The following is a 144,179-nucleotide window of genomic DNA, read 5'->3' on the forward strand; positions in this document are numbered from 1 at the left end:
GGTCCTGTGTGTTGTTTAGAGGGTAGGAGGTGTGTTGTTTATAGAGTAGGAGATCAGTTGGTCCTGTGTGTTGTTTATAGAGGGTAGGAGGTGTGTTGTTTATAGAGTAGGAGTTCAGTTGGTCCTGTGTGTTGTTTAGAGGGTAGGAGGTGTGTTGTTTATAGAGTAGGAGATCAGTTGGTCCTGTGTGTTGTTTAGAGGGTAGGAGGTGTGTTGTTTATAGAGTAGGAGATCAGTTGGTCCTGTGTGTTGTTTAGAGGGTAGGAGGTGTGTTGTTTATAGAGTAGGAGATCAGTTGGTCCTGTGTGTTGTTTAGAGGGTAGGAGGTGTGTTGTTTATAGAGTAGGAGTTCAGTTGGTCCTGTGTGTTGTTTAGAGGGTAGGAGGTGTGTTGTTTATAGAGTAGGAGATCAGTTGGTCCTGTGTGTTGTTTAGAGGGTAGGAGGTGTGTTGTTTATAGAGTAGGAGATCAGTTGGTCCTGTGTGTTGTTTATAGAGTAGGAGGTGTGTTGTTTATAGAGTAGGAGATCAGTTGGTCCTGTGTGTTGTTTAGAGGGTAGGAGGTGTGTTGTTTATAGAGTAGGAGATCAGTTGGTCCTGTGTGTTGTTTAGAGGGTAGGAGGTGTGTTGTTTATAGAGTAGGAGATCAGTTGGTCCTGTGTGTTGTTTAGAGGGTAGGAGGTGTGTTGTTTATAGAGTAGGAGATCAGTTGGTCCTGTGTGTTGTTTAGAGGGTAGGAGGTGTGTTGTTTATAGAGTAGGAGATCAGTTGGTCCTGTGTGTTGTTTAGAGGGTAGGAGGTGTGTTGTTTATAGAGTAGGAGATCAGTTGGTCCTGTGTGTTGTTTAGAGGGTAGGAGGTGTGTTGTTTATAGAGTAGGAGATCAGTTGGTCCTGTGTGTTGTTTATAGAGGGTAGGAGGTGTGTTGTTTATAGAGTAGGAGTTCAGTTGGTCCTGTGTGTTGTTTAGAGGGTAGGAGGTGTGTTGTTTATAGAGTAGGAGATCAGTTGGTCCTGTGTGTTGTTTAGAGGGTAGGAGGTGTGTTGTTTATAGAGTAGGAGATCAGTTGGTCCTGTGTGTTGTTTAGAGGGTAGGAGGTGTGTTGTTTATAGAGTAGGAGATCAGTTGGTCCTGTGTGTTGTTTAGAGGGTAGGAGGTGTGTTGTTTATAGAGTAGGAGTTCAGTTGGTCCTGTGTGTTGTTTAGAGGGTAGGAGGTGTGTTGTTTATAGAGTAGGAGATCAGTTGGTCCTGTGTGTTGTTTAGAGGGTAGGAGGTGTGTTGTTTATAGAGTAGGAGATCAGTTGGTCCTGTGTGTTGTTTATAGAGTAGGAGGTGTGTTGTTTATAGAGTAGGAGATCAGTTGGTCCTGTGTGTTGTTTAGAGGGTAGGAGGTGTGTTGTTTATAGAGTAGGAGATCAGTTGGTCCTGTGTGTTGTTTAGAGGGTAGGAGGTGTGTTGTTTATAGAGTAGGAGATCAGTTGGTCCTGTGTGTTGTTTAGAGGGTAGGAGGTGTGTTGTTTATAGAGTAGGAGATCAGTTGGTCCTGTGTGTTGTTTAGAGGGTAGGAGGTGTGTTGTTTATAGAGTAGGAGATCAGTTGGTCCTGTGTGTTGTTTAGAGGGTAGGAGGTGTGTTGTTTATAGAGTAGGAGATCAGTTGGTCCTGTGTGTTGTTTAGAGGGTAGGAGGTGTGTTGTTTATAGAGTAGGAGATCAGTTGGTCCTGTGTGTTGTTTAGAGGGTAGGAGGTGTGTTGTTTATAGAGTAGGAGATCAGTTGGCCTGTGTGTTGTTTAGAGGGTAGGAGGTGTGTTGTTTATAGAGTAGGAGATCAGTTGGTCCTGTGTGTTGTTTAGAGGGTAGGAGGTGTGTTGTTTATAGAGTAGGAGATCAGTTGGTCCTGTGTGTTGTTTATAGAGTAGGAGGTGTGTTTTTTATAGAGTAGGAGATCAGTTGGTCCTGTGTGTTTTTTATAGAGTAGGAGGTGTGTTGTTTATAGAGTAGGAGATCAGTTGGTCCTGTGTGTTGTTTAGAGGGTAGGAGGTGTGTTGTTTATAGAGTAGGAGATCAGTTGGTCCTGTGTGTTGTTTATAGAGTAGGAGGTGTGTTGTTTATAGAGTAGGAGATCAGTTGGTCCTGTGTGTTGTTTAGAGGGTAGGAGGTGTGTTGTTTATAGAGTAGGAGATCAGTTGGTCCTGTGTGTTGTTTAGAGGGTAGGAGGTGTGTTGTTTATAGAGTAGGAGATCAGTTGGTCCTGTGTGTTGTTTAGAGGGTAGGAGGTGTGTTGTTTATAGAGTAGGAGATCAGTTGGTCCTGTGTGTTGTTTAGAGGGTAGGAGGTGTGTTGTTTATAGAGTAGGAGATCAGTTGGTCCTGTGTGCTGTTTATAGAGTAGGAGGTGTGTTGTTTAGAGGGTAGGAGGTGTGCTGTTTATAGAGTAGGAGGTGTGCTGTTTAGAGGGTAGGAGGTGTGTTGTTTATAGAGTAGGAGGTGTGTTGTTTATAGAGTAGGAGGTGTGTTGTTTATACAGTAGGAGGTGTGTTGTTTATAGAGTAGGATGTGTGTTGTTTATAGAGTAGGAGGTGTGCTGTTTAGAGGGTAGGAGGTGTGTTGTTTAGAGGGCAGGAGGTGTGCTGTTTAGAGGGTAGGAGGTGTGTTGTTTAGAGGGTAGGAGGTGTGCTGTTTAGAGGGTAGGAGGTGTGTTGTTTAGAGGGTAGGAGGTGTGCTGTTTAGAGGGCAGGAGGTGTGTTGTTTAGAGGGTAGGATGTGTGTTGTTTATAGAGTAGGAGGTGTGTTGTTTATAGAGTAGGAGGTGTGTTGTTTATAGAGTAGGAGGTGTGTTGTTTATAGAGTAGGAGGTGTGCTGTTTAGAGGGTAGGAGGTGTGTTGTTTAGAGGGTAGGAGGTGTGTTGTTTATAGAGTAGGAGGTGTGTTGTTTAGAGGGTAGGAGGTGTGTTGTTTAGAGGGCAGGAGGTGTGCTGTTTAGAGGGTAGGAGGTGTGCTGTTTAGAGGGCAGGAGGTGTGTTGTTTATAGAGTAGGAGGTGTGTTGTTTATAGAGTAGGAGGTGTGTTGTTTAGAGGGTAGGAGGTGTGTTGTTTAGAGGGTAGGAGGTGTGTTGTTTAGAGTGTAGGAGGTGTGTTGTTTATAGAGTAGGAGGTGTGTTGTTTAGAGGGTAGGAGGTGTGTTGTTTAGAGGGTAGGAGGTGTGTTGTTTAGAGGGTAGGAGGTGTGTTGTTTAGAGGGTAGGAGGTGTGTTGTTTAGAGGGTAGGAGGTGTGTTGTTTAGAGGGCAGGAGGTGTGCTGTTTAGAAGGTAGGAGGTGTGCTGTTTAGAGGGTAGGAGGTGTGTTGTTTAGAGGGTAGGAGGTGTGCTGTTTAGAGGGTAGGAGGTGTGTTGTTTAGAGGGTAGGAGGTGTGCTGTTTAGAGGGTAGGAGGTGTGCTGTTTAGATCAGTTGGTCCTGTGTGTTGTTTAGAGGGTAGGAGGTGTGCTGTTTAGAGGGTAGGAGGTGTGCTGTTTAGAGGGTAGGAGGTGTGCTGTTTAGATCAGTTGGTCCTGTGTGTTGTTTAGAGGGTAGGAGGTGTGTTGTTTAGAGGGCAGGAGGTGTGCTGTTTAGAGGGTAGGAGGTGTGCTGTTTTAGAGGGTAGGAGGTGTGTTGTTTAGAGGGTAGGAGGTGTGTTGTTTAGAGGGTAGGAGATGTGCTGTTTAGAGGGTAGGAGGTGTGCTGTTTAGAGGGTAGGAGGTGTGCTGTTTAGAGGGTAGGAGGTGTGCTGTTTAGAGGGTAGGAGGTGTGCTGTTTAGAGGGTAGGAGGTGTGCTGTTTAGAGGGTAGGAGATGTGCTGTTTAGATCAGTTGGTCCTGTGTGTTGTTTAGAGGGTAGGAGGTGTGCTGTTTAGATCAGTTGGTCCTGTGTGTTGTTTAGAGGGTAGGAGGTGTGCTGTTTAGAGGGTAGGAGATGTGCTGTTTAGATCAGTTGGTCCTGTGTGCTTTATAGATGTGTTTATATATAACATATACAATCACTACTGTAAGTTGTTTCCTGGACAAGTGTCTGCTAAATGGCATTAATAAATGCCTTAACCTAGTTGTCTGCAGGTTGATAAGTAATCATGGATCGACTGTCGTTGTTGTAAAACTACAGGTTGAACACATTCCACCATATAGAGGCAGTGTTGTACTGCTGTGGTCATGAACAAGTTCCAAGCCAACAATGTGACATGTCCCCCACCTTTCTCTTCTCATCGCTCTTCTCTCCCTCTCTCTCTCTCTCTCTCCCTCCATCCCTCTCTCTCTCTCTCTCTCTCTCTCTTTCTTCATCCATCTCCTTCTTGCCTTACCACTCTTTCTCTCTCCCTCCATCCATCTCTCTCTCTCTCTCCCTCAAACAACACATTTTCAATTTCAACTTAAGGGCTTTATTGGCATGGGAAACGTGTTAACATTGCCAAAGCAAGTGAGGTAGATAATAAACAAAAGTGAAATAAAAAATAAATAAATGAACAGTAAACATTACACATACAGAAGAATAAAGACATTTCAAATGTCATATTATGTCTGTATACAGTGTTGTAACGATGTGCAAAATAGTTAAAGTACAAAAGGGAAAATAAATCAACATAAATATGGATTGTATTTATAATGGTGTTTGTTCTTCACTGGTTGACCTTTTCTTGTGGCAACAGGTCACAAATCTTGCTGCTGTGATGGCACACTGTGGTCAGGTATTCTGCCACTGTGTACTCTCTGTTTAGGGCCAAATAGCATTCTAGTTTGCGCAGTTTTTTTTGTTAATTCTTTCCAATGTGTCAAGTAATTATCTTTTTGTTTTCTCATGATTTGATTGGGTCTAATTGTGTTGCTGTCGTGGGGCTCTGTGGGGTCTGTTTGTGTTTGTGAACAGAGCCCCAGGACCAGCTAGTTTAGGGGACTCTTCTCCAGGTTCATCTCTCTGTAGGTGATGGCTTTGTTATGGAAGGTTTGGGAATCGCTTCCTTTTAGGTGGTTGTGGAATTTCACGGCTCTTTTCTGGATTTTGATAATTAGTGGGTATCGGCCTAATTCTGCTCTGCATTATTTGGTGTTCTACGTTGTACACGGAGGATATTTTTGCAGAATTCTGCGTGCAGAGTCTCAATTTGGTGTTTGTCCCATTTTGTGAAGTCTTGGTTGGTGAGCGGACCCCAGACCTCACAACCATAAAGGGCAATGGGCTCTATGACTGATTCATGTATTTTTAGTCAGATCCTAATTGGTATGTCGATTTTTATGTTCCTTTTGATGGTGTAGAAGGCCTTTCTTTCTCTCTGTCCATTTCTCTACCTTCTCTCCTTACCACTCTTTCTCTCTCCCTCCAATTACATTTTTCAATTTCATTTTAAGGGGCTTTATTGGCATGGGAAACATATGTTTACATTGCCAAAGCAAGTGAAATAAACGATAAAAATGAACAGTAAACATTACTCTCACCAAAATAACAAAGACATTTCAAATGTTATATTATATGCAAATAGTTACTGCTTCTTAGCCAATGATCAGCGGGGGTTCTTCTGTTCCACAACTCGCCACGCTCCAATCAGCCGCACGCAGCGACAGACAGCTGGAAGAAACTAACAATCTCCTCGCCCACAATAACACCTCCCTCCCCTCCTCATCCCACTCTCTTCTTCTCCCCGCCGTGAGCGCCCCGGGAGGAGCCCGGCCCCGTTATACCTTTGCGTGCTCCCTTCCCTCCCCCCTCCCCTCCCGTCACTCACTGCGCGTCTTTGAGGATGCACGCAGGCACAGCGCGTCTTATCAGTCTGCCCTCCCTCCCTCCGCCATCATTCATTATTATCCCTCTTTTCCTTCCCACTAGCCTCACAGGTCGCCATAACCTGCTCGAGACTTTTACCCGTTTCCGCCGTTTGGTTTTTAACCCCACGGGTAACGTTTACCGAAGGGAGGCAGATCAGTGTGTCGGTGCCCCCTCCCTCCTCTCCTCTCTACCAGACAGACATGCTCCACGGTGGGTGCTCGCGCTTCCCGCCTCCTTTCCCCTCCGGGAGTCGGTGAGTAGGTAACAGCGTCCATCTTCTTTCTCCGTTAGCTGCTGCATGCTGTCTTCCTGTAAGGTACTGTAGACCAACAGGAGAGAGAGAGACGTGGGCTCGCGGGGAGGTTCAATTTCCACAGCTGGTGACCTTCCGCCGCTCGCGCCGCCGGCTGTCTGACCAGATAATTAGTTATAGCCCTGGGGGCAACGGGCCACACACACACACACACACACACACACACACACACACACACACACACACACACACACACACACACACACACACACACACACACACACACACACACACACACACACACACACACACACACACACACACACAGTGTCATATGGATTGATTATAGAATTGATTATAAGGTTGCTGCTAGTACTATTTTATTTTAATACAATTTAGGGAGATATATGGATACACCTGCAGGGTTTGTCACTGATGATAACATAAAATATTGATCCTAAACACACACACACACACACACTGAGTTTGGTGCAAGGGGTGTTATTTGAGTGTTGTGAGGAGAACATCAGATTTGTCCATTAGAGAGAGGGGGAGGGGGGGAGAGGAGAGAGAGGGGGGATAGGGAGGGGGAGGGAGGGAGAGGAGAGAGAGGGGGGATAGCGAGGGGGAGGGAGGGAGAGGAGAGAGAGGGGGGATAGCGAGGGGAGGGAGAGGAGAGGGGGGGAGCGGTAGAGAGGGGAAGGTAGAGGGAGAGGAGAGAGAGGGGGGATAGCGAGGGGAGGGAGGGAGAGGAGAGGGGGGAGCGGTAGAGAGGGGAAGGTAGAGGGAGAGAGAGACTCAGAGAGGGGGAGAGAGGGAGGGAGAGGAGAGAGGGTAGAGGACAATGAAATTGTACTGAAACAAGAGACTCTGAGAGATGGATTGGGGAGAAACTGTATTTTTGGGGGTCAGGGAGGAATAGAAAGAAGGATGACGAGAGAGAGAGAGAGGGAGAGAGACAGAGAGAGAGAGAGAGAGAGACAGACAGAGACCGAGAGAGAGAGAGAGACAGCTAGCTTGGAGTCTTAACAACATAAATGAGTTGTTCTGTTCGGGAAAATTGTGTTTTGGATATACGCAGAAAATAAGGTCTGAGGTTAACACTGGAGATCCGTTTGGTTCTATGATATATACAACAGGTGTATATCAGTCACTTTATGAATTATCTTTATTTTCTCAGACTTCAGAAAGTATTCAGACCCTTTGACTTTTTCCACTTCTTTTTTAAACGTTGCAGCCTCATTCTAACATGGATTCAATAAAACATCCTCATCAATCTCCACACTTCGCCCCTTAATGACAAAGCCAAAGCCCCTTAATGACAAAGCCAAAGCCCCTTAATGACAAAGTGAAAACACGTTTGTTCGAAATGTTTGCAAATGTATTAAAAATACAAAACAATTTTTTATTTATTTACGTAAATATTCAGAACCTATGAGACTCGAGGCGGATTCAACTCCTCAGTAAAAAGGCACATGACAGTCTGCTTGGAGTTTGCCACAAGGCACCTAGAGGACTATCAGATTCTCTGGTCTGATGAAACTAAGATTGAACTCTTTGGCCTGAGTGCCAAGCGTCACGTCTGGGGGAAACCTGGCACCATCCCTACGGTGAAGCATGGTGGTGGCAGCATCATGCTGTGGGGATGTTTTTCAGCGGCAGGGACTGGGAGACTAGTCAGGATCGAGGGAAAGATGAACAGAGCAAAGTACAGAGAGATGATGAAAACCTGCTCCAGAGCGCTCAGGACCCCAGACTGGGGTGATGGTTCACCTTCCAACAGGACAACGACCCTAAGCACACAGCCAAGACAACTCAGGAGTGGCTTTGGGACAAGTCTCTGAATGTCCTTGAGGGGCCCGGCCAGAGCCTGGACTTGAACCCGATCGAACATCTCTGGAGAGACCTGAAGATAGCTGTGCAGCGACGCTCCCCATCCAACCTGACAGACCTTGAGAGGATCTACAGAGAAGAATGGGAGAAACTCCCCAAATACAGGTGTGTCAAGCTTGTAGCGTCATAGCCAAGAAGACTGGAGGCTGTAATCGCTGCCAAAGGTACGTCAACAAAGTACTGAGTAAAGGGTCTGAATACTTAAGTAAATGTGATATTTTTCTTCTTTTTAAAAAATATACGTTTGCAAAAATGTTTTAAAAAAACTGTTTTTGGTTATTGTGATGTCATTATGGTTTATTGTGATGTCATTATGGTTTATTGTGATGTCATTATGGTTTATTGTGATGTCATTATGGTTTATTGTGATGTCATTATGGGGCATTGTGGTGTCATTATGGTTTATTGTGATGTCATTATGGGGCATTGTGGTGTCGTTATGGTTTATTGTGATGTCATTATGGGGCATTGTGGTGTCATTATGATTTATTGTGATGTCATTATGGTTTATTGTGATGTCATTATGGTTTATTGTGATGTCATTATGGGGCATTGTGATGTCATTATGGTTTATTGTGATGTCATTATGGGGCATTGTGGTGTCATTATGGTTTATTGTGGTGTCATTATGGTTTATTGTGATGTCATTATGAGGTAGTGTGATGTCATTATGGGGTATTGTGATGTCATTATGTGGTATTGTGATGTCATTGTGGGGTATTGTGATGTCATTATGGGGCATTGTGGGGTCATTGTGGGGTATTGTGATGTCATTATGGGGCATTGTAAATGTCATTGTGGGGTATTGTGATGTCATTATGGGGCATTGTGGGGTCATTGTGGGGTATTGTGATGTCATTGTGGGGTATTGTGATGTCATTGTGGGGCATTGTGATGTCATTGTGGGGTATTGTGATGTCATTATGGGGTATTGTGTGTAGATTGAGGGGAAAAAAACAATTTAATCCATTTTAGAATAAGGCTGTACACTTAACAAAATGTGGAAACGTCAAGGGGTCTGAATACTTTCAGAATGCGCTGTAATGCTTCATCACACACAAGAACGTACATTTTGTGTGCACTACCTCATCACACACGGCTTTTTATTCTCAACAAGTCAGTTTGGTGGAAACGCCACATATTTTCTTGATGCAGATTTTAGAATATTTGCATGAAAATCTGTCGCCATTGGATGGAAACCAGTGGTTTATAGTACTTAGTAAAAATACTTTAAAGTACTACTTAAGTCGTGGTTTATAGTACTTAGTAAAAATACTTTAAAGTACTACTTAAGTCGTGGTTTATAGTACTTAGTAAAAATACTTTAAAGTACTACTTAAGTCGTGGTTTATAGTACTTAGTAAAAATACTTTAAAGTACTACTTAAGTCGTGGTTTATAGTACTTAGTAAAAATACTTTAAAGTACTACTTAAGTCGTGGTTTATAGTACTTAGTAAAAATACTTTAAAGTACTACTTAAGTCGTGGTTTATAGTACTTAGTAAAAATACTTTAAAGTACTACTTAAGTCGTGGTTTATAGTACTTAGTAAAAATACTTTAAAGTACTACTTAAGTCGTGGTTTATAGTACTTAGTAAAAATACTTTAAAGTACTACTTAAGTCGTGGTTTATAGTACTTAGTAAAAATACTTTAAAGTACTACTTAAGTCGTGGTTTATAGTACTTAGTAAAAATACTTTAAAGTACTACTTAAGTCGTGGTTTATAGTACTTAGTAAAAATACTTTAAAGTACTACTTAAGTCGTGGTTTATAGTACTTAGTAAAAATACTTTAAAGTACTACTTAAGTCGTGGTTTATAGTACTTAGTAAAAATACTTTAAAGTACTACTTAAGTCGTGGTTTATAGTACTTAGTAAAAATACTTTAAAGTACTACTTAAGTCGTGGTTTATAGTACTTAGTAAAAATACTTTAAAGTACTACTTAAGTCGTGGTTTATAGTACTTAGTAAAAATACTTTAAAGTACTACTTAAGTCGTGGTTTATAGTACTCAAGTAAAAGTACTTTAAAGTACTACTTAAGTCGTGGTTTATAGTACTCAAGTAAAAATACTTTAAAGTACTACTTAAGTCGTGGTTTATAGTACTCAAGTAAAAATACTTTAAAGTACTACTTAAGTCGTGGTTTATAGTACTCAAGTAAAAGTACTTTAAAGTACTACTTAAGTCGTGGTTTATAGTACTTAGTAAAAAATACTTTAAAGTACTACTTAAGTAGTTTTTTGGGGTATCTGTACATTACTATTTATATTTTAGACAACTTTTACTCCACTACAGTCCTAAAGAAAATATACTTTTTACTCCATACATTTTCCCTGACACCCAAAAGTACTCGTTACATTTTTAATGCTCAGCAGGACAGGAAACTGGTCAAATTCACACACTTATCAAGGGAATGTCCCTGGTCATCCCTACTGCCTCTGATCTGGCAGGCTCACTAAACACAAATGCTTCATGTGCAAATTATGTCTGAGTGTTGGAGTGTGTCCCTGGCTATCAGTAAATTATGTCTGAGTGTTGGAGTGTGTCCCTGGCTATCAGTAAATTATGTCTGAGTGTTGGAGTGTGTCCCTGGCTATCAGTAAATGATGTCTGAGTGTTGGAGTGTGTCCCTGGCTATCAGTAAATTATGTCTGAGTGTTGGAGTGTGTCCCTGGCTATCAGTAAATTATGTCTGAGTGTTGGAGTGTGTCCCTGGCTATCAGTAAATGATGTCTGAGTGTTGGAGTGTGTCCCTGGCTATCAGTAAATTATGTCTGAGTGTTGGAGTGTGTCCCTGGCTATCAGTAAATTATGTCTGAGTGTTGGAGTGTGTCCCTGGCTATCAGTAAATTATGTCTGAGTGTTGGAGTGTGTCCCTGGCTATCAGTAAATTATGTCTGAGTGTTGGAGTGTGTCCCTGGCTATCAGTAAATTATGTCTGAGTGTTGGAGTGTGTCCCTGGCTATCAGTAAATTATGTCTGAGTGTTGGAGTGTGTCCCTGGCTATCAGTAAATTATGAAACAAGAACATGGTGCCGTCTGGTTTGCTTAATATAAGGAATGTGAAATGATTTATACTTTTACTTTTGATACTTAAGTATATTTCAAACCAAATACTTTTAGACTTTTACTCAAGTAGTATTTTACTGGGTGTCTGTCACTTTTACCTGAGTCATTTTCGATTAAGGTGTCTTTACTTTTACTCAAGTATGACAATTGAGTACTTTTTCCACCACTGCTAAACTTGTGAGAGAGAGATGGAGAGGATTTAGTTAGACCAAACTAAGCCAGTGGTTAGAGGATTTTGTTAGACCAAACTAAGCCAGTGGTTAGAGGATTTAGTTAGACCAAACTAAGCCAGTGGTTAGAGGATTTAGTTAGACCAAACTAAGCCAGTGGTTAGAGGATTTAGTTAGACCAAACTAAGCCAGTGGTTAGAGGATTTAGTTAGACCAAACTAAGCCAGTGGTTAGAGGATTTAGTTAGACCAAACTAAGTCAGTGGTTAGAGGATTTAGTTAGACCAAACTAAGCCAGTGGTTAGAGGATTTAGTTAGACCAAACTAAGCCAGTGGTTAGAGGATTTAGTTAGACCAAACTAAGCCAGTGGTTAGAGGATTTAGTTAGACCAAACTAAGTCAGTGGTTAGAGGATTTAGTTAGACCAAACTAAGCCAGTGGTTAGAGGATTTAGTTAGACCAAACTAAGCCAGTGGTTAGAGGATTTAGTTAGACCAAACTAAGTCAGTGGTTAGAGGATTTAGTTAGACCAAACTAAGCCAGTGGTTAGAGGATTTAGTTAGACCAAACTAAGCCAGTGGTTAGAGGATTTAGTTAGACCAAACTAAGTCAGTGGTTAGAGGATTTAGTTAGACCAAACTAAGCCAGTGGTTAGAGGATTTAGTTAGAGCAAACTAAGCCAGTGGTTAGAGGATTTAGTTAGACCAAACTAAGTCAGTGGTTAGAGGATTTAGTTAGACCAAACTAAGCCAGTGGTTAGAGGATTTAGTTAGACCAAACTAAGTCAGTGGTTAGAGGATTTAGTTAGACCAAACTAAGCCAGTGGTTAGAGGATTTAGTTAGACCAAACTAAGCCAGTGGTTAGAGGATTTAGTTAGACCAAACTAAGCCGGTGGTTAGAGGATTTAGTTAGACCAAACTAAGCCAGTGGTTAGAGGATTTAGTTAGACCAAACTAAGTCAGTGGTTAGAGGATTTAGTTAGACCAAACTAAGCCAGTGGTTAGAGGATTTAGTTAGACCAAACTAAGCCAGTGGTTAGAGGATTTAGTTAGACCAAACTAAGCCAGTGGTTAGAGGATTTAGTTAGACCAAACTAAGTCAGTGGTTAGAGGATTTAGTTAGACCAAACTAAGCCAGTGGTTAGAGGATTTAGTTAGACCAAACTAAGCCAGTGGTTAGAGGATTTAGTTAGACCAAACTAAGTCAGTGGTTAGAGGATTTAGTTAGACCAAACTAAGCCAGTGGTTAGAGGATTTAGTTAGACCAAACTAAGCCAGTGGTTAGAGGATTTAGTTAGACCAAACTAAGTCAGTGGTTAGAGGATTTAGTTAGACCAAACTAAGCCAGTGGTTAGAGGATTTAGTTAGAGCAAACTAAGCCAGTGGTTAGAGGATTTAGTTAGACCAAACTAAGTCAGTGGTTAGAGGATTTAGTTAGACCAAACTAAGCCAGTGGTTAGAGGATTTAGTTAGACCAAACTAAGTCAGTGGTTAGAGGATTTAGTTAGACCAAACTAAGCCAGTGGTTAGAGGATTTAGTTAGACCAAACTAAGCCAGTGGTTAGAGGATTTAGTTAGACCAAACTAAGCCAGTGGTTAGAGGATTTAGTTAGACCAAACTAAGCCAGTGGTTAGAGGATTTAGTTAGACCAAACTAAGCCAGTGGTTAGAGGATTTAGTTAGACCAAACTAAGTCAGTGGTTAGAGGATTTAGTTAGACCAAACTAAGCCAGTGGTTAGAGGATTAGTTAGACCAAACTAAGCCCAGTGGTTAGAGGATTTAGTTAGACCAAACTAAGTCAGTGGTTAGAGGATTTAGTTAGACCAAACTAAGCCAGTGGTTAGAGGATTTAGTTAGACCAAACTAAGTCAGTGGTTAGAGGACTTAGTTAGACCAAACTAAGCCAGTGGTTAGAGGATTTAGTTAGACCAAACTAAGTCAGTGGTTAGAGATTTAGTTAGACCAAACTAAGCCAGTGGTTAGAGGATTTAGTTAGACCAAACTAAGCCAGTGGTTAGAGGATTTAGTTAGACCAAACTAAGCCAGTGGTTAGAGGATTTAGTTAGACCAAACTAAGCCAGTGGTTAGAGGATTTAGTTAGACCAAACTAAGCCAGTGGTTAGAGGATTTAGTTAGACCAAACTAAGCCAGTGGTTAGAGGATTTAGTTAGACCAAACTAAGCCAGTGGTTAGAGGATTTAGTTAGACCAAACTAAGTCAGTGGTTAGAGGATTTAGTTAGACCAAACTAAGCCAGTGGTTAGAGGATTTAGTTAGACCAAACTAAGCCAGTGGTTAGAGGATTTAGTTAGACCAAACTAAGTCAGTGGTTAGAGGATTTAGTTAGACCAAACTAAGCCAGTGGTTAGAGGATTTAGTTAGACCAAACTAAGCCAGTGGTTAGAGGATTTCGTTAGACCAAACTAAGTCAGTGGTTAGAGGATTTAGTTAGACCAAACTAAGCCAGTGGTTAGAGGATTTAGTTAGACCAAACTAAGTCAGTGGTTAGAGGATTTAGTTAGACCAAACTAAGCCAGTGGTTAGAGGATTTAGTTAGACCAAACTAAGCCAGTGGTTAGAGGATTTAGTTAGACCAAACTAAGTCAGTGGTTAGAGGATTTAGTTAGACCAAACTAAGCCAGTGGTTAGAGGATTTAGTTAGACCAAACTAAGTCAGTGGTTAGAGGATTTAGTTAGACCAAACTAAGCCAGTGGTTAGAGGATTTAGTTAGACCAAACTAAGCCAGTGGTTAGAGGATTTAGTTAGACCAAACTAAGCCAGTGGTTAGAGGATTTAGTTAGACCAAACTAAGCCAGTGGTTAGAGGATTTAGTTAGACCAAACTAAGCCAGTGGTTAGAGGATTTAGTTAGACCAAACTAAGTCAGTGGTTAGAGGATTTAGTTAGACCAAACTAAGCCAGTGGTTAGAGGATTTAGTTAGACCAACTAAGCCAGTGGTTAGAGGATTTAGTTAGACCAAACTAAGTCAGTGGTTAGAGGATTTAGTTAGACCAAACTAAGCCAGTGGTTAGAGGATTTAGTTAGACCAAACTAAGTCAGTGGTTAGAGGACTTAGTTAGACCAAACTAAGCCAGTGGTTAGAGGATTTAGTTAGACCAAACTAAGTCAGTGGTTAGAGGATTTAGTTAGACCAAACTAAGCCAGTGGTTAGAGGATTTAGTTAGACCAAACTAAGCCAGTGGTTAGAGGATTTAGTTAGACCAAACTAAGCCAGTGGTTAGAGGATTTAGTTAGACCAAACTAAGCCAGTGGTTAGAGGATTTAGTTAGACCAAACTAAGCCAGTGGTTAGAGGATTTAGTTAGACCAAACTAAGCCAGTGGTTAGAGGATTTAGTTAGACCAAACTAAGCCAGTGGTTAGAGGATTTAGTTAGACCAAACTAAGTCAGTGGTTAGAGGATTTAGTTAGACCAAACTAAGCCAGTGGTTAGAGGATTTAGTTAGACCAAACTAAGCCAGTGGTTAGAGGATTTAGTTAGACCAAACTAAGTCAGTGGTTAGAGGATTTAGTTAGACCAAACTAAGCCAGTGGTTAGAGGATTTAGTTAGACCAAACTAAGCCAGTGGTTAGAGGATTTCGTTAGACCAAACTAAGTCAGTGGTTAGAGGATTTAGTTAGACCAAACTAAGCCAGTGGTTAGAGGATTTAGTTAGACCAAACTAAGTCAGTGGTTAGAGGATTTAGTTAGACCAAACTAAGCCAGTGGTTAGAGGATTTAGTTAGACCAAACTAAGCCAGTGGTTAGAGGATTTAGTTAGACCAAACTAAGTCAGTGGTTAGAGGATTTAGTTAGACCAAACTAAGCCAGTGGTTAGAGGATTTAGTTAGACCAAACTAAGTCAGTGGTTAGAGGATTTAGTTAGACCAAACTAAGCCAGTGGTTAGAGGATTTAGTTAGACCAAACTAAGCCAGTGGTTAGAGGATTTAGTTAGACCAACTAAGTCAGTGGTTAGAGGAGTTAGTTAGACCAAACTAAGCCAGTGGTTAGAGGATTTAGCTAGACCAAACTAAGTCAGTGGTTAGAGGAGTTAGTTAGACCAAACTAAGCCAGTGGTTAGAGGATTTAGTTAGACCAAACTAAGTCAGTGGTTAGAGGATTTAGTTAGACCAAACTAAGCCAGTGGCTAGAGGATTTAGTTAGACCAAACTAAGCCAGTGGTTAGAGGATTTAGTTAGACCAAACTAAGCTAGTGGTTAGAGGATTTAGTTAGACCAAACTAAGCCAGTGGTTAGAGGATTTAGTTAGACCAAATTAAGTCAGTGGTTAGAGGATTTAGTTAGACCAAACTAAGCCAGTGGTTAGATGATTTAGTTAGACCAAACTAAGTCAGTGGTTAGAGGATTTAGTTAGACCAAACTAAGCCAGTGGTTAGAGGATTTAGTTAGACCAAACTAAGTCAGTGGTTAGAGGATTTAGTTAGACCAAACTAAGTCAGTGGTTAGAGGATTTAGTTAGACCAAACTAAGTCAGTGGTTAGAGGATTTAGTTAGACCAAACTAAGCCAGTGGTTAGAGGATTTAGTTAGACCAAACTAAGCCAGTGGTTAGAGGATTTAGTTAGACCAAACTAAGCCAGTGGTTAGAGGATTTAGTTAGACCAAACTAAGTCAGTGGTTAGAGGATTTAGTTAGACCAAACTAAGCCAGTGGTTAGAGGATTTAGTTAGACCAAACTAAGCCAGTGGTTAGAGGATTTAGTTAGACCAAACTAAGCCAGTGGTTAGAGGATTTAGTTAGACCAAACTAAGCCAGTGGTTAGAGGATTTAGTTAGACCAAACTAAGCCAGTGGTTAGAGGATTTAGTTAGACCAAACTAAGCCAGTGGTTAGAGGATTTAGTTAGACCAAACTAAGTCAGTGGTTAGAGGATTTAGTTAGACCAAACTAAGCCAGTGGTTAGAGGATTTAGTTAGACCAAACTAAGCCAGTGGTTAGAGGATTTAGTTAGACCAAACTAAGTCAGTGGTTAGAGGATTTAGTTAGACCAAACTAAGTCAGTGGTTAGAGGATTTAGTTAGACCAAACTGATTCTGGCATGTTGTTTCTGTTTGTGTATGTTAAGTTATTCACTATTTAATTTTTGTATATATTTCTCTCTCTCCTTAGAGAGGTCTTCAAATGAGACCATAAAGGGTTATATCTTCTGACAGCAACCCGAGACTGACCAACACAACCACAGACCTCCAACCGTGTTCCCACAGTATGGTCATGTCTGGTCTGACCAGGTCCAGCAGTGTACACAACGATCACAGCGGTCACAACCTGTCCTCAACCACAACCACGCACGGTCACCACCCCGATCAGAGCGGTGCGGTCGCCGTGGGCGGTTGTGGTCTCACTCCGGTCCTGGACTATACGGCTGAGATGGAGCGATACCAATCCTTCGCTAACTTCTACACTAAAACCAACGTGAATATGAACGCAGTTAACAGCATGAACTTCCCTCAGTCGGCCAAGCTCGCCCACATCACCGCTCCTATGTTCCCCGGCGGCAGGCTCGGAGTGGGCGTGGCGGGCGTGTCGCCGTGGGGTTGTCATGACAACATCAACATGAATATGAACGTCAACGCGGCGATGCTTTGGGGGCGCAAACCTCCCGTGCATCAGACCACGCCCCTAGCGCCGCCCACAACACACCCGTCGCCCTCGACAACGCACATGCAGCCCCACCGGACCGGCGGCGTGGCAGGCGGTCAGGGTGGAGAGGGCAAGCAGCACGCAAGACATGGAGGACACGCCTCCTCACAGGGACAGGAAATGCATCATCATCACGGGAATAACAACTTCCAGTCCGGCTATGCTGCCGCCAATCACATGACCAAACAGGGCCATGCCCACCAGGACATGCTCAGCCTATCGAATCGCAGCAGCAGTGGCAACGGAGGAGGAGGCGGAGTCAACGGGGTCAACATGTCCAACTTCCCCGCCGGAATGTTGGGGTTACCACCCGGAGTCATCGTCATGGCGATGGGGTCGCACAATAACATTTCGGACTCCTCCCACTTCCAGATGACAACCAATCATAACCAACTTCTGTCGGACTGCCACCATGTCAACCAGACAAACCCCTCACCCTGCTCTTCAACCTCGCCGGGGATGACCTCTGGGGGTCAGGGGTCAGGAGCCTCCAAGAGGAAGAGGAAGCGGTGTGGAGTGTGTGCCCCCTGCAGAAGACTGATTAACTGTGGGGTCTGTTCAGCCTGTAGAAACAGGAAGACAGGTCATCAGATCTGTAAGTTCAGGAAGTGTGACGAACTGAAGAAGAAGGCTGGGAGTATACAGCTAGAGGTAGGAGACACACACACAGATTCTACATTCAGATTCCCTATCCTTCTCCTGAAGTCTGCATTCACACACTCCCCCTCATGGTTGTAAAAGGAATGGACCGGTGAGAGGAATATGTTGGAGACTCCTTCCAGCTATCCCTGCACCAATCCAATGCTTTTTTAAATGCATGAGGGGTTAGTGAACAAGTGCACACTTCAGGACAGGGGTAGAGAATCAGAATGCAGCCGATTCCATCCCTAGCCCCTACCACGTAGGCCAGGGGTAGAGAATCAGAATGCAGCCGATTCCATCCCTAGCCCCTACCACGTAGGCCAGGGGTAGAGAATCAGAATGCAGCCGATTCCATCCCTAGCCCCTACCACGTAGGCCAGGGGTAGAGAATCAGAATGCATCCGATTCCATCCCTAGCCCCTACCACGTAGGCCAGGGGTAGAGAGTCAGAATGCAGCCGATTCCATCCCTAGCCCCTACCACGTAGGCCAGGGGTAGAGAATCAGAATGCAGCCGATTCCATCCCTAGCCCCTACCACGTAGGCCAGGGGTAGAGAATCAGAATGCAGCCGATTCCATCCCTAGCCCCTACCACGTAGGCCAGGGGTAGAGAGTCAGAATGCAGCCGATTCCATCCCTAGCCCCTACCACGTAGGCCAGGGGTAGAGAATCAGAATGCAGCCGATTCCATCCCTAGCCCCTACCACGTAGGCCAGGGGTAGAGAATCAGAATGCAGCCGATTCCATCCCAAGCCCCTACCACGTAGGCCAGGGGTAGAGAATCAGAATGCAGCCGATTCCATCCCTAGACCCTACCACGTAGGCCAGGGGTAGAGAATCAGAATGCAGCCGATTCCATCCCTAGCCCCTACCACGTAGGCCAGGGGTAGAGAATCAGAATGCAGCCGATTCCATCCCTAGCCCCTACCACGTAGGCCAGGGGTAGAGAATCAGAATGCAGCCGATTCCATCCCTAGCCCCTACCACGTAGGCCAGGGGTCTCAAACCCACTCGGTCCTCAACGGAAAATGTATTATATTTCCTCTTCGTCAAATTTTGCAAAAGATAATTTTAGGAATTTCCGACCCTGTTGGTCACGTCATAACCGTTAGACTAAAATCATTATCTCCTCGGTAACTGACTTCAGGGAGGGGGGTGTTGCCAAGGCAACCGAAGACTCATTTGCTATTTGTTTTCTGCAAGAAACCATCAAGTTTAATCCCGTTGTAGATTCCATGTTACTGTAGGGTCCATTTTACAGCAGAATGCCCATGTTACTGTAGAGTCCATTTTACAGCAGAATGCCCATGTTACTGTAGAGTCCATTTTACAGCAGAATGCCCATGTTACTGTAGGGTCCATTTTACAGCAGAATGCCCATGTTACTGTAGGGTCCATTTTACAGCAGAATGCCCATGTTACTGCAGGGTCCATTTTACAGCAGAATGCCCATGTTACTGTAGAGTCCATTTTACAGCAGAATGCCCATGTTACTGTAGGGTCCATTTTACAGCAGAATGCCCATGTTACTGTAGAGTCCATTTTACAGCAGAATGCCCATGTTACTGCAGGGTCCATTTTACAGCAGAATGCCCATGTTACTGTAGGGTCCATTTTACAGCAGAATGCCCATGTTACTGTAGAGTCCATTTTACAGCAGAATGCCCATGTTACTGTAGAGTCCATTTTACAGCAGAATGCCCATGTTACTGTAGGGTCCATTTTACAGCAGAATGCCCATGTTACTGTAGGGTTCATTTTACAGCAGAATGCCCATGTTACTGTAGGGTCCATTTTACAGCAGAATGCCCATGTTACTGTAGAGTCCATTTTACAGCAGAATGCCCATGTTACTGTAGAGTCCATTTTACAGCAGAATGCCCATGTTACTGTAGAGTCCATTTTACAGCAGAATGCCCATGTTACTGTAGGGTCCATTTTACAGCAGAATGCCCATGTTACTGTAGAGTCCATTTTACAGCAGAATGCCCATGTTACTGTAGAGTCCATTTTACAGCAGAATGCCCATGTTACTGTAGGGTCCATTTTACAGCAGATAGCCCATGTTACTGTAGAGTCCACTTTACAGCAGAATGCCCATGTTACTGTAGGGTCAATTTTACAGCAGAATGCCCATGTTACTGTAGGGTCCATTTTACAGCAGATAGCCATGTTACTGTAGAGTCCATTTTACAGCAGAGTGCCCATGTTACTGTAGGGTCCATTTTACAGCAGAGTGCCCATGTTACTGTAGGGTCCAATTTACAGCAGAATGCCCATGGTACTGTAGGGTCCATTTTACAGCAGAATGCCCATGTTACTGTAGAGTCCAATTTACAGCAGAATGCCCATGTTACTGTAGAGTCCAATTTACAGCAGAATGCCCATGTTACTGTAGAGTCCAATTTACAGCAGAATGCCCATGGTACTGTAGGGTCCATTTTACAGCAGAATGCCCATGTTACTGTAGAGTCCAATTTACAGCAGAATGCCCATGTTACTGTAGAGTCCATTTTACAGCAGAATGCCCATGTTACTGTAGGGTCCATTTTACAGCAGAATGCCCATGTTACTGTAGAGTCCATTTTACAGCAGAATGCCCATGTTACTGCAGGGTCCATTTTACAGCAGAATGCCCATGTTACTGTAGGGTCCATTTTACAGCAGAATGCCCATGTTACTGTAGAGTCCATTTTACAGCAGAATGCCCATGTTACTGTAGAGTCCATTTTACAGCAGAATGCCCATGTTACTGTAGGGTCCATTTTACAGCAGAATGCCCATGTTACTGTAGGGTTCATTTTACAGCAGAATGCCCATGTTACTGTAGGGTCCATTTTACAGCAGAATGCCCATGTTACTGTAGAGTCCATTTTACAGCAGAATGCCCATGTTACTGTAGAGTCCATTTTACAGCAGAATGCCCATGTTACTGTAGAGTCCATTTTACAGCAGAATGCCCATGTTACTGTAGAATCCATTTTACAGCAGAATGCCCATGTTACTGTAGGGTCCATTTTACAGCAGAATGCCCATGTTACTGTAGAGTCCATTTTACAGCAGAATGCCCATGTTACTGTAGAGTCCATTTTACAGCAGAATGCCCATGTTACTGTAGGGTCCATTTTACAGCAGATAGCCCATGTTACTGTAGAGTCCACTTTACAGCAGAATGCCCATGTTACTGTAGGGTCCATTTTACAGCAGAATGCCCATGTTACTGTAGGGTCCATTTTACAGCAGAATGCCCATGTTACTGTAGGGTCCATTTTACAGCAGATAGCCATGTTACTGTAGAGTCCATTTTACAGCAGAGTGCCCATGTTACTGTAGGGTCCATTTTACAGCAGAGTGCCCATGTTACTGTAGGGTCCAATTTACAGCAGAATGCCCATGGTACTGTAGGGTCCATTTTACAGCAGAATGCCCATGTTACTGTAGAGTCCAATTTACAGCAGAATGCCCATGTTACTGTAGAGTCCAATTTACAGCAGAATGCCCATGTTACTGTAGAGTCCAATTTACAGCAGAATGCCCATGGTACTGTAGGGTCCATTTTACAGCAGAATGCCCATGTTACTGTAGAGTCCAATTTACAGCAGAATGCCCATGTTACTGTAGAGTCCAATTTACAGCAGAATGCCCATGTTACTGTAGGGTCCATTTTACAGCAGAATGCCCATGGTACTGTAGGGTCCAATTTACAGCAGAATGCCCATGGTACTGTAGGGTCCATTTTACAGCAGAAGACATCTCTCTGTAACATAAATTATATGTGTAACGTAGTATAAACTCTCTCTCTCCCCTCCATCTCTCTCCTTCTCTCTATTGCTATCTCTCTCCCCTCCCCTCCATCTCTCTCCTTCTCTCTATTGCTATCTCTCTCCCCTCCCCTCCATCTCTCTCCTTCTCTCTATTGCTATCTCTCTCCCCTCCCCTCCATCTCTCTCCTTCTCTCTATTGCTATCTCTCTCCCCTCCCCTCCATCTCTCTCCTTCTCTCTATTGCTATCTCTCTCCCCTCCCCTCCATCTCTCTCCTTCTCTCTATTGCTATCTCTCTCCCCTCCCCTCCATCTCTCTCCTTCTCTCTATTGCTATCTCTCTCCCCTCCCCTCCATCTCTCTCCTCCTCTCTATTGCGATCTCTCTCCTCCTCCATCTCTCTCCTTCTCTCTATTGCTATCTCTCTCCCCTCACCTCCCCTCCATCTCTCTCCTTCTCTCTATTGCTCGCTCTCTCCCCCCTCCCCTCCATCTCTCTCTCCTCTCTCTCTCCCCCTCCATCTCTCTCCTTCTCTCTATTGCTATCTCTCTCCCCCTCCATCTCTCTCTCTCTCTCTCTCTCTCTCTCTCTCGATTTCTGTGTTATTCAACTCTCCCCACACTGCTCTGCCAGCTCCAATTAACTGTAATTACCAGTACGTGTGTGTGTGTCATCAATGCATGCCTGTGCGTATGTTTGTGTGTGAGCGTGTGTGTGTCATCAATGCATGCCTGTGTGTTAGCGTGTGTGTGTCATCAATGCATGCCTGTGTGTTAGCGTGTGTGTGTTAGTGTGTGTGTTAGCGTGTGTTAGCGTGTGTGTGTTAGCGTGTGTGTGTTAGCGTGTGTTAGCGTGTGTGTTAGCGTGTGTGTGTTAGCGTGTGTGTGAGCGTGTGTGTGTTAGCATGTGTGTGTTAGCGTGTGTGTGCCACTTCAGGTTTTCAGGTCCCTTTAGGGAACCAGTGCTCGTCACCAGCTGCTCTCAGTTCTGTTAGCGAGGTAAGCACCACGGCACACTACACATCACACAGTGTCTCTCTCTCACACACACACACACACACACCCTGCAGAGAGGTGCAGAGTGTGTCAGACTGATAGTTGGTGCAAACTAATGATAATCAGTGTAGAGGAAAGGTGTGTTCACGTCAACATTAGACCTCTGAGTCCTCTCCACACTCCCGCCACGCTGGGGGAGAGGGGGATTTACAGGGGGATTTAGCCGTGCTAACCTTCTAATGTAGCATCTAATGGGAGGAGAGCTGTGGGTGAATACCCCAACGTGTGTTCAGGAGCTCATTAGAATGTTCCTTTGCTGCAAGCAGAGGGAACATCTCTGTTCCTCTGGGAGAGGAGGGGAGAGAGAGAAGAGAATGAGAGAGGAGGAGGGAGGGAGAGAGAGAGAGAGGAGGGAGGATGGAGGGAGGGAGAGAGGGGGGAAGAGGGAGGGATGAGTGAGGAGTGAGGGATGAGAAGGAGGGAGAGAAGGGGGGGTGAGAGGGAGAGAGGAGGGAGGGATGAGAGGGAGAGAGGAATGAGAGGGAGAGAAGAAGGGGGGATTAGAGAGAGAGGGATAAGAGGGGAGGGAGAGAGGAGGGAGTGAGAGTTGAGTGAGAGAGAGGAGGAGGGAGGGAGGATGATTGAGAGGAAGGAGGGAGGGATGAGAGGGAGGGAGAGAGGGATGAGAGAGAGCGGGAGAGAGGAGGCAGCAGCTACTCTTCCTGGGGTTTATTATGGATCCCCATTAGTTCCTGCCAAGGCAGCAGCTACTCTTCCTGGGGTTTATTATGGATCCCCATTAGTTCCTGCCAAGGCAGCAGCTACCCTTCCTGGGGTTTATTATGGATCCCCATTAGTTCCTGCCAAGGCAGCAGCTACTCTTCCTGGGGTTTATTATGGATCCACATTAGTTCCTGCCAAGGCAGCAGCTACTCTACCTGGGGTTTATTATGGATCCCCGTTAGTTCCTGCCAAGGCAGCAGCTACCCTTCCTGAGGTTTATTATGGATCCCCATTAGTTCCTGCCAAGTCAGCAGCTACTCTTCCTGGGGTTTATTATGGATCCCCATTAGTTCCTGCCAAGGCAGCAGCTACTCTTCCTGGTGTTTTTTATGGATCCATATTAGTTCATGCCAAGGCATCAGCTACTCTTCCTGGGGGTTTATTATGGACCCCCATTAGTTCCTGCCAAGGCAGCAGCTACTCTTCCTGGGGTTTACTATGGATTCCCATTAGTTCCTTTTGCCAAGGCAGCAGCTACTCTTCCTGGGGTTTATTATGGATCCCCGTTAGTTCCTGCCAAGGCAGCAACTACTCTTCCTGGGGTTTATTATGGATCATCATTAGTTCCTGCCAGGGCAGCAGCTACTCTACCTGGGGTTTATTATGGATCCCCATTAGTTCCTGCCAAGGCAGCAGCTACTCTTCCTGGGGTTTATTATGGATCCCCATTAGTTCCTGCCAAGGAAGCAGCTACCCTTCCTGGGGTTTATTATGGATCCCCATTAGTTCCTGCCAAGGCAGCAGCTACTCTTCCTGGGGTTTATTATGGATCCACATTAGTTCCTGCCAAGGCAGCAGCTACCCTTCCTGGGGTATATTATGGATCCCCATTAGTTCCTGCCAAGGCAGCAGCTACTCTTCCTGGGGTTTATTATGGATCCCCATTAGTTCCTGCCAAGGCAGCAGCTACTCTTCCTGGGGTTTATTATGGATCCCCATTAGTTCCTGCCAAGGCAGCAGCTACTCTTCCTGGGGTTTATTATGGATCCCCATTAGTTCCTGCCAAGGCAGCAGCTACTCTTCCTGGGGGTTTATTATGGATCCCCATTAGTTCCTGCCAAGGCAGCAGTTACTCTTCCTGGGGTTTATTATGGATCCCTATTAGTTCCTGCCAAGGCAGCAGCTACCCTGCCTGGGGTTTATTATGGATCCCCATTAGTTCCTGCCAAGGCAGCAGCTACTCTTCCTGGGGTTTATTATGGATCCACATTAGTTCCTGCCAAGGCAGCAGCTACTCTACCTGGGGTTTATTATGGATCTCCGTTAGTTCCTGCCAAGGCAGCAGCTACCCTTCCTGGGGTTTATTATGGATCCCCGTTAGTTCCTGCCAAGGCAGCAGCTACCCTTCCTGGGGTTTATTATGGATCCCCATTAGTTCCTGCCAAGGCAGCAGCTACTCTTCCTGGGGTTTATTATGGATCCCCATTAGTTCCTGCCAAGGCAGCAGCTACTCTTCCTGGGATTTTTTATGGATCCATATTAGTTCCTGCCAAGGCATCAGCTACTCTTCCTGGGGGTTTATTATGGACCCCCATTAGTTCCTGCCAAGGCAGCAGCTACTCTTCCTGGGTTTTTTTATGGATCCATATTAGTTCCTGCCAAGGCATCAGCTACTCTTCCTGGGGGTTTATTATGGACCCCCATTAGTTCCTGCCAAGGCAGCAGCTACTCTTCCTGGGGTTTACTATGGATTCCCATTAGTTCCTTTTGCCAAGGCAGCAGCTACTCTTCCTGGGGTTTATTATGGATCCCCGTTAGTTCCTGCCAAGGCAGCAACTACTCTTCCTGGGGTTTATGATGGATCCTCATTAGTTCCTGCCAGGGCAGCAGCTACTCTTCCTGGGGTTTATTATGGATCCCCATTAGTTCCTGCCAAGGCGGCAGCTACTCTTCCTGGGGTTTATTATGGATTCCCATTAGTTCCTTTTGCCAAGGCAGCAGCTACTCTTCCTGGGGTTTATTATGGATCCCCGTTAGTTCCTGCCAGGGCAGCAGCTACTCTTCCTGGGGTTTATTATGGATCCCCATTAGTTCCTGCCAAGGCAGCAGCTACCCTTCCTGGGGTTTATTATGGATCCCCATTAGTTCCTGCCAAGGCAGCAGCTACTCTTCCTGGGGTTTATTATGGATCCACATTAGTTCCTGCCAAGGCAGCAGCTACTCTACCTGGGGTTTATTATGGATCCCCGTTAGTTCCTGCCAAGGCAGCAGCTACCCTTCCTGGGGTTTATTATGGATCCCCATTAGTTCCTGTTGCCAAGCCAGCAGCTACTCTTCCTGGGGTTTATTATGGATCCCCATTAGTTCCTGCCAAGGCAGCAGCTACTCTTCCTGGGGTTTATTATGGATCCCCGTTCGTTCCTGTCAAGGCAGCAGCTACCCTTCCTGGGGTTTATTATGGATCCCTATTAGTTCCTGCCAAGGCAGCAGCTACCCTGCTGGGGGTTTATTATGGATCCCCATTAGTTCCTGCCAAGGCAGCAGCTACTCTTCCTGGGGTTTATTATGGATCCCCATTAGTTCCTGCCAAGGCAGCAGCTACTCTTCCTGGGGTTTATTATGGATCCCCATTAGTTCCTGCCAAGGCAGCAGCTACTCTTCCTGGGGTTTATTATGGATCCACATTAGTTCCTGCCAAGGCAGCAGCTACCCTTCCTGGGATTTATTATGGATCCCCATTAGTTCCTGCCAAGGCAGCAGCTACTCTTCCTGGGGTTTATTATGGATCCCCATTAGTTCCTGCCAAGGCAGCAGCTACTCTTCCTGGGGTTTATTATGGATCCCCATTAGTTCCTGCCAAGGCAGCAGCTACTCTTCCTGGGTTTTTTTATGGATCCATATTAGTTCCTGCCAAGGCATCAGCTACTCTTCCTGGGGGTTTATTATGGACCCCCATTAGTTCCTGCCAAGGCAGCAGCTACTCTTCCTGGGTTTTTTTATGGATCCATATTAGTTCCTGCCAAGGCATCAGCTACTCTTCCTGGGGGTTTATTATGGACCCCCATTAGTTCCTGCCAAGGCAGCAGCTACTCTTCCTGGGGTTTACTATGGATTTCCATTAGTTCCTTTTGCCAAGGCAGCAGCTACTCTTCCTGGGGTTTATTATGGATCCCCATTAGTTCCTGCCAAGGCAGCAGCTACTCTTCCTGGGGTTTATTATGGATCCCCATTAGTTCCTGCCAAGGCAGCAGCTACTCTTCCTGGGGTTTATTATGGATCCCCATTAGTTCCTGCCAAGGCAGCAGCTACTCTTCCTGGGGTTTTTTATGGATCCATATTAGTTCCTGCCAAGGCATCAGCTACTCTTCCTGGGGGTTTATTATGGACCCCCATTAGTTCCTGCCAAGGCAGCAGCTACTCTTCCTGGGGTTTTTTATGGATCCATATTAGTTCCTGCCAAGGCATCAGCTACTCTTCCTGGGGTTTATTATGAACCCCCATTAGTTCCTGCCAAGGCAGCAGCTACTCTTCCTGGGGTTTACTATGGATTTCCATTAGTTCCTTTTGCCAAGGCAGCAGCTACTCTTCCTGGGGTTTATTATGGATCCCCGTTAGTTCCTGCCAAGGCAGCAACTACTCTTCCTGGGGTTTATTATGGATCCTCATTAGTTCCTGCCAGGGCAGCAGCTACTCTTCCTGGGGTTTATTATGGATCCCCATTAGTTCCTGCCAAGGCTGCAGCTACTCTTCCTGGGGTTTATTATGGATCCCCATTAGTTCCTGCCAAGGAAGCAGCTACCCTTCCTGGGGTTTATTATGGATCCCCATTAGTTCCTGCCAAGGCAGCAGCTACTCTTCCTGTGGTTTATTATGGATCCACATGAGTTCCTGCCAAGGCAGCAGCTACTCTTCCTGGGGTTTATTATGGATCCCCATTAGTTCCTGCCAAGGCAGCAGCTACACTTCCTGGGGTTTATTATGGATCCCCATTAGTTCCTGCCAAGGCAGCAGCTACCCTTCCTGGGGTTTATTATGGATCCCCATTAGTTCCTGCCAAGGCAGCAGCTACTCTTCCTGGGGTTTATTATGGATCCACATTAGTTCCTGCCAAGGCAGCAGCTACTCTACCTGGGGTTTATTATGGATCCCCGTTAGTTCCTGCCAAGGCAGCAGCTACCCTTCCTGAGGTTTATTATGGATCCCCATTAGTTCCTGCCAAGTCAGCAGCTACTCTTCCTGGGGTTTATTATGGATCCCCATTAGTTCCTGCCAAGGCAGCAGCTACTCTTCCTGGTGTTTTTTATGGATCCATATTAGTTCCTGCCAAGGCATCAGCTACTCTTCCTGGGGGTTTATTATGGACCCCCATTAGTTCCTGCCAAGGCAGCAGCTACTCTTCCTGGGGTTTACTATGGATTCCCATTAGTTCCTTTTGCCAAGGCAGCAGCTACTCTTCCTGGGGTTTATTATGGATCCCCGTTAGTTCCTGCCAAGGCAGCAACTACTCTTCCTGGGGTTTATTATGGATCATCATTAGTTCCTGCCAGGGCAGCAGCTACTCTACCTGGGGTTTATTATGGATCCCCATTAGTTCCTGCCAAGGCAGCAGCTACTCTTCCTGGGGTTTATTATGTATCCCCATTAGTTCCTGCCAAGGAAGCAGCTACCCTTCCTGGGGTTTATTATGGATCCCCATTAGTTCCTGCCAAGGCAGCAGCTACTCTTCCTGGGGTTTATTATGGATCCACATGAGTTCCTGCCAAGGCAGCAGCTACTCTTCCTGGGGTTTATTATGGATCCCCATTAGTTCCTGCCAAGGCAGCAGCTACACTTCCTGGGGTTTATTATGGATCCCCATTAGTTCCTGCCAAGGCAGCAGCTACCCTTCCTGGGGTTTATTATGGATCCCCATTAGTTCCTGCCAAGGCAGCAGCTACTCTTCCTGGGGTTTATTATGGATCCACATTAGTTCCTGCCAAGGCAGCAGCTACTCTACCTGGGGTTTATTATGGATCCCCGTTAGTTCCTGCCAAGGCAGCAGCTACCCTTCCTGAGGTTTATTATGGATCCCCATTAGTTCCTGCCAAGTCAGCAGCTACTCTTCCTGGGGTTTATTATGGATCCCCATTAGTTCCTGCCAAGGCAGCAGCTACTCTTCCTGGTGTTTTTTATGGATCCATATTAGTTCCTGCCAAGGCATCAGCTACTCTTCCTGGGGGTTTATTATGGACCCCCATTAGTTCCTGCCAAGGCAGCAGCTACTCTTCCTGGGGTTTACTATGGATTCCCATTAGTTCCTTTTGCCAAGGCAGCAGCTACTCTTCCTGGGGTTTATTATGGATCCCCATTAGTTCCTGCCAAGGCAGCAGCTACACTTCCTGGGGTTTATTATGGATCCCCATTAGTTCCTGCCAAGGCAGCAGCTACCCTTCCTGGGGTTTATTATGGATCCCCATTAGTTCCTGCCAAGGCAGCAGCTACTCTTCCTGGGGTTTATTATGGATCCACATTAGTTCCTGCCAAGGCAGCAGCTACTCTACCTGGGGTTTATTATGGATCCCCGTTAGTTCCTGCCAAGGCAGCAGCTACCCTTCCTGAGGTTTATTATGGATCCCCATTAGTTCCTGCCAAGTCAGCAGCTACTCTTCCTGGGGTTTATTATGGATCCCCATTAGTTCCTGCCAAGGCAGCAGCTACTCTTCCTGGTGTTTTTTATGGATCCATATTAGTTCCTGCCAAGGCATCAGCTACTCTTCCTGGGGGTTTATTATGGACCCCCATTAGTTCCTGCCAAGGCAGCAGCTACTCTTCCTGGGGTTTACTATGGATTCCCATTAGTTCCTTTTGCCAAGGCAGCAGCTACTCTTCCTGGGGTTTATTATGGATCCCCGTTAGTTCCTGCCAAGGCAGCAACTACTCTTCCTGGGGTTTATTATGGATCATCATTAGTTCCTGCCAGGGCAGCAGCTACTCTACCTGGGGTTTATTATGGATCCCCATTAGTTCCTGCCAAGGCAGCAGCTACTCTTCCTGGGGTTTATTATGGATCCCCATTAGTTCCTGCCAAGGAAGCAGCTACCCTTCCTGGGGTTTATTATGGATCCCCATTAGTTCCTGCCAAGGCAGCAGCTACTCTTCCTGGGGTTTATTATGGATCCACATTAGTTCCTGCCAAGGCAGCAGCTACCCTTCCTGGGGTATATTATGGATCCCCATTAGTTCCTGCCAAGGCAGCAGCTACTCTTCCTGGGGTTTATTATGGATCCCCATTAGTTCCTGCCAAGGCAGCAGCTACTCTTCCTGGGGTTTATTATGGATCCCCATTAGTTCCTGCCAAGGCAGCAGCTACTCTTCCTGGGGTTTATTATGGATCCCCATTAGTTCCTGCCAAGGCAGCAGCTACTCTTCCTGGGGGTTTATTATGGATCCCCATTAGTTCCTGCCAAGGCAGCAGTTACTCTTCCTGGGGTTTATTATGGATCCCTATTAGTTCCTGCCAAGGCAGCAGCTACCCTGCCTGGGGTTTATTATGGATCCCCATTAGTTCCTGCCAAGGCAGCAGCTACTCTTCCTGGGGTTTATTATGGATCCACATTAGTTCCTGCCAAGGCAGCAGCTACTCTACCTGGGGTTTATTATGGATCTCCGTTAGTTCCTGCCAAGGCAGCAGCTACCCTTCCTGGGGTTTATTATGGATCCCCGTTAGTTCCTGCCAAGGCAGCAGCTACCCTTCCTGGGGTTTATTATGGATCCCCATTAGTTCCTGCCAAGGCAGCAGCTACTCTTCCTGGGGTTTATTATGGATCCCCATTAGTTCCTGCCAAGGCAGCAGCTACTCTTCCTGGGATTTTTTATGGATCCATATTAGTTCCTGCCAAGGCATCAGCTACTCTTCCTGGGGGTTTATTATGGACCCCCATTAGTTCCTGCCAAGGCAGCAGCTACTCTTCCTGGGTTTTTTTATGGATCCATATTAGTTCCTGCCAAGGCATCAGCTACTCTTCCTGGGGGTTTATTATGGACCCCCATTAGTTCCTGCCAAGGCAGCAGCTACTCTTCCTGGGGTTTACTATGGATTCCCATTAGTTCCTTTTGCCAAGGCAGCAGCTACTCTTCCTGGGGTTTATTATGGATCCCCGTTAGTTCCTGCCAAGGCAGCAACTACTCTTCCTGGGGTTTATGATGGATCCTCATTAGTTCCTGCCAGGGCAGCAGCTACTCTTCCTGGGGTTTATTATGGATCCCCATTAGTTCCTGCCAAGGCGGCAGCTACTCTTCCTGGGGTTTATTATGGATTCCCATTAGTTCCTTTTGCCAAGGCAGCAGCTACTCTTCCTGGGGTTTATTATGGATCCCCGTTAGTTCCTGCCAGGGCAGCAGCTACTCTTCCTGGGGTTTATTATGGATCCCCATTAGTTCCTGCCAAGGCAGCAGCTACCCTTCCTGGGGTTTATTATGGATCCCCATTAGTTCCTGCCAAGGCAGCAGCTACTCTTCCTGGGGTTTATTATGGATCCACATTAGTTCCTGCCAAGGCAGCAGCTACTCTACCTGGGGTTTATTATGGATCCCCGTTAGTTCCTGCCAAGGCAGCAGCTACCCTTCCTGGGGTTTATTATGGATCCCCATTAGTTCCTGTTGCCAAGCCAGCAGCTACTCTTCCTGGGGTTTATTATGGATCCCCATTAGTTCCTGCCAAGGCAGCAGCTACTCTTCCTGGGGTTTATTATGGATCCCCGTTCGTTCCTGTCAAGGCAGCAGCTACCCTTCCTGGGGTTTATTATGGATCCCTATTAGTTCCTGCCAAGGCAGCAGCTACCCTGCTGGGGGTTTATTATGGATCCCCATTAGTTCCTGCCAAGGCAGCAGCTACTCTTCCTGGGGTTTATTATGGATCCCCATTAGTTCCTGCCAAGGCAGCAGCTACTCTTCCTGGGGTTTATTATGGATCCCCATTAGTTCCTGCCAAGGCAGCAGCTACTCTTCCTGGGGTTTATTATGGATCCACATTAGTTCCTGCCAAGGCAGCAGCTACCCTTCCTGGGATTTATTATGGATCCCCATTAGTTCCTGCCAAGGCAGCAGCTACTCTTCCTGGGGTTTATTATGGATCCCCATTAGTTCCTGCCAAGGCAGCAGCTACTCTTCCTGGGGTTTATTATGGATCCCCATTAGTTCCTGCCAAGGCAGCAGCTACTCTTCCTGGGTTTTTTTATGGATCCATATTAGTTCCTGCCAAGGCATCAGCTACTCTTCCTGGGGGTTTATTATGGACCCCCATTAGTTCCTGCCAAGGCAGCAGCTACTCTTCCTGGGTTTTTTTATGGATCCATATTAGTTCCTGCCAAGGCATCAGCTACTCTTCCTGGGGGTTTATTATGGACCCCCATTAGTTCCTGCCAAGGCAGCAGCTACTCTTCCTGGGGTTTACTATGGATTTCCATTAGTTCCTTTTGCCAAGGCAGCAGCTACTCTTCCTGGGGTTTATTATGGATCCCCATTAGTTCCTGCCAAGGCAGCAGCTACTCTTCCTGGGGTTTATTATGGATCCCCATTAGTTCCTGCCAAGGCAGCAGCTACTCTTCCTGGGGTTTATTATGGATCCCCATTAGTTCCTGCCAAGGCAGCAGCTACTCTTCCTGGGGTTTTTTATGGATCCATATTAGTTCCTGCCAAGGCATCAGCTACTCTTCCTGGGGGTTTATTATGGACCCCCATTAGTTCCTGCCAAGGCAGCAGCTACTCTTCCTGGGGTTTTTTATGGATCCATATTAGTTCCTGCCAAGGCATCAGCTACTCTTCCTGGGGGTTTATTATGAACCCCCATTAGTTCCTGCCAAGGCAGCAGCTACTCTTCCTGGGGTTTACTATGGATTTCCATTAGTTCCTTTTGCCAAGGCAGCAGCTACTCTTCCTGGGGTTTATTATGGATCCCCGTTAGTTCCTGCCAAGGCAGCAACTACTCTTCCTGGGGTTTATTATGGATCCTCATTAGTTCCTGCCAGGGCAGCAGCTACTCTTCCTGGGGTTTATTATGGATCCCCATTAGTTCCTGCCAAGGCTGCAGCTACTCTTCCTGGGGTTTATTATGGATCCCCATTAGTTCCTGCCAAGGAAGCAGCTACCCTTCCTGGGGTTTATTATGGATCCCCATTAGTTCCTGCCAAGGCAGCAGCTACTCTTCCTGTGGTTTATTATGGATCCACATTAGTTCCTGCCAAGGCAGCAGCTACTCTTCCTGTGGTTTATTATGGATCCACATTAGTTCCTGCCAAGGCAGCAGCTACTCTTCCTGTGGTTTATTATGGATCCACATGAGTTCCTGCCAAGGCAGCAGCTACTCTTCCTGGGGTTTATTATGGATCCCCATTAGTTTCCTGCCAAGGCAGCAGCTACACTTCCTGGGGTTTATTATGGATCCCCATTAGTTCCTGCCAAGGCAGCAGCTACCCTTCCTGGGGTTTATTATGGATCCCCATTAGTTCCTGCCAAGGCAGCAGCTACACTTCCTGGGGTTAAAAAACATTACAATACATTCATTACATATTTCTCAACACAGTAAGTGTGTTTCTTCAGGTCCCTACTCCACTACCACATATCTAAAACACAAAATCCATGTGTACCTGTGTGTATAGTGGGTATGTTATTGTGTGTATATGTGTGTCTCTTCACAGTCCCCCCTGTTCCATAAGGTGTATTTTTATCTGTTTATAAACCTGATTCTCCTGCTGCATCAGTTACCTGATGTGGAATAGAGTTCCATGTAGTCATGGCTCTATGTAGTACTGTGGAATAGAGTTCCATGTAGTCATGGCTCTATGTAGTACTGTGGAATAGAGTTCCATGTAGTCGTGGCTCTGTGTAGTACTGTGGAATAGAGTTCCATGTAGTCATGGCTCTATGTAGTACTGTGGAATAGAGTTCCATGTAGTCATGGCTCTATGTGGTACTGTGGAATAGAGTTCCATGTAGTCGTGGCTCTGTGTAGTACTGTGGAATAGAGTTCCATGTAGTCATGGCTCTATGTAGTACTGTGGAATAGAGTTCCATGTAGTCATGGCTCTATGTAGTACTGTGGAATAGAGTTCCATGTAGTCATGGCTCTATGTAGTACTGTGGAATAGAGTTCCATGTAGTCATGGCTCTATGTAGTACTGTGGAATAGAGTTCCATGTAGTCATGGCTCTATGTAGTACTGTGGAATAGAGTTCCATGTAGTCATGGCTCTATGTAGTACTGTGGAATAGAGTTCCATGTAGTCATGGCTCTGTGTAGTACTGTGGAATAGAGTTCCATGTAGTCATGGCTCTATGTAGTACTGTGGAATAGAGTTCCATGTAGTCATGGCTCTATGTAGTACTGTGGAATAGAGTTCCATGTAGTCATGGCTCTATGTAGTACTGTGGAATAGAGTTCCATGTAGTCATGGCTCTATGTAGTACTGTGGAATAGAGTTCCATGTAGTCGTGGCTCTATGTAGTACTGTGGAATAGAGTTCCATGTAGTCATGGTTCTATGTAGTACTGTGGAATAGAGTTCCATGTAGTCATGGCTCTATGTAGTACTGTGGAATAGAGTTCCATGTAGTCATGGCTCTAAGTAGTACTGTGGAATAGAGTTCCATGTAGTCATGGCTCTATGTAGTACTATGGAATAGAGTTCCATGTAATCATGGCTCTATGTAGTACTGTGCACCTCCCATAGTCTGTTCTGGACTTGGGGACTGTGAAGAGACCTCTGGTGGCATGTCTTGTGGAGTATGCATGGTTGTCTGAGCTGTGTGTTAGTAGTTTAAACAGACCTCTGGTGGCATGTCTTGTGGGGGTATGTATGGGTGTCTGAGCTGTGTTTTAGTCGTTTAAACAGACCTCTGGTGACATGTCTTGTGGGGTATGTATGGGTGTCTGAGCTGTGTGTTAGTAGTTTAAACAGACCTCTGGTGACATGTCTTGTGGGGTAGGCATGGGTGCCTGAGCTGTGTGTTAGTCGTTTAAACAGACCTCTGGTGACATGTCTTGTGGGGTATGTATGGGTGTCTGAGCTGTGTGTCTGAGCACGAGTTTCAATACCAATAGCTGCACTGAAGTCCAGTCCAGTCTCTCTCTTTTTATTGTTGAAGTCTAACAAAACAGCCCCCACAATCAATATTTTTTTTCTCAGCCAATCATCTGTCATCTGTGTAAGTGCTGTGCTTGTTGAATGTCCTTCCCTATAAGCGTGCTGAAAGTCTGTTGTCAATTTGTTTACTGTAAAATAGCATTGTATCTGGTCAAACACAATTTTCCAGAAGTTTACTAAGGGTTGGTAACAGGCTGATTGGTCGGCTATTTGAGACAGTAAAGGGGGGTTTACTATTCTTAGGTAGAGGAATGACTAACTTCCCTCCAGGCCTGAGGGGGCACACTCTCTAGTAGGTTTAGATTGAAGATGTGGAAATATCGTCCACTATTATCCTGAGTAAGTTTCCATCCAAGTTGTCAGACCCCAGTGGCTTGTCATTGTTGATAGACAACAATCATTTCTTCACCTCTTCCACACTGACTTCACAGAATTAAAAAGTACAATTCTGGTCTTTCATAATTCAGTCAGATATACTTGGATGTGTAGTGTCAGCGTTTGGTGTTGGCATGTCATCCCTAAGATTGCTAATCTTGCCAATGAAAAAAATCATTAGAGTAGGTTAAGGTTTTGTGATGATTGATCCATCTGATTCTATGAATAATGGAGCTGAGTTTGCCTTTTTTCCCCAAAATGTAATTTCAGTTGCTCCAAAGCTTTTAACTGGCATTCTTTGTCATTTATCTTCGTTTCATAGTTTAGTTTCTTCTTGTTTTCATTCAGTTTAGTCTCATGATTCCTCAACCTTGCAGTTCGTTTGCCAATCGGTTGTGCAGCCAGACTTATTTGCCATCTCTTTGCCTCATCCCTCTCAACCAAACACTTTTTAAATTCCTCATCAATCCACAAGGATAAATGTTTTTACAGCCATTTTCTTAATGGGTGTTTATTAGTAACTGGGAAAAGTAGTTTCATTCCTCATCAATCCACAAGGATAAAGTAGTTTAGTTTTAGTTTAGTCTTGTTTTCATTCAGTTAGTATTTAACCAGGTAGGCTAGTTGAGAACACCTTTATTTAACCAGGTAGGCTAGTTGAGAACACCTTTATTTAACCAGGTAGGCTAGTTGAGAACACCTTTATTTAACCAGGTAGGCTAGTTGAGAACACCTTTATTTAACCAGGTAGGCTAGTTGAGAACACCTTTATTTAACCAGGTAGGCTAGTTGAGAACACCTTTATTTAACCAGGTAGACTAGTTGAGAACACCTTTATTTAACCAGGTAGGCTAGTTGAGAACACCTTTATTTAACCAGGTAGGCTAGTTGAGAACACCTTTATTTAACCAGGGAGGCTAGTTGAGAACACCTTTATTTAACCAGGTAGGCTAGTTGAGAACACCTTTATTTAACCAGGTAGGCTAGTTGAGAACACCTTTATTTAACCAGGTAGGCTAGTTGAGAACACCTTTATTTAACCAGGTAGGCTAGTTGAGAACACCTTTATTTAACCAGGTAGGCTAGTTGAGAACACCTTTATTTAACCAGGTAGGCCAGTTGAGAACACCTTTATTTAACCAGGTAGGCTAGTTGAGAACACCTTTATTTAACCAGGTAGGCTAGTTGAGAACACCTTTATTTAACCAGGTAGGCTAGTTGAGAACACCTTTATTTAACCAGGTAGGCCAGTTGAGAACACCTTTATTTAACCAGGTAGGCTAGTTGAGAACACCTTTATTTAACCAGGTAGGCTAGTTGAGAACACCTTTATTTAACCAGGTAGGCTAGTTGAGAACACCTTTATTTAACCAGGTAGGCTAGTTGAGAACACCTTTATTTAACCAGGTAGGCTAGTTGAGAACACCTTTATTTAACCAGGTAGGCTAGTTGAGAACACCTTTATTTAACCAGGTAGGCTAGTAGAGAACACCTTTATTTAACCAGGTAGGCTAGTTGAGAACACCTTTATTTAACCAGGTAGGCTAGTTGAGAACACCTTTATTTAACCAGGTAGGCTAGTTGAGAACACCTTTATTTAACCAGGTAGGCTAGTTGAGAACACCTTTATTTAACCAGGTAGGCTAGTTGAGAACACCTTTATTTAACCAGGTAGGCTAGTTGAGAACACCTTTATTTAACCAGGTAGGCTAGTTGAGAACACCTTTATTTAACCAGGTAGGCTAGTTGAGAACACCTTTATTTAACCAGGTAGGCTAGTTGAGAACACCTTTATTTAACCAGGTAGGCTAGTTGAGAACACCTTTATTAACCAGGTAGGCTAGTTGAGAACACCTTTATTTAACCAGGTAGGCTAGTTGAGAACACCTTTATTTAACCAGGTAGGCTAGTTGAGAACACCTTTATTTAACCAGGTAGGCTAGTTGAGAACACCTTTATTTAACCAGGTAGGCTAGTTGAGAACACCTTTATTTAACCAGGTAGGCTAGTTGAGACCACCTTTATTTAACCAGGGTAGGCTAGTTGAGAACACCTTTATTTAACCAGGTAGGCTAGTTGAGAACACCTTTATTTAACCAGGTAGGCTAGTTGAGAACACCTTTATTTAACCAGGTAGGCTAGTTGAGAACACCTTTATTTAACCAGGTAGGCTAGTTGAGAACACCTTTATTTAACCAGGTAGGCTAGTTGAGAACACCTTTATTTAACCAGGTAGGCTAGTTGAGAACACCTTTATTTAACCAGGTAGGCTAGTTGAGAACCTTTAACCAGGTAGGCTAGTTGAACCTTTATTAACCAGGTAGGCTAGTTGAGAACACCTTTATTTAACCAGGTAGGCTAGTTGAGAACACCTTTATTTAACCAGGTAGGCTAGTTGAGAACACCTTTATTTAACCAGGTAGGCTAGTTGAGAACACCTTTATTTAACCAGGTAGGCTAGTTGAGAACACCTTTATTTAACCAGGTAGGCTAGTTGAGAACACCTTTATTTAACCAGGTAGGCTAGTTGAGAACACCTTTATTTAACCAGGTAGGCTAGTTGAGAACACCTTTATTTAACCAGGTAGGCTAGTTGAGAACACCTTTATTTAACCAGGTAGGCTAGTTGAGAACACCTTTATTTAACCAGGTAGGCTAGTTGAGAACACCTTTATTTAACCAGGTAGGCTAGTTGAGAACACCTTTATTTAACCAGGTAGGCTAGTTGAGAACACCTTTATTTAACCAGGTAGGCTAGTTGAGAACACCTTTATTTAACCAGGTAGGCTAGTTGAGAACACCTTTATTTAACCAGGTAGGCTAGTTGAGAACACCTTTATTTAACCAGGTAGGCCTAGTTGAGAACACCTTTATTTAACCAGGTAGGCTAGTTGAGAACACCTTTATTTAACCAGGTAGGCTAGTTGAGAACACCTTTATTTAACCAGGTAGGCTAGTTGAGAACACCTTTATTTAACCAGGTAGGCTAGTTGAGAACACCTTTATTTAACCAGGTAGGCTAGTTGAGAACACCTTTATTTAACCAGGTAGGCTAGTTGAGAACACCTTTATTTAACCAGGTAGGCTAGTTGAGAACACCTTTATTTAACCAGGTAGGCTAGTTGAGAAACACTTTATTTAACCAGGTAGGCTAGTTGAGAACACCTTTATTTAACCAGGTAGGCTAGTTGAGAACACCTTTATTTAACCAGGTAAGGCTAGTTGAGAACACCTTTATTTAACCAGGTAGGCTAGTTGAGAACACCTTTATTTAACCAGGTAGGCTAGTTGAGAACACCTTATTTAACCAGGTAGGCTAGTTGAGAACACCTTTATTTAACCAGGTAGGCTAGTTGAGAACACCTTATTTAACCAGGTAGGCTAGTTGAGAACACCTTTATTTAACCAGGTAGGCTAGTTGAGAACACCTTTATTTAACCAGGTAGGCTAGTTGAGAACACCTTTATTTAACCAGGTAGGCTAGTTGAGAACACCTTTATTTAACCAGGTAGGCTAGTTGAGAACACCTTTATTTAACCAGGTAGGCTAGTTGAGAACACCTTTATTTAACCAGGTAGGCTAGTTGAGAACACCTTTATTTAACCAGGTAGGCTAGTTGAGAACACCTTTATTTAACCAGGTAGGCTAGTTGAGAACACCTTTATTTAACCAGGTAGGCTAGTTGAGAACACCTTTATTTAACCAGGTAGGCTAGTTGAGAACACCTTTATTTAACCAGGTAGGCTAGTTGAGAACACCTTTATTTACCAGGTAGGCTAGTTGAGAACACCTTTATTTAACCAGGTAGGCTAGTTGAGAACACCTTTATTTAACCAGGTAGGCTAGTTGAGAACACCTTTATTTAACCAGGTAGGCTAGTTGAGAACACCTTTATTTAACCAGGTAGGCTAGTTGAGAACACCTTTATTTAACCAGGTAGGCTAGTTGAGACACCTTTATTTAACCAGGTAGGCTAGTTGAGAACACCTTTATTTAACCAGGTAGGCTAGTTGAGAACACCTTTATTTAACCAGGTAGGCTAGTTGAGAACACCTTTATTTAACCAGGTAGGCTAGTTGAGAACACCTTTATTTAACCAGGTAGGCTAGTTGAGAACACCTTTATTTAACCAGGTAGGCTAGTTGAGAACACCTTTATTTAACCAGGTAGGCCAGTTGAGAACACCTTTATTTAACCAGGTAGGCTAGTTGAGAACACCTTTATTTAACCAGGTAGGCTAGTTGAGAACACCTTTATTTAACCAGGTAGGCTAGTTGAGAACACCTTTATTTAACCAGGTAGGCTAGTTGAGAACACCTTTATTTAACCAGGTAGGCTAGTTGAGAACACCTTTATTAACCAGGTAGGGCTAGTTGAGAACACCTTTATTTAAACCAGGTAGGCTAGTTGAGAACACCTTTATTTAACCAGGCAGGCTAGTTGAGAACACCTTTATTTAACCAGGTAGGCTAGTTGAGAACACTTTATTTAACCAGGTAGGCTAGTTGAGAACACCTTTATTTAACCAGGTAGGCTAGTTGAGAACACCTTTATTTAACCAGGTAGGCTAGTTGAGAACACCTTTATTTAACCAGGTAGGCTAGTTGAGAACACCTTTATTTAACCAGGTAGGCTAGTTGAGAACACCTTTATTTAACCAGGTAGGCTAGTTGAGAACACCTTTATTTAACCAGGTAGGCTAGTTGAGAACACCTTTATTTAACCAGGTAGGCTAGTTGAGAACACCTTTATTTAACCAGGTAGGCTAGTTGAGAACACCTTTATTTAAACCAGGTAGGCTAGTTGAGAACACCTTTATTTAACCAGGTAGGCTAGTTGAGAACACCTTTATTTAACCAGGTAGGCCAGTTGAGAACACCTTTATTTAACCAGGTAGGCGTTAGTGAGGAACACCTTTATTTAACCAGGTAGGCCTAGTTGAGAACACCTTTATTTAACCAGGTAGGCTAGTTGAGAACACCTTTATTTAACCAGGTAGGCTAGTTGAGAACACCTTTATTTAACCAGGTAGGCTAGTTGAGAACACCTTATTTAAACCAGGTAGGCTAGTTGAGAACACCTTTATTAACCAGGTAGGCTAGTTGAGAACACCTTTATTTAACCAGGTAGGCTAGTTGAGAACACCTTTATTTAACCAGGTAGGCTAGTTGAGAACACTTTATTTAACCAGGGTAGGCTAGTTGAGAACACCTTTATTAACCGAGGTGACCTTACCGGCTAGTTGAGAACACCTTTATTTAACCAGGTAGGCTAGTTGAGAACACCTTTATTAACCAGGTAAGGCTAGTTGAGAACACCTTTATTTAACCAGGTAGGCTAGTTGAGAACACCTTTATTTAACCAGGTAGGGCTAGTTGAGAACACCTTTATTTAACCAGGTAGGCTAGTTGAGAACACCTTTATTTAACCAGGTAGGCTAGTTGAGAACACCTTTATTTAACCAGGTAGGCTAGTTGAGAACACCTTTATTTAACCAGGTAGGCTAGTTGAGAACACCTTTATTTAACCAGGTAGGCTAGTTGAGAACACCTTTATTTAACCAGGTAGGCTAGTTGAGAACACCTTTATTTAACCAGGTAGGCTAGTTGAGAACACCTTTATTTAACCAGGTAGGCTAGTTGAGAACACCTTTATTTAACCAGGTAGGCTAGTTGAGAACACCTTTATTTAACCAGGTAGGCTAGTTGAGAACACCTTTATTTAACCAGGTAGGCTAGTTGAGAACACCTTATTTAACCAGGTAGGCTAGTTGAGAACACCCTTTATTTAACCACGGTAGGCTAGTGAGAACACCTTTATTTAACCAGTTAGGCTAGTTGAGAACACCTTTATTTAACCAGGTAGGCTAGTTGAGAACACCTTATTTAACCAGGTAGGCTAGTTGAGAACACCTTTATTTAACCAGGTAGGCTAGTTGAGAACACCTTTATTTAACCAGGTAGGCTAGTTGAGAAACCTTTATTTAACCAGGTAGGCTAGTGAGAACACCTTTATTTAACCAGGTAGGCTAGTTGAGAACACCTTTATTTAACCAGGTAGGCTAGTGGAGAACACCTTTATTTAACCAGGTAGGCTAGTTGAGAACACCTTATTTAACCAGGTAGGCTAGTTGAGAACACCTTTATTTAACAGGTAGGCTAGTTGAGAACACCTTTATTAACCAGGTAGGCTAGTTGAGAACACCTTTATTTAACCAGGTAGGCTAGTTGAGAACACCTTTATTTAACCAGGTAGGCTAGTTGAGAACACCTTTATTTACCAGGTAGGCTAGTTGAGAACACCTTTATTTAACCAGGTAGGCTTAGTTGAGAACACCTTTATTTAACCAGTAGGCTAGGTTTGAGAACACCTTTATTTAACCAGTAGGCTAGTTGCAGAACTACCCTTATTTAACCAGGTAGGCTAGTTGAGAACACCTTTATTTAACCAGGTAGGCTAGTTGAGAACACCTTTATTTAACCAGGTAGGCTAGTTGAGAACACCTTTATTTAACCAGGTAGGCTAGTTGAGAACACCTTTATTTAACCAGGTAGGCTAGTTGAGAACACCTTTATTTAACCAGGTAGGCTAGTTGAGAACACCTTTATTTAACCAGGTAGGCTAGTTGAGAACACCTTTATTTAACCAGGTAGGCTAGTTGAGAACACCTTTATTTAACCAGGTAGGCTAGTTGAGAACACCTTTATTTAACCAGGTAGGCTAGTTGAGAACACCTTTATTTAACCAGGTAGGCTAGTTGAGAACACCTTTATTTAACCAGGTGGCTAGTTGAGAACACCTTTATTTAACCAGGTAGGCTAGTTGAGAACACCTTTATTTAACCAGGTAGGCTAGTTGAGAACCTTTATTTAACCAGGTAGGCTAGTTGAGAACACCTTTATTTAACCAGGTAGGCTAGTTGAGAACACCTTTATTTAACCAGGTAGGCAGTTGAGAACACCTTTATTTAACCAGGTAGGCTAGTTGAGAACACCTTTATTAACCAGGTAGGCTAGTTGAGAACACCTTATTTAACCAGGTAGGCTAGTTGAGAACACCTTTATTTAACCAGGTAGGCTAGTTGAGAACACCTTTATTTAACCAGGTAGGCTAGTTGAGAACACCTTATTTAACCAGGTAGGCTAGTGAGAACACCTTATTTAACCAGGTAGGCTAGTTGAGAACACCTTTATTTAACCAGGTACGCTAGTTGAGAACACCTTTATTTAACCAGGTAGGCTAGTTGAGAACACCTTATTAACCAGGTAGGCTAGTTGAGAACACCTTTATTTAACCAGGTAGGCTAGTTGAGAACACCTTTATTTAACCAGGTAGGCTAGTTGAGAACCACCTTATTTAACCAGGTAGGCTAGTTGAGAAACACCTTTATTTAACAAGGTAGGCTAGTTGAGAACACCTTTATTTAACCAGGTAGGCTAGTGAGAACACCTTTATTTAACCAGGTAGGCCAGTTGAGAACACCTTTATTTAACCAGGTAGGCTAGTTGAGAACACCTTTATTTAACCAGGTAGGCTAGTGAGAACACCTTTATTTAACCAGGTAGGCTAGTTGAGAACACCTTTATTTAACCAGGTAGGCTAGTTGAGAACACCTTTATTTAACACAGGTAGGCTAGTTGAGAACACCCTTTATTTAACCAGGTAGGCTAGTTGAGAACACCTTTATTTAACCAGGTAGGCTAGTTGAGAACACCTTTATTTAACCAGGTAGGCTAGTTGAGGAACACCTTTATTTAACCAGGTAGGCTAGTTGAGAACACCTTTATTTAACCAGGTAGGCTAGTTGAGAACACCTTTATTTAACAGGTAGGCTAGTTGAGAACACCTTTATTTAACCAGGTAGGCTAGTGAGAACACCTTTATTTAACCAAGGTAGGCTAGTTGAGAACACCTTTATTTAACCAGGTAGGCTAGTTGAGAACACCTTTATTTAACCAGGTAGGCTAGTTGAGAACACCTTTATTTAACCAGGTAGGCTAGTTGAGAACACCTTTATTTAACCAGGTAGGCTAGTTGAGAACACCTTTATTTAACCAGGTAGGCTAGTTGAGAACACCTTTATTTAACCAGGTAGGCAGTTGAGAACACCTTTATTTAACCAGGTAGGCTAAGTTGAGAACACCTTTATTTAACCGGGTAGGCTAGTGAGAACACCTTTATTTAACCGGGTAGGTAGTTGAGAACACCTTTATTTAACCGGGGTAGGCTAGTTGAGAACACCTTTATTTAACCAGGTAGGCTAGTTGAGAACACCTTTATTTAACCAGGTAGGCTAGTTGAGAACACCTTTATTTAACCAGGTAGGCTAGTTGAGAACACCTTTATTTAACCAGGTAGGCAAGTTGAGAACACCTTTATTTAACCAGGTAGGCCAGTTGAGAACACCTTTATTTAACAGGTAGGCTAGTTGAGAACACCTTTATTTAACCAGGTAGGCAAGTTGAGAACACCTTTATTTAACCGGGTAGGCTAGTTGAGAACCACCTTTATTTAACCAGGTAGGCTAGTTGAGAACACCTTTATTTAACCAGGTAGGCTAGTTGAGAACACCTTTATTTAACCAGGTAGGCTAGTTGAGAACACCTTTATTTAACCAGGTAGGCTAGTTGAGAACACCTTTATTTAACCAGGTAGGCTAGTTGAGAACACCTTTATTTAACCAGGTAGGCTAGTTGAGAACACCTTTATTTAACCAGGTAGGCCAGTTGAGAACACCTTTATTTAACCAGGTAGGCCGGTTGAGAACACCCTTTATTTAACCAGGTAGGCCAGTTGAGAACACCTTTATTTAACCAGGTAGGCCAGTTGAGAAACACCTTATTTAACCAGGTAGGCCAGTTGAGAACACCTTTATTTAACCAGGTAGGCTAGTTGAGAACACCTTTATTTAACCAGGTAGGCTAGTGAGAACACCTTTATTAACCAGGTAGGCTAGTTGAGAACACCTTTATTTAACCAGGTAGGCTAGTTGAGAACACCTTTATTTAACCAGGTAGGCTAGTTGAGAACACCTTTATTTAACAGGTAGGCTAGTTGAGAACACCTTTATTTAACCAGGTAGGCCTTAGTTGAGAACACCTTATTTAACAAGGGTAGCTAGTTGAGACACCTTTATTTAACCAGGTAGGCTAGTTGAGAACACCTTTATTTAACCAGGTAGGCTAGTTGAGAACACCTTTATTTAACCAGGTAGGCTAGTTGAGAACACCTTTATTTAACCAGGTAGGCTAGTTGAGAACACCTTTATTTAACCAGGTAGGCCAGTTGAGAACACCTTTATTTACCAGGTGGGCCAGTTGAGAACACCTTTATTTAACCAGGTAGGCCAGTTGAGAACACCTTTATTTAACCAGGTAGGCTAGTTGAGAACACCTTTATTTAACCAGGTAGCTAGTTGAGAACACCTTTATTTAACCAGGTAGGCTAGTTGAGAACACCTTTATTTAACCAGGTAGGCTAGTTGAGAACACCTTATTTAACCAGGTAGGCTAGTTGAGAACACCTTTATTTAACCAGGTAGGCTAGTTGAGAACACCTTTATTTAACCAGGTAGGCTAGTTGAGAACACCTTTATTTAACAGGGGTAGGCTAGTTGAGAACACCTTTCATTTAACCAGGTAGGCTAGTTGAGAACACCTTTATTTAACCAGGTAGGCTAGTTGAGAACACCTTTATTTAACCAGGTAGGCTAGTTGAAAACACCTTTATTTAACCAGGTAGGCTAGTTGAGAACACCTTTATTTAACCAGGTAGGCTTAGTTGAGAACACCTTTATTTAACCAGGTAGGCTAGTTGAGAACACCTTTATTTAACCAGGTAGGCCAGTTGAGAACACCTTTATTTAACAGGTAGGCTAGTTGAGAACACCTTTATTTAACCAGGTAGGCTAGTTGAGAACACCTTTATTTAACCAGGTAGGCTAGTTGAGAACACCTTTATTTAACCAGGTAGGCTAGTTGAGAACACCTTTATTTAACCAGGTTGGCTAGTTGAGAACACCTTATTTAACCAGGTAGACTAGTTGAGAACACCTTTATTTAACCAGGTAGGCTAGTTGAGAACACCTTTATTTAACCAGGTAGGCTAGTTGAGAACACCTTTATTTAACCAGGTAGGCTAGTTGAGAACACCTCTATTTAACCAGGTAGGCTAGTTGAGAACCCTTTATTTAACCAGGTAGGCTAGTTGAGAACACCTTTATTTAACCAGGTAGGCTAGTTGAGAACACCTTTATTTAACCAGGTAGGCTAGTTGAGAACACCTTTATTTAACCAGGTAGGCCAGTTGAGAACAAGTTGTCATTTACAATTGCGACCTGGCCAAGATAAAGCAAAGCAGTTCGACAGATACAACGACACAGAGTTACACATGGAGTAAAAACAAACATACAGTCAATAATGCAGTATAAACAAGTCTATATACAATGTGAGCAAATGAGGTGAGAAGGGAGGTAAAGGCAAAAAAGGCCATGATGGCAAAGTAAATACAATATAGCAAGTAAAATACTGGAATGGTAGTTTTGCAATGGAAGAATGTGCAAAGTAGAAATAAAAATAATGGGGTGCAAAATAAATAAATAAATACAAATTAAATACAGTTAGGAAGATCATAGTAGATTGCAACACCGCCCCCTTTGGCAGTTCTATCTTGTCTGAAAATGTTGTAGTTTGGAATTAAAATGTCAGAATTTTTGGTGGTCTTCCTAAGCCAGGATTCAGACACAGCTAGAACATCCGGGTTGGCAGAGTGTGCTAAAGCAGTGAATAGAACAAACTTAGGGAGGAGGCTTCTAATGTTAACATGCATGAAACCAAGGCTATTACGGTTACAGAAGTCGTCAAAAGAGAGCGCCTGGGGAATAGGAGTGGAGCTAGGCACTGCAGGGCCTGGATTCACCTCTACATCGCCAGAGGAACATAGGAGGAGTAGAATAAGGGTACGGCTGAAAGCTATGAGAATTGGTCGTCTAGAACGTCTGGAACATAGAGTAAAAGGAGGTTTCTGGGGGCGATAAAATAGCATCAAGGTATAATGTACAGACAAAGATATGGTAGGATGTGAATACAGTGGAGGTAAACCTAGGTAATGAGTGATGAAGAGAGAGATATTGTCTCTAGAAACATCATTGAGACCAGGAGATGTCATTGCATGTGTGGGTGGTGGAACTAATAGGTTGGATAAGGTATAGTGAGCAGGACTAGAGGCTCTACAGTGAAATAAGCCAATAAACACTAACCAGAACAGCAATGGACAAGACATATTGACATTAAGGAGAGGCATGCTTAGTCGAGTGATCAAAAGGGTCCAGTGAGTGGAGAGGTTGGTTGGGGGTCACGGTGATTTAGACAGCTAGCCAGGCCATCGGTAGCAAGCTAGCATAGGATGGAGGTCTGTTGTTAGCCACCCCTTACGTTCCGTCAGTAGATTAGTGGGGGTTCCGTGTGGTAGAGGGGATTAATCCAAATCACACAACAACAACAAAAATAAAAACAATAGATATAGTTATAGAGGCCCAAGAAGAAAACATAATAATAATAAAAATAAATAAATTGTCCGATTGTCTATTCAGATAGCAGCCGGTAAGACAGCTAATGGTTAGCAGGCCGCAGATGGGCGTTCAGGTAACGTCGCGACGGAGGAGCCAGCCGGATAACTCCTTCGGGTAGATAACGTCGGCAGTCCAGTTGTGAAGGCCCGGTGGGGCTCCGCGTAGGCAGTAAAACGGGTCCGGATAGGTGACTGCAGCCCAGGAGTGATTGATGGAACTCAGGAGTGATTGACGGAGCTGGCTAGCTCCGGAATAATTGATATTTGCTCCGGAATCGACGAAGGCCGATAGTCACACGGATAGCAGCTAGCTGTGAGATCCGGGTATGAATGTCCAGAGAGCAGTCGAAATCCAGGGACATGGAGAGAAAAATTGGTCCGGTATGTTCCGTTCCGAGCTGCGCCGTACAGAACTGGCGATAGATTTTCGAGCTAAAGGATAGCTGATGACCACAAACCGTGGTTAGCTGAATACTAACGATTTGCCAGTAAAGGAGCTAACTAGCTTCTGAACTAGCTTCTGATTAGCTTCTGGCTAGTTTCAGGCTAGCTTCTTGGAGTTTCTGGCTAGCTTCTTGGAGGATTACAGATTTGAGGAATATAATACTTTTTTTATAAATATAAATTGGTGAGGCGGGTTGCAGGAGAGTGTTTTGAAGATGAGTTGATGGAAAATAAAAAATAAAATGTATGTGAAATCAAATCAAATCAAATTTATTTATATAGCCCTTCGTACATCAGCTGATATCTCAAAGTGCTGTACAGAAACCCAGCCTAAAACCCCAAACAGCAAGCAATGCAGGTGTAGAAGCACGGTGGCTAGGAAAAACTCCCTAGAAAGGCCAAAACCTAGGAAGAAACCTAGAGAGGAACCAGGCTATGTGGGGTGGCCAGTCCTCTTCTGGCTGTGCCGGGTGGAGATTATAACAGAACATGGCCAAGATGTTCAAATGTTCATAAATGACCAGCATGTTCGAATAATAAGAAGGCAGAACAGTTGAAACTGGAGCAGCAGCACGGCCAGGTGGACTGGGGACAGCAAGGAGTCATCATGTCAGGTAATCCTGGGGCATGGTCCTAGGGCTCAGGTCCTCTGAGAGAGAGAAGGAGAGAATTAGAGAACGCACACTTAGATTCACATAGGACACCGAATAGGACAGGAGAAGTATTCCAGATATAACAAACTGACCCTAGCCCCCTGACACATAAACTACTGCAGCATAAATACTGGAGGCTGAGACAGGAGGGGTCAGGAGACACTGTGGACCCATCCGAGGACACCCCCGGACAGGGCCAAACAGGAAGGATATAACCCCACCCACTTTGCCAAAGCACAGCCCCCACACCACTAGAGGGATATCTTCAACCACCAATTTACCATCCTGAGACAGGGCCGAGTATAGCCCACAAAGATCTCCGCCATGGCACAACCCAAGGGGGGGCGCCAACCCAGACAGGATGACCACATCAGTGAATCAACCCACTCAGGTGATGCACCCCTTCCAGGGACGGCATGAGAGGGCCCCAGTAAGCCAGTGACTCAGCCCCTGTAATAGGGTTAGAGGCAGAGAATCCCAGTGGAAAGAGGGGAACCGGCCAGGCAGAGACAGCAAGGGTGGTTCGTTTCTCCAGAGCCTTTCCGTTCACCTTCCCACTCCTGGGCCAGACTACACTCAATCATATGACCCACTGAAGAGATGAGTCTTCAGTAAAGACTTAAAGGTTGAGACCGAGTTTGCGTCTCTGACATGGGTAGGCAGACCGTTCCATAAAATGGAGCTCTATAGGAGAAAGCCCTGCCTCCAGCTGTTTGCTTAGAAATTCTAGGGACAATTAGGAGGCCTGCGTCTTGTGACCGCAGCGTACGTGTAGGTATGTACGGCAGGACCAAATCAGAGAGATAGGTAGGAGCAAGCCCATGTAATGCTTTGTAGGTTAGCAGTAAAACCTTGAAATCAGCCCTTGCTTTGACAGGAAGCCAGTGTAGAGAGGCTAGCACTGGAGTAATATGATCAAATTTTTTGGTTCTAGTCAGGATTCTAGCAGCCGTATTTAGCACCAACTGAAGTTTATTTAGTGCTTTATCCGGGTAGCCGGAAAGTAGAGCATTGCAGTAGTCTAACCTAGAAGTGACAAAAGCATGGATACATTTTTCTGCATCATTTTTGGACAGAAAGTTTCAGATTTTTGCAATGTTACGTAGATGGAAAAAAGCTGTCCTTGAAATGGTCTTGATATGTTCTTCAAAAGAGAGATCAGGGTCCAGAGTAATGCCGAGGTCCTTCACAGTTTTATTTGAGACGACTGTACAACCATTAAGATTAATTGTCAGATTCAACAGAAGATCTCTTTGTTTCTTGGGACCTAGAACAAGTATCTCTGTTTTGTCCGAGTTTAAAAGTAGAACGTTTGCAGCCATCCACTTCCTTATGTCTGAAACACATGCTTCTTGCAAGGGCAATTTTGGGGCTTCACCATGTTTCATTGAAATGTACAGCTGTGTGTCATCCGCATAGCAGTGAAAGTTAACATTATGTTTTCGAATAACATCCCCAAGAGGTAAAATATATAGTGAAAACAATAGTGGTCCTAAAACGGAACCTTGAGGAACACCGAAATTTACAGTTGATTTGTCAGAGGACAAACCATTGTTGTAAATATATATATATACAGGACACGACAAGACGAGGACAAAAGACGTCTGAACTGCTACGCCACCTTGGTTTGATTTCTCAACTTGCAGGACGTTTGCCAATCGGTTGTGCAGCCAGACTTATTTGCAGCCAGACTTAGATCTCTTTGCCTCATCCCTCTCAACCAAACACTTTTTAAATTCCTCATCAATCCACGGGGATTTAACGGGATTTAACCGTTTTTACAGTCATGTTCTTAATGGGTGTTTATTAGTAACTGGGAAAAGTAGTTTCATTAATGTGTCCAGGGCAGCAGTCATTACACACTACAGACCAGCAGCGTCTGGTCATTACACACTACAGACCAGCAGCGTCTGGTCATTACACACTACAGACCAGCAGCGTCTGGTCATTACACACTACAGACCAGCAGCGTCTGGTCATTACACACTACAGACCAGCAGCGTCTGGTCATTACACACTACAGACCAGCAGCGTCTGGTCATTACACACTATAGACCAGCAGCGTCTGGTCATTACACACTACAGACCAGCAGCGTCTGGTCATTACACACTACAGACCAGCAGCGTCTGGTCATTACACACTACAGACCAGCAGCGTCTGGTCATTACACACTACAGACCAGCAGCGTCTGGTCATTACACACTACAGACCAGCAGCGTCTGGTCATTACACACTACAGACCAGCAGCGTCTGGTCATTACACACTACAGACCAGCAGCGTCTGGTCATTACACACTACAGACCAGCAGCGTCTGGTCATTACACACTACAGACCAGCAGCGTCTGGTCATTACACACTACAGACCAGCAGCGTCTGGTCATTACACACTACAGACCAGCAGCGTCTGGTCATTACACACTACAGACCAGCAGCGTCTGGTCATTACACACTACAGACCAGCAGCGTCTGGTCATTACACACTACAGACCAGCAGCGTCTGGTCATTACACACTACAGACCAGCAGCGTCTGGTCATTACACACTACAGACCAGCAGCGTCTGGTCATTACACACTACAGACCAGCAGCGTCTGGTCATTACACACTACAGACCAGCAGCGTCTGGTCATTACACACTACAGACCAGCAGCGTCTGGTCATTACACACTACAGACCAGCAGCGTCTGGTCATTACACACTACAGACCAGCAGCGTCTGGTCATTACACACTACAGACCAGCAGCGTCTGGTCATTACACACCACAGACCAGCAGCGTCTGGTCATTACACACTACAGACCAGCAGCGTCTGGTCATTACACACCACAGACCAGCAGCGTCTGGTTGCTCCTCATTACTCACCACAGACCAGCAGCGTCTGGTCATTACACACTACAGACCAGCAGCGTCTGGTCATTACACACTACAGACCAGCAGCGTCTGGTCATTACACACTACAGACCAGCAGCGTCTGGTCATTACACACTACAGACCAGCAGCGTCTGGTCATTACACACTACAGACCAGCAGCGTCTGGTCATTACACACTACAGACCAGCAGCGTCTGGTCATTACACACTACAGACCAGCAGCGTCTGGTCATTACACACTACAGACCAGCAGCGTCTGGTCATTACACACTACAGACCAGCAGCGTCTGGTCATTACACACTACAGACCAGCAGCGTCTGGTCATTACACACTACAGACCAGCAGCGTCTGGTCATTACACACTACAGACCAGCAGCGTCTGGTCATTACACACTACAGACCAGCAGCGTCTGGTCATTACACACTACAGACCAGCAGCGTCTGGTCATTACACACTACAGACCAGCAGCGTCTGGTCATTACACACTACAGACCAGCAGCGTCTGGTTGCTCCTCATTACATAAATATTATTTACATCATCAACATATGAATCACTACAAAACGTATTGTATGACCTCTTATACACTATATTAGGCCCAGCCTGACCTCTTATACACTATATTAGACCCAGCCTGACCTCTTATACACAATATTAGGCCCAGCCTGACCTCTTATACACTATATTAGGCCCAGCCTGACCTCTTATACACTATATTAGGCCCAGCCTGACCTCTTATACACTATATTAGGCCCAGCCTGACCTCTTATACACTATATTAGGCCCAGTCTGACCTCTTATACACTATATTAGGCCCAGCCTGACCTCTTATACACTATATTAGGCCCAGTCTGACCTCTTATACACTATATTAGGCCCAGCCTGACCTCTTATACACTATATTAGGCCCAGCCTGACCTCTTATACACTATATTAGGCCCAGCCTGACCTCTTATACACTATATTAGGCCCAGTCTGACCTCTTATACACTATATTAGGCCCAGCCTGACCTCTTATACACTATATTAGGCCCAGTCTGACCTCTTATACACTATATTAGGCCCAGCCTGACCTCTTATACACTATATTAGGCCCAGTCTGACCTCTTATACACTATATTAGGCCCAGCCTGACCTCTTATACACTATATTAGGCCCAGCCTGACCTCTTATACACTATATTAGGCCCAGCCTGACCTCTTATACACTATATTAGGCCCAGCCTGACCCCTTATACACTATATTAGGCCCAGCCTGTCCTCTTATACACTATATTAGGCCCAGCCTGACCTCTTATACACTATATTAGGCCCAGCCTGACCTCTTATACACTATATTAGGCCCAGCCTGACCTCTTATACACTATATTAGGCCCAGTCTGACCTTTTATACACTATATTAGGCCCAACCTGACCTCTTATACACTATATTAGGCCCAGTCTGACCTTTTATACACTATATTAGGCCCAGTCTGACCTTTTATACACTATATTAGGCCCAGCCTGACCTCTTATACACTATATTAGGCCCACCCTGACCTCTTATACACTATATTAGGCCCAGACTGACCTCTTATACACTATATTAGGCCCAGTCTGACCTCTTATACACTATATTAGGCCCAGTCTGACCTCTTATACACTATATTAGGCCCAGCCTGACCTCTTATACACTATATTAGGCCCAGCCTGACCTCTTATACACTATATTAGGCCCAGCCTGACCTCTTATACACTATATTAGGCCCAGTCTGACCTCTTATACACTATATTAGGCCCAGCCTGACCTCTTATACACTATATTAGGCCCAGCCTGACCTCTTATACACTATATTAGGCCCAGCCTGACCTCTTATACACTATATTAGGCCCAGCCTGACCTCTTATACACTATATTAGGCCCAGCCTGACCTCTTATACACTATATGAGGCCCAGCCTGACCTCTTATACACTATATTAGGCCCAGCCTGACCTCTTATACACTATATTAGACCCAGCCTGACCTCTTATACACTATATTAGGCCCAGCCTGACCTCTTATACACTATATTAGACCCAGCCTGACCTCTTATACACTATATTAGGCCCAGCCTGACCTCTTATACACTATATTAGGCCCAGCCTGACCTCTTATACACTATATTAGGCCCAGCCTGACCTCTTATACACTATATTAGGCCCAGCCTGACCTCTTATACACTATATTAGACCCAGCCTGACCTCTTATACACTATATTAGGCCCAGCCTGACCTCTTATACACTATATTAGGCCCAGCCTGACCTCTTATACACTATATTAGGCCCAGCCTGACCTCTTATACACTATATTAGGCCCAGCCTGACCTCTTATACACTATATTAGACCCAGCCTGACCTCTTATACACTATATTAGGCCCAGCCTGACCTCTTATACACTATATTAGACCCAGCCTGACCTCTTATACACTATATTAGGCCCAGTCTGACCTCTTATACACTATATTAGGCCCAGCCTGACCTCTTATACACTATATTAGACCCAGCCTGACCTCTTATACACTATATTAGGCCCAGCCTGACCTCTTATACACTATATTAGGCCCAGCCTGACCTCTTATACACTATATTAGGCCCAGCCTGACCTCTTATACACTATATTAGGCCCAGCCTGACCTCTTATACACTATATTAGGCCCAGCCTGACCTCTTATACACTATATTAGGCCCAGCCTGACCTCTTATACACTATATTAGGTCCAGCCTGACCTCGTATACACTATATTAGGCCCAGCCTGACCTCTTATACACTATATTAGGCCCAGCCTGACCTCTTATACACTATATTAGGCCCAACCTGACCTCTTATACACTATATTAGGCCCAGCCTGACCTCTTATACACTATGTTAGGCCCAGCCTGACCTCTTATACACTATATTAGGCCCCGCCTGACCTCTTATACACTATATTAGGCCCAGCCTGACCTCTTATACACTATATTAGGTCCAGCCTGTCCTCTTATACACTATATTAGGCCCAGCCTGACCTCTTATACACTATGTTAGGCCCAGTCTGACCTCTTATACACTATATTAGGCCTTTGGTTTTCCTAGACATGGCTACTATATTGTAATCACTACATCCGATGGATCTGGATACGGCTTGAAAACCAATTTCTGCAGCATTAGTAAAGATGTGATCAATACATGATGATGTCATTCCTGTGCTGTTTAACTACCCTGGTAGGTTGACTGACAACCTGAACCAGGTTGCAGGTACTGGTTACAGTTTGAAGCTTTTTATTGAGTGGGCAGCTTGTCAATATTTAAATCACCCAGAAAATATACCTCTGTTGATATCACATACATTATCAAACATTTCACACGTTATCCAGATACTGACTGTTAGGACTTGGTGGTCTATAGCAGCTTCCCACCAGAATGGGCTTTAGGTGAGGCAAATGAACCTGTAGCCATATGACTTCAACAGTATTTAACATGAGATCCTCTCTAAGCTTTACAGTAATGTGGTTCTGAATATAAACAGCAGCACCTCCACCTTTGGCATTCCTGTCTTTTCTGTACATGTTATAACTGGTAGGTTCTAATTTTCAGAGTAAATAACTCACGGACACTAGAGGAGCATGACCAAGTCAAATTGTTCCCAAAGGGTCGATACAGCTGTAACTCAGACACAGACATGGCTTCCCCTGTGGTGGTATTCATACCCCACTTTGGGTGGAGTCTCCTCCTTATCGCTAAGCATGGCATAATTATTGCTTAGCAGGGAACTAAGTGATATGAGCCTTCAACAGTTTCTCCCCTTATCAGTACTGTCACATGTAATCGTGTTCCCTGCTTCAGCCCCTCCCAAGCTTCATTATGGTACCCCTCATGTCTCTTACCAGTCTCTATTCCCACTGGTCAGTATTCTAACAGTCCAGTCTCTATTCACACTGGCCAGTATTCTAACAGTCCAGTCTCTATTCCCACTGGCCAGTATTCTAACAGTCCAGTCTCTATTCCCACTGGTCAGTATTCTTAACAGTCCAGTCCCTATTCCCACTGGTCAGTATTCTAACAGTCCAGTCCAGTCTCTATTCCCACTGGTCAGTATTCTAACAGTCCAGTCTCTATTCCCACTGGCCAGTATTCTAACAGTCCAGTCTCTATTCCCACTGGTCAGTATTCTAACAGTCCAGTCTCTATTCCCACTGGTCAGTATTCTAACAGTCCAGTCTCTATTCCCACTGGTCAGTATTCTAACAGTCCAGTCTCTATTCCCACTGGTCAGTATTCTAACAGTCCAGTCTCTATTCCCACTGGTCAGTATTCTAACAGTCCAGTCTCTATTCCCACTGGTCAGTATTCTAACAGTCCAGTCTCTATTCCCACTGGTCAGTATTCTAACAGTCCAGTCTCTATTCCCACTGGTCAGTATTCTAACAGTCCAGTCCCTATTCCCACTGGTCAGTACTCTAACAGTCCAGTCTCTATTCCCACGGGTCAGTATTCTAACAGTCCAGTCCAGTCTCTATTCCCACTGGTCAGTATTCTAACAGTCCAGTCTCTATTCCCACTGGCCAGTATTCTAACAGTCCAGTCTCTATTCCCACTGGTCAGTATTCTAACAGTCCAGTCTCTATTCCCACTGGTCAGTATTCTAACAGTCCAGTCTCTATTCCCACTGGTCAGTATTCTAACAGTCCAGTCTCTATTCCCACTGGTCAGTATTCTAACAGTCCAGTCTCTATTCCCACTGTTCAGTATTCTAACAGTCCAGTCCAGTCTCTATTCCCACTGGTCAGTATTCTAACAGTCCAGTCTCTATTCCCACTGGTCAGTATTCTAACAGTCCAGTCTCTATTCCCACTGGTCAGTATTCTAACAGTCCAGTCTCTATTCCCACTGGTCAGTATTCTAACAGTCCAGTCCAGTCTCTATTCCCACGGGTCAGTATTCTAACAGTCCAGTCTCTATTCCCACTGGTCAGTATTCTAACAGTCCAGTATTTAAACAGTCCAGTCTCTATTCCCACTGGTCAGTATTCTAACAGTCCAGTCCACTCTCTATTTCCACTGGTCAGTATTCTAACAGTCCAGTGCAGTCTCTATTCCCACTGGTCAGTACTCTAACAGTCCAGTCTCTAGTCCCACTGGCCAGTATTCTAACAGTCCAGTCCAGTCTCTATTCCCACTGGTCAGTATTCTAACAGTCCAGTCCACTCTCTATTTCCACTGGTCAGTATTCTAACAGTCCAGTCCAGTCTCTATTCCCACTGGTCAGTATTCTAACAGTCCAGTCTCTATTCCCACTGGTCAGTATTCTAACAGTCCAGTCCAGTCTCTATTCCTACTGGTCAGTATTCTAACAGTCAAGTCTCTATTCCCACTGGCCAGTATTCTAACAGTCCAGTCTCTATTCCCACTGGTCAGTATTCTAACAGTCCAGTCTCTATTCCCACTGGACAGTATTCTAACAGTCCAGTCTCTATTCCCACTGGTCAGTATTCTTAATAGTCCAGTCTCTATTCCCACTGGTCAGTATTCTAACAGTCCAGTCTCTATTCCCACTGGTCAGTATTCTAACAGTCCAGTCTCTATTCCCACTGGTCAGTATTCTAACAGTCTAGTCCAGTCTCTATTCCCACTGGTCAGTATTCTAACAGTCCAGTCCAGTCTCTATTCCCACTGGTCAGTATTCTAACAGTCCAGTCTCTATTCCCACTGGTCAGTATTCTAACAGTCCAGTCTAGTCTCTATTCCCACTGGTCAGTATTCTAACAGTCCAGTCTAGTCTCTATTCCCACTGGTCAGAATTCTAACAGTCCAGTCTCTATTCCCACTGGTCAGTATTCTTAACAGTCCAGTCTCTATTCCCACTGGTCAGTATTCTAACAGTCCAGTCTCTATTCCCACTGGTCAGTATTCTAACAGTCCAGTCTAGTCTCTATTCCCACTGGTCAGAATTCTAACAGTCCAGTCTCTATTCCCACTGGTCAGTATTCTTAACAGTCCAGTCTCTATTCCCACTGGTCAGTATTCTAACAGTCCAGTCTCTATTCCCACTGGTCAGTATTCTAAGAGTCCAGTCTCTATTCCCACTGGCCAGTATTCTAACAGTCCAGTCTCTATTCCCACTGGCCAGTATTCTAACAGTCCAGTCTAGTCTCTATTCCCACTGGCCAGTATTCTAACAGTCCAGTCTAGTCTCTATTCCCACTGGCCAGTATTCTAACAGTCCAGTCTAGTCTCTATTCCCAAAGGTCAGTATTCTAACAGTCCAGTCCAGTCTCTATTCCCACTGGTCAGGATTTAACAGTGTGTTTCCTTCTCTCCTCAGAGTCCTCCTTCGGTGCCCAGTGGAGAAGCTTTCAGATGGTTCTTCTAGATGTCAGACCACAACCTCACTCCAAATGTGACCACAACCTCACTCCAAATGTGACCACAACCTCACTCCAAATGTGACCACAACCTCACTCCAAATGTGACCACAACCTCACTCTAATGTGACCACAACCTCACTCCAATGTGACCACAACCTCACTCCAATGTGACCACAACCTCACTCCAATGTGACCACAACCTCACTCCAATGTGACCACAACTTAATCTCAACATGACCACATTGGCACTTCTTCCCCTCCTCACTCAGACAGACAGAGCTCTTATAGCTCCAAACCCATACCCAACTTGGAGACTTTACAGTCAGTGGTCTAACCACGGTTGAATAATGTGGTCTAACCACGGTTGAATAGTGTGGTCTAACCACGGTTGAATAGTGTGATCTAACCACGGTTGAATAGTGTGGTCTAACCACGGTTGAATAGTGTGGTCTAACCACGGTTGAATAGTGTGATCCAACCACGGTTGAATAATGTGGTCTAACCACGGTTGAATAGTGTGGTCTAACCACGGTTGAATAATGTGGTCTAACCACGGTTGAATAGTGTGGTCTAACCACGGTTGAATAGTGTGATCTAACCACGGTTGAATAGTGTGGTCTAACCACGGTTGAATAGTGTGGTCTAACCACGGTTGAATAGTGTGATCCAACCACGGTTGAATAGTGTGATCCAACCACGGTTGAATAGTGTGATCCAACCACGGTTGAATAGTGTGATCCAACCACGGTTGAAAATGTGGTCTAACCACGGTTGAATAGTGTGATCTAACCACGGTTGAATAGTGTGATCCAACCACAGTTGAATAGTGTGATCCAACCACGATTGAATAATGTGGCCTAACCACGGTTGAATAGTGTGGTCTAACCACGGTTGAATACTGTGATCCAACCACGGTTGAATAGTGTGATCCAACCACGGTTGAATAGTGTGATCCAACCACGGTTGAATAGTGTGATCCAACCACGGTTGAATAATGTGGTCTAACCACGGTTGAATAGTGTGGTCTAACCACGGTTGAATAGTGTGGTCTAACCACGGTTGAATAGTGTGGTCTAACCACGGTTGAATAGTGTGATCTAACCACGATCTCCCAACTCCACTGATCATGATCCTTTCCTACTACTACCATACTGCAGTGGACTACACTACTACTATACTGCAGTGGACTATACTACTAGTATACTAGTGGACTACACTACTACTACAACTACTATACTACTACCATACTACAGTGGACTACACTACTACTACAACTACTATACTACAGTGGACTACACTACTACCATACTACAGTGGACTACACTACTACTACTATACTACAGTGGACTACACTACTACCATACTACAGTGGACTACACTACTACTACTATACTACAGTGGACTACACTGCTACTACTATACTACAGTGGACTACACTACTACTATCATACTACAGTGGACTACACTACTACTACTATACTACACCACTATTACTACTACTATACTACAGTGGACTACACTACTATACTACAGTGGACTACACTACTACTACTATACTACACCACTATTACTACTAATATACTACAGCGGACTACACTACTAGTATACTAGTGGACTACACTACTACTACAACTACTATACTACAGTGGACTACACTACTAGTATACTAGTGGACTACACTACTACTACAACTACTATACTACAGTGGACTACACTACTACCATACTACAGTGGACTACACTACTACTACTATACTACAGTGGACTACACTACTACCATACTACAGTGGACTACACTACTACTACTATACTACAGTGGACTACACTACTACTACTATACTACAGTGGACTACACTACTACTATCATACTACAGTGGACTACACTACTACTACTATACTACACCACTATTACTACCACTATACTACAGTGGACTACACTACTACTACTATACTACACCACTATTACTACTAATATACTACAGCGGACTACACTACTAGTATACTAGTGGACTACACTACTACTACAACTACTATACTACAGTGGACTACACTACTAGTATACTAGTGGACTACACTACTACTACAACTACTATACTACAGTGGACTACACTACTACTATACTACAGTGGACTACACTACTACTATACTTGAATACTGTGATCCAACCACGGTTGAATAGTGTGATCCAACCACGGTTGAATAGTGTGATCCAACCACGGTTGAATAATGTGGTCTAACCACGGTTGAATAGTGTGGTCTAACCACGGTTGAATAGTGTGGTCTAACCACGGTTGAATAGTGTGATCTAACCACGATCTCCCAACTCCACTGATCATGATCCTTTCCTACTACTACCATACTGCAGTGGACTACACTACTACTATACTGCAGTGGACTATACTACTAGTATACTAGTGGACTACACTACTACTACAACTACTATACTACTACCATACTACAGTGGACTATACTACTACTATACTACAGTGGACTATACTACTAGTATACTAGTGGACTACACTACTACTACAACTACTATACTACAGTGGACTACACTACTACCATACTACAGTGGACTACACTACTACTACAACTACTATACTACAGTGGACTACACTACTACCATACTACAGTGGACTACACTACTACTACTATACTACAGTGGACTACACTACTACTACTATACTACAGTGGACTACACTACTACTATCATACTACAGTGGACTACACTACTACTACTATACTACACCACTATTACTACTACTATACTACAATGGACTACACTACTATACTACAGTGGACTACACTACTACTACTATACTACACCACTATTACTACTACTATACTACAGCGGACTGCACTACTAGTATACTAGTGGACTACACTACTACTACAACTACTATACTACAGTGGACTACACTACTAGTATACTAGTGGACTACACTACTACTACAACTACTATACTACAGTGGACTACACTACTACTATACTACAGTGGACTACACTACTACTATACTACAGTGGACTATACTACTACTGCTATACTACAGTGGACTACACTACTACTATACTACAGTGGAATATACTACTACTATACTACAGTGGACTACACAACTACTGCTATACTACAGTGGACTACGCTACTACTACTATACTACAGTGGACTACGCTACTACTACTATACTACAGTGGACTACACTACTACTATTCTACAGTGGACTATACCACTACTACTATACTACAGTGGACTACACTACTACTGCTATACTACAGTGGACTACACTACAACTACTATACTACAGTGGACTACACTACTACTACAACTACTATACTACAATGGACTACACTACTATACTACAGTGGACTACACTACTACTACTACTATACTACAGTGGACTACACTACTACTGCTATACTACAGTGGACTACACTACTACTATACTACAGTGGACTACACTACTACTACAACTACTATACTACAGTGGACTACACTACTACTATACTACAGTCTACACTACTACTACTACTATACTACAGTGGACTACCTTACTACTGCTATACTACAGTGGACTACACTACTACTGCTATACTACAGTGGACTACACTACTACAACAACTATTATACTACAGTGGACTATACTACTACTACTATACTACAGTGGACTACACTACTACTCTACAGTGGACTACACTACTACTACTATACTACAGTGGACTACACTACTAGTATACTATAGTGGACTACACTACAACTACTATACTACAGTGGACTAAACTACTGCTATACTACAGTGGACTATACTACTGCTATACTACAGTGGACTACACTACTACTATACTACAGTGGACTACACTACTACTATACTACAGTGGACTACACTACTACTATACTACAGTCTACACTACTACACTACAGTGGACTACACTACTACTGCTATACTACAGTGGACTACACTACTACTGCTATACTACAGTGGACTACACTACTACTACTATACTACATTGGACTACACTACTACTACAACTATTATACTACAGTGGACTATACTACTACTACTATACTACAGTGGACTACACTACTACTGCTATACTACAGTGGACTACACTACAACTACTATACTACAGTGGACTACACTACTAGTATACTATAGTGGACTACACTACAACTACTATACTACAGTGGACTAAACTACTGCTATACTACAGTGGACTATACTACTGCTATACTACAGTGGACTACACTACTACTATACTACAGTGGACTACACTACTACTATACTACAGTGGACTACACTACTACAGTGGACTACACTACTACTACTATACTACAGTGGACTACACTACTACTACTACTATACTATATTTGACTACACTACTACTACTACTACTACTACCAGGACTTCTCTTTATGTGAAACTATGGATCTTTATTGCCTCACCTCTCTCTCCACTCCAGACCGTTCTGGACAATACCAGGGTGAACCAGGTACAAAACCAGGACGAACCAGGTACAAAACCAGGACGAACCAGGTACAAAACCAGGACAATACCAGGGTGAACCAGGTCCAAAACCAGGACAATAACCAGGGCAAACCGTTGGACCATCATTTAACTCAACCATGGATGATGTTATCTTGGATTATAACAAGGGTTCTTTTTGGAACTCTGAAGACAATCATTGTTAGACCACAACTAACTGACTGGCAAAGCAACAGAACTTTAGAACTCAAGAAGGTTCCGCTCATTTCCTCATGTTCCAAGAGGAGTACAACTACAGAGCTGTCTAGAATCATCACATAATATTCCAGAACTATTTTGTTTGAATTTTTATCCCAATGGTTGAACTCAACTATCACTATAGCTTTGACCAATTCCCAGATGATTGTAAGACCCTGGTTAATGAAGTATTAGACAAAGCCCCCAGCCCCCAATCAATCCATTATTCAGAGTACTCTGAAGTAAAAAAAATGCAAACAGTCATTTTATAACTCCCACCTACACACACACAGTTTATCACTTTTCTACCAGCCTGGCAGTTTCTAGCCTTTCCTCTCCTCCCTAGATTAGAGGGGCCTTGCAAGGGCCCTCTTTCCTGTTGTCAGTTTTCAGAGTTATAACAAGTCGACAGTTCAGTTGGCCTTGAATGTCTCAACTCTACCCAGCTCATATTGCGAAATAGTAACACAATGGTGTAGTCACAAACATTATGGAATTATTACTCTAACACATTTCATACAATTATGTGATTTCAGGGTGGAATCCTTTAGTCATTACTTTAAACATATCAATTCCTTTATCACTATATTGTGCACTACTGTTGAATGTTGCATATAGTGCATTATATAGTCTATTACTTTGAAAGTAGTACATTATATAGAGAATAATAGGGTGCCATTTTGGGACCCTTTTCGTTGAATAAGCCCCTCCACTCTAAGCTGTCTGGGACCCTTTTCGTTGAATTAAGCCCCTCCACTCTAAACTGTCTGGGACCCTTTTCGTTGAATAAGCCCCTCCTCTCTAAACTGTCTGGGACCCTTTTCGTTGAATAAGCCCCTCCTCTCTAAACTGTCTGGGACCCTTTTCGTTGAATAAGCCCCTCCTCTCTAAACTGTCTGGGACCCTTTTCGTTGAATAAGCCCCTCCTCTCTAAACTGTCTGGGACCCTTTTCGTTGAATAAGCCCCTCCTCTCTAAACTGTCTGGGACCCTTTTCGTTGAATAAGCTCCTCCTCTCTAAACTGTCTGGGACCCTTTTCGTTGAATAAGCCCCTCCTCTCTAAACTGTCTGTCGCATGGATAATAACGTGTTTTGGTTTTTGAAAGGTTCCAAAGCGTTTGTATATTAACGTTGTGATTCCTCCATGTGTCGAGTAATAAAACAGTTTGAAATAATCTGTGTGTGTGTGTGTTTTTGGTGTGTGTGTGTGTGTTTTTTTTGTGTGTGTGTGTGTTTTTTTTGTGTGTGTACACATGTGTTTGTGAATATGTAGAGAAGTACTGTTATAATACAAAATGGGCCCGGATAGGTATTTTACATATCAGTTAACCACATCATATGTTCCAGCAGTCTGTCAGGCGATGACGTGTCACACCTGCTCCTTCCCTCCGGACGCTGGACGTCGCTGGTCTTCTAACCACCGGTCCTGGCAACCATCGTTAACTATACCTGCTCCTTCCCTCCGGACGCTGGACGTCACTGGTCTTCTAACCACCGGTCCTGGCAACCATCGTTAACTATACCTACTCCCCATCATTACGCACACCTGGCAACCATCATTAACCATACCTACTCCCCATCATTAAGCAAACCTGCTCCCCATCGTTAAGCACACCTACTCCCCATCGTTAAGCACACCTACTCCCCATCGTTAAGCACACCTGGTTTCCATCATTACACATACCTACTTCCCATCGTTAAGCACACCTACTCCCCATTGTTAAGCACACCTACTCCCCATCGTTAAGCACACCTGGTTTCCATCATTACACACACCTACTCCCCATTGTTAAGCACACCTGCTCCCCATCGTTAAGCAGACCTGCTCCCCATCGTTAAGCACACCTGGTTTCCATCATTACACACACCTGCTCCCCATCGTTAAGCACACCTGCTCCCCATCGTTAAGCACACCTGGACTTCATCACCATCCTGTTTAATCTCCCTTCAGAGATGTTCTATCGGGTTCAACTTCAGGCTCTGGCTGGGCCACTCAAGGACATTCAGAGACTTGTCCCGAAGCCAGTCATACGTTGTCTTGGCTGTGTGCTTAGGGTCGATGTCCTGTTGGAAGGTGAACCTTTGCCCCAGTCTGAGGTTCAGAGCGCTCTGGAGTAGGTTTTCATCAAGGGTCTCTCTGTACTTTGCTCCGTTCATCTTTCCCTCAATCCTGCAGCTGAAAAACTTCCCCACAGCATGATGCTGCCACCACCATGCTTCACCGTAGGGATTGTGCCAAGGTTTCCTCCAGATGTGACGCTTGGCATTCAGGGAAAAAAGTTCAATCTTGGTTTCATCAGACCAGAGAATCTTGTTTCTCATGGTCTGAGAGTCCTTTAGGTGCCTTTTGGCAAACACCAAACGGGCTGAGGAGTTGCTTCCGTTTGGCCACTCTACCATAAAGGCCTGATTGGTGGAGTGCTGCAGAGATGGTTGTCCTTCTGGAAGGTTCTCCCACCTCCACAGAGGAACTCTGGAGCTCTGTCAGAGTGACCATTAGGTTCTTGGTCACCTGCCTGACCAAGGCCATTCTCCCCCAATTGCTCAGTTTGATTGGGTGGCCAGCTCTAGGAAGAGTCTTAGTGATTCAAATATTTTTCCATTTAAGAATTATGGAGGCCCCTGTGTTCCTGAACCTTTTTTGGTCCCCTTCCCCAGATCTGTGCCTCGGCACAATCCTGTCTCGGAGCTCTATGGACAATCCCTTCGACCTCATGGCTTGGTTTTTGCTCTGACATGCACTGTCAACTGTGGGACCTTATATAGACAGGTGTGTTCCTTTCCAAATGATGTCCAATCAAATGAATTTACCACAGATGGACTCCAATCAAGTTGTAGAAACATCTCAAGGACGATCAATGTAAACAGGATGCACCTGAGCTCAATTTACAGTCTCATAGCAAAGGGTCTGAAAGGTCATGTTAATAAGGTATTTATTTTTGTTATTGTAATACATTTGCACATTGATGCTGTTGACCCGGATCACTGGTTGCTGCGGAAAGAGGAGGAGGTCAAAAGGGGGGTGAGTGTAACGGATGTGAAATGGCTAGCTAGTTAGCGGTGGTACTGATGTAACGGATGTGAAATGGCTAGCTAGTTAGCGGTGGTACTGATGTAACGGATGTGAAATGGCTAGCTAGTTAGCGGTGGTACTGATGTAACGGATGTGAAATGGCTAGCTAGTTAGCGGTGGTACTGATGTAACGGATGTGAAATGGCTAGCTAGTTAGCGGTGGTACTGATGTAACGGATGTGAAATGGCTAGCTAGTTAGCGGTGGTGCGCGCTAGTGGCGATTCAATCGCTTACGTCACTCGCTCTGAGACCTTGAAGTAGTGGTTCCCCTTGCTCTGCAAGGGCCGCAGCTTTTGTGGAGCGATGGGTAACGATGCTTCGAGGGTGACTGTTGACGTGTGCAGAGCGTCACAGGTTCACGCCCAGGTCGGGGCGACGGACGTAAAGTCTACACTGTTACATTGAATGCTAACGCTCATTGACATAGGCTGTTGCAAAAGCTAGACAAAGAGCCATTTACCTGGTTCAAGTTGAAGTGTTTAAATATAATGCAGTTGATTGATGATGACAAACATTATATTAAGCAGGACATTCACACAAGCCTTAAAATCCAATTATAATCCTAAAGTAGTGTAAAATGCACTCATAAGCAACATGTAAATAGAGACCTTTTTGCATGCGTTCTATGAGAACTCCCCCTTGTTCTGCCACCACGCGCATCGCCCTCTCTAACCCTTACCTAACCCTCTATAACCCTCACCTAACCCTCTATAACCCTTACCTAACCCTCTATAACCCTTACCTAACCCCCTATAACCCTTACCTAACCCTCTATAACCCTTACCTAACCCTCTATAACCCTTACCTAACCCCCTATAACCCTTACCTAACCCTCTACAACCCTCACCTAACCCTCTATAACCCTCACCTAACCCTCAATAACCCTCACCTAACCCCCTATAACCCTTACCTAACCCTCTACAACCCTCACCTAACCCTCAATAACCCTTACCTAACTCTCTATAACCCTTACCTAACCCTCTATAACCCTCACCTAACCCTCTATAACCCTCACCTAACCCTCTATAACCCTTACCTAACCCTCTATAACCCTTATCTAACCCTCTATAACCCTTACCTAACCCTCACCTAACCCTCAATAACCCTTACCTAACTCTCTATAACCCTTACCTAACCCTCTATAACCCTTACCTAACCCTCTATAACCCTTACCTAACCCTCTATAACCCTTACTTAACCCTCTACAACCCTCACCTAACCCTCTATAACCCTCAATAACCCTTACCTAACCCTCTATAACCCTCACCTAACCCTCTATAACCCTTACCTAACCCTCTATCTATAACCCTTACCTAACCCTCTATAACCCTTACCTAACCCTCTATAACCCTTACCTAACCCTCTATAACCCTAACCCTCTATAACCCTTACCTAACCCTCTATAACCCTAACCCTCTATAACCCTTACCTAACCCTCTATAACCCTAACCCTCTATAACCCTTATCTAACCCTCTATAACCCTCACCTAACCCCCTATAACCCTTACCTAACCCTCTACAACCCTCACCTAACCCTCAATAACCCTTACCTAACTCTCTATAACCCTTACCTAACCCTCTATAACCCTCACCTAACCCTCTATAACCCTCACCTAACCCTCTATAACCCTTACCTAACCCTCTATAACCCTTATCTAACCCTCTATAACCCTTACCTAACCCTCACCTAACCCTCAATAACCCTTACCTAACTCTCTATAACCCTTACCTAACCCTCTATAACCCTTACCTAACCCTCTATAACCCTTACCTAACCCTCTATAACCCTTACTTAACCCTCACCTAACCCTCTATAACCCTCAATAACCCTTACCTAACCCTCTATAACCCTCACCTAACCCTCTATAACCCTTACCTAACCCTCTATAACCCTTACCTAACCCTCTATAACCCTTACCTAACCCTCTATAACCCTTACCTAACCCTCTATAACCCTAACCCTCTATAACCCTTACCTAACCCTCTATAACCCTAACCCTCTATAACCCTTACCTAACCCTCTATAACCCTAACCCTCTATAACCCTTATCTAACCCTCTATAACCCTTACCTAACCCTCACCTAACCCTCAATAACCCTTACCTAACTCTCTATAACCCTTACCTAACCCTCTATAACCCTTACCTAACCCTCAATAACCCTTACCTAACTCTATAACCCTTACCTAACCCTCTATAACCCTTACATAACCCTCTATAACCCTTACTTAACCCTCTATAACCCTCACCTAACCCTCTATAACCCTAACCCTCTATAACCCTTACCTAACCCTCTATAACCCTAACCCTCTATAACCCTTACCTAACCCTCTATAACCCTTACCTAACCCTCTATAACCCTTACCTAACCCTCTATTATAACCCTAACCCTTTTCATTTTAATTTCATAGGGATATTCCAAGACCAAATGGCTTCCCCATGTATTTATAGTCCATCTGGTCAGGGTAACGTTATGTATTTATAGTCCATCTGGTCAGGGTAACGTTATGTATTTATAGTCCATCTGGTCAGGGTAAACTAATTGGTAACGTTATGTATTTATAGTCCATCTGGTCAGGGTAATGTTATGTATTTATAGTCCATCTGGTCAGGGTAACATTATGTATTTATAGTCCATCTGGTCAGGGTAATGTTATGTATTTATAGTCCATCTGGTCAGGGTAACATTATGTATTTATAGTCCATCAGGTCAGGGTAAACTAATTGGTAACGTTATGTATTTATAGTCCATCTGGTCAGGGTAATGTTATGTATTTATAGTCCATCTGGTCAGGGTAACGTTATGTATTTATAGTCCATCTGGTCAGGGTAAACTAATTGTCATATTCATAGAGAAACAGCATCATCGGGTTCATTGGGAAACAGCACCGTGGGGTTCATAGAGAAACAGCACCGTCGGGTTCATTGGGAAACAGCACCGTGGGGTTCATAGAGAAACAGCACCGTCGGGTTCATTGGGAAACAGCACGTCGGGTTAATAGGGAAACAGCACCGTCGGGTTCATAGGGAAACAGCACCGTCGGGTTCATTGGGAAACAGCACCGTGGGGTTCATTGGGAAACAGCACCGTGGGGTTCATAGAGAAACAGCACCGTGGGATTCATAGGGAAACAGCACCGTCGGGTTCATTGGGAAACAGCACCGTGGGGTTCATAGAGAAACAGCACCGTGGGGTTCATAGAGAAACAGCACCGTGGGGTTCATAGAGAAACAGCACCGTGGGATTCATAGAGAAACAGCACCGTGGGGTTCATAGAGAAACAGCACCGTGGGGTTCATAGAGAAACAGCACCGTGGGGTTCATAGAGAAACAGCACCGTGGGGTTCATAGAGAAACAGCACCGTGGGGTTCATAGAGAAACAGCACCGTGGGGTTCATAGAGAAACAGCACCGTGGGGTTCATAGAGAAACAGCACCGTGGGGTTCATAGAGAAACAGCACCGTGGGGTTCATAGAGAAACAGCACCGTGGGGTTCATAGAGAAACAGCACCGTGGGGTTCATAGAGAAACAGCACCGTGGCGTTCATAGAGAAACAGCACCGTCGGGTTGTGCTGCTGTCATGGTGTTACCACTGTCAGGTCCTGACCCGTCTGCATCCAAGTCTGAGATCAGGAGTCTCTTCTGCCTTTTTAAAGTTTGGGTCTGTTCATTGGGGAAAAGGAAACATTCATTATTTATACTGATCTAGTGCAACCTTTGTCTTTATCCAAGGACTCTATAAATGGACATTTATATATAACCTTCTGAGCCAGACATGGACAAACCTATGTGGGCTACAACGTTGTGTAAACGCAGACATAGGGAACAAGCAACCCAATTCTGATAATTGTTTCCACTAAATTGGTCTTTTGACCAATCAGATCAGCTCTTTCGCCAATAAATTGGGCAAAAGATCAACATTGGGCTGCCTGCGTAAACGCAGCTCAATGGACCCTTTGCCATTTTTTATGGGCTGCAGTTGACGTAAAGTAACCTTTTTCGCTTTTATAAATCATTATTAATTTAATTTGAAAGACCATTCAGAATAAATTCAAGATTATGTCAATTTCAATTTTTCTGGTCAGTCTGTAACAAACCGAGTTAGCCAGCTCAATAACTAAACATGGTATTTATTTTCAGTTTTTAATTAGTTAGTTAGTTATTAGAACGTTTATAGTTTAACATTTTGTTTTCAGGCTTTTTACTTTTTACGAAACTATAACAACCTTTATTAAATTAAACATTCCACAAATAATACAATAATGTCCCAAGCGATTCATCAGTTTAAAACAGCAGCAGTCATCAGTCCTGTCATATTGTCTTTACCTCCGTACAAACATGTCAGGAAAACAACATCCGACGAAATACAGCGATTAACTGACTACTAAGAAGTTTACACTAAAACAACTAAATAAAGTCAGCGGTTCAAACACGACTCTCCTATACTACTAAACTTGTTCAACAACCATTTGTTAACGTTAGCTTCCATGCAAAACCAGCTGAGGTTAGCGCAACAGGGCCGGCTTTGGGTTGAGCGTGGCTGGCTAGTTAGTTATCTAGACACATAATATGGGGTGGGTGATAAATTAGGTACATAGCGTATAGTTAACTATACGAGTCTGCAGCCAGGCAGCAGCGGAACATACTGTAAGGACCCTGTGTTTATAACTACCAACACGGATTAGTTAGCGAACAACACGGAACAAACATTACATTAAGTAGGTTCCACTTACCGGTCGAGTCACTCTGTAGATGTCCAGCTCCCGTAGTCTTGCATGGACATGATGTAGATACAATCCCACCGTTTATACTGTACAATCTATGGTTTAACGCCTGAATATACCCCCCCCCCCCCACCCAGCACGCACTAGACAGGCTTTCAGGCAAACACAAAAAAAGTTGAGCCCAGTTCAACTCAGCATATTTGCAGAGGAATTTCACAAGCATTATAGGACACGTTTTCTCAGTTAAAACCCACACAAACATGTTGACCAGTTTATTTTAGCTTCCCCACATTTCATTAGTTGCCGTCTTTTAACAGTTAATTAAAACAGTATTCAGGTTCGTTCGTTCTGGGTCCCTCACTATTCTCATACATGACCCAGTAGTCCCAGAGACAGTCCCACTAACTTACAAGGGCCTTATATAGTACACTACCTTACCAGGGCCCTATGTAGTCCACCACCTTACCAGGGCCCTATGTAGTCCACCACCTTACCAGGGCCCTATTCCCTATATATAGTCCACTAAATTACCAGGGCCCTATTCCCTATATATAGTCCACTAAATTACCAGGGCCCTATTCCCTATATATAGTCCACTGCCTTACCAGGGCCCTATATAGTCCACTACATTACCAGGGCCCTATTCCCTATATATAGTCCACTACCTTATCAGGGCCCTATTCCCTATATATAGTCCACTACCGTACCAGGGCCCTATATAGTCCACTACATTACCAGGGCCCTATATAGTCCACTACATTACCAGGGCCCTATTCCCTATATATAGTCCACTACCTTATCAGGGCCCTATTCCCTATATATAGTCCACTACCTTACCAGGGCCCTATATAGTCCACTACCTTACCAGGGCCTTATTCCCTATATATAGTTCACTACCTTACCAGGGCCCTATTCCCTATATATAGTCCACTACCTTACCAGGGCCCTATTCCCTATATATAGTCCACTACCTTACCAGGGCCCTATTCTCTATATATAGTGCACCACCTTACCAGGGCCCTATTTCCTATATATAGTCCACTACCTTACCAGGGCCCTATATAGTCCACTACATTACCAGGGCCCTATTCCCTATATATAGTCCACTACATTACCAGGGCCCTATTCCCTATATATAGTCCACTACCGTACCAGGGCCCTATATAGTCCACTACATTACCAGGGCCCTATATAGTCCACTACATTACCAGGGCCCTATTCCCTATATATAGTCCACTACCTTATCAGGGCCCTATTCCCTATATATAGTCCACGACCTTACCAGGGCCCTATATAGTCTACTACCATACCAGGGCCTTATTCCCTATATATAGTTCACTACCTTACCAGGGCCATATTCCCTATATATAGTCCACTACCTTACCAGGGCCCTATTCCCTATATAGTCCACTACCTTACCAGGGCCCTATTCTCTATATATAGTGCACCACCTTACCAGGGCCCTATTTCCTATATATAGTCCACTACCTTACCAGGGCCCTATATAGTCCACTACATTACCAGGGCCCTATATAGTCCACTACCTTACCAGGGCCCTATTCCCTATATATAGTCCATTACCTTACCAGGGCCCTATTCCCTATATATAGTCCACTACCTTACAAGGGCCTTATATAGTCCACTACCTTACCAGGGCCCTATGTAGTCCACCACCTTACCAGGGCCCTATTCCCTATATATAGTCCACTACATTACCAGGGCCCTATTCTCTATATATAGTCCATTACCTTACCAGGGCCCTATATAGTCCACTACCTTGCCAGGGCCCTATTCTCTATATATAGTCCCCTACCTTACCAGGGCCCTATTCCCCATATGTAGTCCACTACCTTACCAGGGCCCTATTCCCTATGTATAGTGCACTACCTTACCAGGGCCCTATTCCCCATATGTAGTCCACTACCTTACCAGGGCCCTATTCCCTATATGTAGTCCACTACCTTACCAGGGCCCTATTCCCTATATATAGTCCACTACCTTACCTGGGCCCTATTCTCTATATATAGTCCACTACCTTACCAGGGCCCTATATAGTCCACTACCTTGCCAGGGCCCTATTCCCTATATATAGTCCACTACCTTACCAGGGCCCTATTCTCTATATATAGTCCACTACCTTACCAGGGCCCTATATAGTCCACTACCTTGTCAGGGCCCTATTCTCTATATATAGTCCACTACCTTACCAGGGCCCTATTCCCCATATGTAGTCCACTACCTTACCAGGGCCCTATTCCCTATTTATAGTGCACTACCTTACCAGGGCCCTATTCCCTATATATAGTCCACTACATTACCAGGGCCCTATTCCCTATATATAGCCCACTGCCTTACCAGGGCCCTATATAGTACACTACCTTACCAGGGCCCTATTCCCTATATATAGTCCACTACATTACCAGGGCCCTATTCTCTATATATAGTCCACTACCTTACCAGGGCCCTATATAGTCCACTACCTTACCAGGGCCCTATTCCCTATATATAGTCCACTACCTTACCAGGGCCCTATTCCCTATATATAGTCCACTACCTTACCAGGGCACTATATAGTGCACTACCTTACCAGGGCCCTATATAGTCCACTACCTTACCAGGGCCCTATATAGTCCACTACCTTACCAGGGCCCTATATAGTCCACACCATTACCAGCGCCCTATTCCCTATATATAGTCCACTACCTTACCAGGGCCCTATATAGTTCATTACATTACCAGGGCCCTATATAGTGCACTACCTTACCAGGGCCTATTCCCTATATATAGTTCACTACATTACCAGGGCCCTATATAGTGCACTACCTTACCAGGGCCCTATTCCCTATATATAGTCCACTACCTTACCAGGCCCCTATTCCCTATATATAGTCCACTACCTTACCAGGGCCCTATATAGTCCACTACATTACCAGGGCCCTATATAGTCCACTACATTACCAGGGCCCTATTCCCTATATATAGTCCACTATCTTATCAGGGCCCTATTCCCTATATATAGTCCACTACCGTACCAGGGTCCTATATAGTCCACTACATTACCAGGGCCTTATTCCCTATATATAGTCCACTACCTTATCAGGGCCCTATTCCCTATATATAGTCCACTACCTTACCAGGGCCCTATATAGTCCACTACCTTACCAGGGCCTTATTCCCTATATATAGTTCACTACCTTACCAGGGCCCTATTCCCTATATATAGTCCACTACCTTACCAGGGCCCTATTCCCTATATATAGTCCACTACCTTACCAGGGCCCTATTCTCTATATATAGTGCACCACCTTACCAGGGCCCTATTTCCTATATATAGTCCACTACCTTACCAGGGCCCTATATAGTCCACTACATTACCAGGGCCCTATATAGTCCACTACCTTACCAGAGCCCTATTCCCTATATATAGTCCATTACCTTACCAGGGCCCTATTCCCTATATATAGTCCATTACCTTACCAGGGCCCTATTCCCTATATATAGTCCACTACTTTAACAGGGCCCTATATAGTCCACAACCTTACCAGGGCCCTATTCTCTATATATAGTCCACTACCTTACCAGGGCCCTATTCCCTATGTATAGTGCACTACCTTACCAGGGCCCTATTCCCTATATATAGTCCATTACCTTACCAGGGCCCTATTCCCTATATATAGTCCATTACCTTACCAGGGCCCTATTCCCTATATATAGTCCACTACCTTACCAGGGCCCTATATAGTCCACTACCTTGCCAGGGCCCTATTCTCTATATATAGTCCACTACCTTACCAGGGCCCTATTCCCTATGTATAGTGCACTACCTTACCAGGGCCCTATTCCCCATATGTAGTCCACTACCTTACCAGGGCCCTATTCCCTATATATAGTCCACTACCTTATCAGGGCCCTATTCCCTATATATAGTCCACTACCTTACCAGAGCCCTATTCTCTATATATAGTCCACTACCTTACCAGGGCCCTATATAGTCCACTACCTTGCCAGGGCCCTATTCTCTATATATAGTCCACTACCTTACCAGGGCCCTATTCCCCATATGTAGTCCACTACCTTACCAGGGCCCTATTCCCTATGTATAGTGCACTACCTTACCAGGGCCCTATTCCCCATATGTAGTCCACTACCTTACCAGGGCCCTATTCCCTATATATAGTCCACTACCTTACCAGGGCCCTATTCCCTATATATAGTCCACTACCTTACCAGGGCCCTATTCCCCATATGTAGTCCACTACCTTATCAGGGCCCTATTCCCTATATATAGTCCACTACCGTACCAGGGCCCTATATAGTCCACTACATTACCAGGGCCTTATTCCCTATATATAGTCCACTACCTTATCAGGGCCCTATTCCCTATATATAGTCCACTACATTACCAGGGCCCTATTCTCTATATATAGTCCACTACCTTACCAGGGCCCTATATAGTCCACTACCTTGCCAGGGCCCTATTCTCTATATATAGTCCACTACCTTACCAGGGCCCTATTCCCTATGTATAGTGCACTACCTTACCAGGGCCCTATTCCCCATATGTAGTCCACTACCTTACCAGGGCCCTATTCCCTATATATAGTCCACTACCTTATCAGGGCCCTATTCCCTATATATAGTCCACTACCTTACCAGAGCCCTATTCTCTATATATAGTCCACTACCTTACCAGGGCCCTATATAGTCCACTACCTTGCCAGGGCCCTATTCTCTATATATAGTCCACTACCTTACCAGGGCCCTATTCCCCATATGTAGTCCACTACCTTACCAGGGCCCTATTCCCTATGTATAGTGCACTACCTTACCAGGGCCCTATTCCCCATATGTAGTCCACTACCTTACCAGGGCCCTATTCCCTATATATAGTCCACTACCTTACCAGGGCCCTATTCCCTATATATAGTCCACTACCTTACCAGGGCCCTATTCCCCATATGTAGTGCACTACCTTACCAGGGCCCTATTCCCTATGTATAGTGCACTACCTTACCAGGGCCCTATTCCCCATATGTAGTCCACTACCTTACCAGGGCCCTATTCCCTATATATAGTCCACTACCTTACCAGGGCCCTATATAGTCCACTACCTTACCAGGGCCCTATATAGTCCACTACCTTACCAGGGCCCTATATAGTCCACTACCTTACCAGGGCCCTATATAGTCCACTACCTTACCAGGGCCCTATATAGTCCACTACCTTACCAGGGCCCTATATAGTCCACTACCTTACCAGGGCCCTATATAGTCCACTACCTTACCAGGGCCCTATTCCCTATATTTTTTATTTTATTTTTTATTTTACCTTTATTTAACCAGGTAGGCAAGTTGAGAACAAGTTCTCATTTACAATTGCGACCTGGCCAAGATAAAGCAAAGCAGTTCGACAGATACAACGACACAGAGTTACACATGGAGTAAAACAAACATACAGTCAATAATGCAGTATAAACAAGTCTATATACAATGTGAGCAAATGAGGTGAGAAGGGAGGTAAAGGCAAAAAAGACCATGGTGGCAAAGTAAATACAATATAGCAAGTAAAACACTGGAATGGTAGTTTTGCAATGGAAGAATGTGCAAAGTAGAAATAAAAATAATGGGGTGCAAAGGAGCAAAATAAATAAATAAATAAAAATTAAATACAGTTGGGAAAGAGGTAGTTGTTTGGGCTAAATTATAGGTGGGCTATGTACAGGTGCAGTAATCTGTGAGCTGCTCTGACAGTTGGTGCTTAAAGCTAGTGAGGGAGATAAGTGTTTCCAGTTTCAGAGATTTTTGTAGTTCGTTCCAGTCATTGGCAGCAGAGAACTGGAAGGAGAGGCGGCCAAAGAAAGAATTGGTTTTGGGGGTGACTAGAGAGATATACCTGCTGGAGCGTGTGCTACAGGTGGGAGATGCTATGGTGACCAGCGAGCTGAGATAAGGGGGGACTTTACCTAGCAGGGTCTTGTAGATGACATGGAGCCAGTGGGTTTGGCGACGAGTATGAAGCGAGGGCCAGCCAACGAGAGCGTACAGGTCACAATGGTGGGTAGTATATGGGGCTTTGGTGATAAAACGGATTGCACTGTGATAGACTGCATCCAATTTGTTGAGTAGGGTATTGGAGGCTATTTTGTAAATGACATCGCCAAAGTCGAGGATTGGTAGGATGGTCAGTTTTACAAGGGTATGTTTGGCAGCATGAGTGAAGGATGCTTTGTTGCGAAATAGGAAGCCAATTCTAGATTTAACTTTGGATTGGAGATGTTTGATATGGGTCTGGAAGGAGAGTTTACGGTCTAACCAGACACCTAAGTATTTGTAGTTGTCCACGTATTCTAAGTCAGAGCCGTCCAGAGTAGTGATGTTGGACAGGCGGGTAGGTGCAGGTAGCGATCGGTTGAAGAGCATGCATTTAGTTTGACTTGTATTTAAGAGCAATTGGAGGCCACGGAAGGAGAGTTGTATGGCATTGAAGCTTGCCTGGAGGGTTGTTAACACAGTGTCCAAAGAAGGGCCGGAAGTATACAGAATGGTGTCGTCTGCGTAGAGGTGGATCAGGGACTCACCAGCAGCAAGAGCGACCTCATTGATGTATACAGAGAAGAGAGTCGGTCCAAGAATTGAACCCTGTGGCACCCCCATAGAGACTGCCAGAGGTCCGGACAGCAGACCCTCCGATTTGACACACTGAACTCTATCAGAGAAGTAGTTGGTGAACCAGGCGAGGCAATCATTTGAGAAACCAAGGCTGTCGAGTCTGCCGATGAGGATATGGTGATTGACAGAGTCGAAAGCCTTGGCCAGATCAATGAATACGGCTGCACAGTAATGTTTCTTATCGATGGCGGTTAAGATATCGTTTAGGACCTTGAGCGTGGCTGAGGTGCACCCATGACCAGCTCTGAAACCAGATTGCATAGCAGAGAAGGTATGGTGAGATTCGAAATGGTCGGTAATCTGTTTGTTGACTTGGCTTTCGAAGACCTTAGAAAGGCACGGTAGGATAGATATAGGTCTGTAGCAGTTTGGGTCAAGAGTGTCCCCCCCTTTGAAGAGGGGGATGACCGCAGCTGCTTTATATAGTGCACTACCTTACCAGGGCCCTATTCCCTATATATAGCCCACTGCCTTACCAGGGCCCTATATAGTACACTACCTTACCAGGGCCCTATTCCCTATATATAGTCCACTACATTACCAGGGCCCTATTCTCTATATATAGTCCACTACCTTACCAGGGCCCTATATAGTCCACTACCTTACCAGGGCCCTATTCCCTATATATAGTCCACTACCTTACCAGGGCCCTATTCCCTATATATAGTCCACTACCTTACCAGGGCCCTATATAGTGCACTACCTTACCAGGGCCCTATATAGTCCACTACCTTACCAGGGCCCTATATAGTCCACACCATTACCAGCGCCCTATTCCCTATATATAGTCCACTACCTTACCAGGGCCGTATTCGCTATATATAGTGCACTACCTTACCAGGGCCCTATTCCCTATATAGTGCACTACCTTACCAGGGCCCTATTCCCTATATAGTGCACTACCTTACCAGGGCCTTATTCCCTATATATAGTGCACTACCTTACCAGGGCCTTATTCCCTATATATAGTGCACTACCTTACCAGGGCCCTATTCCCTATATATAGTGCACTACCTTACCAGGGCCCTATTCCCTATATAGAGTTCACTACCTTACCAGGGCCCTATTCCCTATATAGAGTTCACTACCTTACCAGGGCCCTATATAGTCCACTACCTTACCAGGGCCCTATTCCCTATATACAGTCCACTACCTTACCAGGGCCCTATATAGTCCACTACCTTACCAGGGCCCTATTCCCTATATATAGTCCACTACCTTACCAGGGCCCTATTCTCTATATATAGTGCACTACCTTACCAGGGCCCTATTCCCTATATACAGTGCCTTGCGAAAGTATTCGTTCCCCTTGAACTTTGCGACCTTTTGCCACATTTCAGGCTTCAAACATAAAGATATAAAACTGTATTTTTTTGTGAAGAATCAACAACAAGTGGGACACAATCATGAAGTGGAACGACATTTATTGGATATTTTAAACTTTTTTAACAAATCAAAAACTGAAAAATTGGGCGTGCAAAATTATTCAGCCCCTTTACTTTCAGTGCAGCAAACTCTCTCCAGAAGTTCAGTGAGGATCTCTGAATGATCCAATGTTGACCTAAATGACTAATGATGATTAATACAATCCACCTGTGTGTAATCAAGTCTCCGTATAAATGCACCTGCACTGTGATAGTCTCAGAGGTCCGTTAAAAGCGCAGAGAGCATCATGAAGAACAAGGAACACACCAGGCAGGTCCGAGATACTGTTGTGAAGAAGTTTAAAGCCGGATTTGGATACAAAAAGATTTCCCAAGCTTTAAACATCCCAAGGAGCACTGTGCAAGCGATAATATTGAAATGGAAGGAGTATCAGACCACTGCAAATCTACCAAGACCTGGCCGTCCCTCTAAACTTTCAGCTCATACAAGGAGAAGACTGATCAGAGATGCAGCCAAGAGGCCCATGATCACTCTGGATGAACTGCAGAGATCTACAGCTGAGGTGGGAGACTCTGTCCATAGGACAACAATCAGTCGTATATTGCACAAATCTGGCCTTTATGGAAGAGTGGCAAGAAGAAAGCCATTTCTTAAAGATATCCATAAAAAGTGTTGTTTAAAGTTTGCCACAAGCCACCTGGGAGACACACCAAACATGTGGAAGAAGGTGCTCTGGTCAGATGAAACCAAAATTGAACTTTTTGGCAACAATGCAAAACGTTATGTTTGGCGTAAAAGCAACACAGCTCATCACCCTGAACACACCATCCCCACTGTCAAACATGGTGGTGGCAGCATCATGGTTTGGGCCTGCTTTTCTTCAGCTGGGACAGGGAAGATGGTTAAAATTGATGGGGAGATGGATGGAGCCAAATACAGGACCATTCTGGAAGAAAACCTGATGGAGTCTGCAAAAGACCTGAGACTGGGACGGAGATTTGTCTTCCAACAAGACAATGATCCAAAACATAAAGCAAAATCTACAATGGAATGGTTCAAAAATAAACATTTCCAGGTGTTAGAATGACCAAGTCAAAGTCCAGACCTGAATCCAATCGAGAATCTGTGGAAAGAACTGAAAACTGCTGTTCACAAATGCTCTCCATCCAAAATCACTGAGATCGAGCTGTTTTGCAAGGAGGAATGGGAAAAAATTTCAGTCTCTCGATGTGCAAAACTGATAGAGACATACCCCAAGCGACTTACAGCTGTAATCGCAGCAAAAGGTGGCGCTACAAAGTATTAACTTAAGGGGGCTGAATAATTTCGCACGCCCAATTTTTCAGTTTTTGATTTGTTAAAAAAGTTTGAAATATCCAATAAATGTCGTTCCACTTCATGATTGTGTCCCACTTGTTGTTGATTCTTCACAAAAAAATACAGTTTTATATCTTTATGTTTGAAGCCTGAAATGTGGCAAAAGGTCGCAAAGTTCAAGGGGGACGAATACTTTCGCAAGGCACTGTATATAGTCCACTACCTTACCAGGGCCCTATATAGTCCACTACCTTACCAGGGCCCTATATAGCCCACTACCTTACCAGGGCCCTATATAGTCCACTACCTTACCAGGGCCCTATATAGTCCACTACCTTACCAGGGCCCTATATATTCCACTACCTTACCAGGGCCCTATATAGTCCACTACCTTACCAGGGCCCTATATAGTCCACTACCTTACCAGGGCCCTATATAGTCCACTACATTACCAGGGCCCTATATAGTCCACTACCTTACCAGGGCCTGATATAGTCCACTACCTTACCTGGGCCCTATATAGTCCACTACCTTACCAGGGCCCTATATAGTCCACTACCTTACCAGGGCCCTATATAGTCCACTACATTACCAGGGCCCTATATAGTCCACTACCTTACCAGGGCCTGATATAGTCCACTACCTTACCTGGGCCCTATATAGTCCACTACCTTACCAGGGCCCTATATAGTCCACTACCTTACCAGGGCCCTATATAGTCCACTACCTTACCAGGGCCCTATATAGTCCACTACATTACCAGGGTCCTATATAGTCCACTACCTTACTAGGGCCCTATATAGTCCACTACCTTACCAGGGTCCTATATAGTCCACTACCTTACTAGGGCCCTATATAGTCCACTACCTTACCTGGGCCCTATATAGTCCACTACCTTACCAGGGCCCTATATAGTCCACTACCTTACCAGGGCCCTATATAGTCCACTACCTTACCAGGGCCCTATATAGTCCACTACCTTACCAGGGCCCTATATAGTCCACTACCTTACCAGGGCCCTATATAGTCCACTACCTTACCAGGGCCCTATATAGTCCACTACCTTACCAGCGCCCTATATAGTCCACTACCTTACCAGGGCCCTATATAGTCCACTACCTTACCAGGGCCCTATATAGTCCACTACATTACCAGGGCCCTATATAGTCCACTACCTTACCAGGGCCCTATATAGTCCACTACCTTACCAGGGCCCTATATAGTCCACTACCTTACCAGGGCCCTATATAGTCCACTACCTTACCAGGGCCCTATATAGTCCACTTCCTTACCAGGGCCCTATATAGTCCACTACATTACCAGGGCCCGATATAGTCCACTACCTTACCAGGGCCTGATATAGTCCACTACCTTACCTGGGCCCTATATAGTCCACTACCTTACCAGGGCCCTATATAGTCCACTACCTTACCAGGGCCCTATATAGTCCACTACATTACCAGGGCCCTATATAGTCCACTACCTTACCAGGGTCCTATATAGTCCACTACCTTACTAGGGCCCTATATAGTCCACTACCTTACCAGGGCCCTATATAGTCCACTACCTTACCAGGGCCCTATATAGTCCACTACCTTACCAGGGCCCTATATAGTCCACTACCTTACCAGGGCCCTATATAGTCCACTACCTTACCAGGGCCCACATGTAGCAAGTGTCAAAATACAGTAGTGAAAATACAGTAGTGAAAATACAGTAGTGAAAATACAGTAGTGAAAATACAGTAGTGAAAATACAGTACGCTGCATCTCAAAATGATCAAACGTAACAAACTAAAATAAATTTATCGTCAAATGTGATTTTATTTGTTTTTTTTTCCTGCAGAAAGATAGTTTCATTCAAGAGTCCATTTTGTAGAAGACAACAGGTTTCAAAACAAACAACGGTAAACAACCTCAGCATATTCAAATGGTGTGTGTGTGTGTGTGTGACTGTGTGTGTGTGTGTGTGTGTGTGTGTGTGACTGTGTGTGTGTGTGTGTGTGTGACTGTGTGTGTGTGTGTGTGTGTGGGGCAGTTCATGTAATAGTGTGTGTCCAGGTGATCAGTCAGTGCTGTATACCGTGTTAGTGTATAGGCCCCTCCTGATCATGGCTGGCCGATACAGGCCCCTCCTGATCATGGCTGGCCGATACAGGCCCCTCCTGATCATGGCTGGCCGATACAGGCCCCTCCTGATCATGGCTGGCCGATACAGGCCCCTCCTGATCATGGCTGGCCGATACAGGCCCCTCCTGATCATGGCTGGCCGATACAGGCCCCTCCTGATCATGGCTGGCCGATACAGGCCCCTCCTGATCATGGCTGGCCGATACAGGCCCCTCCTGATCATGGCTGGCCGATACAGGCCCCTCCTGATCATGGCTGGCCGATACAGGCCCCTCCTGATCATGGCTGGCCGATACAGGCCCCTCCTGATCATGGCTGGCCGATACAGGCCCCTCCTGATCATGCCTGGCCGATACAGGACTGGCCGATACAGATGACCCAGTGCTAGAAGGTAAGCGAGGGTTTTCTACCGATATAGAACCAGCTATGGGTGATGATAAAGGACTATTAGTATGGTGGACAATGGGTGATACTGCACTAGAGTCGTGATGTACAGGACTGGCAGAGTGACCTATAGGACCAGCAGAGTGACCTATAGGACCAGCAGAGTGACCTATAGGACCAGCAGAGTGACCTACAGGACCAGCAGAGTGACCTACAGGACCAACAGAGTGACCTACAGGACCAGCAGAGTGACCTATAGGACCAGCAGAGTGACCTACAGGACCAGCAGAGTGACCTATAGGACCAGCAGAGTGACCTATAGGACCAGCAGAGTGACCGAGAGGAGATATAGGACTGTCAGAGTGACCGAGAGGAGATCTAGGACTAGCAGGGTGACCTATAAGAGATATAGGACTAGCAGGGTGACCTACAGGAGATATAGGACTATCAGGGTGACTTACAGGATATATAGGACTAGCAGAGTGACTTACAGGAGATATAGAACTAGCAGGGTGACTTACAGGAGATATAGAACTAGCAGGGTGACTTACAGGAGATATAGAACTAGCAGGGTGACTTACAGGAGATATAGGACTAGCAGGGTGACCTACAGGAGATATAGGACTAGCAGGGTGACCTACAGGAGATATAGGACTAGCAGGGTGACCTACAGGAGATATAGGACTAGCAGGGTGACCTACAGGAGATAAAGGACTAGCAGGGTGACCTACAGGAGATATAGGACTAGCAGGACTAGCAGGGTGACCTACAGGAGATATAGGACTAGCAGGGTGACCTACAGGAGATAAAGGACTAGCAGAGTGGTTGTCTGTGAATGATTCAGAACTCGGAGAGTGATTGGCTGAAGGTGAAACAGGGCTGTTGAAGTTAGTCTCTCCCTCAGAGGACCAGGGAGTCGGTGTGTTCTCTCTGGCCGGCCAGGCGTTCTCTCTGGCGTTCTCCCTGGCGTTCTCTCTGTGGTCCGGTGTGGTTGAATTACGGCTGTGGTTAGGGTCTGGGTTCAGGTTAGGGAGTGTGATGTGTTCTAGGTCCTTTAGGATGGTCGCTAGGAGATGAGAGTCAGAGGTCGCGACCCCAGGGTCACAGGTAAGATTGACCTGGGAGAGAACATAACCGTCTGCGTCCTGGGGGCGGTCGACCGCATTAGTGTTTGTGTTCAGAACGCGGTCCTTGACGTTGACAGAAACGTCAACCACACAGTCGTCATCGAGCTCCGTTTTATGGTCGATTCCGTCATTGTGGTCAATGTCCGAAACGCTCAGAGAACGGTCGAGAACATCGACTGCAAAATCACTGATATCAACCCCCACGTCCAGGTTGTGGCCGCCTAATGGAAGACCAGGCACGGTCAGAGAACGCTCAGAGAAATCCAGAGCGCGGTCATCTTCCAGACTGGTCGTTTGGACCACGTGTTTGTTGTCACTGTCGCTGTCTATAGTGATGACCATGGGAGAGCGTTGGAGGGTGCGGTCGTGACGTTGTTTTCTCCGGTGTTTGCCGTCGCGTTTGTGGTTGTGTTTGGGTCGTAAGGGGCTAGCAGTGGTCACGGTCATGCCTTCATAGATGATTTCGACACTGGGGCTGCGGGACTGACGTCTCCTCTTCTTCACACTGGGGACGGACGGACACAGAGTCAGAGATAACGTACCTAGTGAGAACACACTACAGGAGACATTTGTTAGGAATATAAATCAACAGTGGCCAAGTACCAAATAACTACCCTTTTGATCTCCAAGCCAGTTCCATTTTACATGGTTCCCCTCTAAATCAGGGACTGATTGCAATTAATTATCAGGTAGAACAGAAAACCAGCAGGCTCTGGACCTCGTGGGGTCAGAGGTGAATACCCCTGCCCTACATAGTGCACTACCCATAGAGCTCTGGTCTAAAGTAGTACACTACCCACAGGGCTCTGGTCTAGAGTAGCACACTACCCATAGGGCTCTGGTCTAAAGTAGCGCACTACCCACAGGGCTCTGGTCTAAAGTAGCGCACTACCTACAGGGCTCTGGTCTAAAGTAGTGCACTACCCACAGGGCTCTGGTCTAAAGTAGTGCACTACCCACAGGGCTCTGGTCTAAAGTAGTGCACTACCCACAGGGCTCTGGTCTAAAGTAGTGCACTACCCACAGGGCTCTGGTCTAAAGTAGTGCACTACCCACAGGGCTCTGGTCTAAAGTAGTGCACTACCCACAGGGCTCTGGTCTAAAGTAGTGCACTACCCACAGGGCTCTGGTCTAAAGTAGTGCACTACCCACAGGGCTCTGGTCTAAAGTAGTGCACTACCCACAGGGCTCTGGTCTAAAGTAGTGCACTACCCACAGGGCTCTGGTCTAAAGTAGTGCACTACCCACAGGGCTCTGGTCTAAAGTAGTGCACTACCCACAGGGCTCTGGTCTAAAGTAGCGCACTACCCACAGGGCTCTGGTCTAAAGTAGCGCACTACCCACAGGGCTCTGGTCTAAAGTAGCACACTACCCACAGGGCTCTGGTCTAAAGTAGCGCACTACCCACAGGGCTCTGGTCTAAAGTAGTGCACTACCCACAGGGCTCTGGTCTAAAGTAGTGCACTACCCCATAGGGCTCTGGTCTAAAGTAGTGCACTACCCACAGGGCTCTGGTCTAAAGTAGTGCACTACCCACAGGGCTCTGGTCTAAAGTAGTGCACTACCCACAGGGCTCTGGTCTAAAGTAGTGCACTACCCACAGGGCTCTGGTCTAAAGTAGTGCACTACCCACAGGGCTCTGGTCTAAAGTAGTGCACTACCCACAGGGCTCTGGTCTAAAGTAGTGCACTACCCACAGGGCTCTGGTCTAAAGTAGCGCACTACCCACAGGGCTCTGGTCTAAAGTAGCACACTACCCACAGGGCTCTGGTCTAAAGTAGCGCACTACCCACAGGGCTCTGGTCTAAAGTAGTGCACTACCCACAGGGCTCTGGTCTAAAGTAGTGCACTACCCCATAGGGCTCTGGTCTAAAGTAGTGCACTACCCACAGGGCTCTGGTCTAAAGTAGTGCACTACCCACAGGGCTCTGGTCTAAAGTAGCGCACTACCCACAGGGCTCTGGTCTAAAGTAGTGCACTAGGTAGTGCCTTCAGAAAGACATCTTGACTTTTTTCCACATTGTTAGTTTACAGCCTTATTCTAAAATGGATTAAAACCATTTTTCCCCTCAAAGCAAAAACAGGTTTTTCAAAATTATTAATTTATTAAAAATAATAACTGAAATATCACATTTACATAAGTATTCAGACCCTTTACTCAGTACTTTGTTGAAGCACCTTTGGCAGCGATTACAGCCTCCAGTCTTCTTGGGTATGACTATATGCGTGGCACAACTGTATTTGGGGAGTTTCTTCCAATCTTCTCTGCAGATCCTCTCAAGCTCTGTCAGGTCGGATGGGGAGCGTCGCTGCACAGCTATGTTCAGGTCTCTCCAGAGATGTTCGATCGGGTTCAAGTCCGGGCTCTGACTGGGCCACTCAAGGACATTCAGAGACTTGTCCCAAAGCCACTCCTGCGTTGTCTTGGCTGTGTGCTTAGGGTCGTTGTCCTGTTGTAAGGTGAACCTTCACCCCAGTCTGAGGTCCTGAGCGCTCTGGAGCAGGTTTTCATCAAGGATCTCTCTGTACTTTGCTCCGTTCATCTTTCCCTCGATCCTGCCGCTGAAAAACTTCCCCACAGCATGATGCTGCCACCACCATGCTTCACCGTAGGGATCGTGCCATGTTTCCTCCAGATGTGAAGCTTGGCATTCAAGCCAAAGAGTTCAATCTTGGTTTCATCAGACCAGAGATTCTTGTTTCTCATGGTCTGAGTCCTTCAGGTGACTTTTGGCAAACTCCAAGCGGGCTGTCATGCCTTTTACTGAATAGTGGCTTCCGTCTGGCCTCTCTACCATAAAGGCCTGATTGGTGGAGTGCTGCAGAGATGGGAGAACCTTCCAGAAGGACACCCATGTTCACAGAAACTCTGGAGCTGTCAGAGTAAGCATCAGGTTCTTGGTCACCTACCTGACCAAGGACCTTCTCCCCTGATTGCTCAGTTTGGCCAGGCAGCCAGCTCTAGGAAGAGTCTTGGCGGTTCCAAACTTCTTCCATTTAAGAATGATGGAGGCCACTGTGTTCTTGGGGACCTTCAATGCTGCAGAAATGTTTTGGTCCCCTTCCCCAGATCTGTGCCTCAACACAATTCTGTCTCGGAGCTCTACGGACAATTCCTTCAACCTCATTTCTTGGTTTTTGCTCTGACATGCACTGTCACCCGTGGGACCTTATATAAACAGGTGTGTGCCTTTCCAAATTATGTCCAATCAATTGAATTTACCACAGGTGGACTCCAATCTGGTAGTAGAAACATCTCAAGGACGATCAATGGAGACATGATGCACCTGAGCTCAATTTAGAGTCTCATAGCAAAGGGTCTGAATACTTACGGAAATAAAGTGTTTTAATTTAGTATTTTTTTTGCAAAAAATAAAATAAGTCTAAATAACCTGTTTCCGCTTTGTCATGAGGTATTTTGTGGAGATTGATGAGGATGTTTTATTGTATCCATTTTAGAATAAGGCTGTAATGTAACAAAATGTGGAGAAAGTCAAGGGGCCTGAATACTTTCTGAATATAAGGAACACGGTAACATTTCTCCAGGATGTTATGGTGTAGACTAGACCCTCTCCAAGACCCAGTCCTCCTCACCTCTCTTCCAGACTGCCTCTGCTCTTCCGGGGGCTAGCGGTGGCCTCTGTCCCGCCTCGCCCCCTCTCTCGCTCACCCCCTCGCCCCCTCTCTCGCTCACCCCCTCGCCCCCTCTCTCTCCGTGCAGAGCTGGATGGCTCCCAGGAAGGGTCTTCCAGACTGCCTCTGCTCTTCCGGGGGCTAGCGGTGGCCTCTGTCCCCCCTCGCCCCCTCTCTCTCCGTGCAGAGCCGGATGGCTCCCAGGAAGGGTCTTCCAGATGCCGTGTCTTATATTTCCTCTTCCCTCCCGGCTTGTCGGAGCGTGGGGAATGTCGGGAATGCTGTCTGTGTGCAGAGAGATGGGACAGGGAGCTGGAGGAAGAGAGGCTGTCAGAGGACCGGGAATGCCGGTGTTCCCCAGGAGATTCTGGTCCTCGCTGGCTACTCCGGGATAAGGACGGGGAATGGGATAGGACGCTGTTTTCCGGACTAAAGAATATTCCTGTGTTAGAATATTGGGACCTGGCTGGTTCATATGGAATCCTTTCTCTCTCTCTACCTCTGCTCCTCTCACTTCCTCCACTGGTCTCTCTCCTGTGCTCTCTGCTGTGTTGTCTATAAGAGCCTCTGTCGTGGGAGCCTCTGTCGTGGGCGCCTCTTCCTTTCTCCTGTCTCCTTTTCTCCCGCTCTCTCGCCCGTCTCTTCCGGCGCCGTTCCTGGCTGCTGTCATCGCTCCGTACGGACACGGGGCTCCGTGCTGACCAGCTCCGTTCAGAACTCCTGGACCGACCGGACCGCGACCAAACGCTCGCTGACCGATGTCTGCTTCTGGACCGCGATCCTGAACACGACCGCTCTCGGTGTCTGCCCTCCCTTCTCTCCCCTAGAGGGCAATAGAGGAGTCTCTCTTCTACCTGCTCTCTCTCTCTGTCTAGATGTCTTACTCCCAGTCCTCTTTCCCCCCCTCCTCCCTGTCTCTCCCCCCCTCCTCCCTGTCTTTCTGTGCTGGTGTTTTTAAACAGAGACATGGGGGGAACTGGAATGGAGAGGGGAGGGACAACGAGAGAGAGAGGGGTTAACGTTGTTTGTGGAACAGTCTCTTTCGTCTCCTGTTTCTCCACCTCTTCGTCTGAGGGGTCAGAGGAGAGTTGGACCAGTTCAGGAGTTCTCTCAGCCATGGCTTTAACAAACCCTACTATCATACATTGTTCCCCCTCCTCTTCCTCTCCTCCCTCCTCAACCCTCTCTCCATTCCCTGCCGCTGTCATGTCCTGAGCAGGATTCTGATTAGCCCCCGCTGGACCAGAGTCCCCCCCCCCTGGGCTGATCGACAGCGGCATGGGGGATTGGGACGGCTCAGCTGTAGAGTAGGAGGGTCCTGGTGTTTCATCGTCCCAAGCAGATTGGCTCAGAGCGCTACTTCCTGCTACCGACACCGGCCGTCTCTCTCGTTCTCCCTCCGACCCTCCTTCCTCTTCCTAGAAAGACAGACAAACATATTCCTGAGGGGAAATATCTTACTTCATCTTCCTAGATAGACAGACAGACATTCCTGAGGGGAAATATTATCCATCCTCTTCCTAGACAGACATTCCTGAGGGGAAATATTATCCATCCTCTTCCTAGACAGACACTCCTGAGGGGAAATATTATCCATCCTCTTCATAGACAGACATTCCTGAGGGGAAATATTATCCATCCTCTTCCTAGACAGACACTCCTGAGGGGAAATATTATCCATCCTCTTCATAGACAGACATTCCTGAGGGGAAATATTATCCATCCTCTTCCTAGACAGACATTCCTGAGGGGAAATATTATCCATCCTCTTCCTAGACAGACACTCCTGAGGGGAAATATTATCCATCCTCTTCCTAGACAGACACTCCTGAGGGGAAATACCATCCATCCTCTTCCTAGACAGACACTCCTGAGGGGAAATACCATCCATCCTCTTCCTAGACAGACACTCCTGAGGGGAAATACCATCCATCCTCTTCCTAGACAGACACTCCTGAGGGGAAATACCCACCTTTTCCTCCTCAAATCAAAAGGACACAGTGTATTGTCCACAGTACAGTGACATGCTTACTCACCAACTCTTCTCTCAAGGGGTGAAACAACTATTTAAAAAACAGTAATAAAAAATAACCTCTTCATCTGAAATGGCGATGACAGAGTCGTCAGTGTCGCTAGATGATGATGTCATCCTGTCCTCGTAGGACGGCGCTGGAGGGTCGTAGATGGACAGCTGGTCGTACACTTCCATACTGAGAGGAGAACGTGCAAAACTGATCTGGGGGGTTGAGACACACAAAAGTTAGTGAGGGTGTGAGTGAGTGTGTGATTGGTTTAGGGAGAGAGTGTGTGTGTGTGCGCGTGCGCTCACAAGCTCGTGAAGGAAGTGATCAGTCCTCGCCAGCAGGAAGGGACGGAGTTCGTCCTGGATGGCCCCACCCCCTCCCTCCATGTCGTGACGTGCGATTCGCGAGGTGATGATGCGTTGGACGATGTTGACCAATGAGCCATGGGCGCCGTACAGCACCGTCAGCTCCCGCTGTAACCAGGGGTCAAGGGTTAAAGGTCAAGGGTTAAAGGTCAAAGTTTCAATTAATCAAATATGCAGACTCAAAACACGCTCTGAAAGACTTGATACTAGCAGCAGCAAAGATGACTGGCTACAAAAATTCCCCTCGGCCCTATAAAATCTAAGATGCAGAAAACCCCGACAGAATCACGGAAGCGAGACATTAAAACGGAATTCTACAAAAATGTTTTTTAAATGTTTTGGACTTAGTAGGGAATCAACTAAATGTTTTGGACTTAGTAGGGAATCAACTAAATGTTTTGGACTTAGTAGGGAATCAACTAAATGTTTTGGACTTAGTAGGGAATCAACTAAATGTTTTGGACTTAGTAGGGAATCAACTAAATGTTTTGGACTTAGTAGGGAATCAACTAAATGTTTTGGACTTAGTAGGGAATCAACTAAATGTTTTGGACTTAGTAGGGAATCAACTAAATGTTTTGGACTTAGTAGGGAATCAACTAGATGTATTGAACTCAGTAGGGAATCAACTAAATGTATTGGAAATGAATTTGCCCAAGTTGATCGTAAGACATGAACAGAACAGTGATACATATTCCCTGAATCTTTCTGATGAGGCAGAATTCAGATTTTAATAGGTCCCTGTACGACAGTATTATTGTGATGCGTAATAAATCAGATCGTTCAGTCAATGTTTACACATGTTTAGTTTGCTGAAAAATAAACGCATTTGACAGTGAGAAGACGTTTTTCTTTGCTGAGTTTATAAGTATTCATCTACTATATCCTGTTATGGTACTATATCCTGTTATGGTACTATATCCTGTTATGGTACTATATCCTGTTATGGTACTATATCCTGTTATGGTACTATATCGTACTATGGTACTATATCCTACTATGGTACTATATCCCACTATGGTACTATATCCTACTATGGTACTATATCCTACTATGGTATTATATCCTGTTATGGTACTATATCCTACTATGGTATTATATCCTACTATGGTACTATATCCTGTTATGGTACGATATCCTACTATGGTACTATATCCTACTATGGTATTATATCCTACTATGGTACTATATCCTGTTATGGTACTATATCCTACTATGGTATTATATCCTACTATGGTACTATATCCTACTATGGTACTATATCCTACTATGGTACTATATCCTACTATGGTACTATATCCTACTATGGTACTATATCCTACTATGGTACTATATCCTACTATGGTACTATATCCTGTTATGGTACTATATCCTACTATGGTATTATATCCTACTATGGTACTATATCCTACTATGGTACTATATCCTGTTATGGTACTATATCCTACTATGGTACTATATCCTACTATGGTACTATATCCTGTTATGGTACTATATCCTACTATGGTACTATATCCTACTATGGTATTATATCCTGTTATGGTACTATATCCTACTATGGTATTATATCCTACTATGGTACTATATCCTGTTATGGTACTATATCCTACTATGGTATTATATCCTACTATGGTACTATATCCTACTATGGTACTATATCCTACTATGGTACTATATCCTACTATGGTACTATATCCTACTATGGTACTATATCCTGTTATGGTACTATATCCTACTATGGTACTATATCCTACTATGGTACTATATCCTGTTATGGTACTATATCCTACTATGGTATTATATCCTACTATGGTACTATATCCTACTATGGTACTATATCCTGTTATGGTACTATATCCTACTATGGTACTATATCCTACTATGGTACTATATCCTACTATGGTACTATATCCTGTTATGGTACTATATCCTACTATGGTACTATATCCTACTATGGTACTATATCCTACTATGGTACTATATCCTGTTATGGTACTATATCCTACTATGGTACTATATCCTGTTATGGTACTATATCCTGTTATGGTACTATATCCTGTTATGGTACTATATCCTACTATGGTACTATATCCTACTATGGTACTATATCCTGTTATGGTACTATATCCTACTATGGTACTATATCCTACTATGGTACTATATCCTACTATGGTACTATATCCTGTTATGGTACTATATCCTGTTATGGTACTATATCCTGTTATGGTACTATATCCTGTTATGGTACTATATCCTGTTATGGTACTATATCCTACTATGGTACTATATCCTACTATGGTACTATATCCTGTTATGGTACTATATCCTGTTATGGTACTATATCCTACTATGGTACTATATCCTGTTATGGTACTATATCCTACTACGGTACTATATCCTATGGTACTAGATCCTACTATGGTACTATATCCTACTATGGTACTATATCCTATGGTACTATATCCTGTTATGGTACTATATCCTGTTATGGTACTATGGTCTACTATGGTACTATGGTCTACTATGGTACTATATCCTACTATGGTACTATATCCTGTTATGGTACTATATCCTGTTATGGTACGATATCCTGTTATGGTACTATATCCTACTATGGTACTATATCCTGTTATGGTACTATATCCTACTATGGTACTATATCCTATGTACTATATCCTGTTATGGTACTATATATTACTATGGTACTATATCCTACTATGGTACTATATCCTATGGTACTATATCCTGTTATGGTACTATATCCTACTATGGTACTATATCTTATGGTACTATATCCTGTTATGGTACTATATCCTGTTATGGTACTATATCCTGTTATGGTACTATATCCTACTATGGTACTATATCCTACTATGGTACTATATCATGTTATGGTAATATATCCTGTTATGGTACTATATCCTACTATGGTACTATATCCTACTATGGTACTATATCCTACTATGGTACTATATCCTACCATGGTACTATATCCTATGGTACTATATCCTGTTATGGTACTATATCCTACTATGGTACTATATCCTGTTATGGTACTATATCCTAGTATGGTACTATATCCTACTATGGTACTATATCCTACTATGGTACTATATCCTACTATGGTACTATATCCTACTATGGTACTATATCCTATGGTACTATATCCTATGGTACTATATCCTGTTATGGTACTATATCCTGTTATGGTACTATATCCTGTTATGGTACTATATCCTGTTATGGTACTATATCCTACTATGGTACTATATCCTGTTATGGTACTATATCCTGTTATGGTACTATATCCTGTTATGGTACTATATCCTACTATGGTACTATATCCTGTTATGGTACTATATCCTGTTATGGTACTATATCCTACTATGGTACTATATCCTACTATGGTACTATATCCTATGGTACTATATCCTGTTATGGTACTATATCCTGTTATGGTACTATATCCTGTTATGGTACTATGGTCTACTATGGTACTATGGTCTACTATGGTACTATGGTCTACTATGGTACGATATCCTGTTATGGTACGATATCCTGTTATGGTACGATATCCTGTTATGGTACTATATCCTACTATGGTACTATATCCTGTTATGGTACTATATCCTGTTATGGTACTATATCCTGTTATGGTACTATCTCCTACTATGGTACTATATCCTGTTATGGTACTATATCCTGTTATGGTACTATATCCTACTATGGTACTATATCCTGTTATGGTACTATATCCAACTATGGTACTATATCCAACTATGGTACTATATCCTACTATGGTACTATATCCTACTATGGTACTATATCCTACTATGGTACTATATCCTACTATGGTACTATATCCTACTATGGTACTATATCCTGTTATGGTACTATATCCTACTATGGTACTATATCCTGTTATGGTACTATATCCTACTATGGTACGATATCCTACTATGGTACGATATCCTACTATGGTACTATATCCTACTATGGTACTATATCCTACTATGGTACTATATCCTACTATGGTACTATATCCTACTATGGTACTATATCCTACTATGGTACTATGGTCTACTATGGTACTATGGTCTACTATGGTACTATATCCTACTATGGTACTATGGTCTACTATGGTACTATGGTCTACTAAGGTACTATAATCTACTATGGTACTATGGTCTACTATGGTACTATATCCTACTATGGTACTATATCCTACTATGGTACTATATCCTACTATGGTACTATATCCTGTTATGGTACGATATCCTACTATGGTACTATATCCTACTGTTGATACTCTATTATAGGAATGAATAATAACATGATATAGTCTAGGACTCCATCTCCTAATCCATCTCCATGGAGGGGTTTCATCTCCCAGTCCATCTCTATGGAGGGGTGTCATCTCCCAGTCCATCTCCATGGAGGGGTTTCATCTCCCAGTCCATCTCTATGGAGGGGTTTCATCTCCCAGTCCATCTCTATGGAGGGGTGTCATCTCCCAGTCCATCTCTATGGAGGGGTTTCATCTCCCAGTCCATCTCTATGGAGGGGTTTCATCTCCCAGTCCATCTCTATGGAGGGGTTTCATCTCCCAGTCCATCTCTATGGAGGGGTTTCATCTCCCAGTCCATCTCTATGGAGGGGTTTCATCTCCCAGTCCATCTCTATGGAGGGGTTTCATCTCCCAGTCCATCTCCATGGAGGGGTTTCATCTCCCAGTCCATCTCCATGGAGGGGTTTCCTCTCCCAGTCCATCTCTATGGAGGGGTTTCATCTCCCAGTCCATCTCTATGGAGGGGTTTCATCTCCCAGTCCATCTCTATGGAGGGGTTTCATCTCCCAGTCCATCTCTATGGAGGGGTTTCATCTCCCAGTCCATCTCTATGGAGGGGTTTCATCTCCCAGTCCATCTCTATGGAGGGGTTTCATCTCCCAGTCCATCTCTATGGAGGGGTTTCATCTCCCAGTCCATCTCTATGGAGGGGTTTCATCTCCCAGTCCATCTCTATGGAGGGGTTTCATCTCCCAGTCCATCTCTATGGAGGGGTTTCATCTCCCAGTCCATCTCTATGGAGGGGTTTCATCTCCCAGTCCATCTCTATGGAGGGGTTTCATCTCCCAGTCCATCTCTATGGAGGGGTTTCATCTCCCAGTCCATCTCTATGGAGGGGTTTCATCTCCCAGTCCATCTCTATGGAGGGGTTTCATCTCCCAGTCCATCTCTATGGAGGGGTTTCATCTCCCAGTCCATCTCTATGGAGGGGTTTCATCTCCCAGTCCATCTCTATGGAGGGGTTCATCTCCCAGTCCATCTACATGGAGGGGTGTCATCTCCCAGTCCATCTCTATGGAGGGGTTTCATCTCCCAGTCCATCTCTATGGAGGGGTTTCATCTCCCAGTCCATCTCTATGGAGGGGTTTCATCTCCCAGTCCATCTCTATGGAGGGGTTCATCTCCCAGTCCATCTACATGGAGGGGTGTCATCTCCCAGTCCATCTACATGGAGGGGTTTCATCTCCCAGTCCATCTCCATGGAGGGGTTTCATCTCCCAGTCCATCTCTATGGAGGGGTTTCATCTCCCAGTCCATCTCCATGGAGGGGTTTCATCTCCCAGTCCATCTACATGGAGGGGTGTCATCTCCCAGTCCATCTCTATGGAGGGGTGTCATCTCTCAGTCCATCTACATGGAGGGGTTTCATCTCCCAGTCCATCTCTATGGAGGGGTGTCATCTCTCAGTCCATCTACATGGAGGGGTTTCATCTCCCAGTCCATCTCTATGGAGGGGTGTCATCTCCCAGTCCATCTCTATGGAGGGGTGTCATCTCCCAGTCCATCTCTATGGAGGGGTGTCATCTCCCAGTCCATCTCTATGGAGGGGTTTCATCTCCCAGTCCATCTCTATGGAGGGGTGTCATCTCCCAGTCCATCTCTATGGAGGGGTGTCATCTCCCAGTCCATCTCTATGGAGGGGTTTCATCTCCCAGTCCATCTCTATGGAGGGGTGTCATCTCCCAGTCCATCTCTATGGAGGGGTTCATCTCCCAGTCCATCTCTATGGAGGGGTTTCATCTCCCAGTCCATCTCTATGGAGGGGTGTCATCTCCCAGTCCATCTCTATGGAGGGGTTTCATCTCCCAGTCCATCTCTATGGAAGGGTTTCATCTCCCAGTCCATCTCTATGGAGGGGTTTCCTCTCCCAGTCCATCTCTATGGAGGGGTTTCATCTCCCAGTCCATCTCCATGGAGGGGTGTCATCTCCCAGTCCATCTCTATGGAGGGGTTTCATCTCCCAGTCCATCTCTATGGAGGGGTTTCCTCTCCCAGTCCATCTCTATGGAGGGGTTTCATCTCCCAGTCCATCTCTATGGAGGGGTTTCATCTCCCAGTCCAGCTAGGAATAATAAAGATGAAAACTCTCTTGGTAGATAGTGTAGTATTCAGCTTATCATGAGATACTCTACCACAGGCGAGCAAAACCTTGACTTCCTTAGATATCGTGCACTAGCTGTTGGTAGGATATACATCCTTTCAGCTCCTCCCATTTTATTTTTCAGCAATTGAACGTTAGCTAGCAGGACGGAAGGCAAGGGCAGATTAGCCATTAGATCGTCGCCTGATCCTCGCAAGGCACCCTGACCCTTTTCTGCTAAATCTGTTTCCTTTCCAGTGAATCTGGGCCTGGTCGGGTGTCTGTAGTAGTATATCCCTCCCGTACGATTCATTGAAGACGACCTCTTTGTCCAGTTCAAGGTGAGTATCCCAGTTCTGATGGCCAGAAGCCTTTTTCGGTCATAAGAGACGGTAGCAGCAACATTATCTGCAAAACAAGTTACGAACAACGCAGACAAAAAAAAAAAACTCTAAAAAACACAAAATAATAATTGGTTATTAAGCAGTACACCTCCCCTCCATCGTACTACAGAGGTTTGGAGTCCATCTGTGATAAATTAAATTGATTGGAAATTACTTGGAAAGGCACACCTGTCTACATGAGGTCCCACAGCTGACAGTGCATGTCAGAGCAAAAACCAAGCCATGAGATCGAAGGAATTGTCTGTAGAGTGCTGAGACAGGATTGTGTCGAGGCACAGATCTGGGGAAGGGTACCAAAACATTTCTGCAGCATTGAAGGTCCCCAAGAACACAGTGGCCTCCATCATTCTTAAATGGAAGAAGTTTGGAACCACCAAGACTCTTCCTAGAGCTGGCCGCTGGGCCAAACTGAGCAATCAGGGGAGAAGGGACTTGGTCAGGGAGGTGATGGTCACTTTGATAGAGCTCCAGAGTTCCTCTGTGGAGATGGGAGAACCTTCCAGAAGGACAACCATCTCTGCAGCACTCCACCAATCAGGCCTTTAGGGTAGAGTGGCAAGATCAGTAAAAGGCACATGACAGCCAGCTTGGAGTTTGCCAAAAGGCACCTAAAGACTCTCAGACCATGAGAAACAAGATTCTCTGGTCTGATGAAACCAAGATTGAACTCTTTGGCCTAAATGCCAAGCGTCACGTCTGGAGGAAACCTGGCACCATCCCTACGGTGTAGAATGGTGGTAGCAGCATCATGCTGTGGGGATGTTTTTCAGCGGCAGAGACTGGGAGACTAGTCAGGATCGAGGGAAAGATGAACAGAGCAAAGTACAGAGAGATCCTTGATGAAAACCTGCTCCTCAGACTGAGGTGAAGGTTCACCTTCCAACAGGACAATGACCCTAAGCACACAACCAAAACAACACAGGAGTAGCTTTGGGACAAGTCTCTGAATGTCCTTGAGTGGCCCAGTCAGAGCCCGGACTTGAACCCGATCTAACATCTCTGGAGAGACATGAAAATAGCTGTGCAGCGATGCTCCCCATCCAACCTGACAGAGCTTGAGAGGATCTGCAGAGAAGAATGGGAGAAACTCCCCAAATACAGTTGTGCCAAGCATATAGTCATACCCAAGAAGACTGGAGGCTGTAATCGCTGCCAAAGGTGCTTCAACAAAGTACTGAGTAAAGGGTCTGAATACTTATGTAAATGTGATATTTCAGTTATTATTTTTAAAACCTGTTTTTTGAGGGGGGAAAACAGTTGAATCCATTTTAGAATAAGGCTGTAAACTAACATCAAAAAAAGTAAAGATGTCTGAATTCTTTCTGAAGGCACTACCTACTTTAGACCAGAGCCCTGTGGGTAGTGTACTACTTTAGACCAGAGCCCTGTGGGTAGTGTACTACTTTAGACCAGAGCCCTGTGGGTAGTGTACTACTTTAGACCAGAGCCCTGTGGGTAGTGTACTACTTTAGACCAGAGCCCTGTGGGTAGTGTACTACTTTAGACCAGAGCCCTGTGGGTAGTGTACTACTTTAGACCAGAGCCCTATGGGTAGTGTACTACTTTAGACCAGAGCCCTGTGGGTAGTGCACTACTTTAGACCAGAGCCCTGTGGGTAGTGCACTACTTTAGACCAGAGCCCTATGGGTAGTGTACTACTTTAGACCAAAGCCCTGTGGGTAGTGCACTACTTTAGACCAGAGCTCTATGGTAGTGTGCTACTTTAGACGAGAGCTCTATGGGTAGTGCACTACTTTAGACCAGAGCCCTATGGGGTAGTGCACTACTTTAGACCAGAGCCCTATGGGGTAGTGCACTACTTTAGACCAGAGCCCTATGGGGTAGTGCACTACTTTAGACCAAAGCCCTGTGGGTAGTACACTACTTTAGACCAGAAGCCCTACGGGGTAGTGCACTACTTTAGACCAGAAGCCCTACGGGGTAGTGCACTACTTTAGACCAGAGCCCTATGGGGTAGTGCACTACATTAGACCAGAGCCCTATGGTTAGTGCACTACTTTTGACCAGAGCCCTATGGTTAGTGCACTACTTTAGACAAAAGCCCTATGGGTAGTGCACTACTTTAGACCAGAGCCCTATGGTTAGTGCACTATGTAGGGTATTCACCTCTGACCCCACGAGGTCCATAGCCTGCTGGTTCTGTTCTACCTGATAATTAATTGCAATCAGTCCCTGATTTAGAGGGGAACCATTTAATTGCGATCAGTCCCTGATTTAGAGGGGGACCATGTAATATGGAACTGGCTTGGAGGTCAAAAGGGTAGTTATTTGGTACTTGGCCACTGTTGATTTGTATTCCTAACAAATGTCTCCTGTAGTGTGTTCTCACTAGGTAGGTTATCTCTGACTCTGTGTCCGTCCGTCCCCAGTGTGAAGAAGAGGAGACGTCAGTCCCGCAGCCCCAGTGTCGAAATAATCTATGAAGGCATGACCGTGACCACTGCTAGCCCCTTACGACCCAAACACAACCACGACGGCAAACACCGGAGAAAACAACGTCACGACCGCACCCTCCAACGCTCTCCCAGGGTCATCACTACTATCGATGTTCTCGACCGTTCTCTGAGCGTTTCGGACCATAACTCGGACATTGACCACAATGACGGAATCGACCATAAAACGGAGCTCGATGACGACTGTGTGAGCGTTCTGAACACAAACACTAATGCGGTCGACTGTCCCCAGGACGCAGACGGTTATGTTCTCCCCCAGGTCAATCTTACCTGTGACCCTGGGGTCGCGACCTCTGACTCATCTCCTAGCGCCCATCCTAAAGGACCTAGAACACATCACACTCCCTAACCTGAACCCAGACCCTAACCACAGCCATAATTCAACCACACCGGACCACAGGGAGAAGGCCAGGGAGAACGCCAGGCTGGCCAGAGAGAACGCCAGAGAGAACACCTGGCCGGCCAGAGAGAACGCCAGGGAGAACGCAAGAGAGAACACACTGACTCCCTGGTCCTCTGAGGGAGAGACTAACTTCAACAGCCCTGTTTCACCTTCAGCCAATCACTCTCTGAGATCTGAATCATTCAGACAACCACTCTGCTAGTCCTATATCTCCTGTAGGTCACCCTGCTAGTCCTATATCTCCTGTAGGTCACCCTGCTAGTCCTATATCTCCTGTAGGTCACCCTGCTAGTCCTATATCTCCTGTAAGTCACCCTGCTAGTCCTATATCAACCTGTAAGTCACTCTGCTAGTCCTATATCAACCTGTAAGTCACTCTGCTAGTCCTATATCAACCTGTAAGTCACTCTGCTAGTCCTATATCTCCTATAGGTCACTCTGCTAGTCCTATATCTCCTGTAGGTCACTCTGCTAGTCCTATATCAACCTGTAAGTCACTCTGCTAGTCCTATATAAACCTGTAAGTCACTCTGCTAGTCCTATATCTCCTATAGGTCACTCTGCTAGTCCTATATCTCCTGTAAGTCACTCTGCTAGTCCTATATCTCCTGTAAGTCACCCTGCTAGTCCTATATCTCCTATAGGTCACCCTGCTAGTCCTATATCTCCTGTAGGTCACCCTGCTAGTCCTATATCTCCTGTAGGTCACCCTGCTAGTCCTATATCTCCTGTAGGTCACCTATTGTGATGTCATTATGGGATATTGTGTGTAGAATGATGAAGGGAAAAAACAATTTAATCCATTTTAGAATAAGGCTGAAACGTGACAAAATGTGTAAAAAGTCAAGGGGTCTGAATACTTTCTGAATGCCCAGTAAGTGGAAACAGCATCTGTAACCACACACACACACCTGTAACCAGGGGAGGAGTCTATGGAGAGCAACCGGGTTCCGCTGGTAAAACGCAGCAGTGATGTCACGGGGCCTCTCGCAGCCCCCGCGGGCGTTCCTGACACGTACGCCACTGCGGTAGAGTGCCCGGCGGAAAGAAAGCATCTCCCGTGGTCGGAGCAGTCTTACGGAGCGCCCCTCTCTCTGGGATCGTCGCCTAGCAGCCAGACGCACCATGAGACGCTGCACCCCTCGATCGTGAGGTGGGGGGGCGGACACGCCAGTCAGCCCATCAAAGATGACCCCCGGGTCCTCTCCATCCATCTCTCCTGAGAGGAAGGGGGAGGGAAGAGGGACAGTGAGAGAAAAAAAAGCTTTTGACTCAATGTGGCATGAGGGTCTGCTATACAAATTGATGGAAAGTGGTGTTGGGGGTAAAACATACATTATATAGTCCATGAACACAAACAACAAGTGTGCGGTTAAAAATTGGCCAAAAAATACAAACATTTCTTTCCACAGGGCCATGGGGTGAGACAGGGATGCAGCTTAAGCCCCACCCTCTTCAACATATATATCAACGAATTGGCGTAGGCACTAGAGCAGTCTGCAGCACCCGGCCTCACACTACTAGAATCTGAAGTGAAATGTCCACTAATGATCTGGTGCTTCTGTCACCAACCAAGGAGGACCTACAGCAGCACCTGGATCTTCTGCACAGATTCTCTCAGACCTGGGCCCTGACAGTAAATCTCAGTAAGACCAAAATAATGGTGTTCCAAAAAAGGTCCAGTCACCAGGACCACAAATACAAATTCCATCTAGACACCATTGCCCTAGAGCACACAAAAAACTATACATACCTCGGCCTGAATATCAGGTACTGTATGTCCTACAGGCTGAGGTACCCACACTGGGGTGGTGTATAACTCCTACAGGCTGAGGTACCCAGACTGGGGTGGTATATAACTCCTACAGGCTGAGGTACCCACACTGGGTTGGTATATAACTCCTACAGGCTGAGGTACCCACACTGGGTTGGTATATAACTCCTACAGGCTGAGGTACCCACACTGGGTTGGTATATAACTCCTACAGGCTGAGGTACCCACACTTGGGTGGTATATAACTCCTGAGGTACCCACACTGGGGTGGTATATAACTCCTGAGGTACCCACACTGGGGTGGTATATAACTCCTGAGGTACCCACACTGGGGTGGTATATAACTCCTGAGGTACCCACACTGGGGTGTTGTATAACTCCTGAGGTACCCACACTGGGGTGTTGTATAACTCCTGAGGTACCCACACTGGGTTGGTATATAACTCCTACAGGCTGAGGTACCCACACTGGGGTGGTATATAACTCCTACAGGCTGAGGTACCCACACTGGGGTGGTATATAACTCCTACAGGCTGAGGTACCCACACTGGGGTGGTGTATAACTCCTGAGGTACCCACACTGGGGTGGTATATAACTCCTACTGGCTGAGGTACCCACACTGGGGTGGTATATAACTCCTACAGGCTGAGGTACCCACACTGGGGTGGTGTATAACTCCTGAGGTACCCACACTGGGGTGGTGTATAACTCCTGAGGTACCCACACTGGGGTGGTGTATAACTCCTGAGGTACCCACACTGGGGTGGTGTATAACTCCTGAGGTACCCACACTGGGGTGGTGTATAACTCCTACAGGCTGAGGTACCCACACTGGGGTGGTATATAACTCCTGAGGTACCCACACTGGGGTGGTATATAACTCCTACAGGCTGAGGTACCCACACTGGGGTGGTGTATAACTCCTACAGGCTGAGGTACCCACACTGGGGTGGTGTATAACTCCTACAGGCTGAGGTACCCACACTGGGGTGGTGTATAACTCCTGAGGTACGCACACTGGGGTGGTGTATAACTCCTGAGGTACCCACACTGGGGTGGTGTATAACTCCTACAGGCTGAGGTACCCACACTGGGGTGGTGTATAACTCCTGAGGTACCCACACTGGGTTGGTGTATAACTCCTGAGGTACCCACACTGGGGTGGTATATAACTCCTACAGGCTGAGGTACCCACACTGGGGTGGTATATAACTCCTACAGGCTGAGGTAACCACACTGGGGTGGTGTATAACTCCTACAGGCTGAGGTACCCACACCGGGGTGGTGTATAACTCCTGAGGTACCCACACTGGGGTGGTGTATAACTCCTACAGGCTGAGGTACCCACACTGGGGTGGTGTATAACTCCTGAGGTACCCACACTGGGTTGGTGTATAACTCCTGAGGTACCCACACTGGGGTGGTATATAACTCCTACAGGCTGAGGTACCCACACTGGGGTGGTATATAACTCCTGAGGTACCCACACTGGGGTGGTATATAACTCCTACAGGCTGAGGTAACCACACTGGGGTGGTGTATAACTCCTACAGGCTGAGGTACCCACACTGGGGTGGTGTATAACTCCTGAGGTACCCACACTGGGGTGGTGTATAACTCCTGAGGTACCCACACTGGGGTGGTGTATAACTCCTACAGGCTGAGGTACCCACACTGGGGTGGTGTATAACTCCTGAGGTACGCACACTGGGGTGGTATATAACTCCTACAGGCTGAGGTACCCACACTGGGGTGGTGTATAACTCCTACAGGCTGAGGTACCCACACTGGGGTGGTGTATAACTCCTGAGGTACCCACACTGGGGTGGTGTATAACTCCTGAGGTACCCACACTGGGGTGGTGTATAACTCCTGAGGTACCCACACTGGGGTGGTGTATAACTCCTGAGGTACCCACACTGGGGTGGTGTATAACTCCTGAGGTACCCACACTGGGGTGGTGTATAACTCCTGAGGTACCCACACTGGGGTGGTGTATAACTCCTACAGGCTGAGGTACCCACACTGGGGTGGTGTATAACTCCTGAGGTACCCACACTGGGGTGGTGTATAACTCCTGAGGAACCCACACTGGGGTGGTGTATAACTCCTACAGGCTGAGGTACCCACACTGGGGTGGTGTATAACTCCTGAGGTACCCACACTGGGGTGGTATATAACTCCTGAGGTACCCACACTGGGGTGGTATATAACTCCTGAGGTACCCACACTGGGGTGGTATATAACTCCTGAGGTACCCACACTGGGGTGGTATATAACTCCTGAGGTACCCACACTGGGGTGGTGTATAACTCCTACAGGCTGAAGTACCCACACTGGGGTGGTGTATAACTCCAACAGGCTGAGGTACCCACACTGGGGTGGTGTATAACTCCTGAGGTACCCACACTGGGGTGGTATATAACTCCTACAGGCTGAGGTACCCACACTGGGGTGGTGTATAACTCCTACAGGCTGAGGTACCCACACTGGGGTGGTGTATAACTCCTGAGGCACCCACACTGGGGTGGTATATAACTCCTGAGGTACCCACACTGGGGTGGTATATAACTCCTACAGGCTGAGGTACGCACACTGGGGTGGTATATAACTCCTACAGGCTGAGGTACCCACACTGGGGTGGTATATAACTCCTACAGGCTGAGGTACCCACACTGGGGTGGTATATAACTCCTACAGGCTGAGGTACCCACACTGGGGTGGTGTATAACTCCTACAGGCTGAGGTACCCACACTGGGGTGGTGTATAACTCCTGAGGTACCCACACTGGGGTGGTGTATAACTCCTGAGGTACCCACACTGGGGTGGTGTATAACTCCTGAGGTACCCACACTGGGGTGGTGTATAACTCCTGAGGTACCCACACTGGGGTGGTGTATAACTCCTACAGGCTGAGGTACCCACACTGGGGTGGTGTATAACTCCTGAGGTACCCACACTGGGGTGGTGTATAACTCCTGAGGTACCCACACTGGGGTGGTGTATAACTCCTACAGGCTGAGGTACCCACACTGGGGTGGTGTATAACTCCTGAGGTACCCACACTGGGGTGGTATATAACTCCTGAGGTACCCACACTGGGGTGGTATATAACTCCTGAGGTACCCACACTGGGGTGGTATATAACTCCTACAGGCTGAAGTACCCACACTGGGGTGGTGTATAACTCCTACAGGCTGAGGTACCCACACTGGGGTGGTGTATAACTCCTGAGGTACCCACACTGGGGTGGTATATAACTCCTACAGGCTGAGGTACCCACACTGGGGTGGTGTATAACTCCTACAGGCTGAGGTACCCACACTGGGGTGGTGTATAACTCCTGAGGCACCCACACTGGGGTGGTATATAACTCCTGAGGTACCCACACTGGGGTGGTATATAACTCCTACAGGCTGAGGTACGCACACTGGGGTGGTGTATAACTCCTGAGGTACGCACACTGGGGTGGTGTATAACTCCTGAGGTACCCACACTGGGGTGGTGTATAACTCCTACAGGCTGAGGTACCCACACTGGGGTGGTGTATAACTCCTGAGGTACCCACACTGGGTTGGTGTATAACTCCTGAGGTACCCACACTGGGGTGGTATATAACTCCTACAGGCTGAGGTACCCACACTGGGGTGGTGTATAACTCCTGAGGTACCCACACTGGGGTGGTGTATAACTCCTGAGGTACCCACACTGGGGTGGTGTATAACTCCTGAGGTACCCACACTGGGGTGGTGTATAACTCCTACAGGCTGAGGTACCCACACTGGAGTGGTATATAACTCCTACAGGCTGAGGTACCCACACTGGGGTGGTATATAACTCCTACAGGCTGAGGTACCCACACTGGGGTGGTGTATAACTCCTGAGCTACCCACACTGGGGTGGTGTATTACTCCTACAGGCTGAGGTACCCACACTGGGGTGGTATATAACTCCTGAGGTACCCACACTGGGGTGGTATATAACTCCTACAGGCTGAGGTACCCACACTGGGGTGGTGTATAACTCCTACAGGCTGAGGTACCCACACTGGAGTGGTATATAACTCCTACAGGCTGAGGTACCCACACTGGAGTGGTATATAACTCCTACAGGCTGAGGTACCCACACTGGAGTGGTATATAACTCCTACAGGCTGAGGTACCCACACTGGGGTGGTGTATAACTCCTACAGGCTGAGGTACCCACACTGGAGTGGTATATAACTCCTACAGGCTGAGGTACCCACACTGGGGTGGTATATAACTCCTACAGGCTGAGGTACCCACACTGGGTTGGTATATAACTCCTACAGGCTGAGGTACCCACACTGGGGTGGTATATAACTCCTACAGGCTGAGGTACCCACACTGGGTTGGTATATAACTCCTACAGGCTGAGGTACCAACACTGGGTTGGTATATAACTCCTACAGGCTGAGGTAACCACACTGGGGTGGTATATAACTCCTACAGGCTGAGGTACCCACACTGGGGTGGTATATAACTCCTACAGGCTGAGGTAACCACACTGGGGTGGTATATAACTCCTACAGGCTGAGGTAACCACACTGGGGTGGTATATAACTCCTACAGGCTGAGGTACCCACACTGGGGTGGTATATAACTCCTACAGGCTGAGGTAACCACACTGGGGTGGTATATAACTCCTACAGGCTGAGGTACCCACACTGGGGTGGTATATAACTCCTACAGGCTGAGGTACCCACACTGGGGTGGTATATAACTCCTACAGGCTGAGGTACCCACACTGGGGTGGTATATAACTCCTACAGGCTGAGGTACCCACACTGGGGTGGTATATAACTCCTACAGGCTGAGGTACCCACACTGGGGTGGTGTATAACTCCTACAGGCTGAGGTACCCACACTGGGGTGGTGTATAACTCCTACAGGCTGAGGTACCCACACTGGGGTGGTATATAACTCCTACAGGCTGAGGTACCCACACTGGGGTGGTGTATAACTCCTAGAGATGACGATACCCTCTAGTCTAGACCAACCTCAGGCACTGAATTAAATTTATTCGGGTAAAAAAAAACACAAAAAAACTTTCAATGAAAATCCATCTTTCCAAAGTTAATAACAAACCACGCCTAAGGATCAAAAGACAAGGTTACCTCTCATTCCTCCATCCTCGGGCCTGGGTAGAAGAGGGGGATGAAGAGGAGGGAGAGGAGGAGCAGAAGAGAGTCCCCTCCCTCTCCACAGTCGTCCTGACTGTCTCCTCTCTCTCCCTCCTCTCCCCTGCCCCCCTCCTCTTCTCCTCGTCCTCCTTCGTTCTCCATGACTACCACCGACCCTGGCGGTCACCAGGGCAGCTGCGGCTGCTTCGGCAGCTGCGATCATTGCGGTCCCGTTCTCCCCTGGAACAGGAGGAGGCCTGAGAGTAAACTCTTTAAAGTTGTCCTGGGCCTTGATCGAGTGAAGGATGGAGGAGAACGGCTGTTTACACAGAGGACATTCCACCTGGAGATCAGAAATAACATAAATTATTTATTAATCCTAGAGGGGAAATCGGTTTGTCCATCATTTCAGTAATCAAGAGCAATGATATTATAAAAACACACAAAAGTCTAGCTTAGTACTTGTTCTGTGCACAAAAATGTAGTGCACTACATAGGGATTAGGGTGCTATTTGGGACGTATTGGGTCTGGTCAAAGGTAGTGCACTACATAGGGATTAGGGTGCTATTTGGGACGTATTGGGTCTGGTCAAAGGTAGTGCACTACATAGGGATTAGGGTGCTATTTGGGACGTATTGGGTCTGGTCAAAGGTAGTGCACTACATAGGGATTAGGGTGCTATTTGGGACGTATTGGGTCTGGTCAAAGGTAGTGCACTACATAGGGATTAGGGTGCTATTTGGGACATATTGGGTCTGGTCAAAGGTAGTGCACTACATAGGGATTAGGGTGCTATTTGGGACGTATTGGGTCTGGTCAAAGGTAGTGCACTACATAGGGATTAGGGTGCTATTTGGGACGTATTGGGTCTGGTCAAAGGTAGTGCACTACATAGGGATTAGGGTGCTATTTGGGACGTATTGGGTCTGGTCAAAGGTAGTGCACTACATAGGGATTAGGGTGCTATTTGGGACATATTGGGTCTGGTCAAAGGTAGTGCACTACATAGGGATTAGGGTGCTGTTTGAGAGACTTGACTCCTACCTTGTTGTTGCTCCACTCCTGTATGCACCGGAAGCAGAAGCGATGGAGGCACCTGTTCAGGTAACGAAGAAACGGGTGAAACGGGGTGACACCTTAAACCTGACAACACTGGTGCTGGGCTAAAATAATATACACATTTTGAATTCACACACATCTTTTGTTGGCTGCTGAAGTCAGAACTTATATTTGGGTAAAGCACCTTGGGAGCAGCAATATGCCGGGCATCTCACTCCTTTACCCAGGCCCTAGTTTTGGCGCACCAGGACTACTGTTCAGTTGTGTGTTCATGTAACCGATGTGAAATGGCTAGCTAGTCAGCGGTGGTGCGCGCTAATAGCGTTTCAAATCGGGTGACGTCACTCTGAGACCTTGCAGTTTTTGTTTCCTCTTTGCTCTGCAAAGGGCCGCGGCTTTTGTGGAACGATGGTGGCTGTTGTCTGTGTGTGCAGAGGGTCCCTGGTTCAAGCCCAGGTCGGGGCGAGGAGAGGGACGGAAGAGAGGGAGGGAGGGGCGAGGAGAGGGACGGAAGAGAGGGAGGAGAGGGACGGAAGAGAGGGAGGGGGGCCGAGGAGAGGGACAGAAGAGCGGGAGGGGGGGCGAGGAGAGGGACGGAAGAGAGGGAGGGAGGGGCGAGGAGAGGGACGGAAGAGAGGGAGGGAGGGGCGAGTAGAGGGACGGAAGAGAGGGAGGGAGGGGCGAGTAGAGGGACGGAAGAGAGGGAGGGGGCGAGGAGAGGGACAGAAGAGAGGGAGGGGGCGAGGAGAGGGACAGAAGAGAGGGAGGAGGCGAGGAGAGGGACAGAAGAGAGGGAGGAGGCGAGGAGAGGGACGGAAGAGAGGGAGGGGCGAGGAACGGAAGAGAGGGAGGGGCGAGGAACGGAAGAGAGGGAGGGGCGAGGAACGGAAGAGAGGGAGGGGCGAGGAACGGAAGAGAGGGAGGGGCGAGGAACGGGGGCGAGGAGATGGACGGACGAGGAGAGGGACGGAAGAGAGGGAGGGGCGAGGAGAGGGACGGACGAGAGGGAGGGGCGGAAGAGAGGGGCGAGGAGAGGGAAGGAAGCAGCACTGGTACATTCAGGTGCGGCACCGAAGGACTTACGCAAATTGCAGTTGGTCCTAAACTTAGAAGCACTTAGATGTGCAGGGAGGACAAACGTCAATGACATGTCAATCAAAGTCCAGATTGACTGCATCACAATGACATGTCAATCAAAGTCCAGATTGACTGCATCACAATGACATGTCAATCAAAGTCCAGATTGACTGCATCACAATGACATGTCAATCAAAGTCCAGGAGAGATTGACTGCATCACAATTGGTCTTTGTGCGAGGTATTGATGTGTTGAGGGTACTGAACTGTCTGCTCAAGCAGTTGGTAACACAGTTCAGACACATCTGTACAACACAAGACATGCAACCAGAGGTCTCTTCACAGTTCAGACACTCATCTGTACAACACAAGACATGCAACCAGAGGTCTCTTCACAGTTCAGACACTCATCTGTACAACACAAGACATGCAACCAGAGGTCTCTTCACAGTTCAGACACTCATCTGTACAACACAAGACATGCAACCAGAGGTCTCTTCACAGTTCAGACACTCATCTGTACAACACAAGACATGCAACCAGAGGTCTCTTCACAGTTCAGACACTCATCTGTACAACACAAGACATGCAACCAGGGGTCTCTTCACAGTTCCAGAACAGAGGGACACACATGGTATTAAATGCATTGTATGTGGTATGTGATATGTGTCTCCCTAAACTAGCTGTGGGCTAAATTGCAATATAAACGTAGTGATATGTATATTATGCATTTTATTTATGGTTTCCTGTTTGGACCCCAGGAAGAGTAGCCTCGGCAGCAGCTAATTGGGATCCTAATACCTGTCCAGGTAAGACATGTTGTTGAAACGGTCCAGACAGATTGGGCATTTAGAGTCAGGAGACGCCTCGGCCGACACCGACTGAGAGGAGGTCTTAGAGGTTTCTTCCTGTTCCTGACCACCTCCTCCGCTCTCCCGCCGCCGGACACGCAGTTTCATCTTGGTAGGGGCCATCTTCTAGAGGGGGGGGGGGGAAGGTGTCAGGTCAGTCGATACCAGACAAATCAATTGGAAACATTTTGCTACAGCGCATGTATGAGAATAATGTAGATTAGCCTACTATGGGAATGTGAGTCCACAAACATGTTACCAGGGGCTAGTCTAGTGCCTAAACCTTCACCACGACTCTCTGTTCCATTACATTACACATATAAGAGTCATTGGACAAAGGCTGCGTCGCTTGGGTCTGAACATTAACAGGCATCGCTTGGGTCTGAACATTAACAGGCATCGCTTGGGGTTTTGGAAACATAAGGACCTTATCTGCGGAAATAAATGTTGTTGTTTTTTTAAAGGTTAAATTGATCAACACTTTTATAGGGTTCCCTCACGGGCATATCTCCACGTTACAGAACAACTGTGTGTAAACGGATGACAGACGCCAAACGTGTCGTCACTGGAAAAACACTGTTGGCAGCAACTGTGTTAAAACGGTGAAAACAGTGTAGAGTAAAACGCGCTGCGTTTCCGGTGATACGGCCTCTGCAGAACTCAGGGTATTCATACTTAATGCGCTTCTTGAGAAGGAAGTTGTCAAGATATCAAGTTCACCTACCGTCAACCTAACCATGTCAACGCGTAACTATACAGAGCCCTCCGCGTTGTTACAACATTCGAGAGGCGCACGGCGATGCGGTTCAGAGGTCAAGTTGGTCTATGCCTGCCACACCACCCATTCCCCCGACACACATTTTCAGATCAAGCATAAATGGTTTCTTACGGGTTTTTTTAGCGACCAGATCTAGCACATATATATTATTCACAGCTGGCTTTGGTAACGACGTGCTGCTTCCACTTCCGCCCAGCTAACGAGCTAACTAGCTCAACCTGAATGCTAACCATCCGTGCCCTGGTTCATCGCTCACCAATCGCAGTCACTCACTAGTTACCTATAAAGATAGCTAGGTAGCTACATCACTAGCACTAATTATGATAATCAAACGAAACAACAAAAAATTGGTTGATAACTAGCTCGTCAGCTGACAGGCTAGCCGAGTAACGTTAGCCAGCTAACATGGTTAGCTAACGTCTTTTTTTCCTACCTGACGACTCGAATCCCTGCAGAGATCTCCGGTTCACGGTCAAAACATCACCTAACGTTACCAACGAATCCGTTAGTGTCGCTCATCGGCTAACTATCTGACGACATTACGGTGAATGCAGACCTAAAGAAAGGTTATAAATTGTCAAATGTATGGTAGGATGTCGACAAAACTTGGTGTTGTGAATCAGAAAGCAGAGCGCAAATCGGTAACAAAGAGGATTGTGGGATACTGGAGGACTTTCCCTTCGCGCAGCCGCACACGTTACTAATGTCCAGGGGAGATTAGAGGTTTTGGTTGATTTGTTGATGTTGGTAGAACCTATTTCATCTTCACTTCTTATTTTGAAAGAGGAAGTCAAGTATATGTTTTAATTTCAGTCTCCTCCATCTCCACTAAGTATTACACGTCCACTTCCCGTCTATAAATGAGCAAATTGTCATGTACTTGTTAGATTTCAGACCTGGTGCCCAGTTTTCCGACAGTGATGGAATGTTTTAACGATGTCACTGACACCCGTTCCCCCAAAACACCACGCAGTGCACTCGTTTCAAAGCGTCGTTACAGGAGCTGTCCTGCGCTGAAAATGATTACAGAATATAGGCTAAAGAGCTTGCTGTAGCTCGTAAATAATTTATGGCTATTCCAAGTTAAACATTTTTTTAATTTTTTACACAATACAGTTTTCCCACTAAGAGAAGAAATGTTCCGTATGCTATTATGAGGTGTTTGTATCATGTTTGACAAGTTCTTTATCATGCTATTTTGTTTGATCATGTAAACACTGTGTGTGTGTGTGTCTGTATCTGTGTGTATCTGTGTGTGTATCTGTGTGTGTGTGTGTGTGTGTGTATCTGTGTCTGTATCTGTGTGTGTGTGTGTGTGTGTGTGTGTGTGTGTGTATCTGTGTGTGTATCTGTGTCTGTATCTGTGTGTGTATCTGTGTGTGTGTGTGTATCTGTGTGTGTGTCTGTGTGTGTATCTGTGTGTGTATCTGTGTGTGTATCTGTATCTGTGTGTGTGTGTATCTGTGTGTGTGTGTGTGTGTATGTGTGTGTATCTGTGTGTGTATCTGTGTGTGTGTGTGTGTGTGTATCTGTGTGTGTATCTGTGTGTGTGTGTGTGTGTGTATCTGTGTGTGTGTGTGTGTGTTTGTGTCTGTATCTGTGTGTGTATCTGTGTGTGTATCTGTATCTGTGTGTGTATCTGTATCTGTGTGTGTATCTGTGTGTGTGTATCTGTGTGTGTATCTGTGTGTGTGTGTGTGTACCCCGGTTGAGAGTAACATTATCTCTTTGTTGAGCAGGACATCGTTCAGACTTCCTTAAAGACAGTACTCAGTGATGATGACAAATTGTTTGGAATCTCCACACAACCTTCAAATCATTTTGACAGGTTAGGGTGGCCCAGTATCATATTGGACAGAGGCCGTGCTTCATTTGGAATTTGGCAGGGAACAAAAAGTGACCGCGAGAGGGGGTTGACCCGGGGGCCTCTGAGGTACCAGAATGCATTAGAAAAAATCACCTTTATAATAAAGCATGCATTCATATCATCGACATGTGACATAGAGCAGTAGAGTAGAGGCTCTTACAGAAGGAGCAGTAGAGTAGAGGCTCTTACACAAGGTGCAGTAGAGTAGAGGCTCTTACAGAAGGTGCAGTAGAGTAGAGGCACTTACAGAAGGAGCAGTAGAGTAGAGGCACTTACAGAAGGAGCAGTAGAGTAGAGGCTCTTACAGAAGGTGCAGTAGAGTAGAGGCTCTTACAGAAGGAGCAGTAGAGTAGAGGCTCTTACACAAGGTGCAGTAGAGTAGAGGCACTTACAGAAGGAGCAGTAGAGTAGAGGCACTTACAGAAGGTGCAGTAGAGTAGAGGCACTTACAGAAGGTGCAGTAGAGTAGAGGCACTTACAGAAGGTGCAGTAGAGTAGAGGCACTTACAGAAGGTGCAGTAGAGTAGAGGCACTTACAGAAGGTGCAGTAGAGTAGAGGCTCTTACAGAAGGAGCAGTAGAGTAGAGGCACTTACAGAAGGAGCAGTAGAGTAGAGGCTCTTACAGAAGGAGCAGTAGAGTAGAGGCTCTTACACAAGGTGCAGTAGAGTAGAGGCTCTTACAGAAAGTGCAGTAGAGTAGAGGCACTTACACAAGGAGCAGTAGAGTAGAGGCTCTTACAGAAGGTTCAGTAGAGTAGAGGCACTTACACAAGGAGCAGTAGAGTAGAGGCTCTTACAGAAGGTGCAGTAGAGTAGAGGCTCTTACAGAAGGTGCAGTAGAGTAGAGGCTCTTACACAAGGAGCAGTAGAGTAGAGGCACTTACAGAAGGTGCAGTAGAGTAGAGGCACTTACAGAAGGTGCAGTAGAGTAGAGGCTCTTACAGAAGGTGCAGTAGAGTAGAGGCACTTACAGAAGGTGCAGTAGAGTAGAGGCTCTTACAGAAGGAGCAGTAGAGTAGAGGCACTTACAGAAGGTGCAGTAGAGTAGAGGCACTTACAGAAGGTGCAGTAGAGTAGAGGCTCTTACAGAAGGAGCAGTAGAGTAGAGGCACTTACACAAGGTGCAGTAGAGTAGAGGCACTTACAGAAGGTGCAGTAGAGTAGAGGCACTTACAGAAGGAGCAGTAGAGTAGAGGCACTTACAGAAGGTGCAGTAGAGTAGAGGCTCTTACAGAAGGAGCAGTAGAGTAGAGGCACTTACAGAAGGTGCAGTAGAGTAGAGGCTCTTACAGAAGGTGCAGTAGAGTAGAGGCTCTTACACAAGGTGCAGTAGAGTAGAGGCACTTACAGAAGGTGCAGTAGAGTAGAGGCTCTTACACAAGGTGCAGTAGAGTAGAGGCACTTACAGAAGGTGCAGTAGAGTAGAGGCTCTTACAGAAGGTGCAGTAGAGTAGAGGCTCTTACAGAAGGAGCAGTAGAGTAGAGGCACTTACAGAAGGTGCAGTAGAGTAGAGGCTCTTACAGAAGGTGCTGTAGAGTAGAGGCTCTTACAGAAGGTGCAGTAGAGTAGAGGCTCTTACAGAAGGTGCAGTAGAGTAGAGGCACTACCAGAAGGTGCAGTAGAGTAGAGGCACTTACAGAAGGTGCAGTAGAGTAGAGGCACTTACAGAAGGTGCAGTAGAGTAGAGGCACTTACAGAAGGTGCAGTAGAGTAGAGGCTCTTACACAAGGTGCAGTAGAGTAGAGGCACTTACAGAAGGTGCAGTAGAGTAGAGGCTCTTACACAAGGTGCAGTAGAGTAGAGGCACTTACAGAAGGTGCAGTAGAGTAGAGGCACTTACAGAAGGTGCAGTAGAGTAGAGGCACTTACAGAAGGTGCAGTAGAGTAGAGGCACTTACAGAAGGTGCAGTAGAGTAGAGGCACTTACAGAAGGTGCAGTAGAGTAGAGGCTCTTACACAAGGTGCAGTAGAGTAGAGGCACTTACAGAAGGTGCAGTAGAGTAGAGGCTCTTACACAAGGTGCAGTAGAGTAGAGGTACTTACAGAAGGTGCAGTAGAGTAGAGGCACTTACAGAAGGTGCAGTAGAGTAGAGGTACTTACAGAAGGTGCAGTAGAGTAAAGGCTCTTACACAAGGTGCAGTAGAGTAGAGGCTCTTACAGAAGGTGCAGTAGAGTAGAGGCTCTTACAGAAGGTGCAGTAGAGTAGAGGCTCTTACAGAAGGTGCTGTAGTTTAGAGGAACTTACACAAGGTGCAGTAGAGTAGAGGCTCTTACACAAGGTGCAGTAGAGTAGAGGCTCTTACACAAGGTGCATACAAGGGGAACATTTTTAGTAGTCAAGGGAAGAGGAAAAATGTGTCCTCTTCTAAGTGTATGTCCTACATCATTTAACTGGAGATGACGGCAGAATCTGTTTTTTATACAAATGACACAAATGATCGAAACGCCAGGACAGTGAAGCAACACACACACACACACACACACACACACACACACACACACACACACACACACACACACACACACACACACACACACACACACACACACGGGCTCCATTAAGGAAACACATGTGTCTCATAGATTCTGTAATGTCATTTTGTATCTACCAATTTTCTTTTGGACAACAACCTGCATCTGTTTGGTTGGCCGTGTGTCTGTCTGTTCGAGGCCCATATTGCAGTTCTCTCTAATGTCCACAGGGTGGCAGCAGAGAGACAGTTATGGTGCAGACCAACAGAATGGGAATTAATATGTATTTTTCTTTTAACAAGGCAAGTCTCTTAAGAACAAATTCTTACTTAGAATGACAACCTACACCAGCCAAACTCAGACAAGTTGGGCCAATTGTGCACTGCCCTACTGGACTCCCAATCACGGCCAGTTGTGATACAGCCTGGATTTGAACCAGGGTCTGTAGTGACACCTTTTGCACTGAAATGCAGTGCCTTAGACCTCTGCTCCACTCGGGAACCCAGAGAGAAGCAACGTAGATTACATCAAGAGATGGTCAGGGAGAAGAAGAGGACAGCAGAGAGGCAGGGAGGAGAAGAGGACAGCAGAGAGGAGAAGAGGACAGGAGAGAGTCAGGGAGGAGAAGAGGACAGCAGAGAGGCAGGGAGGAGAAGAGGACAGCAGAGAGGCAGGGAGGAGAAGAGGACAGCAGAGAGGAGAAGAGGACAGGAGAGAGTCAGGGAGGAGTAGAGGACAGGAGAGAGGCAGGGAGGAGAAGAGGACAGGAGAGAGGCAGGGAGGAGAAGAGGACAGCAGAGAGGCAGGGAGGAGAAGAGGACAGCAGAGAGGCAGAGAGGAGAAGAGGACAGCAGAGAGGCAGGGAGGAGAAGAGGACAGCAGAGAGGCAGGGAGGAGAAGAGGACAGCAGAGAGGCAGAGAGGAGAAGAGGACAGCAGACAGGCAGGGGAGAGGTGGAGAGATGGAGAGGTGGAGAGGGGAGAGGTGGAGATGGGAGAGGTGGAGAGATGGAGAGGTGGAGAGGGGAGAGGCGGAGAGGTGTTGAGGCGGGCTCAGTGGCTTGTCAAATAGCTAGAGCATGAATTCACTGAGTTAAATAAAGGTTAAATAAAATATATATATTTTTAAAGAGCTACGGAGGAGAAGCACTGAACTGGAGCGACTCTTACAGCTGTCATACACTGATAAACACCTCCACCGTATACAGCCCTTCCCATTCCTCTGCAGCATCTCCAGATACCCAGGTTAGGACAAGAGGGTTCTCCTATCCCATAAGTCTATGCATACACAAAGAAGAATTCGAAACAAAGGGACCAGTGATGCTAGTTATCAACAGCATGAATCTGTGTATTTTATCCTGATTTCCTCCCAGTTTGGACTTTTTGTTGTTGTGGTTTTGTGTAGAATGACTTTCATATTTGAATTTCTGAAAATGTATTCATTCTGTGTGGTTGTTTTGGATATAATGTATTCATTCTGTGTTGTTGTTAGTTATTTTGGATATTTTCGAGGCCTATATGACCAGGACTGTTTTCTTAGTAAGAGATCATATAACTTCAACATTAAACCTTCCTTCTCTTGAGATTAAAGTCTTAGTAACAGTTTTACTCCAATATAAGAATTGCCACAATAATGTTTGTTCAAATGATCACTAACATAGAGAGGATGCTGCCAAAATACAGATTCAAATCTCTGGCCACTTATATAAATGATCACTAACATAGAGAGGATGCTGCCAACATACAGACTCAAATCTCTGGCCACGTCAATACATGATCACTAACATAGAGAGGATGCTGCCAACATACAGACTCAAATCTCTGGCCACTTATATAAATGATCACTAACATAGAGAGGATGCTGCCAACATACAGACTCAAATCTCTGGCCACTTCAATACATGATCACTAACATAGAGAGGATGCTGCCAACATACAGACTCAAATCTCTGGCCACGTCAATACATGATCACTAACATAGAGAGGATGCTGCCAACATACAGACTCAAATCTCTGGCCACTTATATAAATGATCACTAACATAGAGAGGATGCTGCCAACATACAGACTCAAATCTCTGGCCACTTCAATACATGTAATGCATGGACTTAATAAAGCTATCACTAGTCACTTTAAATAACACCACTTAAAGAAAGGTATCACTAGTCACTTTAAATAACACCACTTTAATAATGTTTACATACCCTACATTACTCATCTCATATGTATATACTGTACTCTATACCATCTACTACATCTTGCCCATGCTGCTCGGCCTTCGCTCATCCATATCTTTATATGTACAGTTGAAGTCTGAAGTTTACATACACTTAGGTTGGAGTCATTAAAACTCGTTTTTCAACCACTCCACACATTTCTTGTTAAAGGCACAGTCAACTTAGTGTATGTAAACTTCTGACCCACAGGAATTGTGATACAGTGAAATATAAGTGAAATAATCTGTCTGTAAACAATTGTTAGAAAAATGACTTGTGTCATGAACAAAGTAGATGTCCTTTACCGACTTGCCAAAACTATAGTTTGTTAAACAGCTTGGAAAATTCCAGAAAATGATGTCATGGCTTTAGAAGCTTCTGATAGGCTAATTGACATAATTTGAGTGAATTGGAGGTGCACCTGTGGATGTATTTAAAGGCCTACCTTCAAACTCACTGCCTCTTTGCTTGACATCATGGGAAAATCTCAAGAAATCATCCAGAAAAATAATTGTAGACCTCCACAAGTCTGGTTCATCCTTGGGAGCAATTTCCAAAGTACCACGTTCATCTGTACAAACAATAGTACACAAGTATAAACACCATGGGACCATGCAGCCATCATACCTCTCAGGAAGGAGATGAGTTCTGTCTCCTAGAGATGAACGTACAAAGTGCAAATTAATCCCAGAACAACAACAAAGGACCTTGTGAAGATGCTGGAGGAAACAGGTACAAAAGTATCTATATCCACAGTAAAACGAGTCCTATATCGACATAACCTGAAAGGCCGCTCAGGAAGGAAGAAGCCACTGCTCCAAAACCACCATAAAAAAGCCAGTCTACGGTTTGCAACTGCACATGGGGACAAAGATCGTACTTTTTGGAGAAATGTCCTCCGTTCTGATGAAACAAAAATAGAACTGTTTGGCCATAATGACCATCGTTATGTTTGGAGGAAAAAGGGGGAGACTTGCAAGCCGAAGAACACCATCCCAACCGTGAAGCATGAGGGTGTCATGTTGTGGGGTGCTTTGCTGCAGGAGGGACTGGTGCACTTCACAAAATAGATGGTGAATCTTGAGGAAAGAAAATGATGTGGATATATTGAAGCAACATCTCAAGACATCAGTCAGGAAGTTAAAGCTTGGTCGCAAATGGGTCTTCCAAATGGACAATGACCCCAAGCATACTTTCAAAGTTGTGGCAAATTGCTTAAGGACAACAAAGTCAAGGTATTGGAGTGGCCATCACAAAGCCCTGACCTCAATCCCACAGAAAATTTGTGGCCAGAACTGAACAAGTGTGTGTGAGCAAGGAGGCCTACAAACCTGACTCAGTTACACCAGCTCTGTCAGGAGGAATGAGCCAACATTCACCCAACTTATTGTGGGAAGCTTGTGGAAGGCTACCCGAAACATTTGACCCAAGTTAAACAATTTAAAGGCAATGCTACCAAATACTAATTGAGTGTATGTAAACTTCTGACCCACTGGGAATGTGATGAAAGAAATAAAAACTGAAATAATCATTCTCTCTACTATTATTCTGACATTTCACATTCTTAAAATAAAGTGGTGATCCTAACTGACCTAAAACAGGGAATTTTTACTAGGATTAAATGTCAGGAATTGTGAAACTGAGTTCAATAGTATTTGGCTAAGGTGTATGTAAACTTCCGACTACAACTGTACATATTCTCATTCATCCCTTTACATTTGTGTGTATTAGGTTGTTGTTGGGGAATTGTTAGATTACTTGTTAGATATTACTGCACTGTCAAAACTAGATCACAAGCATTAACATCCGCTAACCATGTGTATGTGACCATTACATGTTGATTTGATTTGATTTTGTACACACAAGGTCACAGTCTTTGAACTAGTGGGTCAAAGGTCAAGGTCTTTGAATCTGTAGTCACTACATGACATGTTGAGCCCATATAGAAAAACATCCCATGAGCATGTTTAATCATATAAGGTATAGTTATTCTATAGATTATTAAATTCGTTATTGATTGACAGACACCAGTTGTACAAATCGTAACATATCATACATAATGGATGATGGACATCCACAAATGAATACATACCATACGAAACGAGACATACATATTAAATGGAGGGAAGACTCGTTTACGTTTACTATGTTACGTCTACCCTTGAGTCCAGGTTGCCTAAACGAGCTACTTGTCTGGGCTTACTGCCACGATAACCCTGATTGGCTGAACCGCTGTCACCCTCGGCCAATCAGAGTTGAATGCGTTCAGTGCGAGTAAAATAAATCGTTTGATATTAATTTACATCGCAACATGAAATACACATTTTATTTGTTGTTTTTGTGTGATTCGATGTACCGTTTTTCTATGTGGGCGGTTGTTGTTTTTCTACCGGGGGCTGTCGTTCCGTGCGGGGAATGAGAAGAGTATCCTACCGATGCGGACTTTGGGGGAGAAGTATCGTTAACGGAACGGTACCGGGTGGCAATGGCGGCCAGTCTGCCGGAGAGAGAGAGAGAGAGCGATGATGGAGACTTCTGCCGGAGAGCAGCTGATCGGTTCTAGATGCTCTACGAACCTGAGTGGTGCCGTGGCCTTGTGCCTCGCAGTTAGACAATGAACCGGTGGGTGAATCGTTCAAAAGTACATTTTATAACCTTGGTTGGTTGGTATTATGTAAATTGTTGAATCTCTGGTTTGCAGGACTAGTCGGCTGGATATACCTCTAGCTATGTGAATGAGCTTTACGGTATAGGCGCCATACTCCAGCGGACTTTAGGCTGAAACCTTGTGGTACCTAAATGCTTGTGTTTGTTTATCAGCTTATAATTATGGACACTATCTGAGAGGGTTGTTTCCTATTTCTGCATGAACAAATCTCTTGCTCTCTCTCTCTCTCTGTTTGTGTGTGTGTGCAGCCAGCCAGTATAGTGTGAAATTGTGGCAATGCAGCAAATATGATTGGATCTTTATCTCTCCAACTATTCCATGGTGTTTTTAATACTGTATATACAAGGAGCACATCCCATTACTGTGGATGTGGAGGTGTGTTTTCTGTGTGTGTGGAGGCTTGTTTTGTGTGTGTGTGTTGATGCCTGTTTTGTGTGTGTGTGTTGATGCCTGTTTTGTGTGTGTGTGGATGTGTGTTTTGTGTGTGTGTTGATGCCTGTTTTGTGTGTGTGTGGAGGCGTGTTTTGTGTGTGTGTGGAAGCGTGTTTTGTGTGTGTGTGGATGCCTGTTTTGTGTGTGTGTTGATGCGTGTTTTGGGTCTTTAGAAGTTGTAGTAGGCTAAAGGAAACAGTGAAACCCTCCCAGATGGCACAGTGTGTGTGTGTGTGTGTGTGTCAAGTAGAAGCATTGTGTGATAGTGTCAGCCAGTGAGTGATGTTGGTTGGTTCCTCAATGCGTCCTAAATGGAATCCCTGTTCCCTATTTAGTGCACTACTTTAGACCAGAGCCCTATTCCCTATATAGTGCACTACTTTAGACCAGAGCCCTATTCCCTATATAGTGCACTACTTTAGACCAGGGCCCTATTCCCTATATAGTGCACTACTTTAGACCAGGGCCCTATTTCCTATATAGTGCACTACTTTAGACCAGGGCCCTATTCCCTATATAGTGCACTACTTTAGACTAGGGCCCTATGGGTCTCCCTATTCCCTCTTTAGTGCACTACTTTTGACCAGAGCCTTATGGTCAGCCCTATGGGTCCTGGTCTAAAGTAGTGCACTAAAGAGGGAATAGGGAGACCCATAGGGCCCTAGTCTAAAGTAGTGCACTATATAGGGATTAGGGTTCCGTTTGGGATGTATCCTCTGTCAGTAAATAAACAAAGCTCTCCTTTGACTCTGTCCCCATCCAGATTCCCCCGATCTGCCAGATGACCGCGACCGCTCTCTCTGACACTACCAGACCGCTGCAGTCGACTGGGCCGCTGACCGTGTTGCCTGACTGGACCGCTGACCGTGTTGCCTGACCGGGGTTGTGTTGGGGTGATGGAGTACCATAGTAGTGGTAGCCTGCCCCTGCTGGGCCGACCCAGGTACTGTCCTGGGGCCAGCTCCAACGGAGGTTACCTCTGTGAGACAGGACACTGCTGTGGGGAGACAGGCTGCTGCACCTATTACTATGAACTCTGGTGTGAGTACTACTACAATACTACTACAACATTACTACAATACTACTACAACACTACTACAATACTACTACAACACTACTACAATACTACTACACCACTACTACACCACTACTGCTGTACTACCACAATACTACTACAATACTACTACAACACTACTACAACACTACTACTACAACACTACTACAATAGTACTACAATACTGCTATAATACTACTACAATACTACTCTGTACTGCTACAATGCTACTACAATGCTACTACAATACTACTACAATACTACTACTCTAATGCTACAATACTACTACTGTACTACTATTGCACTACTACAATACTACCACAACACTACTATACCACTACTACATTACTACTACAACACTAATATAACACTACTACAACACTACTACTGTACTGCTACTGTGCTAATACAATAATACTATGGTACTACTACAATACTACTACAGTACTACTACAAAACTACTACAATACTACTACTGTACTACTACAATACTACAACTGTACTAGTAACATACTACGACACTACTATACACTCTGGTGTGAGAACTACATCTTCTGCTACATTACAATATTACTGTTACTGATACTGTACTGCTAATTTACTACGTACTACTACACTAGGGTTCTGTGTGATGTTCTAACAGGTTCTCTGTATTCTTCAGGGTTCTGTATGTTCTAACAGGTTCTCTCTGTATTCTTCAGGGTTCTGTATGTTCTAACAGGTTCTCTCTGTATTCTTTACGGTTCTGTATGTTCTAACAGGTTCTCTCTGTATTCTTTACGGTTCTGTATGTTCTAACAGGTTCTCTCTGTATTCGTCAGGGTTTTGTATGTTCTAACAGGTTCTCTCTGTATTCTTCAGGGTTCTGTGTGATGTTCTAACAGGTTCTCTGTGTTCTTCAAGGTTCTGTGTGTTGTTCTAACAGCTTCTCTGTATTCTTCAGGGTTCTGTATGTTCTAACAGGTACTCTCTGTATTCTTCAGGATTCTGTATGATGTTCTAACAGGTTCTCTCTTTATTCTTCAGGGTTCTCTGTATTCTTCAGGGTTCTGTATGTTCTAACAGGTTCTCTCTTTATTCTTCAGGGTTCTGGCTGCTGTGGACCATTCTGATCCTGTTCAGTTGTTGCTGTGCTTACCGACACCGCCGGGCTAAACTCAGAGTCCAACAGCAGCAGAGACAGAGAGAGATCAACCTACTGGCCTACCATGGAGCTACATCCTACCCCTCCTCCATGTTAGACCTCAGTGAGTAGCCTACTGGCCTAACCCTAACCTACTGGCCTATCATGGATCTATATCCTACTGGCCTACCATGGAGCTACATCCTACTGAACTAACCCTAATCTACTGGCCAATCATGGATCTACATCCTACTGGCCTACCATGGATCTACATCCTACTGGCCTAACCCTAATCTACTGGCCTAACCCTAACCTACTGGCCTATCATGGATCTATATCCTACTGGCCTATCATGGATCTACATCCTACCGGCCTAACCCTAACCTACTGGCCTATCATGGATCTACATCCTACTGGCCTACCATGGAGCTACATCCTACCCCTCCTCCATGTTAGACCTCAGTGAGTAGCCTACTGGCCTAACCCTAACCTACTGGCCTATCATGGATCTACATCCTACTGGCCTACCATGGAGCTACATCCTACCCCTCCTCCATGTTAGACCTCAGTGAGTAGCCTACTGGCCTAACCCTAACCTACTGGCCTATCATGGATCTACATCCTACTGGCCTACCATGGAGCTACATCCTACCCCTCCTCCATGTTAGACCTCAGTGAGTAGCCTACTGGCCTAACCCTAACCTACTGGCCTATCATGGATCTATATCCTACTGGCCTAACCCCAACCCTAACATACTGGCCTAACCCTAACCTACTGGCCTAACCATAACCTACTGGCCTATCATGGATCTACATCCTACTGGCCTACCATGGAGCTACATCCTACTGGCCTAACCCTAACCTACTGGCCTATCATGGATCTACATCCTACTTGCCTACCATGGAGCTACATCCTACTGGCCTAACCCTAACCTACTGGCCTATCATGGATCTATATCCTACTGGCCTAACCCCAACCCTAACCTACTGGCCTAACCCTAACCTACTGGCCTAACCCTAACCTACTGGCCTATCATGGATCTACATCCTACTGGCCTAACCCTAACCCTAACCTACTGGCCTATCATGGATCTACATCCTACTGGCCTAACCCTAACCTACTGGCCTATCATGGATCTACATCCTACTGGCCTACCATGGAGCTACATCCTACCCCTCCACCATGTTAGACCTCATTGAGTAGCCTACTGGCCTAACCCTAACCCTAACTTACTGGCCTAACCCTAACCTACTGGCCTACCATGAAGCTACATCCTACTGGCCTATCAGGGATCTATATCCTCCTGGCATAACCCTAACCTACTGGCCTAACCCTAACCTACTGGCCTATCGTAGATCTACATCCTACTGGCCTACAATAGATCTACATCCTACCCCTCCACCATGTTAGACCTCAGTGAGTAGCCTACCGGCCTAACCCTAACCTACTTGCCTATCATGGATCTATATCCTACTGGCCTACCATGGAGCTACATCCTACTGGTCTAATCCTAATCTACTGGCCTACCATGGAGCTACATCCTACTGGTCTAAACCTAATCTACTGGCCTATCATGGATCTACAGCCTACTGGCCTAACCCTAATCTACTGGCCTATCATGGATCTACATCCTACTGGCCTAACCCAAACTACTGGCCTATCATGGATCTACATCCTACTGGTCTAAACCTAATCTACTGGCCTATCATGGATCTACATCCTACTGGCCTAACCCTAATCTATTGGCCTATCATGGATCTACATCCTACTGCCCTAACCCTTTTCCATGTTAGACCTCGACAAGACTCCTCTCCTCTCCTAGACCTGATAAATCACCACTAATAACTCTCTCTCTCTCCTCTCCTCTCCTCTCCTCTCCTCTCCTCTCCTCTCCTCTCCTCTCCTCTCCTCTCCTCTCCTCTCCTCTCCTCTCCTCTCCTCTCCTCTCCTCTCCTCTCCTCTCCTCTCCTCTCCTCTCCTCTCCTCTCCTAGACCTGATAAATCACCACTAATAACTCTCTCTCTCTCTCCTCTCCTCTCTAGGTTTCCTGGCGTCTCTGAAGCTACCGTCCTATGAAGAGGTAGCAGCTCAGCCCTCCACTCCCCCACCTCCCTACAGCACTGTGTTCGCTGCCCAGGGGGGCGCCGCTCGCTACCCCCCAGCCACCCCACCATCCCCCGGGATCACACCCCCACCCCGGCACCAGCGCCAGCGCTGCACCCTCCTCTTTCAGCTCTGACAACAGGTGGGGACACTGATTGGCTGGCTGACTGAGTGATTGATTGTCTGGTTGAATTTATTGATATAAAACACACTTGACAATGTAAAGAAGCCACTTTGAGTTTGAGATGAGAAAGGACGGATGAAACCCTTTGCTGTGGGAATGATATTTGTGATAGAAGCTGTAATAAAGATGACACTGTGGTTCTGACCTCTGACCCTGCAGCTCCAGCTGTTCCTGTGACTCTTGCTGTCCGTCATCTCCCTGTAGCACCTACGAGACCGACACAAGCCGTGCTTCCACGCCCACAGCACTGTCCCAATACGCTGCAGAGAACACTGCTGCTGTTGTCTTGGAGACAGTTGCCACGGTAACATCCTCGGAGATGATTGTCTCTGTATCTTCAGAGACAGATGTGGATGTTGCCGGTGGCAACAGGATGGGTGTTGTTGCTGATGCGTTTACTGTTGTTATAACCTCAGAGGCCGACACCAACTTAAGCGAACAATCTACAGAACCTGCACAGGTGCACTACTTTCCTGGTGCTACCATGGAAACTGGTACTATGGAGACAGATGTTTATAATGTAGCTCGTCTCTCTTCTCGTACCTCACCCACGTCTACAGAACACCCTCTAGTTGGGACTGCTTGTCCTTTAACCAATCCAGGCCACGACAGACCATCCTGTCCCCACAGTCCCTCCCCCACACCCATCTCTGCTGTCCCCTCCCCTACCACACCCACCTCTGCTGTCCCCTCCCCTACCACACCCACCTCTGCTGTCCCCTCCCCTACCACACCCACCTCTGCTGTCCCCTCCCCTACCACACCCACCTCTGCTGTCCCCTCCCCTACCACACCCACCTCTGCTGTCCCCTCCCCTACCACCACCACCTCTTGTACCCCTACCCCCTCTGCGCTCTCCCCAGCCCAAGCTCCTACCCTAACCCTAGCCTCCCCAGCTCCTACCCCCTCTGCCCTCTCCCCAGCCCCTACCCTAACCCTAGCCTCCCCAGCTCCTGCCCTCTCCCCAACTCCTACCCTAACCCTAGCCTCCCCAGCCCCTAGCCTAACCCTAGCCTCCCCAGCTCCTACCCCCTCTGCCCTCTCCCCAGCCCATAGCCTAACCCTAGCCTCCCCAGCCCCTAGCCTAACCCTAGCCTCCCCAGCCCCTAGCCTAACCCTAGCCTCCCCAGCCCCTACCCCCTCTGCCCTCTCCCCAGCCCCTACCCTAACCCTAGCCGCCCCAGCCCCTACCCTAACCCTAGCCTCCCCAGCTCCTACCCTAACCCTAGCCTCCCCAGCTCCTACCCTAACCCTAGCCTCCCCAGCCCCTAGCCTAACCCTAGCCTCCCCTACCCTAACCCTAGCCGCCCCAGCCCCTACCCTAACCCTAGCCTCCCCAGCCCCTACCCTAACCCTAGCCTCCCCAGCCCCTACCCCCTCTGCCCTCTCCCCAGCCCCTACCCTAACCCTAGCCTCCCCAGTCCCTACCCTAAGCCTAGCCTCCCCAGCCCCTACCCTAACCCTAGCCTCCCCAGCCCCTACCCTAACCCTAGCCTCCCCAGCTCCTACCCTAACCCTAGCCTCCCCAGCTCCTACCCTAACCCTAGCCTCCCCAGCCCCTACCCTAACCCTAGCCTCCCCATCCCCTACCCTAACCCTAGCCTCCCCAGCTCCTACCCTAACCCTAGCCTCCCCAGCTCCTACCCTAACCCTAGTCTCCCCAGCCCCTTCCCTAACCCTAGCCTCCCCAGCCCCTACCCCCTCTGCCCTCTCCCCAGCCCCTACCCTAACCCTAGCCTCCCCAGCCCCTACCCTAACCCTAGCCTCCCCAGCCCCTACCCTAACCCTAGCCTCCCCAGCTCCTACCCTAACCCTAGCCTCCCCAGCTCCTGCCCTCTCCCCAACTCCTACCCTAACCCTAGCCTCCCCAGCCCCTACCTCCTCTGTCCCAGTCTCTTCTCCTGTAGCCTCAGACCCAAAGGCTCAGGCCTTTTTTGATCCTCTTGGAGCTCTTGCAGTGGAACGGACAGAGACTGTCTCTCCCTCCTGCTCTCCTCCCCCTGTCTTCCCCTTGTCCTCTCCTCCCCCCTTCTCTCCCTCCTCTCCTCCCCCTGTCTCCCCCAGGCCCACCCAGTCTCCCCCCAAGCAGACCCTGTTCTCCCCCTGTGTGGACGTGTACCAGCTTGTCCCCCACACCTACAGGAGCGAGGGAGAGGAGGAGGAGGAAGAGCAGGAGGAAGTTGGGGCCGATGAGAGTCAGTACCGCCACCGCCGTCTGACCGGGGACTCAGGCATCGAGGTGTGTCGCTGTCAGGTTGAGGAAGACGAGGAGGAGGAGGAGGAAGAGGAGGAGGGAGTGGAGGAAGCAGGGGATGAAGGAGAGGAGGGGGTGAGCGAGCTCCATGACAGCCTGGACTGTCCGGTTAGAGGTCAGGGGTCAGGGGAGGGACTAACCCTGTGTAGCCCCGCCCCAGGAGATACCCCATTGGCTGAGGAGGATTCTGTGGTGATTGTCATGGAGAGCGTGTGATGGACAGCTGAGCGGAGTCAGTGGACTAAACCGTTTTCATCCTAAATGGGGGGGATGCAAGTGAACGGAAAAAACCCCACAACAACAACTTTGCAAAACTGTTTATTAGGTAATGTTCCATAACACTGGGGATCCTGAACATAGCTCTGATGTGTGGATCAGACCCAGGAGGGCCCAACATGAAGCTCCTGTCCTGAGCTACAGGAGATACAGTCAAGATGGTTCACTGGTTCTGTGGATGGGTTTGGCACAGAGGCAGATTATTTTGTGTCTGACCCAAATGGTACTCTATCCCCTACGTAGTACACTACTTTTGGCCAGGTCCCACATAGGGAGCTGTGGAAAAGGGTTCCATTTGAGACTGTGTGTGCCTGGTCGTAGTGTTGTTAATCTAACCTGGCCGTGGTGTTGTCAATATAACCTGGTCGTAGTGTTGTTAATCTAACCTGGCCGTGGTGTTGTCAAAATAACCTGGTCGTAGTGTTGTTAATCTAACCTGGCCATGGTGTTGTCAATATAACCTGGTCGTAGTGTTGTTAATCTAACCTGGCCGTGGTGTTGTCAATATAACCTTGTCGTTAATCTGACCTGGTCGTAGTGTTGTTAATCTAACCTGGCCGTGGTGTTGTCAATATAACCTGGTCATAGTGTTGTTAATCTAACCTGGTCGTTAATCTGACCTGGTCATAGTGTTGTTAATATAACCTGGTCGTTAATCTGACCTGGTCGTAGTGTTGTTAATCTAACCTGGTCGTTAATATAACCTGGTCGTAGTGTTGTTAATCTAACCTGGTCGTAGTGTTGTTAATCTAACCTGGTCGTTAATATAACCTGGTCGTAGTGTTGTTAATCTAACCTGGTCGTAGTGTTGTTAATCTAACCTGGTCGTAGTGTCGTTAATCTAACCTGGTCGTAGTGTTGCTAATCTAACCTGGTCATAGTGTTGTTAATCTAACCTGGTCGTAGTGTTGTTAATCTAACCTGGCCGTGGTGTTGTCAATATAACCTGGTCGTGGTGTTGTCAATATAACCTGGTCGTAGTGTTGTTAATCTAACCTGGTCGTAGTGTTGCTAATCTAACCTGGTCATAGTGTTGTTAATCTAACCTGGTTGTAGTGTTGTTAATCTAACCTGGCCTGTGGTGTTGTCAATATAACCTGGCCGTGGTGTTGTTAATCTAACCTGGTCATAGTGTTGTTAATATAACTTGGTTGTAGTGTTGTTAATCTCATCTGGTCGTAGTGTTGTTAATCTAACCTGGTCGTTAATCTGACCTGGTCATAGTGTTGTTAATCTAACCTGGTCGTAGTGTTGTCAATATAACCTGGCCGTGGTGTTGTTAATCTAACCTGGTCGTTAATCTGACCTGGTCGTAGTGTTGTTAATCTAACCTGGTCGTAGTGTTGTCAATATAACCTGGCCGTGGTGTTGTTAATATAACCTGGCCGTGGTGTTGTCAATATAACCTGGTCATAGTGTTGTTAATCTAACCTGGTCGTAGTGTTTTTAATCTAACCTGGTTGTAGTGTTGTTAATCTAACCTGGCCGTGGTGTTGTCAATATAACCTGGTCGTAGTGTTGTTAATCTAACCTGGTCGTAGTGTTGTCAATATAACCTGGCCGTGGTGTTGTTAATCTAACCTGGTCATAGTGTTGTTAATCTAACCTGGTCGTTAATCTGACCTGGTCGTAGTGTTGTTAATCTAACCTGGTCGTAGTGTTGTCAATATAACCTGGCCGTGGTGTTGTTAATCTAACCTGGTCATAGTGTTGTTAATCTAACCTGGTCGTTAATCTGACCTGGTCGTAGTGTTGTTAATATCACCTGGTTGTAGTGTTGTTAATCTAACCTAGTCGTAGTGTTGTTAATCTAACCTGGTCATAGTGTTGTAATCTAACCTGGTTGTAGTGTTGTTAATCTAACCTGGTCGTAGTGTTGTTAATTTTTTCAGTTATCCTGGAGATAAATACCCGTTACTTTACAACCTGGTCTAGAGAGACACTACAGAGACACTACAACCTGGTCTAGAGATGCTACAACCTGGTCTAGAGACACTACAACCTGGTCTATAGAGACACTACAGAGACACTACAACCTGGTCTATAGAGACTACAACCTGGTCTAGAGACGCTACAACCTGGTCTAGAGACACTACAACCTGGTCTATAGAGACACTACAACCTGGTCTAGAGAGACACTACAACCTGGTCTAGAGAGACACTACAACCTGGTCTATAGAGACACTACAACCTGGTCTAGAGACACTACAACCTGGCCTAGAGAGACACTACAACCTGGTCTAGAGAGACACTACAACCTGGTCTATAGAGACACTACAGAGACACTACAACCTGGTCTAGAGAGACACTACAGAGACACTACAACCTGGTCTAGAGAGACACTACAACCTGGTCTATAGAGACACTACAACCTGGTCTATAGAGACACTACAACCTGGTCTAGAGAGACACTACAACCTGGTCTAGAGACACTACAACCTGGTCTAGAGACACTACAACCTGGTCTAGAGACACTACAGAGACACTACAACCTGGTCTATAGAGACACTACAACCTGGTCTAGAGAGACACTACAACCTGGTCTAGAGAGACACTACAACCTGGTCTAGAGAGACACTACAGAGACACTACAACCTGGTCTAGAGAGACACTACAGATACACTACAACCTGGTCTAGAGACACTACAACCTGGTCTAGAGACACTACAACCTGGTCTAGAGAGACACTACAACCTGGTCTAGAGAGACACTACAACCTGGTCTATAGAGACACTACAGAGACACTACAACCTGGTCTAGAGACACTACAATCTGGTCTAGAGACACTACAACCTGGTCTAGAGAGACACTACAACCTGGTCTAGAGAGACACTACAGAGACACTACAACCTGGTCTAGAGACACTACAATCTGGTCTAGAGACACTACAACCTGGTCTAGAGAGACACTACAACCTGGTCTAGAGAGACACTACAAGCTGGTCTAGAGAGACACTACAACCTGGTCTAGAGAGACACCACAGAGACACTACAACCTGGTCTAGAGAGACACTACAACCTGGTCTAGAGAGACACTACAACCTGGTCTAGAGAGACACTACAACCTGGTCTAGAGAGACACTACAGAGACACTACAACCTGGTCTAGAGAGACACTACAGAGACACTACAACCTGGTCTAGAGACACTACAACCTGGGCTAGAGAGACACTACAGAGACACTACAACCTGGTCCAGAGACACTACAACCTGGTCTAGAGAGACACCACAGAGACACTACAACCTGGTCTAGAGAGACACTACAACACAAAGAGAGGAGAGAAGCCAAACCCTCTCTCTCTCTCTCTCTCTCTCTCTCTTTCTCTCTCTCTCTCGTCAGAACAGAACAATGTATGTTGTGTGGCCTGTGTTTGAACTCAGTGTCACAATGGTCACCTCAGTCCCCCCGGACACACACACCAACCATTTCACAGGCCTACTGTAGTTCTGTTAACATCACTAGCACTGTCTCTCTTATAGTAACCATAGTAACAGTGTATAACACCAGCCAATAGCAAGGCAATAACATGACTACCATGTGACTAAACCTGCTGTAGAACTCTGGGTAGTGTAGTGTGACAGTGTGACCAGACCGGGATACTGTCAGTGTATCTATCTGACTGTCGTCGTGTTCATGTTCTAGAACTGACAGGGTCAACCGGAATGTTCTAGAACTGACAGGGTCAACAGGAATGTTCTAGAACTGACAGGGTCAACCAGAATGTTCTAGAACTGACAGGGTCAACAGGAATGTTCTAGAACTGACAGGGTCAACCGGAATGTTCTAGAACTGACAGGGTCAACATGAATGTTCTAGAACTCTGTTGATTACTAGAATATACATGACTGATTCTAGTCCAGTGTTCTGCAGGACCAGAATAAATGTTTATATTCGGAGAGTTTCAGAGCACCATCGCCCTCGCCAGTTTGACCTTCAGATGCTGCAGTTCACCAGAGAAGAACCAACGTGTCTGTGTTCAACTACAGCTATTGCCCTCAAGCCATGGATACACTACAAGACATTTACAATCCCAACCCCCGGAAAAAGTCCCATTTAAGGATCACCGTTCATTAAGTCTTGAGTCTTGTTTCCTAACAGTGTGCTGTGCTCATTTAACATCATGGCTAACACAAGGGATCACACGTCAAGGTTCTGTGATCTTCTAGCTAGTGTCTGTCCGTCTGGCTCTAGAAGCTCTGGACAGAAGGAGAGTTTTGTATTTCTAACATGGAGGAACAGAGGGAGTTTTACTGAAGAGAACACCCATGACGTCACTAGGTCAGCCAGTCAGTCAACCAGTTAGCCAGCCAGCCTGTCAGTTAGCCAGTCAATCAGTAAACCAGGCAGCCAGCCAGTCAGTCTGTCACCTAGTCAGTCAGTAAACCAGTTAGCCTGCCAGCCAGTCAGTCAGTAAACCAGTTAGCCAGCCAGTCAGTCAATAAACCAGTCAGCCAGTCAGTCAGTAAACCAGTCAGTCAGTCAGTAAACCAGTTAGCCAGTCAGTCAGTCAGTAAACCAGCCAGTCAGTAAACCAGTCAGCCAATCAGTCAGTCAGTAAACCAGCCAGTCAGTAAAGCAGCCAGTCAGTCAGTAAACCAGCCAGTCAGTAAACCAGTCTGCCAGCCAGTCAGTCAGTAAACCAGTCAGTCAGTAAATGAGTCTACCAGCCAGTCAGTCAGTAAGCCAGTTAACCAGCCAGTCAGTCAGTAAACTAGTCTGCCAGCCGGTCAGTCAGTAAACTAGTCTGCCAGCCGGTCAGTCAGTAAACTAGTCTACCAGCCAGTCAGTCAGTTAACTAATCTGCCAGCCGGTCAGTCAGTAAACTAGTCTGCCAGCCGGTAAGTCAGTAAACTAGTCTGTGGTCAGTCAGTAAACCAGTCTACCAGTCAGTCAGTAAACTAGTCTGCCAGCCAGTCAGTCAGTAAACCAGTCTGCCAGACGGTCAGTCAGTAAACTAATCTGCCAGCCAGTCAGTCAGTAAACTAGTCTGCCAGCCAGTCAGTCAGTAAACTAGTCTGCCAGCCGGTCAGTCAGTAAACCAGCCAGTCAGTCCGTAAGCCAGTCAGTCAGTAAACCAGCCAGTCAGTCAGTAAACTAGTCTGCCAGCCGGTCAGTCAGTAAACTAGTCTGAAGTCAGTCAGTAAACCAGTCTGCAGTCAGTCAGTAAAGCAGCCATTCAGTCAGTAAACCAGCCAGTCAGTAAACCAGTCTACCAGCCGGTCAGTCAGTCAACTAGTCTGCAGTCAGTCAGTAAAGCAGACAGTCAGTCAGTAAACCAGTCTGCAGTCAGTCAGTAAAGCAGCCAGTCAGTCAGTAAACCAGTCTGCGGTCAGTCAGTAAACTAGTCTGCCAGCCAGTCAGTCAGTATTCGGCCAACATGTTCCAGTTACTCCCTACTCACATACAGTATATACAGTAGGTATGCATCCAAAATGGCAGTCTATTCCCTTCATAGGGCACTACTTTAGGCTCTTAGGGCCTCTGGTCAGAAGTAGTGCACTATGGGGATTCGGTTTCCATTCGGGCCATTCCTCTACAGTTTAAACCCAGAGACATGCCCAGGCATACAGACACACTGTAGTTCTAGGAGAGAGTGTAGCAGTGTTCGTTTAGGAACTACAGATCCCAGCATGTCCTCTGTGACCAGACTGTGGGAGTCGATGACAGCGGATCATGAGGAACACTGAGACTTTATGAATATCATATGGTGTTCTGATTTTGTTGTTATTATTGTTGTTATTGTTGTTTACAACATATGATGTTGTTCCCCAGGAGTTCACAGTATCATATCTCCATGGAAACTGTCCTTGTGGTTTTTACGGAGCCTGCCTCATCCTAGTCTGGTCCCAGATCTATTGAACACAAACAGTTAGCTAGACACACAACCGGTCTAGAACCAGGATCATCCAGCTAGTTCAGTCGGGCCCACATTTCCCTCTCAGAGTCACTTAAAGGACCGGTCTCTGATTTAAAGGGCCCACCTGGAATTTAAAGGGCCAGTCTGGAATTTAAAGAGCCGGTCTGTGATTTAAAGGGCCAGTCTGGAATTTAATGAGCCGGTCTGTGATTTAAAGGGCCAGTCTGGAATTTAATGAGCCGGTCTGTGATTTAAAGGGCCAGTCTGGGATTTAAAGGGCCCATCTGGGATTCAATGGGCCAGTCTGGGATTTAATGGGCCAGTCTGGGATTTAATGGGCCGGTCTGTGATTTAAAGGGCCCATCTGGGATTCAAAGGGCCAGTCTGGGATTTAATGGGCCAGTCTGGGATTTAATGGTCCGGTCTCTGATTTAAAGGGCCCATCTGGGATTCAAAGGGCCAGTCTGGGATTCAAAGGGCCAGTCTGGGATTTAAAGAGCCGGTCTGTGATTTAAAGGGCCCATCTGGGATTCAAAGGGCCAGTCTGGGATTCAAAGGGCCAGTCTGGGATTTAATGGGCCAGTCTGGGATTTAATGGGACGGTCTGTGATTTAATGGGCCGGTCTATGATTCAAAGGGCCCATCTGGGGTTCAAAGGGCCAGTCTGGGATTTATTGGGCCAGTCTGGGATTTAATGGGCCGGTCTATGATTCAAAGGGCCCATCTGGGATTCAAAGGGCCAATATGGGACTAAAATGACCACTCCTGTGGTATGGTTTGTCTAACAGAGGTGTTGTTACTACAGTCTGCTCCCAGACCAGTTGTTACTATAGATCTCTGTTGATTAGGGAGTAACCCTCTGTGTCTGTCTGTGTCCTAAATCAGCCTGTCTATATACTGTACGTCTGCCTGATAATAAATATCTAAACTATAACTCCCATCAGTACTCTCTGTGATGGTTAAATGGAACCATATAGATATATGTCATTAGGTTAGATCGATCTTCATTTATTGATTTGATTATGGACATGTACATTTAAAACATTGAATTAAAACATTGAATTACCAAGAGTCAGATGCATTGCATGCTCCCCTCCCTCTTCCCCTCTCCCCTCTCACCCTCAGTCCCCCCCTCTCAGTACCTCACCCCCCCAGTCCCTCCCCCTCAGTCTCTCCCTCACTCCCCCTCTCCCCCTCAGTCTTCCCCTCTCACCCTCAGTCCCCCCTCTCAGTATCTCACCCCCTCTGTCCCTCCCTCTCAGTATCTCACCCCCTCCCCCTCAGTCCCTCCCCCTCAGTCCCTCTCCCCTCCCCCTCGGCCCCTCAGTATCTCACCCCCCCCCTCCTCTCAGTCACTCCCCCCAGTCTTTCCCCCTTCCCCCTCAATCCTTCCACCACACCCCCCCCTCACCCCCTCCCAGCCTGGTCTAGGTGTAACAGTGAGGGTGTATCTGAGTGGCTGTAGCACCACCCCTAGGCGCCCCTCCAGGTCGGGTAGAGGGACCCCAGGAGCGGGGCTGAAGCTGAACCTCTGCAGCAGACCACTCACAAACAGGAACAGCTCCAGCCTGGCCAGTGATTCACCCACGCAGACCCGAGGCCCTGCCCCAAATGGCATGAAACAGGAAGGAGTGAAGCGCTGGCCGTTGTCATCTAGGAAACGCTCTGGGGAGGGAGAAGGGATGGGTGTGTTATTTTCAACTGCGTGTGTGTGCGTGCGTGCGTGCGTGTGTGAGCATGTGTGTGTGTGTGTGTGCGTGCGTGTGTGTGTGTGCGTGTGTGTGAGCATGTGTCTGTGAGGATCTATCTCACCTGGTCTGAAGTCCTCTGGCTGGTCCCAGTGTTCCGGGTCGTGGTGTATAGCCCACATGTTCACCAGTACACGGCTTCCCTTACAGATGGAATGACCGCCGATACTGGGGAGGACAGAGAGACTGGCCATGTCCAAAAACCTGTACTTGAACTCTAAATAATAGGCATTTTGGGTATGCGAAAATATACGTTTTATAGTATGTGAAAGTTTGAAAATGTAGTATGCTTTAGATCGCTTTAGTACACTTTAGTACGCTGTAGTACGCTGTAATATGTTGCAGTGTGCTGTAGTATGCTGTATTGTGCTGTAGTACGCTGTAGTATGCTGTAGTGTGCTGTATTGTGCTGTAGTATGCTGTAGTGTGCTGTAGTGTGCTGTAGTGTGCTGTAGTATGCTGTAGTGTGCTGTAGTATGCTGTAGTGTGCTGTAGTGTGCTGTAGTATGCTGTAGTATGCTGTAGTGTGCTGTAGTGTGCTGTAGTATGCTGTAGTGTGCTGTAGTGTGCTGTAGTATGCTGTCGTACGCTGTAGTGTGCTGTAGTATGCTGTAGTGTGCTGTAGTATGCTGCAGTGTGCTGTAGTATGCTGTAGTATGCTGTAGTGTGCTGTAGTATTCTGTAGTGTGCTGTAGTGTGCTGTAGTATGCTGTAGTGTACTGTAGTGTGCTGTAGTATGCTGTCGTACGCTGTAGTGTGCTGTAGTGTGCTGTAGTGTGCTGTAGTGTGCTGTAGTATGCTGTAGTGTGCTGTAGTATGCTGTCGTACGCTGTAGTGTGCTGTAGTGTGCTGTAGTGTGCTGTAGTATGCTGCAGTGTGCTGTAGTATGCTGTAGTATGCTGTAGTGTGCTGTAGTGTGCTGTATTATGCTGTAGGGTTAGGGTTAGGTGTGTTAGTTACCTGCTGTGAGTCAGGGCGGTGTGAGGGATGGGACTATAACAGGTGAAGTAGGTCAGGTGTGCTAGTTATGTGTTGTGAGTCAGAAGGGATGGGACTATAACAGGTGAGGTAGGTCAGGTGTGTTAGTTACCTGCTGTGAGTCAGGGTGGTGTGAGGGATGGCACTATAACAGGTGAGGTAGGTCAGGTGTGTTAGTTACCTGCTGTGAGTCAGAAGGGATGGGACTATAACAGGTGAGGTAGGTCAGGTGTGTTAGTTACCTGCTGTGAGTCAGAAGGGATGGGACTATAACAGGTGAGGTAGGTCAGGTGTGTTAGTTACCTGCTGTGAGTCAGGGCGGTGTGAGGTGGGTCAGGTGTGTTAGTTACCTGCTGTGAGTCAGGGCGGTGTGAGGGATGGGACTATAACAGGTGAGGTGGGTCAGGTGTGTTAATTACCTACTGTGAGTCAGGGCGGTGTGAGGTGGGTCAGGTGTGTTAGTTACCTGCTGTGAGTCAGAAGGGATGGGGACTATAACAGGTGAGGTAGGTCAGGTGTGTTAGTTACCTGCTGTGAGTCAGGGCGGTGTGAGGGATGGGACTATAACAGGTGAGGTGGGTCAGGTGTGTTAATTACCTACTGTGAGTCAGGGCGGTGTGAGGTGGGTCAGGTGTGTTAGTTACCTGCTGTGAGTCAGAAGGGATGGGGACTATAACAGGTGAGGTAGGTCAGGTGTGTTAGTTACCTGCTGTGAGTCAGAAGGGATGGGACTATAACAGGTGAGGTAGGTCAGGTGTGTTAGTTACCTGCTGTGAGTCAGAAGGGATGGGACTATAACAGGTGAGGTAGGTCAGGTGTGTTAGTTACCTGCTGTGAGTCAGGGCGGTGTGAGGGATGGGACGATAACAGGTGAGGCAGGTCAGGTGTGTTAGTTACCTGCTGTGAGTCAGAAGGGATGGGACTATAACAGGTGAGGTTGTTCAGGTGTGTTAGTTACCTGCTGTGAGTCAGGGCGGTGTGAGGGATGGGGACTTTAACAGGTGAGGTAGGTTCAGGTGTGTTAGTTTCTTGCTGTGAGTCAGGGCAGTGTGAGGGATGGGACTATAACAGGTGAGGTAGGTCAGGTGTGTTAGTTACCTACTGTGATTCAGGGCGGTGTGAGGGATGGGACTATAACAGGTGAGGTAGGTCCGGTGTGTAAGTTACCTACTGTGAGTCATGGCGGTGTGAGGGATGGGACTATACAGGTAAGGTAGGTCAGGTGTGTTAGGTTCTTGGTGTGAGTCAGAATGGATGGGACTATAACAGGTGAGGTAGGTCAGGTGTGTTAGTTACCTGCTGTGAGTCAGGGCGGTGTGAGGGATGGGACTATAACAGGTGAGGTGGGTCAGGTGTGTTAATTACCTACTGTGAGTCAGGGCGGTGTGAGGTGGGTCAGGTGTGTTAGTTACCTGCTGTGAGTCAGAAGGGATGGGGACTATAACAGGTGAGGTAGGTCAGGTGTGTTAGTTACCTGCTGTGAGTCAGAAGGGATGGGACTATAACAGGTGAGGTAGGTCAGGTGTGTTAGTTACCTGCTGTGAGTCAGAAGGGATGGGACTATAACAGGTGAGGTAGGTCAGGTGTGTTAGTTACCTGCTGTGAGTCAGGGCGGTGTGAGGGATGGGACGATAACAGGTGAGGCAGGTCAGGTGTGTTAGTTACCTGCTGTGAGTCAGAAGGGATGGGACTATAACAGGTGAGGTAGGTCAGGTGTGTTAGTTACCTGCTGTGAGTCAGAATGGATGGGACTATAACAGGTGAGATAGGTCAGGTGTGTTAGTTACCTGCTGTGAGTCAGGGCGATGTGAGGGATGGGACTATAACAGGTGAGGTAGGTCAGGTGTGTTAGTTACCTGCTGTGAGTCAGGGCGGTGTGAGGGATGGGACTATAACAGGTGAGGTGGGTCAGGTGTGTTAATTACCTGCTGTGAGTCAGGGCGGTGTGAGGGATGGGACGATAACAGGTGAGGCAGGTCAGGTGTGTTAGTTACCTGCTGTGAGTCAGAAGGGATGGGACTATAACAGGTGAGGTAGGTCAGGTGTGTTAGTTACCTGCTGTGAGTCAGAATGGATGGGACTATAACAGGTGAGATAGGTCAGGTGTGTTAGTTACCTGCTGTGAGTCAGAAGGGATGGGGACTATAACAGGTGAGGTAGGTCAGGTGTGTTAGTTACCTGCTGTGAGTCAGAAGGGATGGGACTATAACAGGTGAGGTAGGTCAGGTGTGTTAGTTACCTGCTGTGAGTCAGAAGGGATGGGACTATAACAGGTGAGGTAGGTCAGGTGTGTTAGTTACCTGCTGTGAGTCAGGGCGGTGTGAGGGATGGGACGATAACAGGTGAGGCAGGTCAGGTGTGTTAGTTACCTGCTGTGAGTCAGAAGGGATGGGACTATAACAGGTGAGGTAGGTCAGGTGTGTTAGTTACCTGCTGTGAGTCAGAATGGATGGGACTATAACAGGTGAGATAGGTCAGGTGTGTTAGTTACCTGCTGTGAGTCAGGGCGGTGTGAGGGATGGGACTATAACAGGTGAGGTAGGTCAGGTGTGTTAGTTACCTGCTGTGAGTCAGGGCGGTGTGAGGGATGGGACTATAACAGGTGAGGTGGGTCAGGTGTGTTAATTACCTACTGTGAGTCAGGGCGGTGTGAGGTGGGTCAGGTGTGTTAGTTACCTGCTGTGAGTCAGAAGGGATGGGGACTATAACAGGTGAGGTAGGTCAGGTGTGTTAGTTACCTGCTGTGAGTCAGGGCGGTGTGAGGGATGGGACGATAACAGGTGAGGTAGGTCAGGTGTGTTAGTTACCTGCTGTGAGTCAGAAGGGATGGGACTATAACAGGTGAGGTAGGTCAGGTGTGTTAGTTACCTGCTGTGAGTCAGAATGGATGGGACTATAACAGGTGAGATAGGTCAGGTGTGTTAGTTACCTGCTGTGAGTCAGGGCGGTGTGAGGGATGGGACTATAACAGGTGAGGTAGGTCAGGTGTGTTAGTTACCTGCTGTGAGTCAGGGCGGTGTGAGGGATGGGACTATAACAGGTGAGGTGGGTCAGGTGTGTTAATTACCTACTGTGAGTCAGGGCGGTGTGAGGTGGGTCAGGTGTGTTAGTTACCTGCTGTGAGTCAGAAGGGATGGGGACTATAACAGGTGAGGTAGGTCAGGTGTGTTAGTTACCTGCTGTGAGTCAGAAGGGATGGGACTATAACAGGTGAGGTAGGTCAGGTGTGTTAGTTACCTGCTGTGAGTCAGAAGGGATGGGACTATAACAGGTGAGGTAGGTCAGGTGTGTTAGTTACCTGCTGTGAGTCAGGGCGGTGTGAGGGATGGGACGATAACAGGTGAGGTAGGTCAGGTGTGTTAGTTACCTGCTGTGAGTCAGAAGGGATGGGACTATAACAGGTGAGGTAGGTCAGGTGTGTTAGTTACCTGCTGTGAGTCAGAATGGATGGGACTATAACAGGTGAGATAGGTCAGGTGTGTTAGTTACCTGCTGTGAGTCAGGGCGGTGTGAGGGATGGGACTTTAACAGGTGAGGTAGGTCAGGTGTGTTAGTTACCTGCTGTGAGTCAGGGCAGTGTGAGGGATGCGACTATAACAGGTGAGGTAGGTCAGGTGTGTTAGTTACCTGCTGTGAGTCAGGGCGGTGTGAGGGATGGGACTATTACAGGTGAGGTAGGTCAGGTGTGTTAGTTACCTGCTGTGAGTCAGGGCAGTGTGAGGGATGGGGACTATAACAGGTGAGGTAGGTCAGGTGTGTTAGTTACCTGCTGTGAGTCAGAAGGGATGGGACTATAACAGGTGAGGTAGGTCAGGTGTGTTAGTTACCTGCTGTGAGTCAGGGCGTTGTGAGGGATGGGACCATAACAGGTGAGGTAGGTCAGGTGTGTTAGTTAGGTCATGACGTTGGCCTCTTTGGGTATTGCAAGCCCCATCCCCCTCTCCCTGCCTCCCCCTTGCCTCCTTCAACTAGTTTGCTGTGGTCAGAGAGGTCTTAAATTCCTGAGCAGACCCTGCCACATGGCCACACAGTATAGAGAGAGTATATTTTCATGGAGAACAAAGGAAATCCTTCCACCTCACAGAACTTGAGGTACGAACAAATTTCATGTTCCGGAGAAAGTATAAAAGATCGGTGTAGAATCCAGCTACGAACTGGTCCGTTTGTCACAACTTGGGAAGCTCATGGGAGACGGTGTGGCCACATTACCATTACACTGTTTATATAATAGCCTCAGATATGAGGTTTACATCTAATTGTTGTATAAGATGAATGAGTGAGTATGATACTGTTTGTAAAATTGTGTAATATACTTTTGGACTGTTTAATGAAGAAAAAACAAATTCCCTTTTGATTAGAACTAAATCAGAGGACCGCCCCTGGGCCCAGTTAGGGTCAGACATCCTGGATCGCCCCTGAGCCCAGTTAGGGTCAGACATCCTGGACCGCCCCTGAGCCCAGTTAGGGTCAGACATCCTGGACCGCCCCTGAGCCCAGTTAGGGTCAGACATCCTGGACCGCCCCTGAGCCCAGTTAGGGTCAGACATCCTGGACCGCCCCTGAGCCCAGTTAGGGTCAGACATCCTGGACCGCCCCTGAGCCCAGTTAGGGTCAGACATCCTGGGACAGCCCTTTTCTGCCATTCCGAATAAAAGCCAACTTCGTGAAATTATCAGCAGACCATGTTTTTCTCCATTAGGAGGACAAAGGTTGTAGACCATTGCTGAATCTTTTAACCATACCACGTGGTTAAACTCTTAGACTATCGATACCGACAGAATAAGAACAAGTCTTTGATATTAATTACTAGTCTGCAGCTAGGAATTCGGTATCATTGAACGCAAAGAACGACAACCACTGAAACATCCATTCTATAACAATACGAAGGAATGTCATTCTGAACTATCCACTATAACCATGACAAAGAGAGAGAGGGAGAAAGACGGACAATTCTACAAAAGAAACAAACTTTTCACCAGCGATCAAGACGACACACTGAGCATAAATATATATATATTTATTGCAATTGTTCCCGAATGAGTGAGCGTTCATGTGAAAAGGATTCAATTGTTATAATTATTAACTCTGTAGTAACTTCTTAGTCGTCCCCCACTTCCCCCTTTGTCTAACAAGCCGCCATGCCAGTTTAGCCCACTAGGGGCACATTCTCCTATCATTACATGTAACCACATTTACCTTGTTTGTTTGTTTATGCATTTCTGTAAATTACTTAGTTAGTAATAAATAAATGATTTAAGACAATTGATGTATGGATGACTCATAGTGAAGACTGGGTTCGTGCAGATAACCAACATTTTTCGACGTTTGAAATGAGACTAACATGAGGTAAAGTAAATAATTAATTCATTCGAAGACTAATTGATCAGATATGAAAATATCTGAAAAGTTATTTTAGGAAATGATAACTTTGTAATCTGAATATTTTTCCTTGGTGCCCCGACTTCCTAGTAATTACGGTTACATGATTAATCAGTCTAATTGCATATAAACTAATTACTGAGAATCTTTGATAAAAATTATCAGTCTTCAGTTAATGATAGTAAAGACACGACAGTTACCTGCTGTGAGTCAGGCCGATGTGAGAGATGGGGACTATAACAGGTGAGCTAGGTCAGGTGTGTTAGTTACCTGCTGTGAGTCAGGCCGATGTGAGGGATGGGACTATAACAGATGAGCTAGGTCAGGTGTGTTAGTTACCTGCTGTGAGTCAGGCCGATGTGAGGGATGGGACTATAACAGGTGAGCTAGGTCAGGTGTGTTAGTTACCTGCTGTGAGTCAGAAGGGATGGGACTATAACAGGTGAGGTAGTCATTGTGTTCACTTGATAGCTACCTACACAAATAGCTAGCTAGAACAAAGTGTTAATAAGATAAATTCATTTAAAAAGATTAAAAGCAATACAAATAAGTTATCCAGTAGGCATCTACTGTGTGTTAGTTACCTGCTGTGAGTCAGGCCGATGTGAGGGATGGGACTATAACAGGTGAGCTAGGTCAGGTGTGTTAGTTACCTGCTGTGTGTCAGACTGATGTGAGGGATGGGGACTATAACAGGTGAGTTAGGTCAGGTGTGTTAGTTACCTGCTGTGAGTCAGAAGGGATGGGGACTATAACAGGTGAGGTAGGTCAGGTGTGTTAGTTACCTACTGTGAGTCAGAAGGGATGGGACTATAACAGGTGAGGTAGGTCAGGTGTGTTAGTTACCTGCTGTGATTCAGAAGGGATGGGACTATAACAGGTGAGGTAGGTCAGGTGTGTTAGTTACCTGCTGTGAGTCAGAGTGGTGTGAGGGATGGGACTATAACAGGTGAGGTAGGTCAGGTGTGTTAGTTACCTGCTGTGAGTCAGGGTGGTGTGAGGGATGGGGAACATAACAGGTGAGGTAGGTCAGGTGTGTTAGTTACCTGCTGTGAGTCAGAAGGGATGGGGACTATAACAGGTGAGGTAGGTCAGGTGTGTTAGTTACCTGCTGTGAGTCAGAAGGGATGGGGACTATAACAGGTGAGGTAGGTAAAGGTGTGTTAGTTACCTGCTGTGAGTCAGAAGGGATGGGACTATAACAGGTGAGGTAGGTAAAGGTGTGTTAGTTACCTGCTGTGAGTCAGAAGGGATGGGACTATAACAGGTGAGGTAGGTCAGGTGTGTTAGTTACCTGCTGTAATTCAGAAGGGATGGGGACTATAACAGGTGAGGTAGGTCAGGTGTGTTAGTTACCTGCTGTGAGTCAGTGCGGTGTGAGGGATGGGACTATAACAGGTGAGGTAGGTCAGGTATGTTAGTTACCTGCTGTGAGTCAGGGCGGTGTGAGGGATGGGGACTATAACAGGTGAGGTAGGTCAGGTGTGTTAGTTACCTGCTGTGAGTCAGAAGGGATGGGGACTATAACAGGTGAGGTAGGTCAGGTGTGTTAGTTACCTGCTGTGAGTCAGGGCGGTGTGAGAGATGGGGACTATAACAGGTGAGGTAGTTCAGGTGTGTTAGTTACCTGCTGTGAGTCAGGGCGGTGTGAGGGATGGGGACTATAACAGGTGAGGTAGGTCAGGTGTGTTAGTTACCTGCTGTGAGTCAGGGCGGTGTGAGGGATGGGACTATAACAGGTGAGGTAGTTCAGGTGTGTTAGTTACCTGCTGTGAGTCAGGGTGGTGTGAGGGATGGGGACTATAACAGGTGAGGTAAGTCAGGTGTGTTAGTTACCTGCTGTGAGTCAGGGCGGTGTGAGGGATGGGGACTATAACAGGTGAGGTAGGTCAGGTGTGTTAGTTACCTGCTGTGAGTCATGGCGGTGTGAGGGATGGGGCTATAACAGGTGAGGTAGGTCAGGTGTGTTAGTTACCTGCTGTGAGTCAGGGCGTTGTGAGAGATGGGGACTATAACAGGTGAGGTAGGTCAGGTGTGTTCGTTACCTGCTGTGAGTCAGGGCGGTGTGAGGGCTGGGGACTATAACAGGTGAGGTAGGTCAGGTGTGTTAGTTACCTGCTGTGAGTCAGAAGGGATGGGACTATAACAGGTGAGGTAGGTCAGGTGTGTTAGTTACCTGCTGTGAGTCAGGGCAGTGTGAAGGATGGGGACTATAACAGGTGAGGTAGGTCAGGTGTGTTAGTTACCTGCTGTGAGTCAGGGCGGTGTGAGGGATGGGACTATAACAGGTGAGGTAGGTCAGGTGTGTTAGTTACCTGCTGTGAGTCAGAAGGGATGGGACTATAACAGGTGAGGTAGGTCAGGTGTGTTAGTTACCTGCTGTGAGTCAGAAGGGTTGGGACTATAACAGGTGAGGTAGGTAAGGTGTGTTAGATACCTGCTGTGAGTCAGGGCGGTGTGAGGGATGAGGATGGGGCTGACAGGGCGTATCCTCATGACCTCATTGATGACAGAGTCCAGATAGGGCAGGTGAGTGCGGTCTGACACATCTGGACTCCTCCCACAACCCACCACCTCATCCAGCTCCTTCTGCACACGCTCCTGAACCTGGGTTAGGGGGATGAACGAGACTGTTCAGTTGAGAGCAGATTTGAATATAACTTCTGTGGTTCCTATAACTTCTCTGTGTCTCTTCATTTTCCTCAGTTGGTTTTCTCCGTCCTCCCCCAGTCCCTACCTCCCCTTGTTCCTCCTCCTACCTGTGGGTGGTGCAGGAGGAAGGCCAGGACCCAGAGTAATGTCGTTGAGGTGGTCTCTACTCCGGCGCCGAATGCTTCAGCCGCAGTCATCAAGACGTGGTCATCACTGATCCCCTCCTCTTCCTGCTCCGCTCCTAACCCCTGACCTCTGATCCCTGACCCCTGGTTATGTTGGATCCTCGTCTGACCCTGCAGCAGAGCGTCCAGCAGGTCACGTGGCTCCCCGCTGATCAGCGACACCTGCAGAGGATCAGATGTCAAGGCTGTGTCTCAATACTGTGGGATGGCTTCCTTTCCCCGTCCACTTTCCCTCTGTGTGTGTGTGTGTGTGTGTGTGTGTGTGTGTGTGTGTGTGTGTGTGTGTGTGTGTGTGTGTGTGTGTGTGTTTGTGTGTGTGTGTATGTGTATGTGTGTGTGTATGTGTGTATGTGTGTGTGTATGTGTGTGTGTGTGTGTATGTGTGTGTGTCAGTGGAAGCTGCCTGGAAATGGAATGACATCAAACACCTGGAAACCATGGAAACCATGGAAACCATGGAAACCATGTGTCTGATACCGTTCCACTGATTCCACTCCAGCCAATACCATGAGCCCCTCCTCCCCAATTAAGGTGCCACCAACCTCCTGTGGAGTGTGTGTGTGTGTGTTCACCTTGTGTTCCTCTAGCTTCTTGCTGAGCAGCTGATCCCTGATGGCAATACACTCTGTCAGCGTGGTCAGAGTCTGGTTGGGGAGAAACTACAGCAGAGACAGCAGAGAGTTGAAAGACTCAGCGAGATGCACAACAATATATCAGCACGATTTTCACCACAACTAAGAGTACGAAGCACGAGGCTAAAGTTCTCACTGTGTTTTGGTCCCGCAACTATCGTGTTGTGGCAGACTGACGCGCAGCTGTGCACACGACTAGATCAGAGGAGGCTGGTGAGGGGAGGACGGCTCATAATAACGGCTGGAATGGAATGAATGAAATGGTGTTTAATCCGTTAAAGCCGTCCTCCCCTCACCAGCCTCCACTGGCGCAGGTATTCTGTGACTCTTGTAAGTGTGTTGTTATGCAACATCTCATCTATGGGAGCTGCTCGTGGAAATATCATATCACAGAGTCTCGGGTTTATTTTATTGAACCTTTATTGAACAAGGAAACCACGCAACCAGGCAACCACGCAACCAGGCAACCACGTAACCAGGCAACCACGCATCCAGGCAACAGGCCCTCTGTGTGGACCAGGGGCTAAAAATAAACAACAACAAAACAATGGTAAACAAAACGGACAACGCAGACAGAAGAGCACCCTGACCGGTTGCATCACAGCCTTGGGAACTGCTTGGGAACCATAAGCCACAACGGACAGTTGTAACTAACACATCCTGCCATCCAGGACCTACAGGTATGTGAACCCTTTGGACTTACCTGGATTTCTACAGAAATTGGTCATAAATTGGTCATCGTCTAAGTCACAACAATAGACAAACATAGTGAGCTTAAACTAATAACACACAAACAATTATATGTTTCCATCTCTTTATTGAACACACAGTGTAAACATTCACAGTGTCATCAAGGCAAAGGATGGCTACTTTGAAGAATATAACATTTAAAATCCATTTTGATTTGTTAACACCTTTTTGGTTACTACTTGATTCCATGTTTTATTTAATCGTTTTGATGTCTACTATGTAGAAAATAGTAACAAGAAAGAAAAACCCTTGAATGAGTAGGTCTGTCCAAATGTTTGACTGGTACTGTATTTAAAAATAAAATAAAAGTGAATAAGACAAAATATGGATAATAGTAATAATAACAATAATAATAATAATAATAACAATAGTAAAATAATAATAATAATGACAATAATAATAATAATAATAATAATAATAACAATAATAATAACAATAATAATAACAATAGTAATATAATAATAATAATAATAACAATAGTAATATAATAATAATAATAATAATAATAACATAATAATAATAATAACAGTAATAATGAAAATACTACTAATAATACTAGTAATAATAACAATAGTAATAATAACAATAATAATAATAATGCTAATAATAGTAATAGTAATAATGAAAATACTACTACTAATAATAATAATAATAATAATGACAACAACAACAATAATAATAATAATAACAATAATAATAATAGTCATAATAATAATAACAATAATAATAATAGTAATAATAATAATAATAATAATAATAATACTAATAATAATAATAATAATAATAATAATAATAATAATAATAATAACAATACTAATACTAATAATAATAATAATAATAATAATAATAACAATAATAATAATAATAATAACAATAATAATAATAACAATAATAATAATAATAATAACAATAATAATAATAACAATAATAACAATAATAATAATGACAACAACAATAATAATAACAATAACAATAATAGTAATAACAATAACAATAATAATAATGACAACAACAATAATAATAACAATAACAATAATAATAATAGTAATAATAATAAC

The 144,179-nt window shown here is 45.6% G+C and overlaps 4 protein-coding genes across 8 annotated transcripts in view; 2 read left to right on the forward strand and 2 right to left on the reverse strand.

Annotated features, from left to right (window-relative positions):
* Positions 1-5,666: 5,666 nt before the first annotated feature.
* LOC116375320 (uncharacterized) lies at positions 5,667-57,582 on the forward strand. Its single transcript, XM_031832671.1, has 3 exons — positions 5,667-6,038; positions 16,304-17,485; positions 56,306-57,582. Exons 2-3 carry the CDS (start codon positions 16,400-16,402, stop codon positions 56,351-56,353), a joined length of 1,134 nt encoding a protein of 377 aa, XP_031688531.1. The 5' UTR covers positions 5,667-6,038; positions 16,304-16,399; the 3' UTR covers positions 56,354-57,582.
* Positions 57,583-80,032: 22,450 nt separating this feature from the next.
* On the reverse strand, positions 80,033-108,946 carry LOC109882965 (E3 ubiquitin-protein ligase Topors). Of its 5 annotated transcripts, XM_031832677.1 has the most exons (10): positions 108,722-108,946; positions 107,461-107,636; positions 105,569-105,620; positions 104,518-104,866; positions 98,516-98,823; positions 87,836-88,003; positions 87,599-87,742; positions 85,468-86,924; positions 81,513-82,378; positions 80,033-81,473 (listed from the first exon to the last, which is right to left on the reverse strand). In XM_031832677.1, exons 2-10 carry the CDS (start codon positions 107,631-107,633, stop codon positions 80,320-80,322), a joined length of 4,671 nt encoding a protein of 1,556 aa, XP_031688537.1. In that variant the 5' UTR covers positions 107,634-107,636; positions 108,722-108,946; the 3' UTR covers positions 80,033-80,319. The 5 variants fall into 5 exon arrangements, with proteins under 5 accessions (XP_031688537.1, XP_031688535.1, XP_031688536.1 ...); XM_031832675.1 differs by having other exon boundaries at positions 80,033-82,378; positions 107,461-107,633; XM_031832676.1 differs by having other exon boundaries at positions 80,033-82,378; positions 98,516-98,820.
* An 8,174-nt stretch (positions 108,947-117,120) lies between these two features.
* On the forward strand, positions 117,121-123,208 carry LOC109882964 (WW domain-binding protein 1). The gene is made up of 5 exons (XM_020475038.2): positions 117,121-117,467; positions 118,709-118,986; positions 120,085-120,246; positions 122,167-122,369; positions 122,571-123,208. The coding sequence occupies exons 2-4, from the start codon at positions 118,842-118,844 to the stop codon at positions 122,361-122,363; spliced, it is 504 nt and encodes a 167-aa protein (XP_020330627.2). The 5' UTR covers positions 117,121-117,467; positions 118,709-118,841; the 3' UTR covers positions 122,364-122,369; positions 122,571-123,208.
* Positions 123,209-124,967: 1,759 nt separating this feature from the next.
* Positions 124,968-144,179, reverse strand: part of cyp17a2 (cytochrome P450, family 17, subfamily A, polypeptide 2) — a gene marked incomplete at its 5' end in the record, with an annotated part of 27,885 nt that continues 8,673 nt past the window's right edge. The window contains 5 exon segments of the mRNA XM_031832679.1: positions 124,968-132,462; positions 132,610-132,713; positions 141,340-141,509; positions 141,662-141,901; positions 142,312-142,398. Of these exon segments, the coding sequence (XP_031688539.1) occupies positions 132,146-132,462; positions 132,610-132,713; positions 141,340-141,509; positions 141,662-141,901; positions 142,312-142,398 (918 nt within the window).

Source organism: Oncorhynchus kisutch, linkage group LG9 (assembly GCF_002021735.2).
Source record: "Oncorhynchus kisutch isolate 150728-3 linkage group LG9, Okis_V2, whole genome shotgun sequence".
NCBI classification, from domain to species: Eukaryota; Metazoa; Chordata; class Actinopteri; order Salmoniformes; family Salmonidae; genus Oncorhynchus; species Oncorhynchus kisutch.

Bases quoted from the DNA above. Each gene is read 5' to 3' on its own strand.
- LOC109882965 (XM_031832675.1), bottom strand. From the start codon at position 107,633: ATGGCCCCTACCAAGATGAAACTGCGTGTCCGGCGGCGGGAGAGCGGA. The intron at 98,824-104,517 runs GTAACCTTGTCT...CCTTCCTCTCAG, and splicing joins CGAGGATGGAGGAATGAGAG to GAGAGATGGATGGAGAGGAC. The intron at 86,925-87,598 runs GTTATTTTTTAT...CTGTCTTTCTAG, and splicing joins TCGCCATTTCAGATGAAGAG to GAAGAGGAAGGAGGGTCGGA.
- LOC109882964 (XM_020475038.2), top strand. From the start codon at position 118,842: ATGGAGTACCATAGTAGTGGTAGCCTGCCCCTGCTGGGCCGACCCAGG. The intron at 118,987-120,084 runs GTGAGTACTACT...TTTATTCTTCAG, and splicing joins CTATTACTATGAACTCTGGT to GGTTCTGGCTGCTGTGGACC. The intron at 120,247-122,166 runs GTGAGTAGCCTA...TCTCCTCTCTAG, and splicing joins CTCCTCCATGTTAGACCTCA to GTTTCCTGGCGTCTCTGAAG.
- LOC116375320 (XM_031832671.1), top strand. From the start codon at position 16,400: ATGGTCATGTCTGGTCTGACCAGGTCCAGCAGTGTACACAACGATCAC. The intron at 17,486-56,305 runs GTAGGAGACACA...TTCTCTCCTCAG, and splicing joins CTGGGAGTATACAGCTAGAG to AGTCCTCCTTCGGTGCCCAG.